Raw genomic sequence first — 105,200 nt, forward strand, 5'->3', positions numbered from 1 at the left:
CCACTCTCACTCTGAGATGGCCCTCTTTCTCTGAGACAGCCTCCTCTCTCTCCGAGACAGCCTCCTCTCTCTCCGAGACAGCCTCCTCTCTCTCCGAGACAGACTCCTCTGTCTCCGAGACAGCCTTCTCTCTCTGTGAGACAGACTCCTCTCTCTGTGAGACAGACTCCTCTCTCTCTGAGACGGCCTCTTTCTCTCAGAGACAGCCTCCTTTCTGTGTGAGACAGCCTCCTCTCTCTCTGCGCCACACTCCTCTCTATCTGAACCAGACTCCTGTCTCTCTGCGACAGACTCGCTCTCCGAGACAGGTTCTCCGAGACAGACTCGGAGAGACAGACTCCTCTCTCTCCTGAGACCGACTCCTCTCTCTCTGAGACAGACTCTCTTGAGACAGACTCTCCGAGACAGCCTCCTCTCTCTCTGAGACAGACACCTCTCTCTCTGAGACAGACTCTCCGAGACAGACTCCTCTCTCTCTGAGACTGACATCTCTCCCGCTGAGACTGACAACCTTTCTGTCTGAGACAGCCTCCTCTCTCTCCGAGAACAGTCTCTCCGAGACAGATACCTCTTTCTCTGAGACAGACTCTGTGAGACAGATTCCTCTCTCTCTGAGACAGACACCTCTCTCTCTGAGATGCACTCTCTCTCTGAGACAGACTCCTCTCTCTGTGAGACAGACTCCTCTCTCTGTGAGACAGACTTCTCCCAGTCTCAGACAGACTCTTCTCTCTCTGAGACGAACTGTCTATCTGAGATGGACTCTCTCTCTGAGACAGCCTCTCTGAGACAGCCGCTCTGAGACAGACTCTCTCGGTCAGAGTCACACTCAGAACTCACTTGGGACAAACGCAGGCTCACTTTCAAGCAGCTTCGCTCTCTAAACAGACTGGCTCAGACTCGCACTCAAAGTTCATGTTCTGACCCACACAGAATGTCTGCGAGAGATGACTCTGCTACAGATGACTCTCTGGACAGAGAACACTTCGTGACACACGATTCTGTGAGAGGTACTGCGACGGACGACTCTCTGCGAAGGACGACCCTCTGCCAAGGACAAGTTGGCGAGAGATAGTACGAGAGACAACTAAGCGTGAGATACAGTCTCTCTTAGACATGCTCTCCAAGACAGACTCCTCTGTCTCCGAGACAGACTCCTCTCTCTGTGAGACAGCCCCTCTTTCTCTGAGACAGCCTCCTTTCTGTCTGAGACAGCCTTCTCTCTCTATGAGACAGACTCCTCTGTCTCCGAGACAGCCTCCTTTCTGTCTGAGAAAGCCTCCTCTCTCTCTGAGACTGACTCCTCTCTCTCCGAGACAGACTCCTCTCTCTCCGAGACAGACTCCTCTCTCTCCGAGACAGACACCTCTCTCTCTGAGATGGACTCTCTCTCTCTGAGACAGCCTCTTTCTCTGAGACAGCCTCTTTCTCTGAGACAGCCTCCTTTCTGTCTGAGACAGCCTCCTCTCTCTCTGAGACCGACTCCTCTCTCTCTGAGACCGACTCCTCTCTCTCTGAGACCGACTCCTCTCTCTCTGAGACAGACTTCTCTCAGTCTGAGACAGACTCTTCTCTCTCTGAGATGAAACTGTTTATTCTGAGATGGACTCTCTCTCTCTGAGACAGCCTCTCAGAGACAGCCGCTCTGAGACAGACTCTCTCGGTCAGAGTCACACTCAGAAATTCACCTGGGACAAACGCAGGCTCACTTTCAAACAGCTTCACTCTCTAAAGAGACTGGCTCAGACTTACACTCAAAGATCATGTTTTGACCCACACAGAATCTCTGTGACGGACAACTCTCTGCGACGGACGACTCTCTGCGAAGAACAACTCGGCGGGAGATTCTACGACAGACAACTAAGCGTGAAATACAGTCTCTCTTAGAAAGGCTCTCCAAGACAGCCTCCTCTCTCTCCCGAGACAGTCTCCTCTCTCTCCGAGACAGCCCTCCCCTCTCTCCGAGACAGCCTCCCCTCTCTCTGAGACAGCCGCCTCTATCTCTGAGAAAGACGCCTCTCTCTCTGAGACAGCCTCTCTTTCTCTGCGACAGCCTCTCTTTCTCTGAGACAGCCTCTCTTTCTCTGAGACAGGCTCTTTCTCTGAGACAGCCTCCTCTCTGTCTGAGACAACCTCCATTCTGTCTGAGACAACCTCCTTTCTGTCTGAGACAACCTCCTTTCTGTCTGCGACAGACTCCTCTCTCTCTGCGACAGACTCCTGTCTCTCTGCGACAGACTCGCTCTCCAAGACAGGCTCCCTGAGACAGACTCCACTCTCTCTGAGACTGACACCTCTCTCTCCGAGACAGACTCTCCGTGACAGACTCCTCTCTCTCTGAGACTGACACCTCTCTCTCCAGGACAAACTCTCCTCTCTCTGAGACTGACATCTCTCTCTCCGAGACAGACTCTCCGAGACTGACACCTCTCTCTCTGAGACAGCTTCTGTGACACAGACTCCTCTCTCTCTGAGATGCACTCCATCTCTGAGACAGACTCCTCTCTCTCTGAGACAGCCTCTCTGAGACAGCCTCCTCTCTCTGTCAGACAGACTCCACTCTCTCTGAGACAGCCTCCTCTCTGTGTGAGACAGACTCCTCTCACTCTGAGAGAGACTCTTCTCTCTCTGCGACAGACTCACTCTCCGAGACAGACTCTCTGAGACAAACTCTCCAAGACAGACTCCTCTCTCTCTGAGACTGACACCTCTCTCTCCGAGACAGACTCTTGTCTCTCTGAGACACACTATCTGAGATGGACTCTCTCTCTGAGATAGCTGCTCTGAGAAAGCCTCTCTGAGACAGACTCTCTCAGACAGAGTCACACTCAGAACTCACTTGGGACAAATGCAGGCTCACGTTCAAGCAGCTTCACTCTCTAAAGAGACTGGCTCAGACTCGCACTCAAAGTTCGTGTTCTGACCCACACAGAATCTCTGCGACAGACAACTCTGCTACAGACGACTCTCGGGACAGAGAACACTTCGTGACACACGATTCTGCGAGAGGTACTGTGGCGGACGACTCTCTGTGACGGACAATTCTGCGACGGACAACTCGGTGAGAGATACTACGACAGACAACTAAGCGTGAGATACAGTCTCTCTTAGACAGGCTCTCCAAGACAGACTCCTCTCTCTCCAAGACACACTCTCTGAGACAAACGCCTTTCTCTCTGAGAAAGACGCCTCTCTGAAGACAGCCTCTCTCTCTCTGATAAAGCCTCTCTCTCTCTGAGACAGACTCTCTTGAGACAGACTCTCCGAGACAGACTCCTCTCTCTCTGAGACAGCCTCCTCTCTGCCTGAGACAGCCTCTCTCTCTGCGCCAGACTCCTGTCTCTCTGCGCCAGACCAGGCTCTCCCAGACAGACTCCTCTCTCTCTGAGACTGACTCGTCTCTCTCTGAGACTGACACCTCTCTCTGTGAGACAGACTTCTCTCAGTCTGAGACAGACTCTTCTCTCTCTGAGACAAACTGTCTATCTGAGATGGACACTCTCTCTGAGAGAGCCTCTCTGAGACAGCCGCTCTGAGACAGACTCTCTCGGTCAGAGTCACACTCAGAACTCCTTGGGACAAACGCAGGCTCAATTTGAAGCAGCTTCACTCTCTAAAGAGACTGGCTCAGACTCGCACTCAAAGTTCATGTTCTGACCCACACAGAATCTCTGCGACAGACGACTCTGCTACAGACGACTCTCGGGACAGAGAACACTTCGTGACACACGATTCTGCGAGAGGTACTGTGGCGGACGACTCTCTGTGACGGACAATTCTGCGACGGACAACTCGGTGAGATACTACGACAGACAACTAAGCGTGAGATACAGTCTCTCTTAGACAGGCTCTCCAAGACAGACTCCTCTCTCTCCAAGACACACTCTCTGAGACAAACGCCTTTCTCTCTGAGAAAGACGCCTCTCTGAGACAGCCTCTCTCTCTCTGATAAAGCCTCTCTCTCTCTGAGACAGACTCTCTTGAGACAGACTCTCCAAGACAGGCTCCTCTCTCTCTGAGACAGACTCCTCTCTGCCTGAGACAGCCTCTCTCTCTGCGCCAGACTCCTGTCTCTCTGCGCCAGACAGGCTCTCCCAGACAGACTCCTCTCTCTCTGAGACTGACTCGTCTCTCTCGGAGACTGACACCTCTCTCTGTGAGACAGACTTCTCTCAGTCTGAGACAGACTCTTCTCTCTCTGAGACGCAGTGTCTATCTGAGATGGACACTCTCTCTGAGAGAGCCTCTCTGAGACAGCCGCTCTGAGACAGACTCTCTCGGTCAGAGTCACACTCAGAACTCCCTTGGGACAAACGCAGGCTCAATTTGAAGCAGCTTCACTCTCTAAAGAGACTGGCTCAGACTCGCACTCAAAGTTCATGTTCTGACCCACACAGAATCTCTGCGACAGACGACTCTGCTACAGACGACTCTCGGGACAGAGAACACTTCATGACACACGGTTCTGCGAGAGGTACTGCGACGGACGACTCTCTGCGACGGACAATTCTGTGACGTACAACTCGGCGAGAGATACTATGACAGACAACTAAGTGTTAGATACAGTCTCTCTTAGACAGGCTCTCCAAGACAGACTCCTCTCTCTCCGAGACAGACTCTCTGAGAGAAACGCCTTTCTCTCTGAGAAAGATGCCTCTCTGAGACAGCCTTTGTCTCTGAGACAGCCTCTCTCTCTCCGAGACAGGCTCCTCTCTCTCTGAGACAGCCTCGCTCTCTGCGCCAGACTCCTGTCTCTCTGCGCCAGACTCCTGTCTCTCTGCGACAGACTCACTCTCCGAGACAGGCTCTCCGAGACAGAATCTCCGAGACAAACTCTCTGAGACAGACTCCTCTCTTTCCGAGACAGACTCTCCGAGACAGACTACTCTCTCTCCGAGACAGACTCTCCGAGACAGACACCTCTCTCTCTGAGACAGCTTCTGTGAGACAGACTCCTCTCTCTCTGAGACAGACACCTCTCTGTCTGAGATGCACTCTCTCTCTGAGTCAGACTCCTCTCTCTCTGAGACAGCCTCCCTGAGACTGCCTCCTCTCTCTGTCAGACAGACTCCTCTCTCTCTGAGACAGCCTCCTCTCTCTGTGAGACAGACTCTTCTCTCTCTTAGACGCACTGTCTATCTGAGATGGACTCTCTCTCCAAGAGAGCCGTTCTGAGATGGACTCTCTCTCTGAGACAGCCTCTCTCAGACAGACTCTCTCGGTCAGAGTCACACTCAGAACTTCACCTGGGACAAACGCAGGCTCACTTTCAAGCAGCTTCACTCTCTAAAGAGGCTGGCTCAGACTCGCACTCAAAGTTCATGTTCTGACCCACACAGAATCTCTGCGACAGACAACTCTGCTACAGACGACTCTCGGGACAGAGAACACTTCATGACACACGGTTCTGCGAGAGGTACTGCAACGGACGACTCTCTGTGATGGACAATTCTGCGACGGACAACTCGGTGAGAGATACTACAACAGACAACTAAGCGTGAGATACAGTCTCTCTTAAACTGGCTCTCCAAGACAGACTCCTCTCTCTCCAAGACACACTCTCTGAGACAAACGCCTTTCTCTCTGAGAAAGACGCCTCTCTGAGACAGCCTCTCTCTCTCTGATAAAGCCTCTCTCTCTCTGAGACAGACTCTCTTGAGACAGACTCTCCAAGACAGGCTCCTCTCTCTCTGAGACAGACACCTCTCTCTCTGAGACAGACTCCTCTCTCTCTGAGACAGACACCTCACTCTCCAAGACAGTCTCTCTGAGACAGACACCTCTCTCTCTCAGATGCACTCTCTCTGTGAGACAGACTTCTCTCAGTCTCAGACAGACTCTTCTCTCTCTGAGACGAACTGTCTATCTGAGATGGACTCTCTCTCTGAGACAGCCTCTCTGAGACAGCCGCTCTGAGACAGACTCTCTCGGTCAGAGTCACACTCAGAACTCACTTGGGACAAACGCAGGCTCACTTTCAAGCAGCTTCACTCTCTAAACAGACTGGCTCAGACTCGCACTCAAAGTTCATGTTCTGACCCACACAGAATCTCTGCGACAGACGACTCTGCTACAGACGACTCTCTGGACAGAGAACACTTCGTGACACACGGTTCTGCGAGAGGTACTGCGACGGACGACTCTCTGCGACGGACAATTCTGCGACGTACAACTCGGCGAGAGATACTACGACAGACAACTAAGCGTTAGATACAGTCTCTCTTAGACAGGCTCTCCAAGACAGACTCCTCTCTCTCCGAGACAGACTCTCTGAGAGAAACGCCTTTCTCTCTGAGAAAGATGCCTCTCTGAGACAGCCTTTGTCTCTGAGACAGCCTCTCTCTCTCCGAGACAGGCTTCTCTCTCTCTGAGACAGCCTCGCTCTCTGCGCCAGACTCCTGTCTCTCTGCGCCAGACTCCTGTCTCTCTGCGACAGACTCCTGTCTCTCTGCGACAGACTCACTCTCCGAGACAGGCTCTCCGAGACAGAATCTCCGAGACAAACTCTCTGAGACAGACTCCTCTCTTTCCGAGACAGACTCTCCGAGACAGACTACTCTCTCTCCGAGACAGACTCTCCGAGACAGACACCTCTCTCTCTGAGACAGCTTCTGTGAGACAGACTCCTCTCTCTCTGAGACAGACACCTCTCTGTCTGAGATGCACTCTCTCTCTGAGTCAGACTCCTCTCTCTCTGAGACAGCCTCCCTGAGACTGCCTCCTCTCTCTGTCAGACAGACTCCTCTCTCTCTGAGACAGCCTCCTCTCTCTGTGAGACAGACTCTTCTCTCTCTGAGACGCACTGTCTATCTGAGATGGACTCTCTCTCCAAGAGAGCCGTTCTGAGACAGCCGCTCTGAGAAAGCCGCTCTGAGACAGCCTCTCTCGGTCAGAGTCACACTCAGAACTTCACCTGGGACAAACGCAGGCTCACTTTCAAGCAGCTTCACTCTCTAAAGAGGCTGGCTCAGACTCGCACTCAAAGTTCATGTTCTGACCCACACAGAATCTCTGCGACAGACAACTCTGCTACAGACGACTCTCGGGACAGAGAACACTTCATGACACACGGTTCTGCGAGAGGTACTGCAACGGACGACTCTCTGTGATGGACAATTCTGCGACGGACAACTCGGTGAGAGATACTACGACAGACAACTAAGCGTGAGATACAGTCTCTCTTAAACTGGCTCTCCAAGACAGACTCCTCTCTCTCCAAGACACACTCTCTGAGACAAACGCCTTTCTCTCTGAGAAAGACGCCTCTCTGAGACAGCCTCTCTCTCTCTGATAAAGCCTCTCTCTCTCTGAGACAGACTCTCTTGAGACAGACTCTCCAAGACAGGCTCCTCTCTCTCTAAGACAGACACCTCTCTCTCTGAGACAGACTCCTCTCTCTCCGAGACAGACACCTCACTCTCCAAGACAGTCTCTCTGAGACAGACACCTCTCTCTCTCAGATGCACTCTCTCTCTGAGACAGACTTCTCCCAGTCTCAGACAGACTCTTCTCTCTCTGAGACGAACTGTCTATCTGAGATGGACTCTCTCTCTGAGATAGCTGCTCTGAGAAAGCCGCTCTGAGACAGACTCTCTCACACAGAGTCACACTCAGAACTCACTGGGGACAAACGCAGGCTCACTTTCAAGCAGCTTCACTCTCTAAAGAGACTGGCTCAGACTCGCACTCAAAGTTCATGTTCTGACCCACACAGAATCTCTGCGACAGACGACTCTGCTACAGACGACTCTCTGGACAGAGAACACTTCGTGACACACGATTCTGCGAGAGGTACTGCGACGGACAACTCCCTGCGACGGACGACTCTCTGCGAAGAACAACTCGGCGGGAGATACTACGACAGACAACTAAGCGTGAAATACAGTCTCTCTTAGAAAGGCTCTCCAAGACAGCCTCCTCTCTCTCCGAGACAGCCTCCTCTCTCTCCGAGACAGCCTCCCCTCTCTCCGAGACTGACTCCTCTCTCTCCGAGACAGACTCTCTGAGAGAAACGCCTTTCTCTCTGAGAAAGATGCCTCTCTGAGACAGCCTTTGTCTCTGAGACAGCCTCTCTCTCTCCGAGACAGGCTCCTCTCTCTCTGAGACAGCCTCGCTCTCTGCGCCAGACTCCTGTCTCTCTGCGCCAGACTCCTGTCTCTCTGCGACAGACTCACTCTCCGAGACAGGCTCTCCGAGACAGAATCTCCGAGACAAACTCTCTGAGACAGACTCCTCTCTTTCCGAGACAGACTCTCCGAGACAGACTACTCTCTCTCCGAGACAGACTCTCCGAGACAGACACCTCTCTCTCTGAGACAGCTTCTGTGAGACAGACTCCTCTCTCTCTGAGACAGACACCTCTCTGTCTGAGATGCACTCTCTCTCTGAGTCAGACTCCTCTCTCTCTGAGACAGCCTCCCTGAGACTGCCTCCTCTCTCTGTCAGACAGACTCCTCTCTCTCTGAGACAGCCTCCTCTCTCTGTGAGACAGACTCTTCTCTCTCTGAGACGCACTGTCTATCTGAGATGGACTCTCTCTCCAAGAGAGCCGTTCTGAGACAGCCGCTCTGAGAAAGCCGCTCTGAGACAGCCTCTCTCGGTCAGAGTCACACTCAGAACTTCACCTGGGACAAACGCAGGCTCACTTTCAAGCAGCTTCACTCTCTAAAGAGGCTGGCTCAGACTCGCACTCAAAGTTCATGTTCTGACCCACACAGAATCTCTGCGACAGACAACTCTGCTACAGACGACTCTCGGGACAGAGAACACTTCATGACACACGGTTCTGCGAGAGGTACTGCAACGGACGACTCTCTGTGATGGACAATTCTGCGACGGACAACTCGGTGAGAGATACTACGACAGACAACTAAGCGTGAGATACAGTCTCTCTTAAACTGGCTCTCCAAGACAGACTCCTCTCTCTCCAAGACACACTCTCTGAGACAAACGCCTTTCTCTCTGAGAAAGACGCCTCTCTGAGACAGCCTCTCTCTCTCTGATAAAGCCTCTCTCTCTCTGAGACAGACTCTCTTGAGACAGACTCTCCAAGACAGGCTCCTCTCTCTCTGAGACAGACACCTCTCTCTCTGAGACAGACTCCTCTCTCTCCGAGACAGACACCTCTCTCTCTGAGACAGACTCCTCTCTCTCCGAGACAGACACCTCACTCTCCAAGACAGTCTCTCTGAGACAGACACCTCTCTCTCTCAGATGCACTCTCTCTCTGAGACAGACTTCTCCCAGTCTCAGACAGACTCTTCTCTCTCTGAGACGAACTGTCTATCTGAGATGGACTCTCTCTCTGAGACAGCCTCTCTGAGACAGCCGCTCTGAGACAGACTCTCTCGGTCAGAGTCACACTCAGAACTCACTTGGGACAAACGCAGGCTCACTTTCAAGCAGCTTCACTCTCTAAACAGACTGGCTCAGACTCGCACTCAAAGTTCATGTTTTTACCCACACAGAATCTCTGCGACAGACGACTCTGCTACAGACGACTCTCGGGACAGAGAACACTTCATGACACACGGTTCTGCGAGAGGTACTGCGACGGACGACTCTCTGCGACGGACAATTCTGCGACGTACAACTCGGCGAGAGATACTACGACAGACAACTAAGCGTTAGATACAGTCTCTCTTAGACAGGCTCTCCAAGACAGACTGCTCTCTCTCCAAGACAGACTCTCTGAGAGAAACGCCTTTCTCTCTGAGAAAGATGCCTCTCTGAGACAGCCTTTGTCTCTGAGACAGCCTCTCTCTCTCCGAGACAGGCTCCTCTCTCTCTGAGACAGCCTCGCTCTCTGCGCCAGACTCCTGTCTCTCTGCGCCAGACTCCTGTCTCTCTGCGCCAGACTCCTGTCTCTCTGCGCCAGACTCCTGTCTCTCTGCGACAGACTCACTCTCCGAGACAGAATCTCCGAGACAAACTCTCTGAGACAGACTCCTCTCTTTCCGAGACAGACTCTCCGAGACAGACTACTCTCTCTCCGAGACAGACTCTCCGAGACAGACACCTCTCTCTCTGAGACAGCTTCTGTGAGACAGACTCCTCTCTCTCTGAGACAGACACCTCTCTGTCTGAGATGCACTCTCTCTCTGAGTCAGACTCCTCTCTCTCTGAGACAGCCTCCCTGAGACTGCCTCCTCTCTCTGTCAGACAGACTCCTCTCTCTCTGAGACAGCCTCCTCTCTCTGTGAGACAGACTCTTCTCTCTCTGAGACGCACTGTCTATCTGAGATGGACTCTCTCTCCGAGAGAGCCGTTCTGAGACAGCCGCTCTGAGAAAGCCGCTCTGAGACAGCCTCTCTCGGTCAGAGTCACACTCAGAACTTCACCTGGGACAAACGCAGGCTCACTTTCAAGCAGCTTCACTCTCTAAAGAGACTGGCTCAGACTCGCACTCAAAGTTCATGTTCTGACCCACACAGAATCTCTGCGACAGACAACTCTGCTACAGACGACTCTCGGGACAGAGAACACTTCATGACACACGGTTCTGCGAGAGGTACTGCAACGGACGACTCTCTGTGATGGACAATTCTGCGACGGACAACTCGGTGAGAGATACTACGACAGACAACTAAGCGTGAGATACAGTCTCTCCAAGACAGGCACTCCAAGACAGACTCCTCTCTCTCCAAGACACACTCTCTGAGACAAACGCCTTTCTCTCTGAGAAAGACACCTCTCTGAGACAGCCTCCCTCTCTCTGATAAAGCCTCTCTCTCTCTGAGACAGACTCTCTTGAGACAGACTCTCCAAGACAGGCTCCTCTCTCTCTGAGACAGACACCTCTATCTCCGAGACGGACTCTCCGAGACAGACTCCTCTCTCTCCGAGACTGACATCTGTCCTGCTGAGACTGACACTCTCTCTCCGAGACAGACTCCTCTCTCTCCGAGACAGACTCCTCTCTCTCCGAGACAGACACCTCTCTCTCCAAGACAGTCTCCTCTCTCTCCGAGACAGACTCCTCTCTCTCCGAGACAGACACCTCTCTCTCCAAGACAGTCTCTCTGAGACAGACACCTCTCTCTCTCAGATGCACTCTCTCTCTGAGACAGACTCCTCTCTCTCTGAGACAGACTTCTCTCAGTCTGAGACAGACTCTTCTCTCTCTGAGACGAACTGTTTATCCGAGATGGACTCTCTCTCTCTGAGACAGCCTCTCGGAGACAGCCGCTCTGAGACAGGCTCTCTCGGTCAGAGTCACACTCAGAACTTCACCTGGGACAAACGCAGGCTCACTTTCAAGCAGCTTCACTCTCTAAAGAGACTGGCTCAGACTCGCACTCAAAGTTCATGTTCTGACCCACACAGAATCTCTGCGACAGACAACTCTGCTACAGACGACTCTCTGGACAGAGAACACAGAATTACACACGATTCTGCAAGAGGTTCTGCGACGGATGACTCTCTGCGATGGATGACTCTCTGCGATTGACGACTCTCTGCCAAGGACAAGTGGGCAAGAAATACTACGAGAGACAACTAAGCGTGAGATACAGTCTCTCTTAGACAGGCTCTCCAAGACAGACTCCTCTCTCTCTGAGACAGCCTCCTCTCTCTGAGACACACTCTTCTCTCTCTGAGATGAACTGTCTATCTGAGATGGACTCTCTCTCTCTGAGACAGCCTCTCGGAGACAGCCGCTCTGAGACAGACTCTCTCGGTCAGAGTCACACTCAGAACTTCACCTGGGAGAAACGCAGGCTCACTTTCAAGCAGCTTCACTCTCTAAACAGACTGGCTCAGACTCGCACTCAAAGTTCATGTTTTTACCCACACAGAATCTCTGCGACAGACAACTCTGCTACAGACGACTCTCTGGACAGAGAACACTTCGTGACACACGATTCTGCGAGAGGTACTGCGACGGACGACTCTCTGCGACGGACGACTCTCTGCGAAGAACGACTCGGCGGGAGATACTACGACAGACAACTAAGCGTGAAATACAGTCTCTCTTAGAAAGGCTCTCCAAGACAACCTCCTCTCTCTCCGAGACAGCCTCCTCTCTCTCCGAGACAGCCTCCCCTCTCTCCGAGACAGACTCCTCTCTCTCTGAGCCTGAAACCTCTCTCTCCGAGACAGACTCCTCTCTCTCTGAGACTGACACCTCTCTCTCCGAGACAGACTCTTGTCTCTCTGAGACACACTATCTGAGATGGACTCTCTCTCTGAGATAGCTGCTCTGAGAAAGCCTCTCTGCGACAGACTCTCTCAGACAGAGTCACACTCAGAACTCACTTGGGACAAACGCAGGCTCACTTTCAAGCAGCTTCACTCTCTAAACAGACTGGCTCAGACTCGCACTCAAAGTTCATGTTTTGACCTACACAGAATCTCTGCGACGGACAACTCTCTGCGACGGACGACACTCTGCGAAGAACAACTCGGCGGGAGATTCTACGACAGACAACTAAGCGTGAAATACAGTCTCTCTTAGAAAGGCTCTCCAAGACAGCCTCCTCTCTCTCTGAGACAGCCTCCTCTCTCTCCGAGACAGCCTCCCCTCTCTCCGAGACAGCCTCCCCTGTCTCTGAGACAGCCGCCTCTATCTCTGAGAAAGACGCCTCTCTCTCTGAGATGGGCTCTCTCTGAGACAGCCTCTCTTTCTCTGAGACAGCCTCTCTTTCTCTGAGACAGGCTCTTTCTCTGAGACAGCCTCCTCTCTGTCTGAGACAACCTCCTCTCTGTCTGAGACAACCTCCATTCTTTCTGAGACAACCTCCATTCTGTCTGAGACAACCTCCTTTCTGTCTGAGACAGACTCCTCTCTCTCTGCGACAGACTCCTGTCTCTCTGCGACAGACTCGCTCTCCAAGACAGGCTCCCTGAGACAGACTCCTCTCTCTCTGAGACTGACACCTCTCTCTCCAGGACAAACTCTCCTCTCTCTGAGACTGACATCTCTCTCTCTGAGACAGCTTCTGTGACAGAGACTCCTCTCTCTCTGAGATGCACTCCATCTCTGAGACAGACTCCTCTCTCTCTGAGACAGCCTCTCTGAGACAGCCTCCTCTCTCTGTCAGACAGACTCCACTCTCTCTGAGACAGCCTCCTCTCTGTGTGAGACAGACTCCTCTCACTCTGAGACTGACACCTCTCTCTCCGAGACAGACTCTTGTCTCTCTGAGACACACTATCTGAGATGGACTCTCTCTCTGAGATAGCTGCTCTGAGAAAGCCTCTCTGAGACAGACTCTCTCAGACAGAGTCACACTCAGAACTCACTTGGGACAAATGCAGGCTCACGTTCAAGCAGCTTCACTCTCTAAAGAGACTGGCTCAGACTCGCACTCAAAGTTCATGTTTTGACCCACACAGAATCTCTGCAACAGACCACTCTGCTACAGACGACTCTCGGGACAGAGAACACTTCGTGACACACGATTCTGCGAGAGGTACTGTGGCGGACGACTCTCTGTGACGGACAATTCTGCGACGGACAACTCGGTGAGAGATACTACGACAGACAACTAAGCGTGAGATACAGTCTCTCTTAGACAGGCTCTCCAAGACAGACTCCTCTCTCTCCAAGGCACATTCTCTGAGACAAACGCCTTTCTCTCTGAGAAAGACGCCTCTCTGAGACAGCCTCTCTCTCTCTGATAAAGCCTCTCTCTCTCTGAGACAGACTCTCTTGAGACAGACTCTCCGAGACAGACTCCTCTCTCTCTGAGACAGCCTCCTCTCTGCCTGAGACAGCCTCTCTCTCTGCGCCAGACTCCTGTCTCTCTGCGCCAGACAGGCTCTCCCAGACAGACTCCTCTCTCTCTGAGACTGACTCGTCTCTCTCGGAGACTGACACCTCTCTCTGTGAGACAGACTTCTCTCAGTCTGAGACAGACTCTTCTCTCTCTGAGACGCAGTGTCTATCTGAGATGGACACTCTCTCTGAGAGAGCCTCTCTGAGGCAGCCTCTCTGAGACAGCCGCTCTGAGACAGACTCTCTCGGTCAGTCACACTCAGAACTCCCTTGGGACAAACGCAGGCTCAATTTGAAGCAGCTTCACTCTCTAAACAGAGTGGCTCAGACTAGCACTCAAAGTTCATGTTCTGACCCACACAGAATCTCTGCGACAGACGACTCTCTGGACAGAGAACACTTCATGACACACGGTTCTGCGAGAGGTACTGCGACGGACGACTCTCTGGGACGGACGACTCTCTGCGACGTACAACTCGGCGAGAGATACTACGACAGACAACTAAGCGTTAGATACAGTCTCTCTTAGACAGGCTCTCCAAGACAGACTCCTCTCTCTCCGAGACAGACTCTCTGAGACAAACGCCTTTCTCTCTGAGAAAGATGCCTCTCTGAGACAGCCTTTGTCTCTGAGACAGACTCTCTCTCTCCGAGACAGGCTCCTCTCTCTCCGAGACAGCCTCCTCTCTCTCTGAGACAGCGTCTCTCTCTGCGCCAGACTCCTGTCTCTCTGCGACAGACTCCTGTCTCTCTCCGACAGACTCGCTCTCCGAGACAGGCTCTCCGAGACAGGCTCTCCGAGACAGAATCTCCGAGACAAACTCTCTGAGACATACTCCTCTCTTTCCGAGACAGACTCTCCGAGACAGACTACTCTCTCTCCGAGACAGACTCTCCGAGACAGACACCTCTCTCTCTGAGACAGCTTCTGTGAGACAGACACCTCTCTGTCTGAGATGCACTCTCTCTCTGAGTCAGACTCCTCTCTCTCTGAGACAGCCTCCCTGAGACTGCCTCCTCTCTCTGTCAGACAGACTCCTCTCTCTCTGAGACAGCCTCCTCTCTCTGTGAGACAGACTCCTCTCTCTCTGAGACGCACTGTCTATCTGAGATGGACTCTCTCTCTGAGAGAGCCGTTCTGAGACAGCCGGTCTGAGAAAGCCGCTCTGAGACAGCCTCTCTCGGTCAGAGTCACACTCAGAACTTCACCTGGGACAAACGCAGGCTCACTTTCAAGCAGCTTCACTCTCTAAAGAGACTGGCTCAGACTCGCACTCAAAGTTCATGTTCTGACCCACACAGAATCTCTGCGACAGACGACTCTGCTACAGACGACTTTCTGGACAGAGAACACTTCGTGACACACGGTTCTGCGAGAGGTACTGCGACGGACGACTCTCTGTGAAGGACGACCCTCTGCCAAGGACAAGTTGGCAAGAGATAGTACGAGAGACTACTAAGCGTGAGATACAGTCTCTCTTAGACATGCTCTCCAAGACAGACTCCTCTGTTTCCGAGACAGACTCCTCTCTCTGTGAGACGGCCTCTTTCTCACTGAGACAGCCTCCTTTCTGTCTCAGACAGCCTCCTTTCTTTCTGAGACAGCCTTCTCTCTCTATGAGACAGACTCCTCTGTCTCCGAGACAGCCTCCTTTCTGTCTGAGACAGCCTCCTCTCTCTCCGAGACAGACTCCTCTCTCTCTGAGACAGACACCTCTCTCTCTGAGATGGACTCTCTCTCTCTGAGACAGCCTCTTTCTCTGAGACAGCCTCTTTCTCTGAGACAGCCTCCTTTCTGCCTGAGACCGACTCCTCTCTCTCTGAGACCGACTCCTCTCTCTCTGAGACCAACTCCTCTCTCTCTGAGACAGACTTCTCTCAGTCTGAGACAGACTCTTCTCTCTCTGAGATGAACTGTCTATCTGAGATGGACTCTCTCTCTCTGAGACAGCCTCTCGGAGACAGCCGCTCTGAGACAGACTCTCTCGGTCAGAGTCACACTCAGAACTTCACCTGGGACAAACGCAGGCTCACTTTCAAGCAGCTTCACTCTCTAAAGAGACTGGCTCAGACTCGCACTCAAAGTTCATGTTTTGACCTACACAGAATCTCTGCGACAGACAACTCTGCTACAGACGACTCTCTGGACAGAGAACACTTCGTGACACACGATTCTGTGAGAGGTACTGCGACGGACGACTCTCTGTGACGGACGACTTTCTGCGAAGAACGACTCGGCGGGAGATACTACGACAGACAACTAAGCGTGAAATACAGTCTCTCTTAGAAAGGCTCTCCAAGACAGCCTCCTCTCTCTCCGAGACAGCCTCCTCTCTCTCCGAGACAGCCTCCCCTCTCTCCGAGACAGACTCCTCTCTCTCTGAGCCTGACTCCTCTCTCTCTGAGACAGACTCTTGTCTCTCTGAGACACACTATCTGAGATGGACTCTCTCTCTGAGATAGCTGCCCTGAGAAAGCCTCTCTGCGACAGACTCTCTCAGACAGAGTCACACTCAGAACTCACTTGGGACAAACGCAGGCTCACTTTCAAGCAGCTTCACTCTCTAAACAGACTGGCTCAGACTCGCACTCAAAGTTCATGTTTTGACCTACACAGAATCTCTGCGACCGACAACTCTGCTACAGACGACTCTCGGACAGAGAACACTTCGTGACACACGATTCTGCGAGAGGTACTGCGACGGACGACTCTCTGTGACGGGCGACTCTCTGCGAAGGACGACCCTCTGCCAAGGACAAGTTGGCGAGAGATAGTACGAGAGACAAACTAAGCGTGAGATACAGTCTCTCTTAGACAGGCTCTCCAAGACAGACTCCTCTCTCTCTGAGACAGACACCTCTCTCTGTGAGACAGCCTCCTCTCTCTGTGAGACAGCCTCCTTTCTCTGCGAGACAGCCTCCTCTCTCTGCGAGACAGCCTCCTCTCTCTGAGACAGACTCTCTCTCTGAGACAGACTCTCTCTCTGAGACAGACTCCTCTCTCTGTGAGACAGACTCCTCTCTCTCTGAGATGGCCTCTTTCTCTCTGAGGCAGCCTCCTTTCTGTGTGAGACAGCCTCCTCTCTCTCTGCGCCACACTCCTCTCTATCTGAACCAGACTCCTGTCTCTCTGCGACAGACTCGCTCTCCGAGACAGGTTCTCCGAGACAGACTCGGAGAGACAGACTCCTCTCTCTCTGAGACCGACTCCTCTCTCTCTGAGACAGACTCTCTTGAGACAGACTCTCCGAGACAGCCTCCTCTCTCTCTGAGACAGACACCTCTCTCTCTGAGACAGACTCTCCGAGACAGACTCCTCTCTCTCTGAGACTGACATCTCTCCCGCTGAGACTGACACCTTTCTGTCTGAGACAGCCTCCTCTCTCTCCGAGACAGTCTCTCCGAGACAGATACCTCTTTCTCTGAGACAGCCTCTGTGAGACAGATTCCTCTCTCTCTGAGACAGACACCTCTCTCCCTGAGATGCACTCTCTCTCTGAGACAGACTCCTCTCTCTCTCAGACAGACCCCTCTCCCTCTGAGACAGACACCTCTCTCTCTGAGACAGACTCCTCTCTCTGTGAGACAGACTTCTCCCAGTCTCAGACAGACTCTTCTCTCTCTGAGACGAACTGTCTATCTGAGATGGACTCTCTCTCTGAGACAGCCTCTCGGAGACAGCTGCTCTGAGACAGACTCTCTCGGTCAGAGTCACACTCAGAACTCACTTGGGACAAACGCAGGCTCACTTTCAAGCAGCTTCGCTCTCTAAACAGACTGGCTCAGACTCGCACTCAAAGTTCATGTTCTGACCCACACAGAATGTCTGCGAGAGATGACTCTGCTACAGATGACTCTCTGGACAGAGAACACTTCGTGACACACGATTCTGCGAGAGGTACTGTGACGGACGACTCTCTGCGAAGGACGACCCTCTGCCAAGGACAAGTTGGCGAGAGATACTACGAGAGACAACTAAGCGTGAGATACAGTCTCTCTTAGACATGCTTTCCAAGACAGACTCCTCTGTCTCTGAGACAGACTCCTCTCTCTGTGAGATGGCCTCTCTTTCTCTGAGACAGCCTCCTTTCTGTCTGAGACAGACTTCTCTCTCTATGAGACAGACTCCTCTGTCTCCGAGACAGCCTCCTCTCTCTCTGAGATGGACTCTCTCTCTCTGAGACAGCCTCCTTTCTGTCTGAGACAGACTCCTCTCTCTCCGAGACAGACTCCCCTCTCTCCGAGACAGACACCTCTCTCTCTGAGAAGGACTCTCTCTCTCTGAGACAGCCTCTTTCTCTGAGACAGCCTCCTTTCTGTCTGAGACAGCCTCCTCTCTCTCTGAGACCGACTCCTCTCTCTCTGAGACCGACTCCTCTCTCTCTCTGAGACAGACTTCTCTCAGTCTGAGACAGACTCTTCTCTCTCTGAGACGAACTGTTTATCTGAGATGGACTCTCTCTCTCTGAGACAGCCTCTCGGAGACAGCCGCTCTGAGACAGGCTCTCTCGGTCAGAGTCACACTCAGAACTTCACCTGGGACAAACGCAGGCTCACTTTCAAGCAGCTTCACTCTCTAAACAGGCTGGCTCAGACTCACACTCAAAGATCATGTTTTGACCCACACAGAATCTCTGCGACGGACAACTCTCTGCGACGGACGACACTCTGCGAAGAACAACTCGGCGGGAGATTCTACGACAGACAACTAAGCGTGAAATACAGTCTCTCTTAGAAAGGCTCTCCAAGACAGCCTCCTCTCTCTCTGAGACAGCCTCCTCTCTCTCCGAGACAGCCTCCCCTCTCTCTGAGACAGCCTCCCCTCTCTCTGAGACAGCCGCCTCTGTCTCTGAGAAAGACGCCTCTCTCTCTGAGATGGCCTCTCTCTCTGAGACAGCCTCTCTTTCTCTGAGACAGCCTCTCTTTCTCTGAGACAGGCTCTTTCTCTGAGACAGCCTCCTCTCTGTCTGAGACAACCTCCATTCTGTCTGAGATAACCTCCTTTCTGTCTGAGACAACCTCCTTTCTGTCTGAGACAGACTCCTGTCTCTCTGCGACAGACTCCTGTCTCTCTGCGACAGACTCGCTCTCCAAGACAGGCTCCCTGAGACAGACTCCTCTCTCTCTGAGACTGACACCTCTCTCTCCAGGACAAACTCTCCTCTCTCTGAGACTGACATCTCTCTCTCCGAGACAGACTCTCTGAGACTGACACCTCTCTCTCTGAGACAGCTTCTGTGACACAGACTCCTCTCTCTCTGAGACAGACACCTCTCTCTCTGAGACGCACTGTCTATCTGAGAAGGACTCTCTCTCCAAGAGAGCCATTCTGAGACAGCCGCTCCGAGAAAGCCGCTCTGAGACAGCCTCTCTCGGTCAGAGTCACACTCAGAACTTCACCTGGGACAAACGCAGGCTCACTTTCAAGCAGCTTCACTCTCTAAACAGACTGGCTCAGACTCGCACTCAAAGTTCATGTTCTGACCCACACAGAATCTCTGCGACAGACGACTCTGCTACAGACGACTTTCTGGGCAGAGAACACTTCGTGACACATGGTTCTGCGAGAGGTACTGCGACGGACGACTCTCTGCGAAGGACGACCCTCTGCCAAGGACAAGTTGGCGAGAGATACTACGAGAGACAACTAAGCGTGAGATACAGTCTCTCTTAGACATGCTCTCCAAGACAGACTCCTCTGTCTCCGAGACAGACTCCTCTCTGTGTGAGACGGCCTCTCTTTCTCTGAGACAGCCTCCTTTCTGTCTCAGACAGCCTCCTTTCTTTCTGAGACAGCCTTCTCTCTCTATGAGACAGACTCCTCTGTCTCCGAGACAGCCTCCTTTCTGTCTGAGACAGCCTCCTCTCTCTCTGAGACAGACTCCTCTGTCTCCGAGACAGACTCCTCTCTCTCTGAGACAGACACCTCTCTCTCTGAGATGGCCTCTCTTTCTCTGAGACAGCCTCTTTCTCTGAGACAGCCTCCTTTCTGCCTGTGACAGCCTCCTTTCTGCCTGAGACAGCCTCCTCTCTCTCTGAGACCGACTCCTCTCTCTCTGAGACCGACTCCTCTCTCTCTGAGACAGACTTCTCTCAGTCTGAGACAGACTCTTCTCTCTCTGAGACGAATTGTCTATCTGAGATGGACTCTCTCTCTCTGAGACAGCCTCCCTGAGACTGCCTCCTCTCTCTGTCAGACAGACTCCTCTCTCTCTGAGACAGCCTCCTCTCTCTGTGAGACAGACTCCTCTCTCTCTGAGACGCACTGTCTATCTGAGATGGACTCTCTCTCTGAGAGAGCCGTTCTGAGACAGCCGGTCTGAGAAAGCCGCTCTGAGACAGCCTCTCTCGGTCAGAGTCACACTCAGAACTTCACCTGGGACAAACGCAGGCTCACTTTCAAGCAGCTTCACTCTCTAAAGAGACTGGCTCAGACTCGCACTCAAAGTTCATGTTCTGACCCACACAGAATCTCTGCGACAGACGACTCTGCTACAGACGACTTTCTGGACAGAGAACACTTCGTGACACACGGTTCTGCGAGAGGTACTGCGACGGACGACTCTCTGTGAAGGACGACCCTCTGCCAAGGACAAGTTGGCAAGAGATAGTACGAGAGACTACTAAGCGTGAGATACAGTCTCTCTTAGACATGCTCTCCAAGACAGACTCCTCTGTTTCCGAGACAGACTCCTCTCTCTGTGAGACGGCCTCTTTCTCACTGAGACAGCCTCCTTTCTGTCTCAGACAGCCTCCTTTCTTTCTGAGACAGCCTTCTCTCTCTATGAGACAGACTCCTCTGTCTCCGAGACAGCCTCCTTTCTGTCTGAGACAGCCTCCTCTCTCTCCGAGACAGACTCCTCTCTCTCTGAGACAGACACCTCTCTCTCTGAGATGGACTCTCTCTCTCTGAGACAGCCTCTTTCTCTGAGACAGCCTCTTTCTCTGAGACAGCCTCCTTTCTGCCTGAGACCGACTCCTCTCTCTCTGAGACCGACTCCTCTCTCTCTGAGACCAACTCCTCTCTCTCTGAGACAGACTTCTCTCAGTCTGAGACAGACTCTTCTCTCTCTGAGATGAACTGTCTATCTGAGATGGACTCTCTCTCTCTGAGACAGCCTCTCGGAGACAGCCGCTCTGAGACAGACTCTCTCGGTCAGAGTCACACTCAGAACTTCACCTGGGACAAACGCAGGCTCACTTTCAAGCAGCTTCACTCTCTAAAGAGACTGGCTCAGACTCGCACTCAAAGTTCATGTTTTGACCTACACAGAATCTCTGCGACAGACAACTCTGCTACAGACGACTCTCTGGACAGAGAACACTTCGTGACACACGATTCTGTGAGAGGTACTGCGACGGACGACTCTCTGTGACGGACGACTTTCTGCGAAGAACGACTCGGCGGGAGATACTACGACAGACAACTAAGCGTGAAATACAGTCTCTCTTAGAAAGGCTCTCCAAGACAGCCTCCTCTCTCTCCGAGACAGCCTCCTCTCTCTCCGAGACAGCCTCCCCTCTCTCCGAGACAGACTCCTCTCTCTCTGAGCCTGACTCCTCTCTCTCTGAGACAGACTCTTGTCTCTCTGAGACACACTATCTGAGATGGACTCTCTCTCTGAGATAGCTGCCCTGAGAAAGCCTCTCTGCGACAGACTCTCTCAGACAGAGTCACACTCAGAACTCACTTGGGACAAACGCAGGCTCACTTTCAAGCAGCTTCACTCTCTAAACAGACTGGCTCAGACTCGCACTCAAAGTTCATGTTTTGACCTACACAGAATCTCTGCGACCGACAACTCTGCTACAGACGACTCTCGGGACAGAGAACACTTCGTGACACACGATTCTGCGAGAGGTACTGCGACGGACGACTCTCTGTGACGGGCGACTCTCTGCGAAGGACGACCCTCTGCCAAGGACAAGTTGGCGAGAGATAGTACGAGAGACAACTAAGCGTGAGATACAGTCTCTCTTAGACAGGCTCTCCAAGACAGACTCCTCTCTCTCTGAGACAGACACCTCTCTCTGTGAGACAGCCTCCTCTCTCTCCGAGACAGCCTCCTCTCTCTCCGAGACAGCCTCCTCTCTCTCCGAGACAGCCTCCTCTCTCTCCGAGACAGACTCCTCTGTCTCCGAGACAGCCTTCTCTCTCTGTGAGACAGACTCCTCTCTCTGTGAGACAGACTCCTCTCTCTCTGAGATGGCCTCTTTCTCTCTGAGGCAGCCTCCTTTCTGTGTGAGACAGCCTCCTCTCTCTCTGCGCCACACTCCTCTCTATCTGAACCAGACTCCTGTCTCTCTGCGACAGACTCGCTCTCCGAGACAGGTTCTCCGAGACAGACTCGGAGAGACAGACTCCTCTCTCTCTGAGACCGACTCCTCTCTCTCTGAGACAGACTCTCTTGAGACAGACTCTCCGAGACAGCCTCCTCTCTCTCTGAGACAGACACCTCTCTCTCTGAGACAGACTCTCCGAGACAGACTCCTCTCTCTCTGAGACTGACATCTCTCCCGCTGAGACTGACACCTTTCTGTCTGAGACAGCCTCCTCTCTCTCCGAGACAGTCTCTCCGAGACAGATACCTCTTTCTCTGAGACAGCCTCTGTGAGACAGATTCCTCTCTCTCTGAGACAGACACCTCTCTCCCTGAGATGCACTCTCTCTCTGAGACAGACTCCTCTCTCTCTCAGACAGACCCCTCTCCCTCTGAGACAGACACCTCTCTCTCTGAGACAGACTCCTCTCTCTGTGAGACAGACTTCTCCCAGTCTCAGACAGACTCTTCTCTCTCTGAGACGAACTGTCTATCTGAGATGGACTCTCTCTCTGAGACAGCCTCTCGGAGACAGCTGCTCTGAGACAGACTCTCTCGGTCAGAGTCACACTCAGAACTCACTTGGGACAAACGCAGGCTCACTTTCAAGCAGCTTCGCTCTCTAAACAGACTGGCTCAGACTCGCACTCAAAGTTCATGTTCTGACCCACACAGAATGTCTGCGAGAGATGACTCTGCTACAGATGACTCTCTGGACAGAGAACACTTCGTGACACACGATTCTGCGAGAGGTACTGTGACGGACGACTCTCTGCGAAGGACGACCCTCTGCCAAGGACAAGTTGGCGAGAGATACTACGAGAGACAACTAAGCGTGAGATACAGTCTCTCTTAGACATGCTTTCCAAGACAGACTCCTCTGTCTCTGAGACAGACTCCTCTCTCTGTGAGATGGCCTCTCTTTCTCTGAGACAGCCTCCTTTCTGTCTGAGACAGACTTCTCTCTCTATGAGACAGACTCCTCTGTCTCCGAGACAGCCTCCTCTCTCTCTGAGATGGACTCTCTCTCTCTGAGACAGCCTCCTTTCTGTCTGAGACAGACTCCTCTCTCTCCGAGACAGACTCCCCTCTCTCCGAGACAGACACCTCTCTCTCTGAGAAGGACTCTCTCTCTCTGAGACAGCCTCTTTCTCTGAGACAGCCTCCTTTCTGTCTGAGACAGCCTCCTCTCTCTCTGAGACCGACTCCTCTCTCTCTGAGACCGACTCCTCTCTCTCTCTGAGACAGACTTCTCTCAGTCTGAGACAGACTCTTCTCTCTCTGAGACGAACTGTTTATCTGAGATGGACTCTCTCTCTCTGAGACAGCCTCTCGGAGACAGCCGCTCTGAGACAGGCTCTCTCGGTCAGAGTCACACTCAGAACTTCACCTGGGACAAACGCAGGCTCACTTTCAAGCAGCTTCACTCTCTAAACAGGCTGGCTCAGACTCACACTCAAAGATCATGTTTTGACCCACACAGAATCTCTGCGACGGACAACTCTCTGCGACGGACGACACTCTGCGAAGAACAACTCGGCGGGAGATTCTACGACAGACAACTAAGCGTGAAATACAGTCTCTCTTAGAAAGGCTCTCCAAGACAGCCTCCTCTCTCTCTGAGACAGCCTCCTCTCTCTCCGAGACAGCCTCCCCTCTCTCTGAGACAGCCTCCCCTCTCTCTGAGACAGCCGCCTCTGTCTCTGAGAAAGACGCCTCTCTCTCTGAGATGGCCTCTCTCTCTGAGACAGCCTCTCTTTCTCTGAGACAGCCTCTCTTTCTCTGAGACAGGCTCTTTCTCTGAGACAGCCTCCTCTCTGTCTGAGACAACCTCCATTCTGTCTGAGATAACCTCCTTTCTGTCTGAGACAACCTCCTTTCTGTCTGAGACAGACTCCTGTCTCTCTGCGACAGACTCCTGTCTCTCTGCGACAGACTCGCTCTCCAAGACAGGCTCCCTGAGACAGACTCCTCTCTCTCTGAGACTGACACCTCTCTCTCCAGGACAAACTCTCCTCTCTCTGAGACTGACATCTCTCTCTCCGAGACAGACTCTCTGAGACTGACACCTCTCTCTCTGAGACAGCTTCTGTGACACAGACTCCTCTCTCTCTGAGACAGACACCTCTCTCTCTGAGACGCACTGTCTATCTGAGAAGGACTCTCTCTCCAAGAGAGCCATTCTGAGACAGCCGCTCCGAGAAAGCCGCTCTGAGACAGCCTCTCTCGGTCAGAGTCACACTCAGAACTTCACCTGGGACAAACGCAGGCTCACTTTCAAGCAGCTTCACTCTCTAAACAGACTGGCTCAGACTCGCACTCAAAGTTCATGTTCTGACCCACACAGAATCTCTGCGACAGACGACTCTGCTACAGACGACTTTCTGGGCAGAGAACACTTCGTGACACATGGTTCTGCGAGAGGTACTGCGACGGACGACTCTCTGCGAAGGACGACCCTCTGCCAAGGACAAGTTGGCGAGAGATACTACGAGAGACAACTAAGCGTGAGATACAGTCTCTCTTAGACATGCTCTCCAAGACAGACTCCTCTGTCTCCGAGACAGACTCCTCTCTGTGTGAGACGGCCTCTCTTTCTCTGAGACAGCCTCCTTTCTGTCTCAGACAGCCTCCTTTCTTTCTGAGACAGCCTTCTCTCTCTATGAGACAGACTCCTCTGTCTCCGAGACAGCCTCCTTTCTGTCTGAGACAGCCTCCTCTCTCTCTGAGACAGACTCCTCTGTCTCCGAGACAGACTCCTCTCTCTCTGAGACAGACACCTCTCTCTCTGAGATGGCCTCTCTTTCTCTGAGACAGCCTCTTTCTCTGAGACAGCCTCCTTTCTGCCTGTGACAGCCTCCTTTCTGCCTGAGACAGCCTCCTCTCTCTCTGAGACCGACTCCTCTCTCTCTGAGACCGACTCCTCTCTCTCTGAGACAGACTTCTCTCAGTCTGAGACAGACTCTTCTCTCTCTGAGACGAATTGTCTATCTGAGATGGACTCTCTCTCTCTGAGACAGCCTCTCGGAGACAGCCGCTCTGAGACAGACTCTCTCGGTCAGAGTCACACTCAGAACTTCACCTGGGACAAACGCAGGCTCACTTTCAAGCAGCTTCACTCTCTAAACAGACTGGCTCAGACTCGCACTCAAAGTTCGTGTTTTGACCTACACAGAATCTCTGCGACAGACAACTCTGCTACAGACGACTCTCTGGACAGAGAACACTTCGTGACACACGATTCTGCGAGAGGTACTGCGACGGACGACTCTCTGCGACGGACAACTTTCTGCGAAGAACGACTCGGCGGGAGATACTACGACAGACAACTAAGCGTGAAATACAGTCTCTCTTAGAAAGGCTCTCCAAGACAGCCTCCTCTCTCTCCGAGACAGCCTCCTCTCTCTCCGAGACAGACTCCTCTCTCTCTGAGCCTGAAACCTCTCTCTCCGAGACAGACTCCTCTCTCTCTGGGACGGACACCTCTCTCTCCGAGACAGACTCTTGTCTCTCTGAGACACACTATCTGAGATGGACTCTCTCTCTGAGATAGCTGCTCTGAGAAAGCCTCTCTGCGACAGACTCTCTCAGACAGAGTCACACTCAGAACTCACTTGGGACAAACGCAGGCTCACTTTCAAGCAGCTTCACTCTCTAAACAGACTGGCTCAGACTCGCACTCAAAGTTCATGTTTTGACCTACACAGAATCTCTGCGACCGACAACTCTGCTACAGACGACTCTCGGGACAGAGAACACTTCGTGACACACGATTCTGCGAGAGGTACTGCGACGGACGACTCTCTGTGATGGACGACTCTCTGCGAAGGACAACCCTCTGCCAAGGACAAGTTGGCGAGAGATAGTACGAGAGACAACTAAGCGTGAGATACAGTCTCTCTTAGACAGGCTCTCCAAGACAGACTCCTCTCTCCCTGAGACAGACACCTCTCTCTGTGAGACAGCCTCTCTCACTCTGAGATGGCCTCTTTCTCTGAGACAGCCTCCTCTCTCTCCGAGACAGCCTCCTCTCTCTCCGAGACAGACTCCTCTCTCTGTGAGACAGACTCCTCTCTCTCTGAGACAGACTCCTCTCTCTCTGAGATGGCCTCTTTCTCTCTGAGACAGCCTCCTTTCTGTGTGAGACAGCCTCCTCTCTCTCTGCGCCACACTTCTCTCTGTCTGAACCAGACTCCTGTCTCTCTGCGACAGACTCGCTCTCCGAGACAGGTTCTCCGAGACAGACTCGGAGAGACAGACTCCTCTCTCTCTGAGACCGACTCCTCTCTCTCTGAGACAGACTCTCTTGAGACAGACTCTCCGAGACAGCCTCCTCTCTCTCTGAGACAGACACCTCTCTCTCTGAGACAGACTCTCCGAGACAGACTCCTCTCTCTCTGAGACTGACATCTCTCCCGCTGAGACTGACACCTTTCTGTCTGAGACAGCCTCCTCTCTCTCCGAGACAGTCTCTCCGAGACAGATACCTCTTTCTCTGAGACAGCCTCTGTGAGACAGATTCCTCTCTCTCTGAGACAGACACCTCTCTCCCTGAGATGCACTCTCTCTCTGAGACAGACCCCTCTCCCTCTGAGACAGACACCTCTCTCTCTGAGACAGACTCCTCTCTCTGTGAGACAGACTTCTCCCAGTCTCAGACAGACTCTTCTCTCTCTGAGACGAACTGTCTATCTGAGATGGACTCTCTCTCTGAGACAGCCTCTCGGAGACAGCCGCTCTGAGACAGACTCTCTCGGTCAGAGTCACACTCAGAACTCACTTGGGACAAACGCAGGCTCACTTTCAAGCAGCTTCGCTCTCTAAACAGACTGGCTCAGACTCGCACTCAAAGTTCATGTTCTGACCCACACAGAATCTCTGCGACAGACGACTCTGCTACAGACGACTCTCTGGACAGAGAACACTTCGTGACACACGATTCTGCGAGAGGTACTGTGACGGACGACTCTCTGCGACGGATGACTCTCTGTGACGGACAATTCTGCGAAGGACAACTCAGCAAGAGATACTACAACAGACAACTAAGCGTGAGATACAGTCTCTCTTACACAGGCTCTCCAAGACAGACTCCTGTCTCTCTGCAACAGACTCCTCTCTGTCTGCGCCAGACTCCTGTCTCTCTGCGCCAGACTCCTGTCTCTCTTCGACAGACTCCTCTCTCTCTGCGACCGACAGGCTCTCCCAGACAGGCTCTCTGACTCAATGTCACGCTCAGAACTCACTTGGGAGAAACGCAGGCTCACTTTGAAGCAGCTTCACTCTCTCAACAGACTGGCTCAGACTCGTACTCAAGGTTCATGTTCTGACCCACACAGAATCTCTGCAGCAGACGACTCTGCTACAGACGACTCTCTGGACAGACAACATGCTGCAACACATGATTCTGCGAGAGGTACTGCAACGGACGACTCTCTGCGACGGACGACTCTCTGCGACCGACGACTCGGCGAGAGATACTGCAAGAGACAACTAAGCGTGAGAGACAGGCTCTCCAAGACAGGCTACCTGAGTCAGAATCGCTTTCTGAGACAGCCTCTCTCTCTGAGACAGACACTCTCTGAGACAGACTCTCTCAGGCAGACTCTCTCACTCACAGTTACACTCAGAACTCACTTGGGACACAAGCAGGCTCGCTTTCAAGCAGCTTCACTCTCTAAACAGACTGGCTCAGACTCGCACTCAAAGTTCATGTTCTGACCCACACAGAATGTCTGCGACAGACGACTCTGCTACAGACGACTCTCTGGACAGACAACAGTCTGCAATACACGATTTGGCGAGAGGTACTGCGACAGACGACTCTCTGCGAAGGGCAACTCAGCGAGAGATACTGTGACAGACAACTAAGCGTGAGATACAGGCTCTCTTAGACAGGCTCTCCGAGACAGACTCTCCGAGACAGACTCCTTTCTGTCTGAGACAGACTCATCTCTCTCTGTTACAGACTCTCCGAGACAGCCTCCTCTCTCTCCGAGACAGCCTCTCTGAGATAGCCTCTCTGAGACAGACTCCTCTCTCTTTGAAATAAGACTCCTCTTTCTCTGAGACGAACTCTCTCTCTGAGACAGCCTCTCTGTCTGAGGCAGACTTTCTCGGTCAGAGTCACACTCAGAACTCACTTGGGACAAACGCAGGCTCACTTTCAAGCAGCTTCACTCTCTAAACAGACTGGCTCAGACTCGCACTCAAAGTTCATGTTCTGACCCACACAGAATCTCTGCAGCAGACGACTGCTACAGACGACTCTCTGGACAGACAACAGTCTGCAATACACGATTCTGCGAGAGGTACTGTGACGGACTACTCTCTGCGAAGGAAAACTCGTCGAGACATAGTACAACAGACAACTAAGCTTGAGATACAGACTCTCTGAGGCAGGCTCTCTGAGACAGGCTATCTGAGGCAGACTCTCTTTCTGAGACAGACTCCTCTCTCTCAGAGTCAGACTCTCTGAGACAGACTCATCTCTCTCTCTTACAGACTCTCTGAGACAGCCTCCTCTCTCTCTGAGACAGCCTCTCTCTCTGAGACGGACTGTCTCTCTGAGACAGACTGTCTCTCTGAGACAGCCTCCTCTCTCTGTATGACAGATTACTTTCTCTGTGAGACAGACTCCTCTCTCTCTGAGACGAACTCTCTCTCTGAGACGAACTCTCTCTCTGAGACAGCCTCCTTTCTCTCTGAGACAGCCTCCTTTCTCTCTGAGACAGATGCCTATGTCTCTGAGACAGCTTCGCTCTCTGAGACAGCCTCTCTGAGACAGACTCCTCTCCCTGTAAGACAGACTCCACTCCTCAGAGAGAGACTCCTTTCTGTCTGAGACAGACTCCTCTATCTCTGAGACAGCCTCCTCTCTCTGTGAGACAGACTCCTCTCTCTCTGAGACGGACTCCTTGCTATCTGAGGCAGACTCAGTTTCTGAGACAGTCTCCTCTCTCTGTGAGACGAACTCTCTCTCCGAGACAGCCTCCTCTCTCCGAGACAGCCTCTTTCTCCGAGACAGCCTCTTTCTCCGAGACAGCCTCTCTGAGACAGACTATCCGAGAGAGACACTGAGACAGACTCCTCTCTCCCTGAGACAGACTCCTCTCTCTTTGAGACTGAATCTCTCCCTGAGACAGACTTCTCTCTCCCCGAGTCAGACTCCTCTCTCCCTGAGACAGCATTTCTCTTTGAGACAGCCTCTCTCTCTCTGAGACAGACTCTCTCTCAGAGTCAGACTCTCCGAGACAGACTCTGAGACAGACTACTTTCTGTCTGAAACAAACTCTTCTCTCTCTGAGACAGACTCCTTTCTCTCTGAGATGCACTCCTCTCTCTCTGACACAGACTCCTCTCTCTCTGAGACAGACTCCTTTATGTCTGAGACAAGCTCCTCTCTCTCTGAGACAGACTCCTTTCTGTCTGAGACAGGCTCCTCTATCTGAGACAGACTCCTCTCTCTGAGATAGATAGCCCCTCTCTCAGACAGCCTCTCTCAGACAGACTGAGCCAAAACCTCACCAAGACCTCAGCAAAAAACTCACCAAAACACAGCCAAAAACTCACCCAAAACCTCAACCAAAGCTCAGCCAAAAGTAAGCCAAAACTCAGCCAAAAGTAAGTAAAAACTCAGCCAAAAACTCAGCTAAAAACTCAGCCAAAAACACAGCAAAAACACAGCCAAAAACTCAGCCAAAATCTCAGCCCAAAGTGAGCCAAAACTCCACAGCAAAGACAGCCAAAAACTCAGGCAAAAATTCAGCCAAAAACTCAGCAAAACTCAGCCCAAAGTGAGCCAAAACTCCTCAGCAAAAACTCAGCCAAAACTCAACCAAAAACTCAGCAAAATCTCAGCTAAAACTGAGCCGAAAGTCAGCCAAAAAAGTCAGCTAAAATTCACCTAAAAACTCAGCAAAGAGCTCAGCAAAAACTCAGCAAAAAACTCAGCAAAAACTGAGCCAAAACTCACCCGAAAGTGAGACAGAAACTCAGCCAAAACTCAACCAAAAACTCAGCCAAAAATCTCAGCAAAATCTCAGCCAAAACTGAGCCAATACTGAGCCAAAACTCTGCCAAAAGTGAGCCAAAACTCAGCCAAAAACTCAGTCCAAAGTGAGCCAAAACTCCTCAGCAAAATCTCACCCAAAACTCAACCCCACCCTCCGCACCCACCTTCCTCCCCACCACCCCCCAGAGGGCTTATAGGGGGCAGGGAGGGGCTTAGGAGAGGGAAGGGGTTAAGTGACCCTTCCCCTCCCCTAAGCCCCTCCCTGCCCCCCCTAACCCCTTCCATCCCCCCAACCCCTTCACTCTGGAGGGAGGGGCTAGGGGGAGGGAGGGAGGTCTTATACCTGTCCAGAGTCCATCCCGAACGTTGTGTCCCTTCTGGAATCGCAGCTCTCGCCGCCGACCATCCCGGAGCATGCCTAGCCCTACACCATGGCCGTGCTCCATCCTTGAATCTCTCCTTCATCATCTCCTCCTGCCTCTCCACAGGCATGTGGAGCATGGGCAGACCTGTACCTGCTCTCTCCTCCAGGCCTTTGCTTCCCTGGCTCTTCCCAACTGGCACCCACATGCACCCAACTACCCAGATCCTTCCCAAATAACAGCCTCCATCCTATGAGATGCAACAAACCTCCTTTCCACACTCAGACCGCAATGGTTGCCTCCTCCATCTTCCTTCTCCTCCTCCTCGTCGCCTGCTTCCTAAGGACCCCCTGACACCATGACCCCAAAACATGGCCATGCACCTGACAGTCCACACGTCTGGACGATGCCATCTCCCAGCACACCCTTAGTGCTGAGCATGAGTTGTTCCACTTCCAAGCACCTCTGATGGAACCAGTCTAATAAAGCTGTGCTAACCCTGTGTCAGCCGCATGAGCACACCCAAAGTGCCACCTGTGGTACCTCAAGTGCCACTTCTGCGACCCAACCTGCCACCTACACTACCCTAAGTGCCACTTACGAAACCCAACCTAACACCTATAGTACACAAAGTGCAACCTATGCTACCCAACCTAACACCTGTGGTTCCCAAAGTGACACCTACAGTATCCAACATAACACTTACGATACCCCAAGTAACACCAACACCACCCAACCAAACAGCTATGATATCCAACCTAAGGCAATCTAAACCTGCCACCTACGCTACCCAGCCTGACACCTACACTACCTAAGGTGGCACATACTCTACCCATCCTGACTCCTACAATACCTGAAGTGCCACCTACACTACCCAGCCTGATACCTACGATACCCAAAGTACCACCTACAGTATCCAACCTAACACCTATAGTACCCAAAGTGCCACCTATGCTACCCAACCTAACATCTTTCTTATACAACCTAACACCTATGCATCCCAGCCTGGTACCTAGGCTAGCCAAATTGCCACCTACACTACCCAGCCTGATACCTACACTACCCTAAGTGCCACCTATGCTACCCAGCCTAAGACCTATGATATCCAACCTAACGCCACCTCAAGTGCCACCTACACCACCCAGCCTGGCACCTATGATACCCAATGTACCACCTACACAACCCAACCTAACACCTGTTGTTCCCAAAGTGCCACGTACAGTATCCAACCTAATACCTATAATACCCGAAGTGAGACCTACAATACCCAACCTAATATCTATGACAACCAAAGTAACACTAACACTAACCAACCTAACACCTATGATATCCAACCTAACACCATGTAAATTGTCACCTACACTACCCAGCCTGACATTTGTCATACCCAATATACCAACTACGATACCCAAACAAAAAACTATAGTACCCAAAGTGCCACCTGTGGTACTCAACCTAACACCTAGACTACCCAAAGTGCCACTTATGATAACCAACCTAACATCTATGGTTCACAAACTGCCTCCTAAAGCATCCAACCTAACACCTATAATACCCAAAGTGCCACCGATACTATCCAGCCTATCACCTATGATAGCCAAAGTAACACCAACACTACCTAACCTAACACCTATGATTTCCAATCTAATGCCACCTCAAGTGCCACCTACATTACCCAGCCTGACACCTATAATACCCAATGCACCACCTACAGTATCCAGCCTAACACCTATAGTACTGAAAGAGCCACCTACGCTACCCAACCTAACACCTATGGTTCCCAAAGTGCCACCTACACTATCCGACCTCACACCTATAATACCCAAAGTGACACCAACACTACCCAACCTTACACCTTTGTTATACAACCTAACACCTATGCTTCCCAACCTGATACCTATGCTAGCCAAATTGCCACCTACACTACCTCCAGTGCCACCTACACTACCCAGCCTGACACCTGCGATACCCAACTTGACACCTACACCAGTTGACTCCTACACTTCCCCACCTGCTACTGCCTGCACCCTTTAACACCTGCCTGTATCCCTGCCAATAGGACAACCTGCAAGTAGCCTACACTGTCCCCACAAAGTGTGCCCTTAACTGCTGGGGCCCTCTCCTCGAGCCTATGTTCCAATGATGTCCTGTCTCTTCACTCTCTGCTGCTCATCCCTAAACACCCACCGTGACCACCACCGACCACCACCAAGCAGTGCCCTCTCGCATGGGCCAATGCAGATCTCCTCATCATCCTTTGATGTATCCTCGCCGCTCAGAGCTCGTGCCATTCGGCACCTCGATGGGCTGGCATTGCTAAAAAAACCCCCACTCCCTTCCATCGCTGGCCAGCCATCCTCCTCATCATCATCCTCCTCCTTGTCTTCATCCTCCTCTTCCTCTTCTTCTTCCTCTTCTTCTTCTTCCTCCACTTCCTCCTCACTACACCTTACTGTAAAAAATAACAGGGCGCCTACCATACAGGATGATGCTGGCATTGGTGTTGCCCAGCTTGTTTGTGGCCACACACACACACGTAGTTGCCATAGTCCTCCTCTGAGAGGTTGAAGAAGGTCAGCACGGACAGGCGGCCCTTGCTCTTGATCCGCACACCTTCCAGCCCATTGGCTAACCTGTGGGGTTCAAAAACACATGATGATGCTTAGAATGCAACATGCTGTGCCCCCTGCCCTTCCCACCAGAAAAGTCCCACACATTCCCCCTCCAGACTCCCCACCGAGAAAAGACCTGACACGCTCTCCATCCCCTAACCCATCTCCCCGCATGACCTACGTGGCCCACATCAACCCCACCAGCCACTGCTATTGTCTCTAAGAGAAACAACACAGTGAGACCCAGCACAATGTGTTGAACCCACTCTTCCTCCACACAAGGCCCTTGACCACCTTGGCTCTCACCTGGTGTCCTCCCTGAACCACAGAAACTCCGCCACGGGGAGGGGGAAGAAAATCATAAAAGTGTAATACCCACAGGTTGAGATAAGAACAGTGTAATAACTACAGTACAGTCATAGAATCATAGGATCAACCAGGTTGGAAAAGACCTTTAAGATCATCAAGTCCAGCCATTCCCCTGCACTCTCTGCTGACCCACAAACCAGCTCACTGAGGACGAATGTCCAGACCCAGCTCCAAAGCCTACTGTGTTAGGACAGAAATCAGGAGCTGGGCATGTCCTACACATGGTGCCCTCCGCAACAGTGCCACCAACATGGATATCCCCACTTACTTAGACACCTAAAACTCCATCTATGTAAAGCCTCGCTGGACAGCGCTCTCTGCTGACCCACAAACCAGCTCCCACAGTGCAAACGTCCAGACCCTGATGCTAAACCTAAGGTACCAGGACAGAAAGCTGGTGCTGGGCATTACTAACACATGGTGCCCTCCGTAACAGCGCCACCAACATGGCAATCCACCCTTGCTTAGCCACGTAAACCTCCTTCTGTGTACAACCTCACAGGGCAGAGCTCTCAGACGCCCCATAAACCAGCTCCCTAAGTATGAATGTCCAGACCCTGCTCCTAAACCTAATGTGTTAGGACAGAAACAAAGAGCTGGGCACGTTCTGCAAAGGGCGCCCTCCGGAACAGTGCCACCAACATGGATATCCTCCGTTACTTACAGACTTAAAACTCCACCTGTGTAAAGACTCAAAGGACATGTTTGGTGACCAACACAGCAGCTCCCTAAGTGCGAACGTCCAGACCCTGCTCCTAAGTCAAATAGGTCAGGACAGAAATCAGGAGCTGGGCATGTCCTACTCATGCCACCCTCTGCAACAGGGCCACAAACACGGGTATCCTCGCTTCCTTAGTCACCTAAAACTCCACCTCTGTAAAGCCTCGCTGGACAGCATTCTCTGCTGACCCACAAACCAGCTCCCTAAGTGCGAACGTCCAGACCCTGAACGTAAGCCTAAGGTGAGAGGAGAGAAAGCTGCGGCTGGGCATCACCTACACATGGTGCCCTCCGCAACAGTGCCACCAATGTGGCAATCCACCCTTCCTTAGTCACCTAAAATGCCATCTATCTCAAACCTCACTGGACAGCACTCTCCGCTAACCGAGACACCAGCTCCCAAAGTGCGAACGTCCAGACCCTGATGCTAAGCCTAATGTGTTAGGACAGAAATGATGAGCTGCGTGTGTTATAAACATGGTGCCCTCTGCAACAGTACCACCGACATGGCTTAACCACATAAAATTCCTCCTGTGCAAGACCTCAAAGAGCAGCGCTCTCACACGCCCCGTAAACCAGCTCCCTAAGTATGAATGTCCAGACCCTGCTCCTAAACCTAATGTGTTAGAACAAAAACAAAGAGCTGGGCACATTCTACACATGGTGCCCTCCAGAACAGTCCCACCAACACTGATATCCTCAATTGCTTACCCACCTAGAACTCCAACTCTGTAAAGCACCACTGGACAGCACTCTCAGGTGACCGAGACACCAGATCCGTAAGTGTGAACATCCAGATCCTGATGCTAACCCTAAAGCGCCAGGAGAGAAAGCTGGTGCTGGGCATCACCAACAAATGGTGGCCTCTGTAATAGTGCCACCAACATGGCAATCCACCCTTGCTTAGCCACGTAAAGCTCCATCTGTGCAGGATTGCGCAGGGCAGCACTCTCAGATGCCCCATAAACCAGCTCCGTAACTGAGAATGTCCAGACACTGTACCTAAATCTAATGTGTTAGGACAGAAACAAATAGCTGGGCACGTTCTACATAGGGTGCCGTCCGGAACAGTGCCACCAACATGGATGTTCTCACTTATGTACCCACCTAAAACTCCATCTGAGTAAAGCACCACTGGACAGCACTCTCCTCTGACCAAGACACCAGCTCCCAAACTGTGAATGTCGAGACCCTGTACCTAAACCTCATGTGTTAGGACAGAAATCAGGAGCTGGGCATGTCCTACGCATAGTGCTCTTCACCAGCAACATGGATATCCTTGCTTAATTACACACCTAAAAATCCATCTGTGTTAAGCCTCACTCTACACCAATTTCAGGAGACCAATACACCAGATCTGTAAGTGTGAATGTCTAGACCCGGTTGCTAAGCCTAAGGTGCCAGGAGAGAAAGCTGGTGCTGGGCATCACCTACACATGGTGCCCTCTGCAACAGTGCCACCAACATGGCAATCCACCCTTGCTTAGCCACGTGAAGCTCCATCTGTGCAGGACCGCGCAGGGCAGAGCTCTCAGACACCCCATGAACCAGCTCCCAAAGTGCAAACGTCCAGACACTAATGCTAAACATCATGTGTTAGAACAAACAGAAATAGCTGGGCACGTTCTACAGCGGGTGGCCTCCAGAGCAGTGCCACCAACATGGATATCCTCACTTATTTACCCACCTCAAACTCCGTCTGTGTAAAGCACCACTGGACAGCTCTCTCCGCTGACCCACAAACCAGCTCCCTAAGTGCAAACTTCAAGTGAAGCAGAAATTAAGCTCCAGAGAGGTATATTCCTTTCTATTCCATTCTATTTCTCCTTCATGGTGTGTCTCCAATCCTGACATGCTTAGTACTATCCAATGTCAAGTCATTTAAACAGTTTAGAAAGAGCATAAGCCTTCATGTTTCATTATACCGTGTGTTCTGTGCAAACAGCATTACACAAATTGATAGACCTATAGCAGAAGAAGACTCAAACAATACAGCATCAAACCCAAAGCAATACAAGGATCTGCCATCCAAAACCCATTCCTCAGCTTGTTTGCACCATCTTGAACAGGAGACATTATCAGCCCTTTTCTTGCTTATGAGTAATCGCTCCATTCATTTACCTTCTCCCAACTCAGCCTCCAAGGACTAGGACAACACGTGTCTTACCAATGCAACCCTTCCAACCTGCAGTGGCCACTCCATGACTATTTCTTTCTTGTTTCCCTTCCACCACAAGCATTCAAGTCCCAATAAACATCAGCAAAGGCCTTTACATCTCCCATCAGATTCCCAATACGCTGATATGTGTCTTCAGAAGCCTTTCCAGGGAATAAAATGGTCCCAAACAAATACTACTTGTGATTTAGACAGAGCCATCCTTGCTTGGGATCTCTTCTAAACACGCTTCAGCAGGAGCATAAGGAACAACATCTTTTCCAGATCTATTCGAGTCTGATATCAACATGCTTCAGATTTCTCATCATTATGTATATACAAAGCTGAATCAAAATGTCGCAGTTGCTTCTGGGTAATACATGATGATAACTTGGAAATAAGGCAGTTGTACAGGTTATGGATGATCAACAGAAGCATATAAATATTACTTACTGTCAGATGATCAAGTTTCTGGTACGTAGGAAGAGGATGGAAGGGATTCCAGCAGTCTTCCCTCTAGTCTTGCTCTGGATGATCACATGCAGACAAGAGCAGCATCAAGGCTGAGAAAAACCAAACGAGAATGGATAACATTAGACCAGCAAAAGCATTACTGGAGTGGTCTAAACCTATTTGCTAATCCAATCCAGCATCACCAAAGCACTTCAGAAGATCAGGGAGTACCAAAAAGATGCTGGAACCCTGAAAAATGTCTTTAGACCTTATTGTTTCCCCCTGTTTTCCTTTGTACCCTTTTATTACTGCCTGTGGAGGACTGATGTCACTAGCACAGTCCGTTCACTGCAGCATAGAATGGCTGATGCCTGTGTAAATGACTCAAACCTGGTGCTGGGCATCACCTACACAGGCTTCATTGCCATATTGGTGGCACCATTCTGGATGCCTCCATGTGTAGGTGATGCCCAACCCCCGCTTTCTGTCCTGGCCCCTCAGGCATGCGAGCAGGAGCTGGACGTTTGCACCCAACAGAAGCAGTATACAGATGGAGTTCTAGGTGGCTAAGCAAGGCCTGATTGCCATGTTGGCGGCACCATTGTGGAGCTCACCCTGTGTAGGTGATGCCCAGCACCAGGTTTCTCTTCTGGCTCCTTGGCTGTGGGAGCAGGGGGTGGGTAGTTGGACTCTGTGCGGTGTGCTTCAGGACACTTGAGAGCACTCAACATAAGTGCAGTATACATAAGGGCCTTTAGGGGGCTGTAGTGCTTTAAGCTAGGGTCAACTGCCTTGTTGATGGCACCACTCTGGAGGTGCTCAGGTGTAACTGCTAGTCAACAGTAGCTTCCTGTACTGGCACCTTGGGATTAAGAGCAAGGGCTGGATGTTGGCACTGTGAGAGCTCTGCTCCAGGACACCTGACTGTGTTTTATATAGGAGTAGTACTGAGAGTTTTAGATAGCAAAGCATGGATGGATTGGCATGTTTGTAGAACTGACCATGAGATCCACATGTATAGGTAATTAGCAATAACAACCAACAAATAACACATGAACAATGACTTCCAGTTCTACCTTCTTATCACTGCTCTACTTTGGTTCTCTGTAGTAGTAAATATTTCATTTAATAACCCAATACAGAACAAAAGCAATAAAAAGCAACCTCAAAACTCTATCTTCAGTAAAGACATCATTCAATGCCCAGTAATAGAAACAATAGAACATAAGAATAAACAACCTTAGAAGACCCAAACACCTCCTGTAAATATAATACCTTACAAAACCTTACAGAGGTAGTTATTAATACATACATTGGTAAAGCTTTACAAGACCTGAAACTCTTCACTCAGCTGATTCCATCACATTAAACAACAAACAACAACAGCACAATATATCACAAGGCTCCAAAGCTACAGTAGACAAAGCAAACACCAGACAACTGACCCTGCTGAAGCCCAAAAGCTGAACGAGCCCCCAGCTGAAACACTGAGCCTTATATACCCCAGGCACCACCCACAGCCCCTCCCTCAATGCCCTGGGGCAGGGGTGGGGCAAACCACCAGCTGGGTTAAAAGAGGCAGGATGAGGTCTCTTTCTTGTGCTGGGTGATGTCTATAACACAGAAAAGGTCAAAGAGAGAAAAGGATTCTTCAATAAAGCCAAGACTCCAGGATTTGCTCTAGGATTACATCTGTGATGCATGATGCTCAAGAGTGGCTATCAGAGAGGCAACACAGAGATGGAGCTATAGGTGGGAAAGCAAGGATAGATTGCCATGTTGGTGGTACCATTGCAGACCTTTCTTGTGATGCCCAGTGTGATACAAGCAGTACTGTAGTTGTATATTGGGGGCAAGCCTTTATAATATTCAGGTTTTGTAATATAAAGGCTTTACAATATTAAGGCTTTGCAGTATTAAGGCTTTGTAATATTAAGTCTTTGTAATATTGGGGCTGGGGTTAAGTTACTCAGGGAATGAAACAGAGGGTTTGAGATACCATGGCTTAAACACACACACTCTAGTTCAAGACGATGTCATCTTTGGGTGACAGACACACTCTGTGGTTAACAAGAATGCTGTTGTTGTACAACCTATGAAACTAAGTGGGTGCAAAGTGGTTCTGGAGTTAAGCAGTAAGTTGGGTACCACATGTCTGCCAGAGAGTGATGGCATCCAACCATGAAAGGAGAGAGATAAATAAGACGAGGGGGTGTATGAAATTGAGTGAGGGGAGATGGAAAGGCAGGACAGTTGGCATGGAGATTATATGCATTGGATAGGCTGTAAACCTTGGAGTACCCAACCCACAGAATATTGTGTGCAGTTCTGGTGTCCTCAACATAAGAAGGACATGGAGCTGTTGGAGCAAGTCCAGAGGAGGCCACGAGGATGAGCAGGGGCTGGAGCACCTCCCGTATGGAGACAGGCTGAGAACATTGGGGCTGGAGAAGAGAAGCTGCATGGAGACCTCAGAGCAGCTTCCAGTGTCTGAAGGGGGCTACAAAGATGCTGGAGAGGGGCCTTCATTGGGGACTGTAGTGACAGGACAAGGGGTGATAGGTTCAAACTGAAACAGGGGAAGTTTAGGTTGGATATAAGGAAGAAGTTCTTTATTGTGAGGGTGCTGAGGTGCTGCAATGGGTTGCCCAAGGAAGTTGTGAATGCTCCATCCCTGGCAGTGTTCAAGGCGAGGCTGGACGGAGTCTTGGGTGACATGGTTTAGTGCGAGGTGTTCCTGCCCATGGCAGGGGTTGGAACTAGATGATCTTAAGGTCCTTTCCAAGCCAAACTATTCCATGATTCTATATTGGAAAGAAGGATCCACCCAGCCCAACCCTTTGCGGGATTCTATGTCCTACGGTCGGGCTTTAGGACCCAGCGGCGCGGGTCGGGCGAAGTGAATGGGGCCCGATCTGATTGGAGCCCGCGGCGACGCGCGCGGATTGAAACCCCTCACGTTGATCCGACCACGTCCGGCTCCGTCGTGTATAAAGTGTCCTACAGAAACGTGACCAAATTGGTCCCGAACCCACCCAAAATAACCCAAGCCCAGCTCAAGTTGCCCCCAACCTCACCTGAAATGCCCCAAACCAGCCCAAATTACCCAAATCTAGTTCAAGTTGCCCCAAAACCCGACTGATATGCCCCAAATCCAGCTCAAGTTGCCCCAAACCCCACCTGAAATGCCCCAAACCAGCCCAAATTACCCAAATCTAGTTCAAGTTGCCCCAAAACCTGACTGATATGCCCCAAATCCAGCTCAAATTGCCTCAAAACCCGCCTGAAATGCCCCAAACCAGCCCAGATTACCCCAAAATCAGCCAGAACCCAGCTGGAGTTGCCAAAAGATGTCACAAACCAGCGCGAATTGACCCAAATCTGCCCCAAAGTGCCCCAAACGGCCCTAAAACCACCCAAAAATGCACCAAACCCACCCCAAGCACCCCCAAATGCCCCCAAACCCTCCCAAATGACCCAAAACTCAGCCAAAACCAGCTTGAATTGTCCCAAAAGAGCAAAAATTACCCAAATTGACCCCGAAGTGCCCAAAATGCCCCGGAAACAGCCAGAAATGCCCCAAAACTCACCCCAAGTGCCCCCAAAATGCCCCAAAGCAGCTGCAAGTGTCCCAAAACACCCTGAACCAGCCAGAAAAGCCCCAAAACCCACTCAACTTGCCCCAAACCAGCTCAAATGACCCCCAAAGTGGCTTTAATGGTCTTAAACAAGCCCTCAAATAGCTTGAAATGCCCCAAAATGCCCCAAAAGTCCCCAAAGCAGCTCAAAATCCACCCAAAATGCCCCAAAGCGGCTGGAATTAACCCAGATTATGCCCAAACAGCCCAAGTTGGCCCCAAATCAGCTCAAAACCCTCCAGAAATGCCCCCAAACACCCCAAATTAGACCCATAGCACCAGTGAAAACCCATTTTATTAACGGGGGGATGTTTGACCCCACAAAAACCCCCTTTTTAACACCCCACCCCCCGGTTTGTTCCGTTGGAGGGGGTTATGGGGGGATCCGGGGTCAGTCCACCTTGCGGTGAGGGGGAGGTTTGGGGGTTCAACACCCCCCCCCCCCATAATACAGCAGCTGCCCCAATGGGAGCCCATTGCAGGCGGCTGACGTGGTGAAGGTCAAGGCCAGGAGCGGGTGCCCTGTGTCCTGTTGGAGATGGAAGAACATTGGCGGGGGTGGAAAAGGGGATTTGGGGGGTCCAAGGTGGGGGGGTCTCACCTGAAGGGAAGACCCACACCCGGCCCCCCCGAACAGGAGGGTGGTGGTGACCCCCGAGAGCTGCCCTGTGTGGCCTTGGTGGTAGTTGGTGGCAGCTTGAAGGAGCTGGGCTGGGGGGGGATGGGACAGAAGAGAGGGGTCACATATGGACACTTCACATCAAGGACCCCCCCCCACACACACACATTGGGTTGAATTGGGGGTGATGGGGACCATCGGGGTGAATGGGGGGAATGAACCATTGGATTGAATTGGGGGAAAGGGAATCATTGGGTTGATTCGGGGGGTGGGGAACCATTGAGGTGATTTAGGTGGTGGAATGAACCATTGGATCGATTTGGCGGGGGGAATGAACCATTGGGTTGATTTGGAAGGGGCAGGAATGAACCACTGCGTCGATTTCGGGGGGGAACCACTGAGGTGATTTAGGTGGTGGAATGAACCATTGGGTTGACTTGGGGGGGGAACCACTGAGGTGATTTAGGTGGTGGAATGAAGCATTGGGTCGATTTGGGGGGGGGGGGGGGGGATGAACCAGTGGGTTGATTTGGAAGGGGAAGGAATGAACCATTCGGTTGAATAAGGGAGGGAATGAACCATTGGGTTGATTTGGGGGAGGAATGAACCATTGGGTTGATTTGGGGGGGGGAAATGAACCATTGGGTTGATTTGGGGGGAGAATGAACCACTGGGTTGATTTTGGGGGGAGAATGAACCACTGGGTTGATCTTGGGGGGCGGGAGGAATGAACCACTGGGTTGATTTGAGGGGGGAGGAATGAAGCATTGGGTTGATTTGGGGGGGGAGGAATGAACCACTGGGTTGACTTCGGGGGGGGGCGGAATGAACCATTGGGTCAATTGGTGGAGGGAATGTACCATCTGGTAGATTTGGGGGGGGGGAATGAACCATTGGGTTGAATAGGAGGGAACAAACTACTGGGTCAATTCAGGGGGGGCTTATGGTGACCCAGGGCTTAACCCCCCCTCAATGGGTGACCCCCTCACCCTGCTGAGGATGACAATGGGCAGATTGGCCACTTGGAGGAAGGTGATGAGCCCAGGGCGGGGTAGGGGGGGAGAGGAGGGCTCCCAGTAATACCCAGTAACCAGCCGCCAGCAGCGCCCCTGCAGAAACAGTAGGGGGGGGTGTTATAATGAAGGCAAAGGAGCACCCATGGGTGCCCCATAGACCCCATTTACCTCTCCCCGTGTGTCCCCCAAGTGCTGCATGAGGAAGCCAAGGGTCATGGCCTGCAGGAGGAGGAAGAGCGCTTCATTCCAAGCACTGGGGGGGGAGGGGGAGAAGAGAGTCATAGGCGGCACCCATGGGTGCTGCCCCCATCACCACCCTTTTAGGTGCGCCCCTACCTGAAGGGGAAGGCCCTGGAGCAGCCACAGGCGACACTCCTGGCCAGCACCAGCAGCTCCAGCAGCACCCCCGGGACGCTGAGCCCGGCCCCGCTGCGGGCACCCAGCAGCCGCAGCACCTGCAGCAGCTTCACTGGGGGTGCCCCAAACACCCCCCCAGTGTCCTCACACATAGACACACATGCCAGTAACATACGCGTTTTTCACTCTCATCACTAGTGCGACTGCATTATGTCCCCTTGCAAATATACTAGTAGCCTAGCAAAAAAAAGTGGATTTTTGTACTTTGTATAAGAAAGAGAATTCTGCTTACTTCTATGAGCAACGTATGTAGAGGAGGAGACTTAACAAGGCAGAAACTGTAGCAAGACAGTGACTGAATCTCCTGAGTATCCATTAACAGATACCAAGTTTAAAGGGCACCTACTAAATGCTAACCATGTTTGCCTCAGCTGCAGGCACACTCTGAAGTCTCTCTGGAATCCAGTATCATAAACAGTGAAGTCAGATCCAGGTATTCCTTTAATATGGTTGTACTCCCAGTAACAATGCCAGATGCCTGTTAAAAAACAATCAATATAAAATGAGTGTTTCTGAAGAGTGCAGAGACAAGGTTGGGGTTTTTTTAAATCTTTGACAAGTGAAGTGTTTTGTCCTCAGCACGTCAGGTACGCAAAACCCAAACACGCAAAATTAAGCAATAAGGAAAAACAGCCTCAGAGGCTGGAGGATTACACCTACCATAACCCATAATTCCAATCACACCAAAGATGAAAATCCAGAAGAGAACCCCAGCTGTGAACCTCAATAACACAGGGAAGAGCAGACTCACAATCATTGCAATGAACAGCCCACTAGAAAGACAAGAAACAGAAACACAGGGAAAACAAGTGTGAGAATCTTTCTTGCATGCCTGTTACTCCAAATGAGGGTCACTTCATCTCATGTAAGAGAATGGTTTGTAGAAACGTATTTCAAAATATTCCTCATGAAATATATCCTCAGGGCTCTCTGCTGCTAGAAACAGATAGATTACATATGATGATCTCACAGGACACAGCCAGAAATGTTTGCACACACTAAGTTCTCAGGGTGTCTGAATGGGACCAGTACAGGTCTGGTTTGGTCATTTACACTGGCTGACCAACTCATTGCCTTTTTCAGGCCATGGCCCAGTCTACAGCACAGAAAGTTAAATTGGAGAAATACCTGTGAGTGGGGAGGTTGCTGGTTTATGTCCTCCGTTTAAAATCCCTGCTTGCAAAGAAACAATATTAGTAAAGTAACATTTGAGGAGCTTTCCTAGAAAAAAAGAATTCAATTTAGGAGGAAAACCAGTGACTTTTTACCCGTCGGAAAAAAAAAAGATCAGGCATAGTGATGCATAGAAAGAAACTGTTAAGAGCCATCAGTGGGACCCCCAGAAAGACATCTATAGTGTCTTTATCAAGTCTGTGGTAAGGAAGTATTTGCTTTCATTTCACTCCCAGAAAGCAAGTCAGAAAGGAAAAAATGACTGCAAAAGGCCTTTTTACTCAGGGGGGGCTTCTAAAGCAATGCGAATAAAGCAAAGTGAACAATGGTTCCATCCAACAAAGATCCAGCTCACTTGCTTCACAGAACATTCCATTTCTCAGAGTTTTGAGGTGTCACATCAGAATTTTGTATTAGAATAGACCCAAAAGAAGTGAATCCCTTTTCTTGCCTGTGTTCAGGAACTTCTCTTCTGAACGTTCCCGGTTTATTTAGCCAGTTACTAAAGATAAAAAATGGGTCAGCCTGATCACAATCAATCAAAACCAGACATTTTGGGCAAACTAAGCCACATGGGTGGAGGGACAAGAAAAAGAACATCAGTTTATTTAGTTAAACCTTTGTAAACTGGTCTGAAGTCCTACCCCTTTAAAGGCTTCCCAGCATGACGTGTGTTCCCTTTCTGAATGGCTTGTTTGAAATGCAGAATGTATTCCTCAAAAAAAAGCTGTCATTTTGGACTTTCTGACTCTATTCTTGAAAGCAGTAAGTTACCTTTATCTACAGTCAGCTTCAGATTTGCACGAGTCCGAGTAACACCAAAACTGAATGAATACATGGCAACAACTGTCCTTAATAGAGTAGTTCCCTTAAACTGAGCCTTGAAAGCAACAGTTCTTTGGGAGTATGATAAAAAGAACAGAGCAAGTCCATATTTAATTTTTAATCCCGCCTCCTTTCACCATCAGGCCTTCACTGTTATCACCCAAACTCTGGCACTTTAATATGTTTGCCCAGAAATCATTTGATGCATGCTGTCATTTGCTGAAATGTGTGAAGAAAATTCTATCTGACTACTTTAAAAGTAACAACAATTCCTTATAAAAGTATCATATTTGAAATGTGGAAACTGGCTTCAGTATTGAGAAATTCTGTTCAAGAAATGGTCAATTCTCTCTCCAGCCCATCTGTGGAGCAGTATCTCCTTTGAAAGAATCTGCACTATAAGCCTGATTTCAATAACGGATCTAGAGAGAATGGCTGTTCATGCACATATACTTACATATTTGCTTCAGCAAAATAGCTACTTCTTTTCTTTTGGTGCTGCATTTTTACTAATTGCTGATTATTGAGTAATAATGGCAAGATAAAGCTAACTGTTCAATATGTTTTGTTCTTTAAGTTGCTTTGCCTGCTGCACTGGATTTATGGAGTTATATTGGGTTTATGTATTATAATGAATTTAACTACATACTGCTAGTATGAATTTGGAAATCGTGATGTGTTTTATACAGATACCAATGACATTTAGCAACTGCAATTGGTTTGAAAGTCTCTTAATTAAGATTTTTTAGTTTTGGAATTACCACGCAGATGGGTCCTGCAACAGAAGACAGCACCTCCTGGGTTTCTGCCTTGTAGGATATTAAAAAGCTACTCCAGACCATACTGTATGCATGTATGCTGTGCTAGCCTTACCTCATGTACAGAACCATAACAACATCACAGCAGAGTTTAAAAGTAGGTTTGGGAACAAACATGTACATGATCTATTTTTCAATTCCCTACACACTCCAAAGTGAGTTTGGAAAAACATAAAAATACCCATCAGAATCTTACATTAAAATCCAAAAGAAGGAAACTTCATAAGGTGCGGGTGTTATCAGTGCTGGTAAGGTGCTAGAATGTAGCCTCAGATCAAGAGGTAAGAAAAGGTACCCCTGTGCTCCATACAGTCTGAGGATGGAGAGCAGCTGGAAAAGGGAGGCTATTGCAGCAGTTTTCTCTCATCCTGGTTGATACCCAGGATTGGAGATGCTTGCTGTCCTTCTGCAAGGGAGGTGCTGTCTGGCATCAGAGCCCAGGACATTGCCTTTTGACCTTTAGACATGTGCTAGAAACAGGAGCATGCTGATGAGGTGAGATGCCAAAGTACTAGGACAGCCCAAGTTAGTAGAAAGGCCGTTGTAGGAAGGAAGAGCTGAGGCCATTACTGGCTGGCCCGAGTCCTGCTGCATGAGGATTTCATTTTGAACCTCCTTTAACTTCCTTGGTACTAATTTTTACTAGGAAAACCAAGTAGAATGTTTTAAAAACTGACAGTCATTCTGAGGCAGACTAAAGCTTTTGGCTCCTTGCTCATTTCTGCAGCCCACAGTGCTGGTTTTCCTGATGGGAACTTTGCAAGTGCTCAGGCACAGAAACCATCTACTAGCAAGTCTTGTCTGGGTGCCCTCAGACGTTTGCTACAACAGATTCTGATCATTTTTTTTCAATTCCTATATTATTTCACAGCCCCAGAATCCAACAAACAAGCACTTAAGAAGGGTAAAACCTACTTTGCAGCTTCCCTGAGATCGGTTACATTTCTTGTTTTCCCTGTTCCATCTTTGAATGTAGTCTGATTTGCCACGGTTAGCACACCGCTCTTCATGGAGAAGTCTGGGAAGCATCTCTTAAGAACTATCCAAAATACCAAAAGAAACCAGAAGTGTTACACCTCATGTCAAGCTCCACTTTTGTCGCTTGTCTTTTGTAACATATTTAAACAATTTCAGAGTCAAGGTCTATTGTTTTTCAGCTGATTATCTAATGGAATGTTGACAAGTCTTGGAAGAGCCATTATATTCAAAATTAGGATTTTTATGCTCTGGGACTTTTTGTCCCAGCTCAAGCACAGTGAGATCACAGCTTTCACCTGGAGATTCTAGGTGCTACTGAATAACAACAGTAGTATCTGTAGCAGTTTAAGAATTTGTAATAAATGCAGAACTTACTCTCTGTCAGCATCTGGGCAGCTTACAAAAACTGCGGCTTCTTCTTCATGAATGGTATTAGCACCCAAAACAATACATAACAGCAAGTGTCAGTTCCTCATATGCCAGGTGAGCTCAAGTACCAGCCACCAGCACTAGACATTCTTGGAGAGGAAGCAACGGAAAAAAGACAGAAACTATTGGTTAGGCAGACAGAGGAGGAGATTATAAAAGACAGAGACACGGAGAGATGTTTACATACTCATTTATGTTGCCCTGCTCTTTGCTGCATGAAGACCTTGTTTTCATTCCAAAGGGAAGAGCAGCGCAGTCCTCCTATGCAGCTGTACTTCACCTTTAACAGTTCTGCACTTTCCTTATCAGGTTCCAATAAGCACTGATGCCTGGGCTCAAGATTCAGTCTGGAATATCTACCCCCCCAGTTATTCTCAGGAAATAATTAAGTAACATGTCTCTTGTCCTCCCTCTGTAATCTTCGCCTCTTGCTGTAGTCTAAAAGAAGATAATAGCTTCTTTGCAAATGATTTTCTGTCTTTTGGGTCAGTACAGCATTTTTCACACAGATTTTTAATTGTTTATCATTTAACCCATTATTTTCTCTTTTGACAGCCTGTGCCTGGTTTACATGATCTCTATTTTAAAGCAGGGAAAAATAAACAGCAGTTTCTTATTTGCATGAGCTTCTAGGTCAGTGACAGATACTCTTGAGCTCTGAGACCTGTGGTTATCTACTCAGAAACACCTGCTGACCATAGTGACAAAACCAGGTTTTTGTCCCCTTAATTCCTTTGCCTCCCTGCACAGCCAGCACTATGTGCAGCACTGAAAAGCAAGCTGCACTGTAACTGGGCTCCAGTACCACCTGAACTTCAACAGCTGCCCAGATGAGCCCTCCTACATTCGCGGCATTTCCTCCTGCCAACAGGTTGGGTTGGGTGCTCACATGTTTTGGAAGGCACAGTTTGCGCTGTAAAGCTTAAGAGCAAGAAAGACAGACCTCAACTTGACCCAATCATACTCCGAGTGTCCATGGATGGCAGTTAGAAAAAATAATAATAAATCTTTATACTTTCAAGCTGTTTAAAATTGAATGGATGCTACTGCCAGGTAACAGTCAGCTCCTCGCGATCTTGCCACAAAACACTTTTCAGACTGGAGTTGTGCTTTCATGTGAACACTTACAATCTGCTACAATGTGTGTAAGAAATAGAACCATTCACAAGGCCTGCTTGGAATGATCATTGAAAGACAATCTTCATCACGTAGAATTCGAGCAACAGACTAAAAAGGGGAAAAATAGGAATGCTGAGTACATAGCAGAAGAGCTACGCCAGTTTTGTTTCTCACCCAGTCTGAGAAAATGCCTCAAACTGGACTTTGTAGCCTCCTCCCCAAATTTGACTGGTGGAGCTGCAAGATACATTCATGATGTGAGAATCCAACCTCTCAATGTGATTTGGGAAAAGATTATTCTTTACTTTTCTCGTGACAAAAAAGAAAAGACCTGTTCACTTTGGATCGGCAGGTAAGGCAGTAATGACCGGGTAATTGTTACCTGCCTCCCCCTTACTTTTCCTTAAAGAAGAGTAAGAATTTAACACAACTAACAGAGCTGAATTACAAGGTGGTTTAGAGATGGGAGAAAAAACACAGTACATTTAAGTCCAAAAGCAGTTACATGAAAGACAGATTTCTTTTCCTAGCTAAATTACTGTGGAGCTCTAGATAACTCAGGAGCCTTAAGAACTGGTTTGAGGCACTCTGCTCTACTGCTGTGGAGTGCTTAAGTACTAAACGATACTTGCCACAGTACCGCAACCACATGTGTAGCTGCAGATACTCTTTAAGCAAACAGTAATCATTTAAAGAGTTAGGGATTTGATGTGCATACAAGTCCTTCATCCCTGATTAAATCACTGTCAAAGCATATGTATGGGACAGCTCCTTATGTGGTGAAATCAGAATAATTCAAAGCTTTGCTTTAGCGGAGTAAAATCATACGTATTACACATTGCTTGAAGAAAAAAAAAAGGATTCCATCACCTCCTGATACATACAGACCTTGAGAGGACTGTTAAAACCAGGTTTGCAGAACTGCTTGAAGTAATTCCATTGATCGAGTTTGTATCTGTAGGAAGCCTGAACATCAATGTAGGTCACAAACCTGTCTGGGCACTGTGAGACACAAAGCTGCAAGAAAAGAAGACACACTGGGGGTAGAGAAGGGTAAGAACTGCCTGGAGAAGAGAAGGCTGCGTGGTGACCTCATAGCAGCCTTCCAGTATCTGAAGGGGGTCTACAAGGATGCTGGGGAGGGACTCTTCCTTAGGGACTGTAGTGGTAGGACAAGGGGTAATGGGTCCAAACTTAAACAGGGGAAGTTTAGACTAGATATAAGGAAGAAGTTCTTTACAGTGAGGGTGGTGAAGCACTGGAATGGGTTGCCCAGGGAGGTTGTGGATGCTCCATCCCTGGCGGTGTTCAAGGCCAGGTTGGACAGAGCCTTGAACCACGTGGTTTAGGGCAAGGTGTCCCTGCCCATGGCAGGGGGGTTGGAACTAGATGATCTTAAGGTCCTTTCCAACCCTTACGATTCTATGATTCTATGATTCTAACTCTTGCAAGTCAGTGCAATCAAAAAACGAGAAAAAAGGCCACCTGTAAAAGTGCCCTGTTTTATGGAATTGCCTTCAGCAATGTTTACTGCAGCATTTGGAAAGGGAACAACGCACTCGTGATTTCCTCGGTGTGTACTTCTAAACTGCTTTGGTAAATACTTTCAAAGTCTCTCCCCTTACCTGGCACATCAAGGACCGCCTGTATCTCCATTGGCTCTACACATCCTAGTGGATCTGCAGAGCTTCCAGTCTGCTGGAAAAAAAAAAAAAAAAAAAAAAAACCAAAACTTTTTTTAACACCAGGAAAAAGCATCTGCCGGGTCCTCCTCTGCTCCCCTCAGCAGCCATGCACTGAGCGAGGTGGTGCAGTCGCTGCTTTCACAGTACACACCTCATGTCCTTCTATTACATTTGTAACAAAAACTTTATTTAGAAAAGGTCTCGCAGGTAAAATTGTTCAACCCTTCTACAAGGTCTCTTTAGTCAAATACAGCTCCACAGTTTTGTGTAAATCACCCAGAGGTGACTTTACTACTGACTAATGATGAATGTCCCCTAGTTACAAATAGGAAGGGTGCACATGCCAGCAATGAAATTCTCAGCACTTGAGGTACAGCCATTATGAACCAGATTTATGTGAGAAATCAAGCGAGGACTAGGGTTTGATGGAAGTATCCACTCAGAAGTTATGATTCATGTAATGGAGAAGCAGTTGTCCCATTGACCCTGAAGGCTCTGCAGGGCTCTGGAACCGTGCAAGTGTACAGCCATTCTGACTCCTCGGTGCTCCTAAACAGTCCCAGGTAGTCTGAAGTCCACCTGTTGAGCAAGTTTCAGCCTTTTCCAGAAGGCTGTTCGCTGTTTCCAGAGCTGTGCTAACCAAACACCCTTTGCAAAGCTCTGCTATCCAAGTGCAAGAGGACATCATGCATGAACCTGTGCTTCACTTCAAGGGATTCCATCATACATGATTCACCTAAAGGACTTTTGCAAAAAGATCTTGTACTAACATCCTCAGAACAGGGCGGATGCTGCAAGAGGGTCTTTCTACACGAGTGCTACAGTCCTACGGACTACCCACAGGCCAAGGAACAAAGAAGAGTTTTGTCTTGCTGGGACAACAGGTAACTAAAAAGTATATGCTTTACTCTAATCTCAGCTTCCCATCTATGAAACAGGCAATGAAACATGCTGTCTGTGGATCCAGTGAACTATAATAACAGTTTGCAAATCCACTGTCTTACTCAAGAACTGAAGCTCTTCCCACACCAGTTCTTGGTTTTTTCCCTGCTGCTGTTTGATATGAATGGGACAGGAATGAAAGACCTTGTTTGCAGTTCAAAAGAGGAATTATCAAACAAGCGTTTTCACAAGAGACCGGAGAATTAACCACCTGCAGGAGCAACCAACCAAAACCATTCTCTGCTTTGGAGATGTTGTATGTTTAGAAATAAACAAAATAACTACTCTGCTCCCCCAAACTCTCCTTCAACAAGTATTTCACCTTACTCGATTCGTGACCACTGCCAACTTGCCCACAGCCCCAGTCAAATCCCACACAATGACCTCAGTATTTCTGAACAGGATGGATTGTTCCAGCAACAGAGTCTAAAGACTGCAGGGTAACAATGTCAGTGTCTTCATGCAAACAGGTGGGGATTCCTGGAGCAAATCTGCTGCTGATAGAGAAAGTTTCCATTCTGACAGCAGCTGGTCAGTGTTAAGAAAGTTCTTGCTCTTCCTTGCTGGAGATTTCCATCTCTTCAGCTGTGTCAAATAGTCCGTACAGTCACACTAACTGATAGGCCAGAAACACCTATCAAGGACAGGGATCAGAAGTAAGGGCAAGCTGGAATGGGAAGCATTTTTAAATGATAGTCAAATAAAGACAATTAACATTTGTAATCAGTAAATTGGTGACCATGTAACAACCCTCATCCAAATTAATACTGGACCTCATTGAATATTGTCAGGATGGCCAAGACCATACTCGGTCACCTGCAGTTTAGTCACACAGTACGATTACTTTGGCAGAAAAGCTGCATCAGAGCAGCCCTTCACCTAAGTCCCCTGGCCTACGCCATGCCGTAAGTTGTTGCCTTAGAAGATGGAACAGATGAGCGTAGCTGTTTGTGCAATTCTCCAACAAAGCAGGTCATTGAAACCGTCTCATGTAAAACACATCAGGAGGATGATGTTTGCCCACACAAGCTCCATGCCTAGGTTTATTTCCCAGCTTCACGAGATGCTGCAGCCAGGGGAGTATGACTTGTGGCACAAGGCAAGAACAAGCTTTCAAGATCTTCACTTTTCAAAGTGCCGCAGGCTCTAACCATGCCCAGATACTCCTGTCACTGGGGATGCACACATCTTCTTGAACATGTCTAGTTTGGAAAACCCTAGATGTCAATCAGAAGTATTTTCTGCATGCACTGATTACTACTGAATATCTGCTTGTGATGAATTCAGAAGTTACAGATTGCTGCATTCAGCTAAACAGACCATTCGTTTTGTCAACTCTTATCCAAAATACTCAATCTTGTGCATTTCTGTTTATTTTTTCTGACCACCCAGAGGCTACAGGTACACCGTGGTATAAACTAACCATGCTATATTTTGAAGGATATGAATTTTTAAATCAAACAAATGTATGTCTAGTTCTTAAGCACCATGACTAAGAGGCAGGGAAAATAGGTCATCTCCATATTGCACTCACCTGTGTTGTAGGGCACTGTAGGTTTATTAACACTACGGGGCTGGCACATTTCAGAATGTTAAACAAAATGGTCTTGTTCCTACGGAAGTGGATGTAAGATAAGTAATGCTATAATCATGGGTGCTTGTACATCCTACCTTTCAAAACCTGACACCATATATTGGTATTTAAATTCTATTATCGTGATTGGTCATATTGCAAACCAAATAAATCCCAAATTCCAAGCAGACCCTGGGTGTTTCATGCCAAGACATCTCTGAAACCAGAAGCATTTGGTCTAAAGAACTATGCTAGCTAAAGAATGATAACTTTTGAGAAGGTTTTTTCACAGCATGGTTTTAAGCTGAAACAACCCAGGCACTGTTACAGGTATCTGTAGTCCTGCCTCTGAGCAGTGAGGTCTGTAAAACACCCCTGCAAAAACTCTGTGGTCCCTCTGCTTGCACTCAACATACTGTGTGTGCACCGCATGCAAAATCACTACCGGCAAATGCTACACTGTGAAAGCTGCCTATTTCTGGCTGATCAGAAGGTGCCACCCAAATCAATCGAAATGTTTTTAGGGTTGAAACCCAAAAGCAGCTGGCCAGGAAACAGAATGATAACAGTAGCATCTGCTCGTAACCCTGATAAACCTCCTTTGATGTAAAGAAGGGACAGTCTGAGGAGTTTGAACCCCAGAATCCTCACACTTGACAGCTTCTGGAATTTCACTGCATGTTCAAGCTCCCTTTAAAACTGGGATTAGCTCAACTGCCTGACATTTTACAACGTTAAACTGTTTTCACCGACCAGGGTATGTTCTGTGGTGCACCGGTAACAAAACACGCATCCTGGCAAAACCAGTTCACTGACATTAGCTGTTATTTCTTCAAATCAACAGAATAAACTTTTGGACTGAAACATCATCGCCCTTCAATAGCTTCCTGACAGTGCTCATAATCTGTAGCTGCTCAAAGCCATTAATGAAATCATTTTTTTTCCTTAGGACTTAGCCCACTTGCTGATTTTAACAGCAGGAAAGAAAGTTTAAATATGTGTGTGACACAAGAAAACAGCCACCGAGAACTAGGTCTGTGTTCTTTAGAATGAAATCGTGCTGTATTCCATGATTACACCGTGCTCTGCAGGAGGCAAAACAACCTTACAGATTACATGCAGATTAAGGGATGGATTACAGGTAGACACAAAGAGGCCTACGGAAGACTTGCATGACAGCACAAGGTAGAATTAAGTTGACCGCATGGAATTCACACGAGTTCAAATGGGTTTTTGCATGAGCTGTGAGTGCTGGCTTGGTTTTTAGCTTCTCTCTTCTACTCCTCAGTGAGATTGCTGTGAATGCTTGTTCCAAGCACAAGACTCAAAACACAGAGACTGTGATCACTTTCCAAGGAACACTTCTCAGACTAAGGCCTTAGGGGTTTAGGAAAACCATAGTCCTGGGTTAGCTTTTCACAGTGCTTATTTTCAGGACATCAGAAAAACCTGACGATGGCATCACTGAAGGCACGATAAGCACATCCCACACCTCCACTTTTAGGGACTAGAGGGACTTGTTCAGAGGGGCCTCCTGGCCTACTGCCATGAACACTCCTGCTTTCCCAGAAGGTTGCATTATGTGTCTTTTGGCTTATATTTTTATAATAAACTCCTCAACCAGTAAGCCGGTAAGTGCCAAAATGCAGTCTCAGCAGCTGTATTATTCTCCAGAAATCGTATAGATGGAGGGACATTTGTGAATAGGAACTGGAAATCACATTGTAAAAAATAACTAAAGGGAAGACTTGATTCACAAAGAGAAAGAAGGAACGCGAGTGTAACAAAGAGGAAGAAGGAATGGGAGTGGATGATAGCAGAGACGCACATCTGCCTACACACCACACAGTGCACCAACACTGTGTGTCTCAGGCTCCCAAACCCACTTGTCCACTGCTTCGTACTGACCTGAGAGGGCACAAGGGCAAATTGGGGGTGAGAAGGGGAGCGGAGAAGGGGTGCAGTGAGGGGAACACACAACATGACAACTTTTGCTCCTAGTTTTTCCTCTTCAGGAAGTTGGCCTCTCCAAAAACTGCTGTGAAGAACCTTAGAGGGTGGAACAGGTCTTCTTTACACCATTTAGTCTGTTTCCTCTGTAACAAAAACTTGGGGGGATATGAGGTCCTAGCTCTGCCTCTGTTCCACTCCCCATCTCCTGCTCCTTCCCTTCTGAACTGCCCTTTGGACAGTGGCTTCTTCAGGTTTTTTCCCCAGAAAACTAAATGGGAAAAGAAAGAAGCAGCAAAGAGCTGTTACCAGACACTAGCTTCTGGTTTGCTTCCTGCAGAGCCTCTAGCTTCTTGACAGTGACAAGGGCATAAAGGGTGCCTAACACTTACTTTTTGAGGGGAAAAAAACAAACTATCTTTAAAATTCTGTTTCATAAAGCACTTAGATTTTCAGAGGAAATATGGATGTGACATCTTCCCTTCCTGAACAGCTACTTCCACGTAGAAGTGCTCTGTCAGTATCGATGGATTAATTTAACTCTCACAATTCAGAATTTAAAACCACTGGGAAACAGAGACAAGCAAACCAAGCCGTTCGGCAGGTATCTCAGGGAAGGTATGCTTACAGCTGCCTGCCTCCCAGACCTCTCAGTCTCCTCTCTACTGGCACTGGGTAAACACCAGAAAAAAAAACCCAAGAGCTTTTCCTTATGGTCTTTTCTGTTATTTGGTGCATGTTAGGAAAAACTAAGAACCAGGCAACAATGCTTTAGGACTATTCTTGCTCCGAGGTGGATAAAAGAATTAACTATTCAAACTTGGGTAGTTAGAAGCTGTGCCAGCTAGTCACTTACTATGCAATTAGTGATGCCATCTTTAAGCTATGTTGATACTCTACCAAAAATATTCTCTGCATGATGAAAACAACTGCATTATAGTAGTAATTTGGATCTATACAGGCACCGAGCAACTCATCTATTTCTGACCTTTATTTGGTATAAAAATACAGTAAGAGTGTCGCTGTTTCTTCAGCTTCCCAAGAGAACCCCCAGCAGACAGAGAAACTTGAAACCTCACACCTTATTCACACTGTGTGAGTAACACAGGTATGTGAATGCATTGAGTACTCACTCACTGGGGGTATCTTTCTGACCACAGAACTGCCCGTAGCTGTCAATTGGATAAATCACTTCCCTGGGGCCGCTGTGCACCCAAGCTGCAAACATACACATCATCTTTTAACATGGTACTCAAGCGTACACAGTTAACAGGTGTCAGAGTTTCAGCATGTCGTATCTTACTTGCAGACAGCATTTGCTGGTTTAGTGTCTATCGGCTAGGGGGCCTGGGCTAAGGTTCTTGTTTCACTGTACTTCATGGTAATGACTTGTAATACCATAGACTCATTGACCATGAAATTGGTGTGGCATGCGTTCCCAGCGTGGTCATCACCTCTATACTTTGGGAGGCATATAATGGGAATTTTAACAATTACACATCTTTTTTTTCCTCCTCAGGGGGTCAACCTATGAAGGAGACATTCCCCCACACCCTCCACTCCCCCACCAGGCTACTTAGAGCAGCATTTGAGAATTCTAAAGGTTTTGGATGGCCTTTGAATACCCCTGAAACCTGCCTGCTGCTTTTTCTGGGGATCAGCATGTTGCCACAAATACAGCGTGCTTTTTACCCATGGCCATCCCACCTTGAGAATGCCCTGTGAGAGAAAGTGTTGTTTTCACACATCGGGGATGGGGCTTTGCAATATTAAGGCTTTGTAATATTAAAGCTTTGCAATATTGGGGCTGGGGCTAAGTTACTAGGGAAATGAAACAAAGAGTTTGAGATACTGTAACTTAGAAAAACACACTCTGTGGTGAAAGACAGTATCATCTCTGGATGAAAGATACACTCTGTGGTTAAAAAGAATACTACCTTTGTACCACCTATGAAATCAAGCAGGTGCAGGCTGGTTAAACAGTAAGTTGGGGTACTATATGTCTGCCAGAGAGTTATGAAATCAAACCATAAAAGGAGATACATAAATAAGAGGAAGGGGCATATGAAATCGAGTTAGGGGAGGTGTAACCAGATGCGGAACATTCGGCACGTAGATTACACGCGTTGGACAGGCTGTAAACCTTGGAGTACCCAACCAGTGGGGAAACAAGGGAGGGAACTTGCAGACGGGACAGGAAATCTAAATCAAAGTTCTGCCTCTGCTGTGTGTGTCTACTTGCCAGGACACCCGTTTCTGCACAAATGTTAAATAAATAGCTGCTTCACTGCTGTGTCTGACCAAGGCCTGCCCAAACCTAGAGACCGTTTCTCACAATTCAGCTTCTCAGACACCAAAACGCAAGACCCATTCCTTCAGCGTGATGCTCACCCAAGACTGCAACTTCTCACCCTCTTCCTTTTTCTGGGACTCTGCTCTGGGAGGGGCAGTTTCTTGCCTGACCTGCTGGAGGCTGCTGCTTCTCTTCTCCCTGCTCTTCACTGGCATCTTCCGCACTGCTTTTCTGGTCTTGTTTCTTCCCCCTGCTCTTCTTTACCCATCTCTCCTAGGCATTCTTCTTCTTCCTGGTCATCACAGGCAAGCAAAGGGGAAAACAAAATAGTGGGTTTTTTAATGTAGAAATCCCATGCAAGTGTTTCACAGAAGAGACAATCCCCTGCAAAAAAACGTACGTATGAAACCCAGCACTCACAGCAACTGCAGCCATTAGCAAGGGATGCGACTCTGTGACAAAGCAAGGAGCCTGCTAGACACCTGCACAGACAACTCACAGCCAGGAGCCTGGCCACAGAGCACCAGGACAATATACAAACGAGAGACTTCTCCAGAAACAAGTCCTGGAACATTTTCAATTCATTCTCAAATAACCTCCTATGACACTACACTCATTTTTAGCTGCATGGAGTGACCAATAAGGTCATACATATTTTGTACTGTAGGGTGCTGTAGGCATAGGCTGCATACTGGGCCATCCATAGCTATCTCATACGTTAGAAGTACCAGGATTTAAAGGGCATTTGTAAAGCTTTAATGAGAGAAACTCAGTTTAATTTTTAGGCAGCATAATTTTTAGATGGCATAAAATGACGTGAACAAGCCTTAGATCAACTGCTCCTAGATCTAAAGCCTTCAGCTCGATGACCAGGGCAAGTCAGCTGCAGAGCAAATAAAGATTCTGCCTGTTCTCAACAGATTGAGACTTGAAATGACTTGGCATAAACTAGAGAAGCCCTAAAGCCACCCAGTCTGGTAACTCAATGCATCTCCTGTTTACAAGCACCTTGCAACACAGATCAAGATCTGCATCAGCTCCCTCACAACAGTGTCTCTGCATCTACAATAGTAAGCATTTATGAAGAAACCTAATGACTTTTGATTTGTAGAACTCGTTAAGACCTTGCCAACAAAGTTTAAGTTGACAAGCAGGTATTCTTTATTGCGGCGTCGGGAGACACGGGGTATCTCCTCCTAATGTGTGTCTCGTTTAAGCATCAAACAGATTATATTGTTGCTTAACATACATATTCATTACATTTCCGATAAACGTCATACATATTCATTAGTTGTCCGATAATCGTTTTACATAATTCCACACCTATTTTCGCATGCGCATAACAACGTGGTAGTGGTCTTTGGTAGTCGTTTTACTTCTTCCAACAATCTTCATCACTTGGCTGTTCCTTGAACTCTTGTTCTGGAAGTTTTTGAAGCATGCGCAGTAGATAAATGCTTACACCAGCTTAACTAGTTCGGTAACACTGCTGACATAAGTGAGTGATTTCTCCTTGTCCTTCTACTTATCAGTTAACTTCGCTACAGTACCTGCTGAACATCTGCTAGTTTCAGGTACTCCTTAGCTACAGTTCTGTTTTGGTTACAATAAATCTTGTACGAAGGTCATAAGGTTCTAAAACTACGTCAGCTACAATGATTTATCTTATACAAGGACCCTTATTATGTTCTTTTAGTTGGGCTTTTTTAGATTTGGAAAGTTTTGTTGTTATATACAAAGCCACCAAGCTTAAAGTTACTTAAAACTAAATTTTCTTATTTACAAAGCATTATATTTAATTTTGTACTTCCTTGTCTCACTTTATGGTAGCAAGTCATGTGCCCAAACCCGGGGAAACCAGGAGAGCAGCAGCAGCAACTGAAATCCTCGCTGACAGTCAATAGAAAAGCTGTGATTAGCTGGGGTCCACCAAGGCACAACACATAAAGGTCTATCTGAAGAACAAAAGGAGGGCAATTAGCCCTGCTGCTGCAGACCTTACTGATTTCATGGGGAAAGAATTTCAGTCTCCAGGTCTTTCAGCATCTTAAAGCTACAGTACACAGTCTCATTTCCAAGATAACTGCAATTTTAGAACGGAAGCGAGAAACAGGGAATTTCTTGGCTAGTTTCTAAACGGGTATTTCCATCTTCGCCCCTTTCCCTATCAAGGAAGATGCAGTGTGAATTAAGCACCCCCCGGGTAACTCCCCCCAGTTTCTAGACCGAGCACGACGTGCTGTGGGATGTATGGAATACGCCTTTGGCTAGTTTGGATCAGGTGTCCTGTCTCTGCTCCCTCCCGGCTTCTTGTGCCCCTCCTCACTGGCAGAGCACGAGGGACCGAAAAGTCCTCGATCGGGGTAACCGCGACTGAGCAACAACTGAAACATCGGCGCCTTACCAGCGCTATCCTCAGAGTAAAGCCGAAACACAACACCGCACCAGATCCTAGGAAGAGAATTAACTCTGCTACAGCTGAAACCAGGGCAAAGGCAGAGACAAGCACAGGGGCAGGGCGCAGGATGCCGGGGCAGGAGCCTCCGAGGCGCCTGAGATTAATCAAGGGAGATTAAGGGAGAATCCAGCGCACCGGACGCTCCTGACCCGGCTCGCCTCCGACAGACCACAACCCTGCTGCACCGGCCGGTGTGAAGCTTCCCGCGACGGGCAGCCAGCGGGCAGGAGAAGCGCCTCTGCGCCCGCCGAAGGGAGAGGCGGGCGAGCGGGCGGGCTCGCTCGCCTCCCCGATGGCCCCGGACCCCTGGTCGGCTCGGACCTCACCTGCTGCCGCCCCTGCCGGGACCCGGGCTCTGCGCGCCGCCGCGCTGCTGACGGGCGCTGCGCATGCGACACTCGCCGACGGCGCGCCGGCAAGACCAGAACCGGTGCGCGAACACCGGGCTGCGGCCACGAGCACCCCGCGCGCCCGCCGACGCCTGAGCGCGGAGCAGCGGCGGCGGCGGCGACTCTTCACCGGGAGGCAGCGGCGACCGCGCGGTACCGGCCCGCAGGATCGCGCCGCCACTTCCGGCGAACAGCAGCGGGGACTACGAGAGCGCCGCGGCGCATGCGAAGAGCCCGGGCTGCAGTACCGAACTTCGGACACAGGACGGCAGCAGAGAGCGGCGCCGCCCCCACCTGCTGTGCCGAGTTTTGGGGGGGGTATCCCCCATCCCGCACTCCCACCGCCCCAACCCTTGCAGACCCAGAATCAGTGGGTTTGTAGTATTTTGAGGCCACCGCAGCGGCTCCGGCTCCACACGCACAGCCCGTCACGGAAAGGTCTTTTTGGCGAATCAGCCCCAAATCAAGCTGTTACCCCCCTTTCTTCAGAGGAACCCGAGTCCTCTACTCACCTGCTCCTCTGCCGAATCATCGTCCCCCCGCCCACTGACACTGGGGTGCCCCAAATGACACCATCCACCCCCAGATTCCCCCACATCCCCCTTTTTATTTCACCCCCTCCAGAAAACACCTGCAAGAAAATGAGGAAAGCTACCCCGAGCAGCAGCTCTTCACTTTAGTAACTGCCATTTACACAGGAACGTGCACCCCTAAGAAAAGGCTAGAAAGACGAGGGGGACAGCACCCGCAGCCTCTGTCCCGCAGGCTGCAGAGGATGGTGCCACAGCTCTAGCTCAGGCTCTGCTCCACAACGCTCACTCTCCATTCCCATGCTGGGATGGATGCCCCACGGCACCATGGTCCCGGCCCCCGTCGGCCAGGGGGAACTTATTGAGCATCACAAGACATCTGCAGTAAAAGCCCTTGAAGGTACTTTTCTTTCCCCCCCCCCCCTCCATGAAGTTATGGACAGTGCTACCAAAGAGCCTCGAATTCAAGCCCATTTGTCTACTGAGGCCTGTTTACAGGTAGTGTAAAAATAAGTCTGAAAGTATCTATTCCATCTTTTTGTGTTCTGGTCCAAACACTCATGAATTTTTTTATTCACTTTCATTTGTTTTTATTCACTTTTTCATAATTTATAATCGCTTTTATTCACTTTTCATTGAATTTCTTCAGTTTAATTCACTATTTGGTTTTTAGTCACTTTTTGCTCACTTTTATTCAAGTTGTATTCAGGTTGATTCACTTTTTATTCCCTTTTTAATCACATTATGGTGGGTCTGGGCGTGAGGTCAAGGTGGGGCTAATAAAGGCCTGGGGGCGTGGTCTGTGCTGTGGGAGGGGCTAATGTAGGAGGGTGGGTGTGGTCTAGGCTGAGGGATAGGTCGTACCAGGGGATGAGGCCTCTGTTGGGGTGGGCCAATGAGGGACAAGGGGCGGGGACTCGGGTGAGGGTGTGATCGAGGCTGTGGCTGGGGCCAGGACTAGTGAGGGGTGGAGCTGTGGTGTAGGCAAGGGGCGGGGACAGTTCTGGGGGCGTGGTCTAGGCTGGGGCTAGGGCCGTGGCCGGGGTGGGGTCTCAGCTAGGAGCAGGGCTCAGGGAGGCCCGGGATTCGGGGGCTTTGTGACAGAGGGCGTGGCTTGGGTAGGTGCGTGGTCAGGGCTCTGGGCGGGGTTAGTACAGGGCGGGGGGCGCGGCCCAAAGAGAGCGGAGCCATACTTAGGGGCGTCTCCTTGGCAAGGGATGTGGGTGTGGCCAAGACGGGGCTGGGTGGGAAGGTCTGAAGCAGGCCCGAGATGGGACCATGCTGGGGGGTGTGGCCAGGGCTGGGGGGCGGGACCAGAGCTGGGGTCGATGAAGGCCTGGGGGTGTGCTTAGGCTGGAAGTGTGGTTCCATGCTGGGCGTGGGCCCAGCCACGGGTGGGTGGGGCTATGGGAGGGGCGGGATCACTACAGAGAGCAGGATGAAACGAGGGAAAGGTTAAAAACCACAGATGGGCAGCAAGATAGAGGAAGACAGAGAAAACCAGCGAGCAAAAAGAGCAAGAGAAGAAGAATTATATTGCAGTGTAGGGAGAAAGACTGGGACACTTAAAAGGATGGTCTGGGGGACACACACATCAGAAGGGTAGAAAGAAAAAGAGAGGGATGGGGAGTAAGACAATGTGATAGAAGAGAAGGAGATGTAAGGATATGGAATAGCAGAGGTACGTGGAAGAGGAAAGACTGACAGAGAAACGCGAGGGTGAGGAGCATTACAGAAAGATGGAGAACAAAAAAATAGTAATTGGCAAACAGAAATACAGACACTAAAAAACACTGAAGGGAACAGGACAGAGGGATAGAGCAATAGGAAAAAATCGACAGGAAGAAGGATGGGTAACACAAAGCAGGACACTGGGTAAGTGAGAGGGAGGGAACACAGAGTGGGATAGAGGGGGCAGGAAGAGAGGACAAAAAACAATAGGGAAAGGAAGATAAGAAGAGTAGCCAATCCCTACTTTTGGCTGGGATAGAGTTATTTTTCTTCCTAGCAGCTGTGTTTTAGCTTTAGTCTGAGAATAATGCTGATAACACACCAATGTTTTAATTGTTACTCTGAGGACTTTTCAATGTCTCATGCTCTGCCAGGGAGGACAGTCACAAGAAGCCAGGAGAGAGCAAAGACAGGACACCTGACCCGAACTAGCCAAGGGGATGTCTCATACCACACCACATCGCGCTTGGGATAGAAACTCGGGGGCATTACCCAGAAGGGACTGATCGCTGCACAGGTCAGGCTGGGTATCAGTCAGCGGACAGTAAGCAATTGTATTGTGCATCACTTGTATGTATTGGTTTTTTCCCTTTCCTCTTTTAGTTTTATATTCTCTCGTTATTTCCATTATCGTTAGTAGTTGTATTATATTGTACTTTGCTTATTAAACTGTTCTCATCTCAACCCGCGGGTTTTACATTCCTCCGATTCTCCTCCCCATTCTGCCCAGGGAGGCAGGAAATGAGCGAGCGGCTGCTGGTGCTGAGCTACCAGCTGGGTTTAAATCACAACAGCCAAGAAAGAGAATCATAGAATCATAGAATCATAGAATCGTAAGGGTTGGAAAGGACCTTAAGATCATCTAGTTCCAACCCCCCTGCCATGGGCAGGGACACCTTGCCCTAAACCATGTGGCTCAAGGCTCTGTCCAACCTGGCCTTGAACACCGCCAGGGATGGAGCATCCACAACCTCCCTGGGCAACCCATTCCAGTGCTTCACCACCCTCACTGTAAAGAACTTCTTCCTTATATCTAATCTAAACTTCCTCTGTTTAAGTTTGAACCCATTACCCCTTGTCCTACCACTACAGTCCCTAAGGAAGAGTCCCTCCCCAGCATCCTTGTAGACCCCCTTCAGATACTGGAAGGCTGCTATGAGGTCACCACGCAGCCTTCTCTTCTCCAGGCTGAACAGCCCCAACTTTCTCAGCCTGTCTTCATATGGGAGGTGCTCCAGCCCTCTTATCATCCTCGTGGCCCTCCTCTGGACTCGCTCCAACAGCTCCATGTCCTTTTTATGTTGAGGACACCAGAACTGTACGCAGTACTCCAAGTGAGGTCTCACAAGAGCAGAGTAGAGGGGCAGGATCACCTCCTTCGACCTGCTGGCCACGCTTCTTTTGATGCAGCCCAGGATACGGTTGGCTTTCTGGGCTGCAAGCGCACACTGCCGGCTCATGTTAAGCTTCTCGTCAACCAACACCCCCAAGTCCTTTTCTGCAGGGCTGCTCTGAATCTCTTCTCTGCCCAGCCTGTAGCAGTGCCTGGGGTTGCCCCGACCCAGGTGTAGGACCTTGCACTTGGCTTGGTTAAACTTCATAAGGTTGGCATTGGCCCACCTCACAAGCATGTCAAGGTCCCTCTGGATGGCATCCCTTCCCTCCAGCGTATCAACCGAACCACACAGCTTGGTGTCATCGGCAAACTTGCTGAGGGCGCACTCAATCCCACTGTCCATGTCACCGACAAAGATGTTGAACAGGACCGGTCCCAACACCGATCCCTGAGGGACACCACTCGTTACAGGTTTCCAACTGGACATCGAGCCATTTACCACAACTCTTTGCGTGCGGCCATCGAGCCAGTTTTTTATCCACCGAGTGGTCCATCTATCAAATTGATGTCTCTCCAATTTAGAGACAAGGATGTCATGTGGGAAAGAAGGGGGGAGAAATAATAAGACAGGCAGCAGAATGAAGGAATAAAGGCAGAATAATCAGGGACATGAAGCAGGACAAATGGAGAACGAGGGGGAAAAAAGGGCAGGGAGCAGGACAGAGATGGAGAAAAAAGCATTAGGGGCAGAGGTATACAGAGAGGAAAATAAAGGTTAAAGACAGGGAAAACGAGCGGAAGAACTCGGACAGAGGACAGATATGGGGGCGGGAAACCTACGATGGCCATCAGGAGAGATACATGGAGAAGAACAAAAAGCCCTGGCTGCAGGACAGAGATGGATTGACAAAAAACAGTGACAGGGAGCAGGGCAGAGTGAGACAAAACGAAACACAAAAAAAGAGATGGAGATGTATCAGCGCAAGGAGATGGAAAAAGAAAAAAAAAAACGATGGACTGCAGGACAGACAATGGTGTCTTAGGTTCAGCAGCAACTGGGTTTTTTTTCTTCTCCTTCCTAGTAGCTGGTGCAGTGCTGTGTTTCAGCTTTAGTCTGGGAACAATGCTGAGAACACACCAATGTTTTAGTTGTTGCTAAATAATGTTTTCTCTGATCAAGGACTTTTCAGTCTTTTATGCTCTGCCAGTGAGGAGGGGCACAAGAAGCCAGGAGGAAGCAGAGATACGACACCTGATCCAAACTAGCCAAAGAGGTATTCCATACTACAGCATGTTATGCCCAGTATATAAACTGTTGGGAGTCAGCCGGAAGAGGCAGATCGCTGCTCGGGTCAGGCTGGCTATCGGTCAGCAGATGCTGAGCAATTGTATTAGGCATCACTTGTGTTTACTGGGGTTTTTCCCTTCCCTTTTTAGTTTTATATTCTCTCCCCTTGTTATTTCCCTTATCATTATCACTAGTAGCAGTAGTAGTAGTTTTGTGTTATACTTTAGTTATTGGACTGTTCTTATCTCAACTCGTGGGGTTTACATTTGGGGACAATCGGGTTTACTGGACTGTGTCGATCAGATGGCCTGGCACATCGGTCCCACAGAAGTATAAGGCTCTAGTAGATACCGGTGCACAGTGTACCCTGATGCCATCAAGGTATCAAGGGGTGGAACCCATTTATACTTCTGGAGTGACAGGAGGATCCCAAGAGTTGACTGTACTGGAGGCTGAAATCAGCCTGACTGGGAGGAAGTGGCAAAAGCACCCCATTGTGACCGGTCCAGGGGCTCCACGCATCCTTGGCATAGACTATCTCAGGAGAGGGTACTTCAAAGACCCAAAAGGGTACCGATGGGCTTTTGGTATCACTGCCTTGGAAACAGAGGAAATGAAGCAGCTGCCCACCTTGCCCGGTCTCTCAGAGGATCCTTCTGTTGTGGGGTTGCTGAAGGTCGAAGAACGACAAGTGCCAATCGCGACCACAACAGTGCACTGGCGGCAATATCGCACCAACCGAGACTCCTTGATTCCCATCCATAAGCTGATCTGTAGGCTGGAGAGCCAAGGAGTGATCAGCAGGACCCGCTCACCCTTTAATAGCCCCATATGGCCAGTGCAAAAGTCTAATGGAGAGTGGAGACTAACAGTAGACTATCATGGCCTGAATGAAGTCACACCACCACTGAGTGCTGCCGTATCTGACATGCTAGAACTTCAGTATGAAGTGGAGTCAAAGGCAGCCAAGTGGGATGCCACAATTGACACTGCCAATGCATTTTTCTCAATCCCTTTGGCAGCAGAGTTCAGGCCACAGTTTGCTTTTACTTGGAGGGGCGTCCAGTACACTTGGAACCGACTGCCCCAGGGGTGGAAACACAGCCCTACCATCTGCCATGGATGGATCCAGACTGCACTGGAATAGGGGTAAGCTCTAGAACACCTGCAATATATTGATGACATTATCATGTGGGGCGATACAGCGGAAGAAGTTTTTGAGAAAGGGAGGAAGATAATCCAAATCCTGCTGAAGGCCGGTTTTGCCATAAAACGGAGTAAGGTCAAGGGACCTGCACAGGAGATTCAGTTTTGGGAAATGAAACGGCAAGATGGACGTCACCAGATCCCCATGATCTGGTGGATGTGGTCAACAAGATAACAGCAATGTGTCCACCAACTAACAAGAAAGAAACACAAGCTTTCTTAGGTGTTGTGGGGTTCTGGAGAATGCACATCCCAAATTACAGTCTGATTGTAAGCCCTCTCTATCAGGTGACACGGAAGAAGAACGATTTCAAATGGGGCCCTGAGCAACAACAAGCCTTTGAACAAATTAAACGAGAAATAGTTCATGCAGTAGCCCTTGGACCAGTCCAGACCAGGGCAGATGTGAAAAATGTGCTCTATACCGCAGCCGGGGAGAATGGTCCTAGCTGGAGCCTCTGGCGGAAAGCTCCAGGGTAGACTCGAAGTCAACCCCTCGGCTTTTGGAGTCGGGGATATAAAGGATCTGAGGCCAGCTATACTCCCACTGAAAAAGAGATACTGGCAGCCTATGAAGGGGTTCAAGCTGCTTCAGAAGTGATTGGCACTGAAGCACAGCTTCTCCTGGCACCCCGGTTGCCTGTGCTGGGCTGGATGTTCAAAGGCAGGGTCTCCGCTACCCACCATGCAACCGATGCTACATGGAGTAAGTGGGCCACACTAATTACACAACGAGCTCGAACAGGAAATCCCAGTCATCCAGGAATTCTAGAAGTCATCATGGACTGGCCAGAGGGCAAAGATTTTGGGATGTCATCAGAAGAGGAGGTGATGCATGCTGAAAAAGCCCCACCATATAATAAACTGTCAGAGAGTGAAAAGCAATATGCCTTGTTTACTGATGGGTCCTGTGGTATTGTGGGAAAGCATCGGAGATGGAAGGCAACTGCATGGAGTCCCCTGCGACACGTTGCAGAAACTGCTGAAGGAGAGGGTGAATCGAGTCAGTTTGCAGAGGTGAAAGCCATCCAGCTGGCCTTGGACATTGCTGAATGAGAAAAATGGCCAATACTTTATACTGACTCATGGATGGTGGCAAATGCCCTGTGGGGGTGGTTGAAGCAATGGAAGGAGAGCAACTGGCAACGCGGAGGTAAACCCATCTGGGCTGCTGCACTGTGGCAAGATATCGCTGCCTGGGTGCAGAACCTGGTGGTGAAGGAACGCCACGTAGATGCTCATGTACCCAAGAATCGGGCCACTGAGGAACATAAGAACAGTCAACAAGTGGATAAAGCTGCTAAGATTGAAGTGGCTCAGATGCAGTTAGATTGGCAACATAAAGGTGAATTATTTTTAGGCCGGTGGGCCCATGACACCTCAGGCCATCAAGGCAGAGATGCAAAATATAGATGGGCTCGTGATCGAGAGGTGGACTTAACCATGGACACGATTGCCCAGGTTATTCATGAATGTGAAACATGTGCTGCAATTCAGCAAGACAAGTGGTTAAAGCCTCTCTGGTATGGAAGACAATGGCTGAAGTACAAGTATGGGAGGCCTGGCAGATTGACTATATCACACTCCCACCAACCCACCAAGGCAAGCACCATGTGCTTTCCATGGTGGAAACAACCACCAGATGGCTGGAAACATACACTCTGCCCCACGCCACTGCCCGGAACACTACCCTGGGCCTTGAGAAACAAGGCTTGCAGCGACATGGCACCCCAGAGAGAACTGAGTCAGACAATGGGACTCATTTCCAGAATAACCTTATAGACACTTGGGCCAAAGATCATGGCACTGAGTGGGTATATCACATCCCCTACCATGCACCAGCCTCTGGGAAAATCGAACAGTACAATGGGCTGTTAAAAACTACACTGAGAGCAACGGGTGGTGGGACTTTCAAACACTGGGATACACATTTACCAAAAGCCACCTGGTTGGTCAACACAAGGGGATCTGCCAACAGGGCTGGCCCAGCCCAATCAGAACTTTTACGTACTGTAGAGGGGGATAAAGTTCCTGTGGTGCACATGATTTGTTGGGGAAAACAGTCCAGTTTTTTCCTGCTTCAGGTAAAGGCAAACCCACTCGTGGGGTTGCTTTTGTTCAGGGACCTGGATATACTTGGTGGGTAATGCAGGAAGATGGGGAAGTCCGATGTGTAGCTCAAGGGGATTTAATTTTGGGGGAAAACAGCCAATGAACTCAATTGTATGCTGTTGCCTGCTATATAACACTTCTACAGCCCACCAGCTAGATGTCTTCAGGTCACCAGCAACTGACCCTGACTTCCCTCCGATCATCACCCCAACAAAAGAATGAATTTTGACGAAACCAGATAAGCTCAGCAGTGACCAGACGAGTTCAACGGTGTCATCAGCAGGCAACAACCCAACACTACACACCGTCCCTCCTGCCCTGAAAGACTATTACAAGAGATGGAGCCTGACATCATGGACTGGATGAATTCAGCAACTTTATAGGGATTGGTCCATGGACTAAGGAATGATATCTCTCTCTTTGTGTGTGGGTGTATATATAAATATATATATATGAGACAAAAGCGACGGTATATTGAAAAATGTGGGATCTGAGCATAACACAAATGGTATGGATTAAGCAGTGGATACTGCCCTGGGTTCAGCTACAGCAGTCATTTTTTCTCCTTCTTAGTAGCTGGTGCAGTGCTGTATTTTTGACTTTCAGCCTGGGAACAACGCTGATAACACCGATGTTTTTAGTTGTTGCTAAGTAATGTTTACTCCGACCAAGGACTTTCTCAGTCTCATGCTCTGCCAGGGAGGAGGGGAAGCCGGGAGGAAGCAGAGACAGGACACCTGACCCAAACTGGCCAAAGGGGTATTCCATACCATGGCACGTCATGCCCAGTACAGAAACCGGTGGGAGTTACCCAGAAGGCCCAGATCGCTGCTTGGGCCGGGCTGGGTATCAGTCAGTGGGTGGTGAGCAACTGTATCCCCTCCCCTTGTTATTTCCCTTATCATTATTATTATTGATGGTAGCAGTAGTGGTTTTGTATTATATCTTAGTTACCGGACTGCTCTTATCTCAACCCATGGGAGTTACACTCTTTTGATTCTCCTCCCCATCCCTCCGGGAGCAGGGGGAAGAAGAAGAGGGAGTGAGTGAGCAGCTACGTGGTTCCGAGTTACCGGCTGGGCTTAAACCACGACAACATTCTTACCATTCTCTTCCCCATCCAACCCAGAGGCAGAGGGAAAGGAAGTGGGGGAGTGAGCGAGCGGCTGTGTGACTCTGAGTTACTGGCTGGGTGTAAACCATGACAGATGAAAAAAAGAAAAAAAAAAAGAGGGAGAGGTAGCGGGACACAAGACAAGCAAAAAGAGGACAAGTACAGGGGACCAAAAAAACAAAATCACAGCAGCACAGGAAAGAGAGACACCCAGGGAACGGACAGGGAGGGACCAGGACACACGAGAAGCGACAAAGTCCAATGGCTTGGGACTCACCACAGCTCTTGCCGCTGCTGGAAGAATTTGACAGTTCAGATACTTCTTTCTCCTTGTCTCCTCTCTTCCTCTTCTATGGCTCACGTCGCTGGGCTGTCTTCCACCTAAGAGAATACACAAGTGTCTCACAGCTCTTGCGAGACAAGGCTTCCTAGACACGTAGCCTTGCTTGCATGTGTCCTGCACAGCTGTACCATGCTGTAGGTAAGACATACACACCCCTCGGTACACTATGGCACTCTGGCCTGCTTTGAACTATGAAGAAGGATCCTTCGGCATGCAGAGATGTAGATCGTCTCTTGCCTGCAGCAATAGGGTGCTGCCAGATTTACGGTGTTCGATTTCTTTACCTTTTTTTGGTCTCTCCAGCTTCAGCCCTGACAGCTCTCATTCACAGCCAGTGAGCACTCTTTGCCTCCATACTGCAAGGAGAGAGAGGCCAGACAGAGACAGCCCATGCGAGCGTGAGGTGGGAGCAGTCAACAACATCCCATGGGGCAGAACGGACACCCGCACCCTCAGCGTGGCCCCTGGGAAAGAAAAAGCAGCAACAGTTATTACCGTAGATCATTCCTGGCCAGAGACGCTCCTCCCGCTGGGGTTTCTGACAGCACATTCGAGGTCCAGATCGCTGCCATCACCTCGGGGCTTGGGGGAGACCTGGGGCGATGGGAAACACTTCGGGTAGGCGATGGAATTGGAGGCTTCTGCAGGGGGTGAGCAGGGCCAGGGCAGGCCCAGGGGGAACTACGGCGAGCCGACGAGGCACCCGGCCTCTGCACCCTGGGGGGTGTCCGCCTCCTTCCCCTCTTCCCTTCCATCGGCTCTCGGGGAACTCCCCGGGGCTACCCTGCCCCGCCCCGCCTGCAGCTGACCGGGAGCTGCCGCACCGGGCGGCTTGAAGCTTCCCGTCCCCCCCCCACCTCCCGGGAGCCAGCGCGCAGGAGCCACCCCTACGCCCGCCGAAGAGGCTCGCTCGCCCCACCTCCGTACGGCCTCAGACCCCACCTGCCGCTGCCGCCGGTGGCAGGACCTGCACCCCCCGCGCCGCAACGCTGCTCCCGGGCACCGCGCATGCGCCGGCCACCTTCCGTCCGCAGGAAGGACGAAAGCCAGCGCGCGAACATCGGGCTGCGGCCACGAGACAGCAACACCCGCGAGCACCCGGCGCGCCCGCCGCCACCTTGAACGTGGAGCGCCGCCAGCACTTCTCTGCCGGAAGGCAGCAGCGAGTGCGCGGCACCGCCCTGCCGGCACCGCAGGATCCCGTCGGCGCTGCCGGCGAACAGCAGCGCCACCGCGCATGCGCGGAGCCCGGTCTGCAGTACTGCATTCTGGCCGCATGTGGCAGCAGCGAGCGGCGCCCAGCGCCTGACCACCGCCTGCAGTACCGAGTTTTTGCCTCAGGATGGCAGCATCCTCTCACTTACTCGGTACTGCGGAGGCAGCGGGGCGAGCAACTGCCGCTCCCCAGCAGTTTACACCCTCCTGGGACAGCAACTACTTACTGGGGGAACAGGGCTGATGCTTCCCTGCCCCTTTCCCACAGGCAGCCCCGGCTTTTAGAGTCGCTGCCCCGTACCAGAAAACATTCCAGGCCTTTGCCTTCGATGACAGGACAAGGCTGGGGCTGTTCCGGCCACACTCCCCAAGTGGGGAAAGCAGAGAGGCACTTTTATGTACAAGATGCTGCTCAGCGGATGACCATAGAGCGCTGGGGTGCCCATCTGTGCTGCGGCACGTAGTGGAGCTCTGCACCCCCTGCCGCTCCTGCCAGCGAGTGTTGCGGTTGCACTTCACTGCCGGCATCATGCAGTACGTGGTAGGCGAGATGGGCTCTTCTGCCAGCGTGTGGAGTGAGCAGCTCTGGCTTCCCAAAGCACCTCCTTAAAACAATCACTCTAATGCTCCGATTCTTTGTTTCGGAATTCTGTACCTACCTCCTAGCCTGCAAGCCAGTTTCAGCTAGTCACAAGATGCCAGCTAGGAGACAATAAACGGAAGGGAGTAAGCTTCACATAGCATCACATGCTCCACAACAGACCTTATTTTTAATATCTGTGTTAAAATGTTTCATAGAAAAAAATAGAGAAGGTGAGTTGGCACAGTCTTGATGTCAACCTTAAAGTCCATACTACACATACCTTCAGAAAAATCCAGACACACACCATCGACGTACCTTGTGCTGGCAGCCGACATCCTGCCAAGAGATCAGGCAGGATTCCTGATCCTTAACATCAAGTTGGATAGGAATCTAAAGCTTCCCTTGTTGGTGCAGCTTTGTGAAGACTACAACCGAGGCAAGTATTATAAATACCAGTAAAAATAAATAGTGCTATTATACTAGCAAAAAATAAATACTATATATAAAAAAAATTTTAAAATATCTAAAAAAATATAAATATATATAAAATGTATAAAATATACATACAAAAATAAAATAAATGCTATATAAAAGTATTTTGCATCATCTTTTGGTACAGCTGGTGCTAGAGGCCACTAGAGCTTTTGCATTGTTTAGACAACCCTGCCTTTAACTCATTGGCAGCTTTGAGTTTCAGTAGAACCGCTCTGATAGAAGCGCACAGGTGAGGGACATAGACACCCACACGCTTTTTCTCGAGCCTACGTACAGCCAGGATTTCCTCACCCTATTCGTCACAAGTTGAGTATTTTTATTTTGAGTTTAAGTGAACAGCAACACATCTGTCCTTGTCAACTGCCTTCTTGCAAAAAAGGAATCACTTTTATTCTTCCAGGCCCAGCTTTTGACCGTCATACGATTTAACAGATACACGCTCTATTTCATCTCCCAACGGCAAAAATACGTAAAGCTCTGGGATCCAGAGTGCAACCCTACGCCTGCCCACATGCACTTGCTGTTTCAATGAGGAGCCACTGCGCATCCCTGCGAGCACCAATGTCAATGTTCAGCAAACGTGGTTTCTGAAGCTTTAAGCCAAAAACCATACATTGAAACTTGGCCATAGCAGAAGCAATCCCTAACTTGAATTCTTATGAAAAGGCAGCAACACAAACTGCAAACCCACTGCAGCAACAGGTTCCCAAACATTTAGATCGAGAACAAGGGAGAAAAATCAATCAGCTCCATTGCGTGCATGGGAAAGAGGCAGGCAAAGAAAAGGGTCAGCATTCATAGCCTCTACAGGGCATGGACATTCTCCTTCCATTCCTGAACCCATCTGTTAGGTCTACACATTGCAGCACTACTACAGCAATATTGAGACTAGGTATCAACAGCCCTGCTGCCAGACCTGCTATTGACTGATGCTATTTACACAGCAGGACACACAGACAGAGGGGCCATGCGGGGCCGGGCCGGGCACTCTGGGATCTTCCATCTGCCAGCTTCTCCTCTATTTAATACAGTGATGGGTGGCAGGACAGAGGACTAGAAAGAGAAAAATAAAACAAGGGAGAAGACCGAGGAGCAGAGAGAGAAAGAAAGGTCAGGAATCATGAATAGGGACAAGACAATCTGCAGAGAGCAGGAGCAAGAAAACACAGGGTTGCTGATCAGGACAGCGGCATAGAGAGGTGGCGGGGAAAGCAGAGAAGAAAGGAGAGACAGGGACTGGGTATGGGACATGCAGATAGAGAGAATAGGGACAGAGAACAGGACGAAAGGATTGAGAAATAAAGAAAGGGTCAAATGTGTAGAAAGAGAATAAAAAGAAATAAAAAAAAAGGAACGAAAAAAACCCAGCAATGGGCTAGAGGACAGAGATGGAGGAAGAGAAAAAAGGATCAGGGAGTAGGACATACGAGAAGAGAAAGGAAGAGTCGGCTGGACAGGAACAAGAGGAGAGACAGGACAGAGAAGTAAAGACAGAAGAAATGGGGACAGGAAGCAGGACAGAGGAACAGTGAGAGGAAGAAGGGGCAGGGAGCAGTAAAGAGGTGGAGAGAGAAGCAGCACTGGGACAGAAGGATCAAAAGAGAAGAGAGACAGGAAGAAGGGTGGGATACAGAGGGGGAGGACAAGGAGCAGGACACATCGTCAGACAAAGACACGAAAAGGGAGCAAGACAAGGTGATACAGAGAGAGGGGAAAGGGACAGGGAGGCAGGAGAAAGTGAAAGGCAAAAATAAGATGACAGGGAGCAGGACAGATATTTAGGGGGAAAAACCTACAATGGGCATCAGGACAGAGAGGTGGAAAGGTACAAAAAAAGCACTTGGCTGCAGGACAGAGATGAACTGAGAAAACACAGTGACAGGGAGCAGGACAGAGTGCGAGAGAAACGGGGGGGGGGAAGAAACAAAGAGGGAAAGGGCAGGAAAATGGGGAGAAGATAAGAAGGACACAGAAAGAGTTTTGTAGGGACAGTGAGCATGACAGAGACATCGAATAAGACAGGAAAATAGGATGGGAGGCAGAACAAAGGGAAAGAGAAACAAGGTCTGGGAGCAGGACAAAGGGATGGAAGAGAAAGAATAGTGATGGGCTGCAGGAAAAAGATGGGGGAATTAAAAAAAAAATACATATGCAGGGAGCAACAGTATGACAGAAAAAAGGGACAGAGAGCAGGAAAACATTGGAGGTAAAAAGCAACTGTGATGAGCAGTGGGAGAGATGGGGAAAGAAAAATACTGAGGGAGAGAGACAGAAAAAAGGGACAGCTAGCTGGACAGGAGGATACAGTTAAAAATGATGGAAAAAGGAATGGGACAGAAAGAAAAGATAGCAAGAGTAAGCAGAGCAGAGGGACAGCAAGAGAAAAAAAGGGAGAGGGATCTGGACACATATGGGGAAAAAAGCAGGGACAGATGAAAAGAGACAAAAAGAGTGACAGGGCAGAGGAATTAAAATCAGGGTGGCAGCAGGACAGAGATGCAGAAAGAAAGGTATTAGAAGCCCTGCTGAGAGATGGAGGATGAGAAAAAAGGGGCAGGGAACAGCCGGGAGGGACAGAGAGAATAAGAGACTAACACAAAGGAGGTCAGGGACAGTGAGATACAGAATAAATAAAAATCAGTGACAGGAAGCAAGATAGAAGAGGATAGAGCGAGAAGGAGCAAGGGAGAGACATAGGAAGGCAGGGACACAGAGCAGCACATACAGGCACAGAGAGGAAAAGAATACCAGGGAACAGGCCAGAGAAATTGAAATCGGGGTGGGGGGGGAGGAAGACAGATGCAGATGAAGACAGAGATGGAAAAGGAAAAAAAACAGCTATGGGCTCAGGACAAAGGCAGACAATGAAAAAAAAAGGCGGGGGGGGGGGTGGTGTGGGAAGGGGTGTGGGAAGGGGAGCAAGACACGAGTAGAAAGGAGAAGTACAGGGGAGGAAAAAAATCATGGCAGCGTGGGAAAGAGAGGGGCCCAGGAGATGAGCAGGGAGGGACCCGGACACAGAAGAGAGAGAAGGACAACAGTGCCCCAGGGGCCTGGGACTCACCACAGCTCTTGCTCCTGTGGTGCTGCTGGAAGAATTTGACAGTTCAGAAGCTTCTTTCTCCTCCCTTCCTCTTCTGTAACTCTGGTCACTTGGATGTCCTCCACCTAAGAGAATACAAGGGTGTCTTACAGCTCTTACAAGATGAGGCTTCCTAGACACGTAGCCTCACTTGCTCATGCACTACATGGCCGTACCACACTGCTGGTGACGCACACATGCACCCTGCCTCCCACAGACACACGCCATCTTCTCTCATCACACACGCTCCAGGTTCTGCTGCATGCCTACACAGTAGAGGAATTCTATACAGACGTAACCTATAAGCAGCCCTCTATAGTTCCCGAAGGCTCTAGGGACAATGAAGTACCCTGCAAGCATCCCCGAAAGGTGCCGAGCCATTCTGCACCCTGAAAAAGGCAACTCCTTATGCACTAGCCACTTGCTGAGGATGCAAAGAAAATTCAGGTGCAAAAGCAGAGATCATGCTCATCCTGACCCCCACTATGTCCTACAACAGAAGATGGTACCTTCCACATCATACTTTATAGTTCCATAAAAGATAAGCTACATTTAACAAAACTGGAGTTGCAGACATAGGAGCCACCTCCCCACCCCAGAACACCCCATTTAGAATCCCAGACTGGTTTGGGTTGGAAGGGACCTTAAAGCTCCTCCAGCTCCAACCCCCTGCCATGGGCAGGGAAACCTTCCACTAGAGCAGGTTGCTCCAAGCCCCTGTGTCCAACCTGGCCTTGAACACTGCCAGGGATGGGGCAGCCACAGCTTCTCTGGGCACCCTGCGCCAGCGCCTCAGCACCTTCACAGGGAAGAACTTCTGCCTAACAGCTCATCTCAGTCTCCCCTCTGGCAGGTTAAAGCCATTCCCCTTGTCCTGTCACTGCAGGCCCTTCCATTTCTTTTATAGGAGTTGTGTTACAGAGTATTTTAAACTAAAGTGTCTGTAGGATAGATTACAGAAGGGTTTAAGCCATCAAAATGAGTAACAAGTCATCAGACCATGTTGTTATTCCCTTCCATGTTGATGGTATCCCTTCAAATGCTCAACTTGAGGATGCAGTAACAAGCATAATAGCTGTGCTGCTCTCTCTTGGTACCAGGGCACTGGATGATACCATACCTAAGATTTTTTTTAAAAGATTTCAGCTAGCTTCAGGCTTATAAATTCTATGTCCACTGCAGGCATGCCAGTAGAAGCATACTAGTAGAATCTAGCTAGAAGAATTAGCAGGTACGTAAGTAATAAATTTACATAAAACATCAGCAGAGTTTTTGTAAAGCAAATTCATGCCTGACAAATCCTTCAGAATTATTTGGAACAATCAATGAGCACACAGACATGAGAAGTTCATCTTATGTATGTACTCTATTTTGATTTCCAGAAACCATCCAGTATAGACCCTCGCCAAAGGCATGGGAGAACAGGAACAGTTCTCCTCAGAGAAGCAATTTATTAAAAGGCCGAAGGAACCAGAATAAATGGTCAGTTCATAGTCAGGCAAAAACTGCCAGCAGACTCATGCATAGATCTCTGCTTAGCCCTAAAAACCATACCTATGGAGGATTTGAAAAAGTCAGGTGAGTAGTTAGGTGGCAGAGATTTCTAACAATGTCCTTCTGTGTAGTTAAAAAAATGTCCCTATAGAGTTGCTGCAGCCAACGATATTGTGGGAACAGACAGTAAAGCCACAAATGAATTTCAGTGTGGATAATGCAGAAAAACCCCAAACAGGCACAGGGGATGTGGGTTATCATTTTGAACATTATACACTGTATGATGGTGTCTGAGAAAACTTTGTTACGACCCAAAGAAGATCTTGATAATTATTAGATTTAAAAGCTCATAGCTCAAAAGCCAGATAGATGGTTTGGAAATACATTAAAAAATAAAACTTTTTTTTTTGAGGGGAAGGGGGAAATTACAATTAATCCATATCATTCCTCCATCTTGAATATGGTGTATAGTGCAGGCCTCTACCTCTGAGAAATGAGAGAGCAGTAAGACAAAAGATATATAAAAGGATATGAGATACAGATCACTTGCTGTACAAAACAGACTCTGCTGCTTCACGAAAGAGAGCAAACTGGGAAAGGAGTGAAAGACTTTGTAGCTATCAGGGAAGTGATATTACTCACTATCTTCTGTAACAGAAGTCTTAAGAGGCATCAAACAAAGTAACGAGTTTAAACACACACTCCTCTCTTCATGCAGCATCTGGATATGCTAAAATTCATTTTTTCATCAGATATAGTGAATGCTAAAACTTTTTATAGCTTAAAAAAAAATCACTTGGACAAAGTTAGATGAACTGTGCAAAGACATGGGCTCTAGCTCATGAAATTTGCCAGGCACAGGTTACAATCACCAGAATAATATTCCGGTGCTACCTTGGACAATGCACCAGAGACTGATCTTCATTCGATTCAGTATGCCAGCTCCTTTAACAAATGTCATCAATGTTTCCTTGCTTATTAACCACTGTATTTTAAGGTAGGTGTACTTCTTCAAAAACAAACAAAACAAAAAAAAAAAAACCCAAACACCAAAAAAACAACAAAAAAACCAACCAACCAAACAAACAAACAAAAAAAAAACCAACAACATGATGTGTTCACTTTATGACCCCAGAGATTTCTGGCATAGTACAACCACAGTTGCACCTCAGGTGGTGGTGGCCTGGTTTTGTCCACAAAAGGTCCTCCTCCTTAAGGAAAAACATGAGATGCGTGGACAGCTTCTGCCACTAAATTCAGTGCTTCACAGCTGTTGTCTAGTTCTTTTGAATGCATCAGAGTTTCTCATAATTCTCAAGCTTATTTACACAAAGAGAAGTTAAGAATCATATCCAAGACCTGTAATCACAAGTATCTTCAGGTCAAAATACTGCTGTTGTACATTTCCTTCAACTTTTGTGTCAGATTTCCAACTATACATAAAAGCATTCCTAAGGCCAGTTCTCCAGTTAATTAGGAAGAAACCTTTTAGACAGTTTTCTAAAATCACTGTCGACATTTTGTGCTAGGAAATTTGTAATAAGATTTAATTATTGAGTCTATCCCTTCATTTCCTTACACTCCAGTGTTCTTTCAGGTATTCCAAAGATAAACTTCATCAAAACTATTACAAGTGGTAAAATTAAACTCATTCTCTCCAGAGCGTTTGTTTTCCAGGACTTAATCACGATTCTGTCACTGATGTTTTAAGTCCTACTAAAGTATGTTTACAGTACTTTGAGGGTTCCCCAAGGCTGCTGTGACTAGAATTGCTGTATATGCAGACACACCTGGAAGCATTGTTCCAGTTCATACTTGCAGTCCACAGAATACCACATGCTGGAATGCACCAGCCAGCTCAGTGACTTCTTACACAGCCGGTCACATTCATGTAGATAACCCGAGGACTAACCCCCCTGTGCAGCCAAAGGAATGCAGCAATTGGCATAAACACATTTTAGATATTCATTACGTAACATGCTTTCAAGAGCTTCTAAAGCCATCCCCAACTAAACTTGTCAGATTGAAGAGTAGCCACGGCCAGAAAACAAGTAATAGTTTGCTTAAGTTTAAACTGCATCTTTGCAAAATTCTGAAGTATTTACCATCCTTTAAAGATCTAATCAAACTTTTTCTCCCTATCCCTCCAACTCTGATTTTAGCAAATTCATTTGCAATCAACAGTTTTATTGTTACAGGGGAAGCTCACTATCACAGTAGTCAGGATAACAGAATTCAAGCCATATTACTTAGGTCAACCTTGCAGAGGACACTGGATAGCAGAACTTTTAGCTATTGACATTTTTACTGGTAGTGTCATTGTGTATCATCATTTGCATTCGGAGATACAGAATAGTAGTATGAAAAGCTCACAAAACAAAACGATAAACCCACATGCGTATTAAAAAAAAAACGTCCAAGAAGCATGCTTTAATAATGCTTTCTGTAGTTAAGGAAGTGAAGTACGCGTGTTGAAAATACTTCTGCCTAACCATCCATCATTTTCATTGTGGTACTGCCAAAGAATGATCAGAAATTGAAGCCTGCAAAGTACTAGACACCTTGCATAAGCACCAGCCTCTGTTATTTAAGAGGAGAGAGTTTCGTTAATCAACTCAAGACCATTAACCATTAAAGTCTATCAGTCAAGGTTGGATTTTTTAAAACAAAATCAATTTGATTAAAGCAGAACAACTTAACTATTTTAAAAGTTCTTGTTCTTTGGCTATAGCTCATATTTCATCCTAGAATCTTAACCCACTTTAAAACATGCAACCTTCTTTCTAGATCTAACTACTACTACTTACTATGACTACATTCAGATAATGCACACAGGTAAAAACATGGAATGCTTAGCTCAAGAATCACATAGTCAAGCCCTCTTCATACATAATTATCTCCACTCATAACTCCCAAGAATTCTGTGGGCCACAAATAGAGAAAATTTGAAAGGAACAGATACTTGCACCAAAAAGTCAACAAATTCTCTAGCCTTAGTTAACAGTCTGCTTTAGAAGGAGACTAGACATTCTCCGAGAGTCAGCCTTCAACCACCCCACCCAGTCAAACTCAACAATGTGGAGGATGTGCTTGGGGGCAGTTCTTCTAAGGACATATACTGCAGCTCTGATCACCTTCAGTTCCCAGCTACCATTTTAGAGTCTACAAAGTTATTTTTCTTGGGATTACTTGAGGTCTTGCTCAAATGCACAAAATCAGTCCCTATGGTCCAGACATGCACCAGTAAAAGTCCCAGAGGAAAGAAAGGCCCATGATCACATATCTCTTCACTTCAAAGTCTCTGCCTATAGCTCTCTATTTTTCTTGTGAAGTCTCATGTCTTCAGCCAGCAAGGGCCCATGACCTACTTGCAATTCACAGTTGCAAGAGAAATAGTTTTAACAGTTGCATTTCACTTGTTTTATATGGATTCTCCAGTGGCATTTCCAGAAAACAACAGGACAGTGCAACAGGCCACATAGCATATGACAGGGGATACAGATCCCTGTAAGTATGCCTGAGATAATTTTTATCTTATTTCTGAAGTGAAAGAAAAATTAAGAGGGTTTTTTTCTAGCGTAATTAAAGCACAAAAAAACCACCTCGGCAAGGACTGCCGGCGCTTCCCCACGTGAGCAGCAGCTTATGGAAAGGCTCTACAGAGGAAAAGCCTAGGTGGACAAAGCCATTGGTTTCTTCAGCACTCCCACGGTTAAGCTCCGTCCTACCTATTTCGTAGGCGTGTAGACAAAGCGACTCAATCTCTATTAAAGAAACCGCAACAGCAACCAGCAGCGACGAAGTGCTGGAGGCCGGCCGGCCTGCCCTCCACGGGCCTCGGGCGCGCCGGCACTCATACGGCAGCGCCCGGCCGCAGCTGCCCAGAGCCCAGCACAGGCCTCCCGGGGCGCCCGTGGCTAGTGCGGGGCCCGCGAGGGCACCCCGAGGCCAGGAGGCGGCCGGCTCCGCGGCACAGCCCCGGGTTCGCGTCAGCAGGAAACGCCTTTTTTGGTCCTCGGAAGTGCTATAAAAGGCGCGGAGGAAACGCCAAATATGGTCGGCACGATTCCGGCCGCCGCGGGAGCGGCGTTTCCGCTCGGCCTTGTCCGCCCCGCGGCCGCGCGATGGGGCCCCACCCGCTGGCGCGGTCCCGGTGCTGGCGCGGTGGCGAGCGGGCCCGCGAGAGCAGCCGGGCTGCCGCGGGCGGCCAGAGCTTAAGCCGGGCGGGAGGTCGCGGCCAGCTCAGGTCTGATTTGGGCAGATGGATTTGCTGCCCGCGGCTGGAAAAGCCGGAGGCCTGCGCTTCCTCCTCCTCCTCGCCGCCGCCCTTCCTGCGGGGCTTCGGGCTCTTATCTACACAAGGTGAGGGGTTTCCTCGGCCCATGACAACACCTGCTGTTTCCCTGGAAGCAGCCTCCTTGAGACCAACTTACCCTCCCAGTTAGACTAGGAGCAAACATTTTAAGAATCAGAAATCCTTTCTTTTTCAGACTAACAGCAAGAGAAAAGGTCTCGCAGAAAATGTACAATCAGTGTTTTCTCAACCACGAATCTGCTTTCATTTTATGGGATGAAGGTCATGAAAAGAGTGGGAGCAAAAATCGCCATGCATTTTCTTTCATTTATGTTAGAGACATCAAATGCAAAGCACAACCTGTTGCAATTTAGGCTAAATGCCAAAGCTTAAATTATGAGCACTTTCTAGCAAGTTACACCAAAGAGTATCTGTCTTAAAGTGGCCCCGGTTGGCATATCAATAGTTTTCACTTTTCTTTTTTTTTCTTTTTTTCCCCTCCAAAATGGAGGTTCCAGAGTATGGGGAGCTTCCTGCAGTGAGATGCAATTCAGACCCCCCAGTTGATGGGAACTGTCACTTGGCAGCTTGCAGGCCGTCATAGGCAGGCTACAGTGCACAAGTGCTGAGCCCTTCCCTCAGAACACTGCTGGTTTGCACTACTCAGCCATATTGCTTTTTGAGTCATGGTTAACATGGGGCCAACAATAAACCTACATATGTGGTTCAGTGCCTTTGAGCATCCTTGCAGCTGGACACTGCTACCTGTGGAGTGCCTGTGACCAATGCCCACAGCTGTGGGAGGTCAGAATTCTTCCATTTAAAGGGAGACTGCAACAGCCTCAAGAGAAGGCCTAAGGAGAAGGCCACGAAGTGAGGGGAGAGAGTTAGGGTGGATTTCTGGAGGCCTCCACAAGTTGAAAGGATTTACCATCACAAAGTGGAGAAAGCATGGAGCAAGTACGACCAGCATTTCTCTGAGTTAGAGAGGCCTTGCAGATCCTGTCACCTCCTTTGCACTGCTGCCTTGACATCCACAGGCCAGTCTTGTGGGCAGAGGTGCCTAGCCAGACGTCAGAGACATGCCCTGCTGCTAGAAAGGGTGCTCTAGCCTTCATTCCTTATAGCCCTGCAACACCGCCTGGCTTGGTCCACTTTGCGCACATGCACCATGAGCGCCTATCTTCTATCTTCTTTGCTGCTGCTTTAAGCGTGGTAATTACCATCTCTGCTCATTTCTGTACAAAGTGCTCTGGAGAACCTGAGGCACCCTCAGGCATTGCTTGAGAGCCCACTTGGTCAGTTTTTAGCACAACCACAATTCCAGAAGTCTAGACCAGGAGTCAGCAGAGACTAGCTTGAAATGACAGCAACATCTACAGCTTCCTGAGGAGGAGAGGTGGAGAGGAGGTGGGGCTGATCTCTTCTCCCTGGTATCCAGTGACAGGACACATGGGAATGGTTTAAAGCCGCACCAGTGGGGGCTCAGACTTGAAATTAGGAAATGTTTCTTTAATGACAGGTTGGTCAAATGGAACAGGGTTCCTAGAGAGGTGGTCAATGCCCTGTGCCTGTCAGTATTTGAGATATTTGTACAATGCCCTTAATAGTAAGCTTTAACTTTTGATCAGCCCTGAAGTTGTCAGGCAGTTGGACTAGATGATCGTTGTAGGCCTTAGGTCCCTTCCAACTGAACTATTCTAGTCTGGTCTGGTCTAGTCTGTATGTTCTATTCTGTTCTAAACATCTGAACAGAGCAGTGCTGACAGATCAGAATGGACTTGGGCTGTCTCCAATTGTATATTTTGCTGTTGGCTTTGGGAACCAGAGGTGGGGGGAAAAAAAATTGGTTAGCTTTACATAATGTTATTTGCTTCTTTCTTTGAAGCATCACATTTGAAGGACCTTCTTCAATGTCTTATCTCCCGTAAGTGGATTTCTGTGGCTTCTGACATGGCTCAGACAGTGTGAAGCCACATATTTGGCTTGCCCACTCTGCCTTGGCCAGAGGCTGGAGCCCTTGGGTTGAAAAGAGCTAGTGCTTTCCTCTGAAAGGGCCCAGCAGGGCCAGGGCCAAGTCACTGTGAGCAGCTTGTGGACCACACCCAGCACTGCAGGTACAAACCAGCACAGAGACAAAGCAGCACAGGCCCTTCCCCACAGCTTGTCCCAACCCGCTGAGGACAGTCCCACCTGAGAGACAACAGACTCGGATTTACCAACAGTTAGCTCTCAGGTATCTTCCAGAATTGCTGCCATTTGCCAGGGTTGGGCTGCATCCCCAAGAAGAGGGTCTAGCCCAGGGTCTTTAGCAGGTTGCCCTTCCTAGCCAGTGTGGTCGATTTTGGCAAGCAGTACGGCATGCTGTGTCCAACAGAGACTGTTTGCCAGTTTACACTGTGCCGGGTGCACGCAGGTATCTATCTGCATCTCAGCTCCTAACAACCCTAAACATCAGTGATTTGTAGAGAGCCCACCTGAAAGGACTGACACCAGAACCCTCCTCTGTACCTGCACTACCAGTTCTCATGGATGCAAACTCCTCTGAATTTGGTCTGCAGAGGGGTCACATACCTCCTGAAGTGTATTTCAAGCCACCACGTAAGGAAGGGCATTCCTCTAAATGCTGAAACATCTGTATTAAAGCCTATCAGGCCCACACACTTATATACCCTATGTTGTGTCAAGGAGGAATTTACGATAGCCCTCAGTTGAGTAGGGCTACTTTCCATCAACCAGCCATTTGGACTGAGCTTATTGTATTTCCAGCCTAGAAACTGCTCTATTACCTTGCCATCCAGTAAGATTTCTGACTACCTATGAACACACAGTTGAGATTCTAATTTTCAAACCTCATTTTCAGCACTGGGAAAAACAGAATTGTTTTTCTTCCTAAGATTAGTTCACACGCTTCTTGAGAAGCCAGAAAACAGGAATCGTGCCTACTTCAAAAGAGCAGGTAGTGCACCTAATGCAAAGACGTGTGTGCTCCATCCATGTCTTTGTGAGCAATGGGATTTAGAGAGATTGCTCTCCCCTCCTTTCTTTATGTGGGTATTTCCCCAGGAAACAAGCAGCACTTGTTACTTCTCAGCTACTCAAGGAGTCAGGGTTGCTGCACCACAGTCTTCCTATGCAGCAACTTAAAAGAAAATGTGGAAGTCCACACGATTTGATATTTCTTTTATTTATTTATTTATTTATTTATTTATTTTCTGAAGGGTATTGTACACCAAATATCCCATTGGCAAGAAAGCGCATTCAATGTGTTTAGAAGCCAAACAATCACTTTCATTTTAACAAACACAATTACAAAGTAAAAATAAACCACAAAATAATGAACTGCATGTTCATAACATACAAAAAATGCTGCCTACTCAGTAGGTAACTACAACATTCCAACTCCTGAATATATATATATAAATTTACATTTTTGTAGCAAAAATAGACTTTGAGAGGTGTGGGGTGGTTTTTTTGCTTACATTCTGACCCCAGGGCTTTCTGGTGCTCCCCTCCCCACCCATTCCCTGCTCTCTCTTACATTCTTTGAGTAACATACCTTTCACTTTAAGGCAAGATGCAAAGCATCCATTCACACAAATGCATGACGTCAGCAAGGCTTCACAAAAAGGCACCAAGACTTGTAACTTTAAAAACAAAACTTCTGCCACATGTGAGTGTCTCATCGGGAGATATTTACATAGCATCACTCTAACATGCTCAAATACAGTAAGTGCTGTTCCCAAAGAAGTTTGAAACTTGTTACAGCATTGTCACTGAAATAGAATTAACATTTACAAAATATGGCCCTGTGAACTCCAAATAATACATTATGGATAAGCAAAGATTTTTCACATCGATAGTACCTAAAGGAAAGCAAAACCATGACACATGTACAATTTACATCAGCTACATACTTAATCAAAAGTCCTTTCTTCCTAATAAAAGACTATTGTTTACAGGGAAAATGATACTGAACTTATATCCACAGTCCATGCAAATTAAGTCATTCAACGGAGGTGGAAAACTTAAATGGCAGTTGTTTCAGGCAGCTGAAGTTTAAAGAAAATTTGAATAGCCTTGCAACGTATGGTGTTGAGGGAGTAATTGGAGGCTCCATGTCTGATAACACCAATGGAAGAGGTGAATTCTCCCGTTCTAGAAGGTAATCTCAGCAAATCTCAATTGTCCTTGGAGAAAAGGCTGACGTCATGTCTGAAAGTGCCGAGGTCACCTGTGAGCTGAAATTGTTGGTGACCCCTGGAGATGAGAAGGACGTGGCCACTTGTGTCTGAAAAGCAGCAGTGCCAGAGGGGTAAGTGGTTGCTATAGAAGGTGATGGGAATGTGGTGTGTGCAGGGGACGGATAGGAAGAGGGAGCAGGGGAGGAATACACTGTGCGCACTGGCGACGGGTAAGTGGTGGCAATGGAGGAGGGGTAGGATGTTGTCACAGAGGATGAGTAGGCAGAAACTGGAGAAGCAACAGAGACCGGAGCTGCCTTTTCTACTTTCTTGTCCTTCTGCCTAAGGTGAATTTTAGTGTGTCTCTTCCTCTCATCACTTCTGGCAAACTTTCTGCCACAAATGTCACAGGCAAATGGCTTCTCTCCTGTGTGTGTGCGGATGTGTGTAGTCAAGTGGTCGCTCCTGCTGAAGTTCCGCATGCAAATGCGGCACTGGAAAGGTTTCTGTCCCGTGTGGATGCGGATGTGCCGTGTTAGCTCATCAGATCGTGAGAACCTTCGGTCACAGGAGTCCACTGGGCAGGCATAGGGTCGTTCATGAGGAGGGGTCTTGCTGGGACGGTTTGGGTATTTCCTCATCCTGCTGGGTTTGATCAGCTGGGACTGATAGTTAGTGTTGAGGGTCTTCAACTCTTGGGAGCCAGTCTGAGTAGCAAATGCCTTAATAGTGGACAGCGGTGTGAGGGAAGGCTGCTGTGCTCTGGTCTCAAGGGCTGGGAAGGGCTTCTGGTCAGCCGGAACAAGACTAAGCTCACCCTGTTGCTGAGAGAACAGGTAATCCGGGATCATTGGCACCTGAAAGTTGGTTTTAGCAGTCGGATAAGCTGGAGGTGGATACTGGATGGGGGCTCCAGAGGGGTTGGGAAAGGACTGGGTTGGTGGTTCAGGGAAAATGTCAGCGCTGGAATTGGGAAAAGTTGGTGCAGCTGAATAAATTGGACTAGTTTCGCTAGCTTGGACAGAACAGCTCAGAGGGGGGCTCTGTGAGGAGGATGGTGATGATGAAGAAGGCGTAGAGGTGGGAGGTGCATTAGCCATGCCCACCAGCCCACTGACAAGGCTGAAGAGGGGCTCTGGCCATAAGGTGTTGCTACTGTTGGGGGCTGGCTCTAGGGAGAAGCGCCCCGTGTAGGTTATCGGTGGCAGTCGCGTCGTTTGGTTGGGATAGCTGGTTTCTGGCAGGGTTTTCTCGTTCAGGGAGATCTCGGGAAAAGTGTCTGAAAAGAGAGGAATAGCGATTACTTCCAGCAGCCACTGCAGCTGCTGCCAGCGCTTCGCGAGCCATTCCCACACAGCGCAGCCCCAGATCTTTGCTTCTGGTTAGTTAAAAACTGACCGTAACATATTGCAGCGCCGCTGCGAGGTCTCCAGCAGCAGCCAGCCCGGAGCCGCTGACGCACACAGGAGAATCCCCCCGCGCAGCTGCCGGGAAGGGGGCGCCGATGCAGCGCGGAGCCCCCGCAAGCGCCGCTGCCCCCGCAGCGGACCGGGACTTCCCGCCCGCCCGGGCGATGCCAGCGCGCTTACCTGCCGCGAGGTGCTCGAAGTGCTGCTCCCCGGGCTCGCCGGCGGCGCCGAAGCCCACGCTCTCGGGCGCCCCGGGAGGAGCAAGGAACTGCGGACCCCCGCCGCTGAGCAGCATCATCTCCTCCAGCTTGGGATAGTGAGTGTCCATGGCGGGGGGCGAGTGCGGGAAGGCGCCGAAGGGGTCGGAGATCTGCAGTGGAGGCAGGAGCTGCATCTCTGCCTTGGCCGTGGCCATGAGAGCGCCGGGCTCGGGCTCCGACGTATGGTGGCGCTGCCGCCGAGGGCCCGGTGGACGGGCCGGCTGTGGCGAGGCGGCCGTCGCCTGCTGCGTGCCCTGCGCCACGGTAGCCCCGGCGCTGCCCGTTGAAAGTGCTCGGCTCCCCGCCCGCCCGCCCGGGGCTCCCCCCGGCTCTGCCCGCTAGAAGCGCTCGGCTCCCCGCCCGCCCCGGCGCCGCCTCTATATATCGGGTCCCACCGGCTGCAGCCCGCCTCGGCCCTGACGTACATGGCCAAATATGGAAGGCAGGAAACCCTTATATGGATGCGGGCTGGAGGACCCCGCCTGGTGTCAGCGCCTGGCACCGGGAAAGCCGGGCCGCGGGGGCCCCGCCCGGCCCGGTCAGGGAGCCCTGCGCCCGTTGCGGGCCTGTTTCCTGCCGTGGGCAGCGCCGTCGCAGCGCCGTCGCAGCGCTGCCGGCCCCGGGGCGCCGGGGTCCCCGGTCCTCATCCGCCCCGGCCAGCCCGCCGGAAGCCTCCGCCGCACTTTCCATATTAGGAAACAACCTTATAAGTCCCGGTTCCGGCGGAGGCTTCCCGCTCCTTATATGGCTATTCCGGTCCCGGTTTTGGGGGGGCGGCGCGGGGAGCCCAGGAGCGGGAGCCGGGTTGCCGCTGGGCCGCGCGCCCGCCCCCGGGCCGCGAGAGCGCGCGGACGCCCTGGGCGACGTGAGCGAGAGGCTACTGCCCCGGCAAGCGGCACGGGAAGCGCCCGGCAGACCCAGCGCCGCCACCGCGGTCTCGCGGGCAAGACTCCCGCTTCCTCCCCTCCATCGCCGTGGCTCGCACCGCTCCCCTCCCCCCATCTCCACGGAGGGACCGCACTCTCGGCAGCCTCGATGCGGAGGAGTTTTCTGGGCGCTGGCAGCGCGCCCACGCCGGGGGCTGCCTGCTTCCGGAAAAAGGGGAATCTCTGGGACTCCGGAGGCCTGCCGGGAGCGCCCTGCTCCGCCCGCTCCCGCCGCAAGCGGAGGAACTCTGCCCCGCAGCGCCAGGCCGGAGCAGACCCACGCTCTGTACGCCTGCCTGACGTGGCAGAGTACGGGGCACCGCTGAAACCAGAGCCCGGGCACCGCACGGCCGCAGGCGCCATTGATTTCGGCGCGACAGAAGGTGACCGCGCTCTGGACCCTGCTCTCGCGCCCTTGGCGTTGTCCCTTGACACAGCTGCAGCTCCTGCCTGCCCTCCCCGTAGACACGGGCTGTTCCCAGCACCGGCTCCGCACGGCACCGGCGGCTGTGCATGAAGGGGCCGCGAGCCTCAGCTCTCCGCCCGAGCCAGCGCGCCCCGTTCGGAGCCGCAGAAGAACACTCCCCCAGCCAGGAGGAATCTCCTGCGCTATAAATAGGCGCTGAACACGGCCGCCGCCCCGCCCCGCCCCGCCCGGGCGGCCCCGCTGCCGGCACGCCGCGGCGCGGGGCTTCCCTGGCGCCCGGCCAGACGGCACCGGCGACGCAGTGCGGCCGCAGTGCGCGTGCGCGGCCGCCGCAGCGAGGGGTTCCCCGCAGTGCGCGGGGATCCGTGGGCGGTGCCGGGAGCATGAGCTGCGGCCTTGCCGCGGAGCCTGTGTGTAGCCTTGTGCAGGCTGTGGTGGGGCCTCCGGTCCGGCCCGATCGGATTGACCTGAGCCTGAAGCCTGTGTGTCGCACGGCCGCGGACTCGGAGCTTGCCCGTGGGCCGGCTCGGTGGTCTGCCGCGGACGGCGCTCCCTTCGCCACAGCGGTGAACGACAGGCACCTTTCCTCTGTGTACGGCGAGATCTCCCGGCCAGCCCAGCTCCCGCGCGTTCGCACACGGCATCGCCCGCGTCCGAGCAGAGGCCGGCAGGGCTGCCCGCAGCCCCCACGTCACGCGGTCAGGCACGCACCTCGGGTGCCAGGCAGGCCCCGTTTGCCGTGGGAAGCAGGTTGTACGAATCGCAGTACCAGGCTCTGCCGCCTTTGCGATTTATGTAAGTTGAGAGCAATGGCGGGGCTCCCTCTGCCCACTTTTATAGCAGATTTAAACCTCTGTCGTACTGTTTTAACCGAGTTGCTAAATTTAGGGCCGTGCCTCGTCAGTAACACTGTACAGTGCCTCCCACACGGATGCATTTCCACCCTAAAATCAATTCCAGGTCGCAGCCACACAATGCCTCCAGGAAAACGTAGAAAGCTCCCACTTACGAGCAACCTGTATTACTTAATGGCAGCTAATATACATCTGTTCTTTGGTACTTAAGAAAGGAACTCACACTGGTTTACTAATGTAAATTAGGCCAAAGCTCTGTTTTGAAAATGTGATTTGGTGCTTGTCCTTTTTTAATAAATTCAAATACCTGCTTCAGGTTTTGAGAAGTTCCATACATAGTGATTGCAGTTTGATTTCCACTAGCCTGTCACAGTTTGGAGTCCTGTTAGAAAGGGCAGAGTAGCAGAACTTTTCTTTCTCTACAAAAGCCACAGTTTGCTTTGACTCTTGAGCATCTTACTGACATTGCAGAAGCCATTTTATCTTCCTTTCCTTTCCTTTCCTTTTTTTTTTCCCCTGTAAGACCTGAAGGAACTTTATTTCAACTAGTCCTGATTCCCAGAAAATTTCACTCATGCACCCTGCATATGTTAGGCCTGATATTTTAGACTGGTTTGCAACATGTCCTCCCCTATTAAGCCAGGACATGTTCCTGGCTTCAGTGAAGTACTGGAGAGGCAGTGGATGAGTTACAACCCGCACACTAAGCTAGAAAGTTGCTGTTGTCATTCATGCACTGAGAGACATCTGTCTGCTAGTTTTCCACACTCATGTTCTGTGTTTTCTTTTTTGTTTGCTTCTGAATACAACATTAAGTCTGTAGGAACTACATTAAAGAGTTAGATTTTTACTACTGAAAATCAAGATCTGTTTAGTTCAGCCAGCCAGCCATTTGTTTGCTTGAGGGATGGTGTGGTCAGACTGGAAGTTGTGAAAGAAAGCTTTTGTAGTTAGTGAAGCCTCTAGCTATTAGAAGAAGATAATATCTTAAAGTGTTTTGTTTTCTAGGAAGCATATTTGAATATCCAAAGAATTGGCTGCTATAGATTGGTATTAAAAAACAAAAAAACCAAACTTTCCAAAATGGCAGAATTTAAATACATTTTTAACACTTCACTTAGTGCTTTTAGTGAAAGCACAGGAATGTAAGACTTTACCACTGGCCCAGCCACAATTTTATTTGAGTTAGTAATTTTGGTTGTGATTATCTAACGGATAAACACATGTGATACTCTGGGTTTCCTTGAAAGTCCGTCACCATCGAATGTACTTGTTGGCTCCCAACACATTTTAGTGAGAGGAATGCTATTCCAAGGTCACAAAGTAAAGAATGCTATGGGGTGAGGGAAAGAGAAGAGAGAATGGGATATTAAGCTCCATGAATAAACCATCCATCTCAAGTCACTGGAAAAATGCCAGTCTCTGCTTCAAGTTTGCAGAACAGTTAAAATATACAATACTTTTTTTTTTTTTAATTTGATATTGCAATACTAGTGTTCTATTTTCTGATTCATAGATAATCTTCAGCAGCATTTCTTTTCTGCACTTTAGACTTTATTAATAATATAGCTACATGAATACTGCTGTGGCAGTGGCATCAGCCAATGTGACAGATTAAAATTCCCTAGTTAATAACAAAATTTATTGAAAGACTCATTGTTTTCTACATATTTGTTCACTTTTTCTCTATTTTGCTCTAGGATGTATCGTAACAGCAAATGCATTAGCCAGCTGTTTTAAGATTCTTGCGTGCAAGTTATCTGTGACAGTTTGCTTAAAAATACCTGTTCATAATAGATGTTTTCTATCATCTTTCCTACCTTCTAATAGTCCAGAAAGCACTACATCATTCTTTGAGAAACAACTTCAACCTGCTTCTTTGCAAATACACAGCAAATGTATTCATTTGGCTTTTATGCCTTTTCTGCATTGTATCAGTAATGTACAAGCTTCAGGTAATGACGGACGCATACCATGATTAGGATGTCTTCTGCATTGGTGCACTTAAATGTATCTTCCTAAGTTGCTTTCTAGCCACAGAGTTCGTTCAGCTCATTGAAACTTTTTTCTTCTAACAGAAATGTGTCAGTAGGCTTTTATTTATTTTACTACTTTTCTCTATTGTTATTATTAGTAATGATTTCATTTCATTTTAGTGGGATGAGCTTTTAGCCGCAACAGTCCTTCTATATAATTGATTACTTTTTGCTATCTGGTAATAATTTTTGAAATAACATTTCATTTTCAGTCACTTTTCTTTGTCTAAGCTTTGCCTTCCCCTTAGATTTTACAAAATATTTTCTTCAGTGACAGGAAATTATTCCTGGTTTTTGAGGCTCCAGTCATATTGCTGAATATATCTGATTTCTGCTTGCTCATACCAACTGCAATCAGTTCATGATTCCTAAGTAACCAGCTCCTGCAGGTAGAATACTTGTCTCCGCTTGGCACAGCAAGGCCATTCACCTATGGAGTACATTATCTTTTACCTTAAAACAAACCAACCAACCAAGCCCCCAGCAAACCAGTTCCACCTTTACATTTTAGTAGTTTTAAGTACCGGCAGCATGAGACCTCCTGAATTGGGCTCAATAATAATCCCAACTGCAGATTTAATTAAGAGATCAAATGACCTGTGACCTCTCTGTCTACAAGCACCACCTGAAGCAAAATGCCCACTGCAGTATGACTGCACAGCCCCATGTTCAGATCAGAGCTGCGCCTCTCTGTGATTCGCTACCAGTATGAGATTAAAGAACAATTTATTCCTTTTTATTTGACAGTGGCCAGTAGTAGACTTGCATACTGTTGTCACCTTGCCCAGTCCTTTACAGTGTACCACACTAATCCATAGGCACTCAAGATCATTCACAAGTTACCAGTCATGCTACAGCAAGTAATCGGTAGCACTTATTTTTTTTGATAGGCTGAGCACTTTGGCATCCAGCTGTTGTATCTGCATTGCTCTTCCAGCATGAGTAGTATTTGTGATCTTAGCATTCTTAAGATACAGGAAGAACATTTCCATTAAAAGTGGTATACAAAACTGAAGTTAAGAAGAAAATTACAGTTCAGTAGATAGCTGTGCTTAGTTCTATTACTAAGGAGTTTCAACACTGGTTCATCTCATGCCTGACTGAAGGGGAGGGGGGGGGAAGTCTTGTTTATTTATTCTACCAGACAGTGAAGAGCAAGTGCATGGGGGAGGAGGGTCACATCATCTGAGTCTATCTGGCTGAAAATCAGACATCTTGAATAAGTCAGTATTTGAGGTTCTTGCTATTGTCAATGGAGCAAGGCAGGACCTGCAGAAGCCAATTCACCCTACCTCACTTATATACCTGCCCTGAAAAAGATGGATCCCTTTCTGTAGACAGTCATCTGTGTCTCACAGATGACTACAGAAAGATTCTGCATAATTTTTTCTGCATCCGTATGTAATCTTTGTGACAGTTAAAAATGATCTGAGATGACTCCCAGGTTTTGTTTTGCTTAGTAGAAGCTGATACAATCTTCTTTCTTTAAGTGGTTTTTTTTGGTTTTTTATTATTTTTTCTATTCAAACTGATTTGTTGTGTTACTGTGCTAGTAAAAACATTGTTATGCCTTTACAGAGTATGTTTCCACACAATTACAACTTTGTGTCTCAGTTATTTTTTGTAACTGCTGCTTTCATGACTGCAGCTTACCTCCAGGTCTCGTCAGCCTGTACTGTGACTAAGTGTAAAATGGTCACTATTACTGTTGGCACTGAGTTAAACTCTGAATGCAAGAAAAGTTAACCAACTTTTCTTTCTTTCTAATTTGTTTAGTGTTCTAATATAAATTTTGTTTTAATTAGATGCACACATGCCTTCGATTGTCTTTATCCCAAACCTCCAATTACCTAATTCTGTTCCCTCCTCTATTTCCCCTGGGTACTCTTTTTAATACTCCAGACTGTAAAACAAGTTTATTTAGATACCCCTTTAAAAAGTTTTATTATTCTCTAATTTTATCATTCTCTATTTATTATGTGGTATTATTCTATAAGCCTGAAGAGTTAGAAACAAGAAGAGGCATTCCAGCTTTTTAAAGAAATGCTGGAGAGTTGTTTCTTCCCTCCCCCTCCCCCCCCCAACCAAACCATCTGTTTTACAAACTGTGACATTTTAATGTGTTGTACTGTAGGACATTCTACAGATATTTTTAACTTATTTGTCATTAATTTTGCTTCTGTGCAGTTACATTCATTACAATAAAAGTCTGTCGCTTTTAGGTGGGGGCACAGAGGGAACAGACACAAATGCACCCATAATTTAAAATGAAAAAAATACTTAAATTTAAGCAGCCTTTTCAGTCCTATGAGGAGTGAGAAACAGATTTTTATCAGCACTTTTTGAATGCGTGGCTTTGCTCTAATGACAGAGCTGGATGTGCCCATGTCTGCTGCCTGGCTGCAGCCCGCTCTGGTGTGGGAGCCGTGTTCTGGTCACACCGTTTGTGGCGGAGTTGCCTCAGCACCACCGGATGGTGGTGAATAATACATATGATTTATGAATTCAGCTGCTAAAAGCAAAGGTGAAGATACAATAATTTTGCCAGCTGGTTGTGACAGAACTTTTAGCAACTGTATGAATAGCTGAGTAAAAAATAGTACTATGTTCTGCTAGGTGTGGGCACCCTGTTTGCCAGTGAGCTGAACTGCCCTCAGTGACACCCATCATTCACTGTGAGCGAGGCCCTGATGAACAGTTCAGATTATATGCCTGGACTGCATCTGTCCAAAGGTAGATGAGCTTATTCCTATCTATCTACAGCATTGCATAGCCAAACACTGTTATAAGCCAACCTAATAAAATGTTATTTTAAAAAATCATGCCTTGTGTTGCCACATTAGGAAAGTGGCATCCCAATACAGCAGAATCCTTGAACATGTGGGATTTTAGGTATAAGATTGCTCATACTGTTTGGTTTTTTTTTGCATTTTGACGTCTTCAGGGGATGGGCTAATGATGTATCAATGCACAAGTTCAAACTGAAGTATGTACTTGAGTGCTTTTCTAAATTACAGCCTGCATGAGGCAAGTTTGCAGCATTTATTTTTAAATAACGAAACAGAAAGGCAAAGGGGAGTTGCATGAGACAATTACTGTCTGTCATGCAAATATTGAAGTGCCGTGATTCAGCCAAGACAAAAAGCTGTAAGACCTCACTACTTATACTGCTTAAGAAGGACGTAATTAATCTAAGACCCTACTTGGTGGTTTTAACTAAGTGCTGTCTGTGGGCTGTTCCTCTTTTGCAGTAAGGCAAGTGTCTCTGGGAAATAGCAGCAAACAGGCAATAAAAATTTGTAGCCTGAAGTGAAAGGGACACCAAAAGAAGAGCATGCCTAATCTTGTTCCTCCATGGGCTTCCATACTCCAGTCAGCAAATTTAGTGATTTGACAGTTTTAAATGACATTTCCTACTTTCTGTAGCACAAACAGTGATACAAGTTGTGTTTACTTACAAGGTATCACAAGAACCCAGAAGCAAACCAGCCTGACAGCAAAAGGTTTGGGAGTTAGACAGAAAACCACTATAAATTCATCATGGAAATACTTAGGGGCTCTTAACTATAATGCTTTTCTGCTTAACCTGGAATATCTATGCAGAATACTCTCCCCCTCTTGTTATGACGGTTCACTAATAGAACAAAAACAATCCACTGCTACCTACTCAGGATGTTGTAACAAGGATAGCAGCTTAATGTTCTGAAGATTTGTCTTAAAATTCTCAAACCCCATGGCTGATTGTTATTCTTTTTCCCCCACTCTCACTGCAGTACTCGGTAGACAGTAGCTTGAAAAAATGACTGTGTTATTACAACAATCTACCTGATATTTTCTCCAGCCTGTAACAAGAATTCAGGATGCGGAAGTTTCTTTTTGAGTGACACTGGCTGATAACCAAATCATAGTACCGAAGGGAGAGTCTATGTCCTTCTACAGATGCAATGATATCTTCTTCAGTAGTCAGCTTCCTGTCTTATGCTAGCACATGCTCCATCATGCACACATGTACATACACTGCAGTGTATCACTATGTATGTGTTTTCTTTTCAATTGACTAAACGTAGCCAAAGACTAATAGACCAAATGTAGCATTAACAATTCAAAGGCAGATCTATAACCTACCAAGTCTGTGGTGGCAGAGGGCAGCAGAAAACTGCAGGATACCATGCAGGGACTGCAATAATCACAGTCATTCTGGCAAATGAAGTAGGCCAAGGCCCCTCTTCTCTCTGGAGAGCAAGTGGCACTTGGTACATGTAAATCCTCCTGCCACCCACTTCCACCTCCATTCTACCTCTACAGGAAACCAAGGTGGATTTGTCCAGACTGTTACAGGGTTCTGGGCTGCCTGACTCACCTGGGCTGTGCCTGGGCTACAGGAACACCGAGGAGCAAGCTAACAGCTCTGGCATGTGGACAGCCACAGAGCTGTGCCAAGTGCACGGCCCAGCGAGTAACTGTCCTAATCATACTGGAGTACTATTTTTATTTTTTTTGTAATACTTAAAAAGTAAAGAAGAATAATAATTTTTTAATCCATTTAAAGTTCCTGGATGCATTTCCTAGGAGATTAAGTCTGTTACTTATAGAATAGTTGCTTTTAATCCCTAAAAATAGCATTTTTAATTAACTTTTGGCTCTTCCCAAACAAATATGGTTTTTATTTTGCTGTGTTTGCCTATGGAGTTAGCCAGGATATGTAAATACCATTTAAAATAAGTCCGTTCGAGAGGTTAATGGGAGTTTAAATGAAGATCAATAAGAATACACATTTTACAGATTTCCTGGGTAGGAGCATAGGTCAAGTATTGAAAAATATATTGTTCAGAAACATTCCCAGTTATACTGCCTTTCTTCATGGATGTTACTAGTGTTCATCCCGTATTTTATGGACTGGTACATGGAGTAAATATGGTGGTGAATTTTCCCAAATTTCTGTTCCTCAGCAATTAAAAATACAATGCTAGATACTACTTTGAATCAAAAAGAATTTAAAAATGCACGTAACTGCCAAATATCTTTCTTCCTCTCACTTATCTTACATGTTTTTAATGAGAGTCCACCACCTATGTCTGGCAGTTAACTTCTGAGTAAGAACTAGAATTTTTTTTTCTGTATTATACTTCTAAATGGCAGATACAACTCCCCTACCCCCCCATTTGCTTTCATGAGTGTTAATGTACACACTGCTGCAGTCACCTGGCTGAACAGCAGCTATGTTGAAACCACTTACAGCTCTGCACTAGAATCAGTACTCTCTTGCTACATCCTTGCTTACAAATCTGTCCTTACCGAGGCCCTGCAGTCACCCTAAGTGACTGTTAGAACCTTAACAGACTTTTTCCTCCCCTAGTTTTAACATATTTTATTCCTAATTGTAGCTTAAAATTGTGCAAATCTTTTGCAGTTCTTGAACACAATTTTCTAGCTAAGGGGATAATTTTTTTTTTCTCTCCACTCATTCCTCTAATGTCCATTTGCTTCTTTTCCTTTAAAAATACAGAGGGTGGGGGAGGGGGAAGCCCCCTCCTTAGGAAGCAAGCTGTAGTGAAACTAAGCTTACACTTCCTGTGAGTATCAGTGCTGCTTCTGGCTCAGTATCCATGGAAACTTGATTTCCCATCCTGCTGCAGGAATTAACTGAGGATCCCAACACACTTGCTCAGGGAATCACTATGATATTAATTCATGTCAGACTATCAGGCTCTCTTTATTATCTCAGATACTCTTTTCATTAGTTTTAATCAGAACAAAAGGTTGAATTAGCTTTCATCAACTAAACAAAAAAAAGGCCATCTAAATCTTTACCTCCTCAAAACTAGGACACAGCACATGGAGGCTACATCTTGGAAAACACTGATTTCAAATGGATCTTGGCCAAAATGTCAACAGGAGATGGTGCACAGCTGGGAGTGCTCTATGCAAATCTCCTTTTCCATGTCATATACTCAGCTCTATTTTTCACCTGTACTGCTAGTTGGATTATCTTGGGGCAAAAAGTCACTGTCTGCCCTTCACTATCAGAATGTACGTTCCTCTTCCACAGTTCATTCTGTCCCAGCATATAATGTGCAAAGCTCCAAGAGAAAAAGCCAAAAGGGACTTTTGCTAGGGAATATTGTTTTGAGATTTCTCTTTGAAAGCTTTTCATTAATTACCAACATAAGCATGTCAAGTTCCCATGGGGTCTGCTCTTGGATCACCCACCTCTGAATACCTACTTTTTAAATTGCTTTCCTCTTGCTTTTATTTCCTGCTTAATTCCCTAGTTGCTGTCTCCATTCCCTTTATTTCTCTCTGACCTCCAAATCATCTTATCTACACTGTGTCTTTCCTGCTTGGACATGGATTTTTTTTTTTTCAGTTTTCATCTTTCTGATAGTTTGTATTTAGCAGCTGGTCCTTTTGTAACCATGACAACTACATGATGATGTCAGCAAAGGAGCTCTCTACTGTCTGAGGAACTGGATCTCATTAAATGCTAGGGGTGCTGCTTGAGCTGATGTTTTGTGTTCTGTACCCAGGAGAATTTTTCTGGAGTCTTCTATATTTTTCTGTATGCCAGGACAGGCCAATTTCCTATGTTAGCTGGTATCCTTCAGACAATTTCCCTTCTCCATCTCTAGTTTGCACTATTGAGATACAGTCCCTCCCACAGATGTGGGCTGTTGAGGGAGCAGTATAGCAGGAAAGATGACAAGGTTATTATGATAGACTAATCATACAGTCCTTGAGTTGGAGCCAAGAAATTACGCTGTGTGGTTCTGTTACATCTCAAACACAGACAGTTTATGAGAAGAAACTGATTGGTCTCAAACTGTAATCTCAGGTGCTGCAAAAGCTGCTTACACTCACTGCAATAGTTTTGGATTCATGGACAAAGCTAAGTAGCACTGTTTTCTCCGACTGGTAAATGCAGGCACAGGAAATGTGAAAGTAATGTTTCAAACTGACTTAGTGGCAACTCAAGACATGTTAGACAAATACTTAGGAGGGTGAAGAAATACCATAGACCAGTGAAAGACACTACTGGCATACAAGGACACCAGCATTCTTGGGGGAAATAATTCTCCCTTCTAGCTGGATTTACAAATTATATGTTGTGTTATATTGTTACTCACCACCATGTCTGAGAACCCCATCTGTGAGTAATCACTCCTCAGTCTCAGGCTGCAATTTCCCAACATCAGACTCCTTAGGCATCTAGAGATTCAAATGCTGTCAGAGATAAGAGTCAGCCAAATGTAGACTTCCAGGAAGAAGAGGAAGTAGGCAAGCACCTACTTCCCACCCATAGCAAAGCTAGACCTTTTCTGTGTCCCTCTTCTTCCACTGTAAAAACACCAACTCACACTTCCTTCCCCTTTCTCCTCACATCAATAAAGATCATCAGGTGCTGTGAATCTAAAGTTCTGGGATAAAGTAACACCTCCGTGAAAATACCTGCTTTAAGTTCAGCTTCAGTAAGAATACTTTTATACTGCCTTTTTTTTTTTTACTCTAAGAAAGTGCTGACAGAAACTGTAATGAAAATAATACATATTATTTTGAATCAAAGGGAATTTTAAAATGCACATAATTGCCAAATATATAGTATTATATATATATCAGGTTAAAGAGGTGGTATAATATCATAATATTATACAACCTCTTCTTTCTTTACTCACTTCAGGCTACTTAGACTTCAAAAGGAACCTTTTAAAAAAAGGGTGAAGCTAGCAAAGACAATTTGATGTGAGTTTAGAATGAAAAGGTGAGCACAATGAAGCAATGAGGCAGCAAGTCTAGAACAAATAAGCAAAAGTACTTTTCTGTAGTAACATACAATGGAGCTTAATGCTGGGTGATGCTGTACAGGCCATAAGGATGAACAGTTACAAAATGGACTAAGTAATGAAGGATGGATCTGTTGGTGGCTATTAATCATAATGTGAAGAAGCAGCCTCTGGCTTAGGAATTACTTGATAATATATTGGACAGTAGGGACAAGAGAAAAAAAATCACTCTGTGCTTGCTTTGTTTGTTATATATTATCAGCATCCACTATTGGAAGCTCACAGCCAAGAACTGGATGGGTTACGGAGACCTGATCTGTCATTTTTTCCAAAGGCAAAGCTCAATAAAGTACAAAAAAATTCTCAAAAAGTTCAAGTCTTGCTTTTACAAAAAGAACAATTAAATGCAACACAACTATATAGTATTTGTATAAAGGGGTAAATATATAATCTCTCAGAATATAAGAGTAAGAACACCTCAAAACAAAAAGGAATATTTCTGCACAGTACCTAATACATGGAACTGTCATGAAATACCACAGAGACGTACATTCAGCAGATGCAGAAAACATTGAGCACTACATCTGGTTAACAACGTTTCAACCTGAATTTATTTTGAAGAGAGACTCTTCCCTCTCCAACCATCACTACTCCTTCATAACATAATCCAAATAAATCTTGATAACTAGCGAACAGAAGCACCATTAACTAGGTAAAGACAGTTAACACTTCCTGCAGTCATCTCCCGCTGACTCTCTCAGTACCGTCAGAGAGAGAAACCTGGGTTGGCTGGACCACATATCTGAGGTGATTCAGTAGTTGTGTCCTGAGCTTTTTTGGGAAGAGTTTAAAGTTTGCCATAGGAACAACAGGAAATGGAAACTGTGTATTTCAGATCAAAGGGTAATTTAATTGATCACTTTTATATGAAGGCCTTAGGAAGAAACAAAAAAGACATCCTGTTCCATTATGACAGAAATTTCAAACCAGTATCTTAATATCTGAAATACTAACAAGAAACTCTTATTGCAACTACACATATAGCATTCTGTTTGGCTTGTTGTCCACAAGCAGTTACGGTACGTGTACATAAGTTAGGTACTGTCAAACCCCCTCGTTTCTACATTCGTTTTTCTTTGCTTTAAGAAAACAAAATGTAGTGTTTTCTCAAAAAGGTATGCACTAGTTCAAATGCTATGTAGGTGCTCTGTTTACCTGTATTTAGTAGGTCAGATAATGTTATCAGTGACATTCCTTCTGGCCTTCAGATCTTCTATAAACAATCTTCATGCTTTAACTTGCCTCCTCCTGTTTCACCTCCTTCAAGCTTTCACTTTTTGCTTCTCTACAAACTTTTATTAGTTTCCACTGCTACCCAGACGCAGTGGTCAATAATTTCCTTCTGCTTAGAAATATTTTGGTGTAATGGAGCAGTTCTACCAAAGCTATTCAAGATTTTCTCTGTATCATTGCAGACAGATTGCCATCCCAAGCCCAAAGCATCCCTCCAGCCTGTTTCTCTCTGCATTTGCAGCGTTGTAAGTGAAGGTGGCATTTGCTGCACTATGGGGAGCAACATCTGAAAAGTAACAGGAGAATCGATGATTCCTCAGCCACTAAGCTAGCAGCTAAAACCTAACTCTCAATGTTATTCTCTTTTTTTTTTTCTTCCCCTCACTTTAACCAATTAAATGTTATTGTGGCAGGCACTTCTTAAGTCTCATATTCATCCTCCTTTTCTGAAGAATCAAACATCTCTTTTCAGTATTTTGAATGGGTTTCAAAAAGGGAACCTTTGGGACCTACAGTGAAGAAAGAACCCAAGATGATTCAGAATCTCCCCAAAACAGCAAGAAGAGTGCTACTAATTTTCTTTTGCTTGTAATGTTTTCCCTACTACACAGCTCCACAAGTGTCACTGAAGTGACAAAAATCACATTTTTCCAGTCTGTGAAGCACAGTATCTTTGCTTCTGCTTTTGTGGCTTTCCTGAAAGGCAATTTAATCAGTTTAATGCATTGGAGATGGGGAAGGAGGGAAGAACTTCTGCATATGGAATTATTTCTCAAGAACAGAAGTTTCTGCTATTGCAGGGAATGGTGCAGCCCTTTAGAAAAAGAGACCAGAACAGGTCAGCTCAGGTTTCTTGTAACAGTTTTGTTAGGAATAATATGAGTAATCAAATTAAGCTTGTCAGATTTGGAGTAGGTCCTCAGATTTCCTTCATAAATAAGGCTAGGATATGATGTGTTTCACAATATATGTACTAGTATTTTCCTTCTTTCATTAGACTGAAAAGTTCACCCCAATACATTCGTTCACAGAATGAACTATGATCATATATAAAATAAAAAAAATAATAAAAAACCCCAGCAGGTTCTATGTCAGCTTTCTTGGTGACAAAAATATTTAAACTACAGGGCTTAGAGGATACAGAAATGCATCGAAATTCAGCAACTAAAACTGTGGAAATGCAGCACATTTCTCATCCCCTATTACAGGGAAGCAGTCAGGCCCTGCCCTGCCCTTTCAATTCGTTCTATACTGCTGTTATTTTTAGTCTGATAAAGTTTTGCTAGTCAAGATTCGGCTCATCTATATAAAAGAGAAGAATGAAGCAAGAATACAATTAACAAAAACAATGCCACAAATTCATGGGCAACAGAAACATTTTTGTGTCCTCCAGGTAGATTTAAAAATACCTCTAGCAGTGGTTTCATGTATTTAATTATACATGATCATACATTTAATCGTATGTGCCATTTAACGGACATTTCTTTTCCAGTTTTTCTTGCACATTTTTAAAGCATACCTGTCTTTGCATAGTTGTACTTGGCAATGTAAACACCTGGACAGTTAGCTCTGGTGCACTTCTCAGATCCAACAAACCAGGTAACTGCTTTCAAGAACAGCTGCTTTGAGTTAGATTTGAACCTGCAGCAGCCTTAAACGTTACTGCTCATTTCCAGAGGCAATCAGTACCTTGTGATTCCAGCATATTCTAACTCTCCAGATATTTTGCTTTATAAAAACTTATTACATATTCTCAAAAGCTGTTTATTGCTAATCAGATGTGCTTCACTTTACATTCAGTATGGCTGAATGAAAGGGACTAACATACAAGCTTACATACAAGCTTTCATGTAAGCTTTCTTGGCTCTTCAGATAGCAACATATTACTCTTGGATAGCACATGACTTAAATTTACCTGTTAACTGCTTTGGGTAACTTTCAGAGAACAACAGATGCAATATCTATCTGCAATATCTGTCTCTGTACAAAATGATATGGCTATAATTGCCTACTGCTAAGTTTTAAAATAAATGTTACAGAAATTTTAGCTAGCTAATCTCCTGCCCTGCCTCTCAGCAGGTTATTGCTCCTGAATGTGTATTATTTACCTTTCATTTCTCAAGGTTGATCTGTGTCAAAATTCCAAAATAAAGCACAAGTCCTGCTTCAAATAAAATTTGAAGGCAAAAATGACTTTAGAATGTTAAAAGATAAACCAATGCTTAAGTATACAGTAAGTTAAAAATCACCATCTCCTGATAGGAAAAGTCTTACAGTTGTTAGAATAGTGGTAGACTTTACAGGTTTTACTAAGTTTAGCTTGTAAAAGCTGAGGAAAGAAGTGCAATTGTAATAACCCTAAAACACACTACAAACATGTTGCTAGAGGCAAGGTTCCTCTCCACCTCATGACTGAAGTAGCCCAAATGTGGACTGTATCCTTACCTTGATCTTGGGTTTGCTTAAACTGTTCTATTACTAAAGGCTAAGTTTTTTTCGCAAGCTGAGCGAGACTTCTAAAATCAACCTCACTGAAAGCTCATTGCTGCTTCCTCATCAATATACCAGAAGGACTATGTGACATTTCTATGGAATGTCTCTATGCTCCTGGGACTGATGATTCAGTGTAGAGCTGTTTGGAATTTCTACAAAACTTTAGCCCTCCTCACTTCCAAATGGCTTCCTTTTACCAGCCTGTCAAGCTCAATTAAAAATGTATGCTTTGTGTGCAATAAGAAGGGGAAGGATGGAAATTTCACAGCACAAAGTATTAGGCAGCTCACTAGAAAGAGAAAGCTGCATTTTCACGAGCAGCATGAACTGTACCTCCTAGGTTTAATTCTTTTTTTTCTGCAGTTAGGAAAAAAATAACGCCAAATTTTGAGGTGCATAGTGAGCAACACTCAAGCTGAAAGAGCATGCAATTAAGATCTCTGTAATGTCAATTTGATTAAGTTTCTTCCTTGCTTGTCATAGTTTCGTGAAAGAGAGCAAGGAAGGAGCCGTATTTAGAACAGGGCTAGCAACTGGCAAAACAAACGTGAACAAACTGGAAGTGTCAAAACAAGTGTAAAACCACAGACTAATTTTGGTTTTCACATCACTGCAGAGTTTAGACACTAGCCTCACTCAAATTACATGGTATTTGATGGAAAAGACCCATTTCAAGAAAATTAATACCTCATCATAACTCTCAAAATCCAGCAACTGTTCCCACAAGCCTACAGACAGGAAGGTACCAATCTGTGTCCTGTGAGTGATTCCGCTACAAGCTGTCCTTGGATTCACAGTAAAATACAACAGGAACAAAGACAAATGACATCATGGGATCCACTGGTAAGTAGTAGTCAAAGACATCACATTCTTCCCACACGAGCTATTTCTTTGTAAATATATTTTAAACACATAATGAAACTATCTAGAGTGGGAAAGTCAAAGCTCTCTGCATTCAATAAGGCCAATAAGAACAAATTTGCAGAATTTACTGCGTGAGAGAGGCCAGGAGCACATTCAAAGACACCAAGGAAGACATAGTATCAACTTTTTTAGCCACAAAATAAGTACAAACTACATGAAAGAAAATGATTTCTGGGAATGCTGGGTAAGTAAGTTCATTGTATGCATATTATATATGACTGAAAATTAGATTTCCCTCACAGGCAATTTCAGAAGGAAGGGAACAGAGCAGTTTTGTTAAGAACTTTTACCACATTTAATTATATATCCAGATTTTTAATTTTCCAAGGAAACAATTACTTTGAGAAAGACCTACAAAGATAACAGAAGTGGTGTTGAAAAGGAACTGAGTAGAATACTTTAAAACTTGATACAGAGTCATTAGTGAATCATATATTAAATCCACTAATGATGCAAGTTAAGATGCATTGTAAAAGCTGTGGAACATAGATATGAAAACCAAAGGTATCTACAATATTAACAGCTAAATTCCTTTTGATTTCAGGGGTATGGGCTATCATCAGAGGGTTAAAGGGAAATCATGGCAAAAAGTGAATTAAAAAAAGAAAAGAGCAACCTCAAAGAACTATCTGAATATCTACCAAGAAGAAATGTCTTTAATCACCTTCAAAGAACTCTAGAAAACAAGATGTACTGAGGAGTAAGAAATCATTGGATCAATATTTGATATATATTACAGCAGCAAGAAAAGATCACTGTATTCGATTTATAGTTGCATAACCTCACATGTGGGGAGACAGTTATTCTGCTTTTAAGGAGTCTACATTCATTACTGAATACTTCTGCAAAAAAAGGATTCAGGCAAAATTCGCTACATTCAAAACATAGCGTATTTTATAAGACAACATTTAAAGCTTTATGTATGCAAAGTTTTAGTAAAATACCATCTTGTATGTCCACAAATCCATCTGCGATGCATGGTTGAGATGCATGCACTATAGGAATGACAGTGTCAAATTAGGATTAAATGAATAATCTAAACAAAACAATGTACTCAATTACTTTTTCCTCCTTCTATCCTGAGTAGCCTTAAACAGGCCAGATTTTTTCAGGTCTCATAGTTCTAATTGTTTAACATCTTCCTTCTAGTCACTACTTCAGGATGGATGTTTTCTTCTACCACAGATGTGTACATCTGTGTACAGTGACTTCATTCAACCAATGTATGTTCTCCTTGGCCACTGGCTTTGTTGTACCTACATGCTCATTGATAAGGTCTTCTTTCCCTGCTTCTAGCTTTTGCTTTCTGTTGCATGGAAATTTACCATAAATCCTGGCATATGAGTTAGCTCACTCTGGAAAAATCCAAATGTCTTTGGTGGGACTGTTTCTCCTATTTCACCGCTAGAACGTATTATTACTGAATTCTGTAAAAATCAATTAAGGTTATGACTGCTTTTTTTTTCCTGCAAGCTGAATATAGTAGCATTTGCAGTGTCTTTTACTATGATGATGGCAGAAGCTCCATAGCAACAGCCTGTTTGTATTCCTACTGGAACCACATTGCTCCTGTATTGTCTATCAGGAAAACAATTTTTATATGTAGAATCACAGTTATTTAGTTTGTGTGCTGAAGAATTTATACTGCTTAAGAGAATAAAGTTTTAACTAAAAAGCTCCATCTATCTGTCCATAGTTACCAGAGGTTTCACTGCTCCAGCTTTCTTGGAGTTTAGAGTGATACTTTTTTGATGCTAAGGAATTGGAAGTTTTGGTTTCCTTCACCTGTAATTCACTAATATACAACCCACGCAAAAGCTGTTTGGAGGGTTTAAACAGACATTCCCTGAAATAATTCTTAATTTCTCTCCTAGAATCTCTGATCCTTTTCTTTACATGTACCCACTCAAAAGGGTCTTCGCCCACTTAAAACTGGCCAAGAAAAGCTTTTCATGAAGTACACGCAAGCAAACCAGAAGACATTAGACAAAAAGCAGCCAAATGGCTGGGCGTGGTTATATGAAATATAACAATTAATACACATGTTTAAGGCTAAAACCAGAACATCATGGATATACCGCTGTACCCCTGATACTACCACTTATAGCCAGTAGACTAAGAAGCTCTAAAATGAAATGTAGTGTTTCACTGATCATTGCCTGTAGCATGGCCCATTAGAAGGAACACGAGACCTGGCTTCACATATCAAATCCAAGGCAGAAGCACAAATACATCATATTCAAGACAATTCATTGCTTTGTATCCTTGTTTCCATTTTGATCTTTGTCTTACATAGCCAAATGACAATTACTATTTAGAAACAATTCTAATGGTTTCCATATGCTAGGAAGAACACAAATAATATTCCCCCCCCCCCCCCGTAGAAAAAAGCATGCCAGCTCAGGAGAGGTAGTTGTACTCTTATTCCATGAGCAGTTAGGCTGATGAGAACTGCACAGATCTCCTACTGAATGTGCAGAATGGTTCCAAAGACTCATGGTTATCCACATTATTAAATAATGACAGCTCTAGTCAGTCAACATCATAAACCAGGACAAATGCTCTTGACCAGATAATCACCTTGGGGATCCAAAGGATTATCTCTGTCACTGTGCTAGCAGACTAAGCTGCTTGCCAATCATCTCTAACTGATTACAACTCACAAATTTAGTGGCACTTTACACTTGAGCCTGCTAGCCCAGGAAAAGAGGTTGAAATTCCAGAGTTGCCAGTGTTCTAACAAACAGGCTA

General features: G+C 47.9%; 2 protein-coding genes and 1 long non-coding RNA gene across 11 annotated transcripts; 1 reads left to right on the forward strand and 2 right to left on the reverse strand.

The window, feature by feature from the left end:
• Positions 1-40,635: 40,635 nt before the first annotated feature.
• LOC115615693 (choline transporter-like protein 5) lies at positions 40,636-59,277 on the reverse strand. 9 transcript variants are annotated; one of them, XM_030504159.1, is made up of 13 exons: positions 58,980-59,277; positions 56,294-56,487; positions 49,378-49,450; positions 48,641-48,769; positions 46,821-47,071; positions 46,580-46,722; positions 46,142-46,265; positions 43,071-43,183; positions 42,768-42,888; positions 42,162-42,246; positions 41,967-42,086; positions 40,960-41,064; positions 40,636-40,887 (listed from the first exon to the last, which is right to left on the reverse strand). In XM_030504159.1, the coding sequence occupies exons 6-13, from the start codon at positions 46,590-46,592 to the stop codon at positions 40,786-40,788; spliced, it is 783 nt and encodes a 260-aa protein (XP_030360019.1). In that variant the 5' UTR covers positions 46,593-46,722; positions 46,821-47,071; positions 48,641-48,769; positions 49,378-49,450; positions 56,294-56,487; positions 58,980-59,277; the 3' UTR covers positions 40,636-40,785. The 9 variants fall into 9 exon arrangements, with proteins under 9 accessions (XP_030360019.1, XP_030360017.1, XP_030360022.1 ...); XM_030504157.1 differs by lacking the exon at positions 46,821-47,071; XM_030504162.1 differs by lacking the exon at positions 46,821-47,071 and having other exon boundaries at positions 40,960-41,069.
• A 23,759-nt stretch (positions 59,278-83,036) lies between these two features.
• EGR1 (early growth response 1) lies at positions 83,037-86,078 on the reverse strand. Its single transcript, XM_030504731.1, has 2 exons — positions 85,639-86,078; positions 83,037-85,328 (listed from the first exon to the last, which is right to left on the reverse strand). The coding sequence occupies exons 1-2, from the start codon at positions 85,871-85,873 to the stop codon at positions 84,037-84,039; spliced, it is 1,527 nt and encodes a 508-aa protein (XP_030360591.1). The 5' UTR covers positions 85,874-86,078; the 3' UTR covers positions 83,037-84,036.
• A 7,776-nt stretch (positions 86,079-93,854) lies between these two features.
• On the forward strand, positions 93,855-104,124 carry LOC115615971. The gene is made up of 2 exons (XR_003994197.1): positions 93,855-102,368; positions 102,994-104,124. It is a non-coding gene; the product is annotated as an uncharacterized LOC115615971 (long non-coding RNA).
• The last annotated feature ends 1,076 nt before the right edge of the window (positions 104,125-105,200 follow it).

This window comes from Strigops habroptila, chromosome 12 (genome assembly GCF_004027225.2).
Source record: "Strigops habroptila isolate Jane chromosome 12, bStrHab1.2.pri, whole genome shotgun sequence".
In the NCBI taxonomy this organism is placed as follows: Eukaryota; Metazoa; Chordata; class Aves; order Psittaciformes; family Psittacidae; genus Strigops; species Strigops habroptila.

Coding starts and splice junctions, on each gene's coding strand:
- LOC115615693 (XM_030504157.1), bottom strand. Junction 42,889..43,070: donor GATTGGAATTATGGGTTATG/GTAGGTGTAATC, acceptor GTTTTTTAACAG/GCATCTGGCATTGTTACTGG. Junction 42,247..42,767: donor CTGCAGCTGAGGCAAACATG/GTTAGCATTTAG, acceptor CTCCCCCCCCAG/TGCTTGGAATGAAGCGCTCT.
- EGR1 (XM_030504731.1), bottom strand. CDS start 85,873: ATGGCCACGGCCAAGGCAGAGATGCAGCTCCTGCCTCCACTGCAGATC. Junction 85,329..85,638: donor CTTCGAGCACCTCGCGGCAG/GTAAGCGCGCTG, acceptor CTCTCTTTTCAG/ACACTTTTCCCGAGATCTCC.